We start from the raw sequence: 144,179 nt of genomic DNA, 5'->3' as shown, positions 1-144,179 counted from the left end.
TAGACCATGGATCCATATGGTAGGTGCTGTCCCATCCTCATTACATCAGAAAGTTAAATTCATTGTTGAAGAAAAACTAACATGTGTGGTAAAAGAAGAAGATGTATTGGTAACTCAACCGATAAATACTCCTTATGTGGAATCGGCAGATAAAGCTCTAGAATGCTCTTATAGGTCCTTCGAGATTACCAATGCAACATATATAGTTGGAGGATCTAAATTGTATTCGTCACACTTGTCTACGATGACTAAAATGGTAGTCAAACAGCTTACCAAGATGGGATGGCGACCTGAAGTCAGACTTGAAAAGAACCTGCAAGGAATCACGAAGCCATCGGTCATATATGAAAAGAGAGACAGATTTGGCTTGGGATATAAGCCAATGAGAGGGGATAGAACAAGAATGGTGAATGAGAAAAGAGATAAGAGGATAGCTAATCTTAAGGGATATGAGTCAGAGTCAGAGCCCATAGTCATTCTATACCTCTATGATTCTTTTCACTCAGGAGGATACACTTATCCAGATTTACCAGTAGCCCCAAATGCAGGATTCGTGAAAAAATTTTCAGAGCTGGCCATTCAAATGGTGGATGATGGAGAAAATAAGAGTCGAAGTGAAGAGCTGTTCGTGTACCCTTGTCCTTCAGATTTTGAGCTCGATAATTAGAAAGTTACAGAGCTGCCTGTTATTTTTAAAACTTTAGAAAAGTAATGTACTGTGAACTTTAAATCCCTAATTACTTTCTACGAGTATTAAGAGATCTTTTATGGTGTGTTTATGTTTGTCGTTCTAATAAAAGACTTAGAAGATGCATCCACATTTCTTCTATTATTTTTATCTTCATTTTACCTTTCATTCTTTTTGTCTTACATTTTCTTGCCATTCCAATTTTGTGTGCCAATATTCTCTTCATCTTACCCTTTGCAGGGTCTCAAACAATGAACATGAAGATAATCATGACAATAATCTCAGATTTGATTTCGAAAACTTAATTCATGTTAACGAACTTGATAATGAGAAAGATTCAAATAACTATACACTGCCTCCTGATTTGTTAAAATTAATGGAACATGAAGATAAGCCAATTGAACCCCACTAAGAAATTACTGAATCAGTAAATTTGGAAGATGGTGAGAATAAAAGAAAGGTCAAAGTTGGTACATCTCTTTTACCAGCTGAAAGATAAAAGCTAGAAGAACTGCTCCGAGAATATGTAGATGTGTTCGTATGGACTTACTAGGATATGCTAGGACTCAGCACTGATATTATAGAGCACAAGTTACCTTTAAAACCAAGATGTAAGTCGATGCAGCAAAAGCTAAGGCGCATAAAACCAGAGATGCTGCTGAAAATTAAAGAGAAAGTGAAGAAACAATTCGATGCTGGATTTTTAAAAGTCGTAAAATATCCTGAATGGGTAGCCAACATAGTGCCAGTTCCTAAAAAGGATGAAAAAGTGAGAATGTGTGTCGATTATCGAGATTTGAATAGAGCAAGTCCCAAGGATAACTTTCTTTTACCTCACATCAATACTCTAGTGGATAATACTACTAGGCATTCCATATTTTCCTTTATGGATGGTTTCTTATGCTATAATCAGATCAAGATAGCTCGAGATGATATGGAGAAAATTACATTTGTGATCATGTGAGAAACATTCTGTTACAAAGTCATGCCTTTTGGGTTAAAAAATGCTGGTGCCACTTATCAAAGAGCAATGGTGACTCTCTTCCACGACATGATGCATAAAGAAATAGAGTATATATGGATGATATGATTGCAAAATCTCATGAATGAGAAGATTATATAGTCAATCTCAAAAAGCTGTTTGACAAGCTGAAAAGATTTCAGCTGAAGTTGTACATTTGGTGTCAAGTCAGAAAAACTATTGGGTTTTGTGATCAGTGAAAAAGGATCGAAGTAGACCCGAATAAGATACAAGTCATCCAAAACTTATCTCCTCCTCGTACCCCAAAAGAAGTGCGAGGTTTCTTTGAGAGACTGAACTATATTACTCATTTCATCTCTCAACTCACCTATAAGTGCGATCTTATTTTCAAGCTTCTCAAAAAATATGATCCAGGAGAATGGAATGATGAATGCCAAGAAGCTTTTGATAAGATCAAAGAATACCTGTCAAATCCACCTGTGTTGGTGCCTCTAATCCTAAAAAAACCTTTGATCTTGTACTTAACAGTGCATGAAAATTTCATGAGACGTGTGCTGGGGTAAAAAGATGAAACTGACAGGAAAGAATGAGCAATATACTACTTGAGCAAAAAATTCACTGATTATGAGTCCAAGTATTCACCATTAGAGAAGATATGTTGTGCATTAGCCTGGACAACTTGAAGGCTTAGACAATATATGCTTTATCACACTACTTGGCTCATAGCAAAGTTAGATCCTATTAAGTATATCTTCGAAAAGCTCTCATTGACAGGAAGAATAGCGCGATGGCAAGTTATGCTTTCAGAATATGATATCATTTATGTGACTCAAAAAGCTATAAAAAAAAGTGTCGTAGCCAAGTTTCTTACTGATCGCGCTATTGAAAATTATGAATCAATGAACCTGGAGTTCCCTGATGAAGATGTGACGGCCATTGAAGAAAATAAACCTATTGAAGAGTCTTGGAAGATGTATTTTGATGGAGCTGCTAATGTTTTGTTTCATGGTATTGGGGTAATTTTAATATCTCCTGATGGGTACTATTATCCCATTACAACCAAGTTAAATTTTAATTGCATAAATAATGTGACTGAATATGAGGCTTGTGTTATGGGTCTACAAGCAGCAATTGAAAAGAAAATTAAAGTATTAGATGTGTTTGGAGATTCAGCTCTAGTCATCTATCAATTACGAGGAGAATAGGAAACCAGAGATTTCAAGTTGATACAGTACCATAAGTACATCTCTCAGTTGGTTAAACAATTCAAAGAAGTTCAATTCGAGCATTTGCCTAGAGAGAAAAATCAAATTGCTGATGCACTGGCTACTCTAGCTGCAATGATTAAAATAGATGCAAATACTAAAATTCAACCCATCAAGCTGGATGTGAAAGATGAACCAGCACATTGTTCAGGTGTTGAAGAAGAAGTTGATGAAAAACCATGGTATCATGACATCATGTAATACATTAAAAGCCAGTAATACCCAGAACATGTAACAAAAAATGATAAGAGAACTGTCAGAAAGTTGGCTATGAGTTTCTTTCTTGATGGAGAAGTCCTCTATACAAGGGGTCAAGATCAAGTACTCTTAAGATGTGTGAATGCAGCTGAAGCGAAGAAGATTATTGAAAAGATGCATGATGAAGTTTGTGAGGCACATGCAAATGGTCATATGATGGCTAGACAAATTATGAGGGCTGGATACTATTGGTTGACAATGGAGAGTGACTGTATTGATTATGCCAAAAAATATCATAAATGTCAGATCTATGCTGACAAGATCCACACTCTTCCAATAGCGTTGCATGTTTTGGCTCTTCCATAGCCATTCTCTATGTGGGGTATGGATGTCATTGGTTCCATCACTCCAAAAGCTTCAAATAGACATAGATTCATCTTTGTGATGATTGATTACTTTATAAAATGGGTAGAAGCCACATCATACACTAGTGTGACCCGATCTATGGTATGCAAATTCATAAAAAAGGAGATAATATGTAGATATTGGCTTTCAAAGATAATTATTTCTGATAATGCCAAAAATTTGAACAGCAAGATGATGAATGAAGTTTACACTCAGTTCAAGATTCGTCATCGTAATTCGGCACCATATCGTCCAAAGATAAATGGGGCAGTAGAAGCTGCAAATAAGAATATTAAAAGAATCTTGAAAAAAATGACTGATACTTATAAAGATTGACATGAAAAGTTACCCTTTGCTTTGCATGCTTATAGAACATCAGTCCGAACATTTACTGGGGCCACTTCGTTCTCTTTGATATGTGGAATGAAAGCGATGCTATCGATCAAAGTAAAAATTTTCTCGTTAAGAGTCCTGATGGAGGTAGAATTAGAGGAAGCAGAATGGGTTCAAAATCGCTATGAGCAGTTAAACTTCATTGAGGAAAAAAGACTTACAGCACTTTGTCATGGTCAATTATATCAAAAAAAGATGATGAGAGCACATGACAAGAACATTCATTCCCGTTACTTTAGAGAAGGAGATTTAGTGCTGAAAAGGATCCTTCCAAATCAACATGATAATCGAGGAAAATGGACACCAAATTAGGAAAGCCCGTATGTGGTGAAAAAAACCTTTTCTAGTGGGGCATTGATTTTGACAGAAATGGATGGAAGTGATTTACTTGCTCTGATAAATTCAGATGCTGTGAAGAAATACTTTGCTTGAAAAAAAAGTAAAAAAATAAAAAAATGATGACTTATCCGAAGTTGAAAACCTGAAAAAGACGGCTTGGATGCGAAGAAGAAGCATCATTTCATAATACAGGGGTAAGTGTAGTTTGATGAACTCTGAAAGATCAAGGAAGTCATCTAATTTAGTTTTAGAAAAAGAATCTAGGAATATTCTGTTCATGATTATCTTATGATCATCATTTGGGCACCTTTGTTTCAACTCAAATACTTTACCATGTACTTGTTATCGATCTAATAAAATATACTTTCTTTCTTTTGGAAATAACACCTATCCATTCTTTTATTCTCATTTTTATCCACCATATGAATAGAAGAAATGTGTGATTGCATTTTATTGGTCTTGAACTTAAAATGATGAAAAGAAAAACAAACATGAAAGATCTTAGCATTACTTTTTAAAAGTTGACAAAGGCAAATGAAAAAGGATGAAAAAAATATGACAGGACATTGATGTTGCAGACTTTTGAAGAAGAAAAATATTGGGGTCAGATGTTAAGAACAGATTCGTCGTATAAAAATTCTGATAAAAGAAGCCAAAAGTGAGAGATTTTGAGAACCTTTTTACTACAATGAATAATTTTGATTGCATTACATGCATTGCATTTAGAGCACTCAGTACATGCATCCATGAACAATTTTAATAAGGACAGAGACTTTCCATTTCTTGATTGAATAAAAGATTTCAAAAAAGAAGAATTTACTTGTTAAAAGAAAAGAACTCAGTTTTGAGAGAAGATGAAATTTTAAAGTTGTTGAGCCTCTGCTGAGAGGAGCTTTTTCAGATGAGATTTTAAAAGATTTCAAAAGAGAAGAATTTACTTGTTAAAAGAAAAGAACTCAGTTTTGAGAGAAGATAAAATTTTAAAGTTGTTGAGCCTCTGCTGAGAGGAGCTTTTTCAGATGAGATTTTAAAGTTGTTGAGTCTCTGCTGAAATGAGCTTTTTCAAGATAAGATTTTTAAAGTTGTTGAGCCTCTGCTGAGAGAAGCTTTTTCAAGATAAGATTTTTAAAGTTGTTGAGCCTCTGCTGAGAGAAGCTTTTTCAAATGAGATTTTTAAAGTTGTTAAGCTTCTACTGAGAGGAGCTTTTTCAAATGAGATTTTAAAGTTGTTGAGCCTCTGCTGAGAGGAGCATTTTTCAATATGAAATTTTAAAGTTGTTGAGCCTCTGCTTTCAAATAAGATTTTAAAGTTGTTGAACCTCTGTTGAGAGAAACTTTTTCAAATGAAATTTTAAAGTTGTTGAGCCTTTGCTGAGAGGAGCTTTTTCAAATGAAATTTTAAAGTTGTTGAGCTCCTGCTGAGATGAGCCCTTTTTCAAATGAGATTTTAAAGTTGTTGAGCCTTTGTTGAGAGGAGCCTTTTCCAAGATGAAATTTTAAAGTTGTTGAGCCTCTGTTTAGAGGAGCCCTTTTTCAAGATAAGATCTTAAAGTTATTGAGCCTTTGCTGAGAGGAGCTTTTTCAGATTTTAAATTTTCAAAAGTTATCGAGCCTCAAGAGAGAGGAGTATTTTCGAAAAAAAAATCATTTGGATTTCGGACAAAATTGTTGTCTTTGTCTTTGTCGTATTACTGATTACCAGTAATGTGCAAAGAGGGGCAGCTGTAGATATCAATTTGCCCAGAAGTAATAAATACATAGTATAAGTATAAATACGAAATACAATAAAAAATATGAAATACAAAAAAAAATGAAAAAAAATAGAACAGAACAAAAAAAATCAAGGATGGCAGTGGTGCCATCCCCAGCACCACTGCCACCACCCCTGCCACCAGACCCTACCCTCCACCCCTCAAATTAATTCTCCCGTTGACAAACTATCAGATATAGCCAAAACTAACAAAAAAGGCATGGGCTTGTGCTTACACCCGTGTCGAGCCCCATGCCCTTTCCCCCAAACACACGGAGCTCTATAAATAGGGCTCTTAGCAAAAACAAAGAAAGAGGAGAAAGAGAGAGACGCTACAAAAAAATTAAAAAAAAACACAAAAAAATATATACAGTCCTCTTCGTAGGGAGAAACCCAACACCGAGCTTCTTGCAAGAAGAAAAAAAAAGTCAGTTTAAAAAAAAAAGAGTCAGAATACAAAAATATATAGTTTCACCGAAACTTCTCCAGCAGATCTAGGGATTTTGAGACTTTTTTTGGTGAAAAAGAGGTCGGATCTGTGTTCAGGGGGTCGAGAGAAGTTTGTGAGAGATTTTTAAAATTTTTCGACACCATCGACGACGGTCGGAGCTCGTCGCCGGCAAGGACTGCGGTAGCTGTCGCGAGGGACGGCCACCAGTCCCAGGTCGACTGAAGAAGAAAGAAAAAAAAAAGGAATTTTTTTTACGAAAATAGAATGAAATGAATGAAAATTGTTTTTTTAACTTTTATATAAACCGTCAGAACCAAAACGATGTCGTTTCATTAAAGCCCAAAACGACGTCGTTTAGACCAAGAAGGATCTGCGCGTCAACCCGCAACCCGACTCGTGGTCCACGCATCCGACTCGATGAACCGTTTCTTCTTCAGCCATTGATCGGTCTGACCGAACCGGTACCGAACCACCCAGGCCGAGCCGAACCACCTGATCGAACTACCGAACCGAACCACTCGTTGACTGGTCCGGTTCAGGTAAAAAAAATTTTTTTTTAAATTTTTTTGAATTTTTTATATATTATTTTATTAATATTTATACATATTAAAATAATTATATTTGTTAGATTAAATGATGAAATTGTGGTTAATTTTTTTATGTAATTATGTCAATTTTTAAAATAAACTTTAAAAACAATAATATAAAAATAAATTTAATAATAATAATAAACTAATAAAAACGTAGAAAAATGAAATTTTTATCCGACGATGAGATTCAAAGGTATTCCAAATAGTGATGCCTACGAAATCTCTAGGTGAGAAGATTTTTTGTAAAATATTATCAATGTATTGGAATATTTGTAGAAAATCTTCAATATAATAAAATTTTCATTTTTCTTCAAATTTTTTAAATAAAAATTTCTTTTTTATAATAATAAATAAAAATTGATTAATATATTAAAAATATATGTAATAAAAATAGGAAGGAAAGAAATTTAATCCAATGATGGGATTCTAAAAGTATTCTGAGTAAAGATGCTTTAAGAAATCTCTGGGTGAGAAGATTTTTTGTAAAATATTACCAGCGTATTGAAATATTTATAGAAAATCTTCAATATAATCAAATTCTTTTTTCTTCAAAATTTTAATTTTAATTAAAAAAATTAATAAAACAATTAATAAAATTTTTGAAAAAGATGTGTGCATCAACATGTTATTATTTGCATTGCATACATGACATAATTTTTTACGAAAAGTAAATTTAGACCTCCCAAAGATGAGATTCTAAAAGTATTTCGAGTAGAGATGCTTTAAGAAATCTCTAGGTGTGAAAGAGTTCTTTTAATGTTACCAATGTACTGGAATATTTTAAGAATTATTTCAATAAAAAAGTTTTAATTTATTTTTTTTCGAGAATAAATTTTTTTTAACATGACATTTTCTTACAAAAAATAAATTCGAGCCTCCAAGGATGAAATTCTATGGTATTCCGAGAAGCAATGCCTAAGAAATCTCTAGGTGAGAAAAAGTTCTTCTAATGTTACCAACGTACTGAAACATTTTAAGAATTATTTCAATAAAAAGGTTTTGATTTATTTTTCTCAAGAATAATTTTTTTAATGAATAAAAAATCAAGGAAATTATTTTTCGAATATTGAAAATAAGACTATGTTTATCAAAATCAAAGGATAACACATTGTTAATTGGTACCATTTTTAACGGGCGTTGTGGGGGTGCTAATCATTTCCCACGCGTAACCGACTCCCGAACCCAGACTGTTTCGCAGACCGTAAAATTATCTTTTTAATAAATTTTAATTAATTTTAAGATTTCATTAAAAGGATATGTTTTAATAGGTAACCAATTGCACCTAGCCAAAAAAGATTGGTGACGACTCCGTTTTTTTTTATTATTATTTTTAAATTCGTCGGACGGACACAAAACCGTTACGATAGTTCTCAATGCATAAAAAATTAGGAGTTAGATTTGGAAACAATGATAATGGATTTTTTAAAAATTTTATAAACATGATTAAGAGATTATCATGTCTTATTTTATTTTAATTAGTAGTTTTTTATTTTTTTAAATTACCTTAAGAAAAGTATATCATTTAAATTGTTATTTCCTATAGAGTCTAAAAATTTCTTTAAAATTGATGAAAACGATATAATTCTCCAAAGATTAATTCAAATTACTTTTAAATCAAACAAGGAACAAAATAAAGAACATATGAAACCATAAATAGTAACTCACCGTTCTTTAAAATACAAAGCTGAGAAAACATTACAAAAGAAAATCTAATTCGCAGAAGGACCAACAATAATCCTTGACCAATAACAAATGAAAAATAGAGAATAGAGAGCATAGGTCAATTTAAATTTAATTTTTTTGTTACATTTTACTCAAGCATATGAATTATAAATTGATAATGCATTAAATGTATTAGCAAGTGCATGTGAAAGACGTTTGCATTTACCCTTTGGGACAGATTCTTGGGTAGCCATATGACCTATAAATAACATATCTGAAGTTGGGATTCCGAATCTAAATAATAACTTGGACCTATGAATAATTAAATTACGTTTTCATTTTGATGCGATCTTACATAGATCATGCATTAAATATAGACTTTAACATTTAGTACACTTGTTGATTAAACCTATAAAAAGAGACTAAAGTTTTGATACCAATTGTTAGCTTTGTAAGTGAGATAATGAGTCAAGAGAGGGTGTGAATTGGATTTTTTCAAATTCTTCTTAAACAATGATTTCAATATAGTTGAATGAAAATTAAAACAATAAGTAACTTTGATGAAAATATAATGCAAACAATAGCAATTAATGAACCTAAAATCAAATATAAACAACAATAAATTATACGGGATAAGGATAGAGAAATTAAACATAATGATTTATAAAGGTTCGATCCTTCTCCATAATCTCTCTTGGTTGTTCACACCAAGGCTTCAATCCACTAATTGAAGAAAAATTCTTACAATATACAAACCTATATTGTACTAGATCTTTATTTTTTTTCAAAACTTAGATAGCAACCTCTACCCTTACAAATCAAGAGGATACCTCACATCTTGCTTACAAGATAACTAAATAATTTTTGCAAACTAAAATACCTCTCAAGGTTGAGTATTTGTCTAATAAAATATAAAGAAAATGATGAATGAAAACACAATAATATTTTGGATACAAGAAAAACAAAGGATAAAATTCAAATTTTTTAAGAAAAAATTTTGAATTTTTACTAGACACTCTGCAGTTGTCAAAAAAATTACACAATAGGCAACTTTGAAAATTTGTTATAATTCGTACATAGTGAATTAGGTGATGAACTTTAAATGGATAAAAAGCCCTTTAAGTCTAGTTTCTAAATTTTCAAACGGTTTACGATTTGAATTTGTATAACTCAAGTTATGATCAAATTAGTAAGTAGATTGAAAAATGAGAAATTATCATCCAGCATGAACAAAATCGATCCCCTCTAGAAGGGATCGATTGATTTTCAAATAGAATGCTCCCAGAACTAAATTTTCAAAAAAGAGATCAATCTTCCCACATAGGGGATCGATCACTCAGGCAAGGGATCAATCCCCTTAAGAAAGGGATCGATCGGTTCTGGGCGGGATCGTACCAACGACTATTTTTTTCATGCATTCAACGACTACTTTCACTTCCTAAGCTTTCCCAATGGCTACTTTTTTAATTCCTCTATAAATTGGACACTCCAACACACCAACAAGATTGATGAATCAAGAGAGCAAGAGTTAACAAGCCATGTTTTCATTTTCTCTTAGAATCAAGAGTTTTTAGAGCTTAAATTCAATATCCTTTGTTTTTCTTGTATCCAAAATATTGTTGTGTTTTCATTCATCATTTTTTTTGTACTTTATTAGGTAAACACACAATCTTGAAAGATATTTTGGTTTGCAAGAATTATTTGGTTATCTTGTAAGTAAAATATGATGTATCTTCTTGATCTGTAAGGGTAGAGGTTACTATCTAAGCCTTGAGAAAAAAATAAAGATTTAATACTAAGTTGAAGAACATAATAGAAAGTTGAAAAGGAGAGAAGACATAAAAAAGAGTCTTGAGAACCCTTTACAACAATTAGAGATATATGACATTGATTTTTGCATTTCATGCATTACATTCATTACATGTATCAAGTTGAGAACATGGCACTCATTATATTAATTCATTCCATGCATCATGCATATTTGAAAAGAAAGAAAAATTAAAGTTTGAGTTTTGAAATTGAATTTGAAAATTTTAAAAAAAATTTTCATTCATTGTATGCATTCATTGCATATGCTTGGAAGAAAAGAAGATAGTAGATGTTAAAATAATTTTGAGAAGAGATATTGGAAGATGGTCAATGGTGAACTGGATGAGATAAAAAAGATTCATTTTAAGGTAAGAATTTTTTTTTTAAAGTTTAATGCCTATATTAAAAAAGAGTTTTTGTTCCAAAAATAATAATGATTTATAATACTTCAAAGCATTATCTTAAAAACCCTAAATATCTCATTTTATTTTTTAAAATTTTAAAGCCTCCGATGAAAAAACATTTTACTTTTTGAAAGTTTTAAGCCTTCAGTGGGAGGGAATCATTTTATTTTTTGAAAATTTTAAAGCCTCTATTGATATTATATATTTTGTAAAAAAAAAAAAAACCTTGAAAGTCAAAATTAATACTATTTATGATGAGCAGATGTTAAGACAATTGATTGCTTATGCTTGGCAGCTGATGGAGCGATCGATTGCTCTTATTTATTTCATTTCAAAATTGATACGATCGTGTTTAAAATTATCAAAAATTATTTAGAAGGGATAATTCTATTATCTTTTCTCCAAAGGTAGTTGTTATGTAATAGCTAACAATAGTTCACACGTGACTCTGAGCAACGCGGTTGCAATGTGAAGATGTCTAATTATCAGATAGAGTACAATTATTGAAAATCTGACAATTGTGTCATCTTTTCCCCAAAAGTAGTTGTTCTTATGTCATAGTCGACAATAGTACATCACGTCTTTTTAAGGCATATGAAGATGTGTAATTATTATATAGACGTACAATTATTGACAATTTTCTGTCGTTATGTAATAATCGAAATTTTATTTGCCTCTTCGTAGGTAGGTTTTTAAATGCGAAAAAAGGTTTTAATTATTGAAAATGTGAAGTGATATATCTGATGTCATCCATTCATGTGTCATTATACATAAGCTGGGTATGTGTCGGCCACTCTAATATTTTTAGGTGATCAGATACATCACTCTTTTATCGTGTCGGCCACTCTAATAGTTATAGGTGATCAGATACATCACTCTTTTATCGCCACCAAATTTCACAAGCACAGCCACAATTCTGCTTCCCACTTTGGCTGGTAAATCTTAGGCAAAATGACAATTCATATTTCAAGAGGTACTATTATCTTTCTCTTCAATTAATTCATTATAATGTATTGTGTATCCCATGTTTTGGTCCAGGTAATGGATACAGATAACGACAGCATTACAATAGACAACGATTCAGATGAAACCGAAATGTCGCCGCCGCCTGTGCTGGAGCATTCAATTATGAGTTCGATCACTCATAATTTATACATAGTAAATTAGATAATAAACTTTAAATGGATAAAAAATCTTTTAAATTTAATTTTTAAACTTTCAAATGATTTACGATTTAAATTTATATAACTCAAATTATGATCAAATTAATAATTAAATTGAAAAATAAAAAATTATCATCCAGCATGAATAGGATCGATCCCTTCTAGAAGGGATCGATTGATTTTCAAACAGAATGCTCTCAAAACTAAATTTTCAAAAAAAAAATCAATCTTCTCACATAGGAGATCAATCATTCAGGCAAGAGATCGATCCTCTCAAGAAAAAGATCGATCGGTTCTGGGCGGGATCGCACCAACGATTATTTTTTTCATGCATTCAACAACTACTTTCATTTCCTAAGCTTTCCCAACGGTTACTTTTTTAATTCCTCTATAAATTAGACACTCCAACACACCAACAAGATTGATGAATCAAGAGAGTAAGGGTTAACAAGTCATATTTTTATTTTTTTTTAGAATCAAGAGTTTTTAAAGCTTAAATTCAATAGCCTTTGTTTTTCTTATATCCAAAATATTATTGTATTTTCATTCATAATTTTTTTGTACTTTATTAGGTAAACACTCAACCTTGAAAAGTATTTTGATTTGCAAGAATTATTTGGTTATTTTGTAAGTAAGAGATGATGTATCTTCTTAATTTGTAAGCATAAAAATTGCTATCTAAACCTTGAAAAAAAAATATAAATTTAATACTAAGTTGAAGAACATAATAGAAAGTTGAAAAGGAGAGAAGACATAAAAAAGAGTCCTGAGAACCCTTTACAACAATTAGAGATATATGACATTGATTTTTGTATTTCATGCATTGCATTCATTACATGTATCAAGTTGAGAACATGACATTCATTATATTAATTCATTCCATGCATCATGCATATTTGAAAAGAAAGAAAAATTAAAATTTGAGTTTTGAAATTGAATTTAAAAATTTTAAAAAAAATTTTCATTCATTGTATGCATTCATTGTATATACTTGGAAGAAAAGAAGATAGTAGATGTTAAAATAATTTTGAGAAAAAATATTGAAAGATGATCAACGGTGAACTGAATGAGATAAAAAAAATTCATTTTAAGGTAAGATTTTTTATTTTAAGTTTAATGCCTATATTAAGATGGAGTTTTTGTTACAAAAATGATAATGATTTATAATACCTCAAAACATTATCTTAAAAACCCTAAATATCTCATTCTATTTTTTTTTAAATTTTAAAGCCTCCGATGAAAAAACATTTTACTTTTTGAAAGTTTTAAACCTTCGGTGGGAGGGAATCATTTTTTTTTTTTGAAAATTTTAAAATCTTTGGTAAGAAAGAATATTTTATTTTTTGAAAATTTTAAAACCTCTTGATACTATATATTTTGTAAAAAAAAAAAATTTGAAAGTTAAAATTAATACTATTTATGATGAGCAGATGTTAAGACAATTGATCGCTTATGCTTGGCAGCTGATGGAGCGATCGATTGCTCTTATTTATTTCATTTCAAAATTGATACGATCGTGTTTAAAATTATCAAAAATTATTTAGAAGGGATAATTCTATTATCTTTTCTCCAAAGGTAGTTGTTATGTAATAGCTAACAATGGTTCACACGTGACTCTGAGCAACGCGGTTGCAATGTGAAGATGTCTAATTATCGATAGACTACAATTAGTGAAAATCTGACAATTGTGTTATCTTTTCTCCAAAGTAGTTGTTCTTATGTCATAGTCGACAATAGTACATCACGTCTTTTTAAGGCATATGAAGATGTGTAATTATTATATAGACGTACAATTATTGACAACTTTCTGTCGTTATGTAATAATCGAAATTTTATTTGCCTCTTCGTAGGTAGGTTTTTAAATGCGAAAAAAGGTTTTAATTACTGAAAATGTGAAGTGATATATCTGATGTCATCCATTCATGTGTCATTATACATAAGCTGGGTATGTGTCGCCCACTCTAATATTTATAGGTGATTAGATACATCACTCTTTTATCACCACCAAATTTCACAAGCACAGCCACAATTCTGCTTTCCACTTTGGCTGGTAAATCTTAGGCAAAATGACAATTCATTCTTCAAGAGGTACTATTATCTTTCTCTTCAATTAATTCATTATAACGTATTGTGTATCCCATGTTTTGGTCCAGGTAATGGATACAGATAACGACAGCAATACAATTGACAACGACTCAGATGAAACCGAAATGTCGTCGCCGCCTGTGCCGGAGCATTCAATTATGAGTTCGAGTATGAGCATACCATCTTCCGAACAGGTAATTGAAAAGCCATGCTGTATATGAACCATAAGTAACCTTCGTTTTGCTCTGCATCGTATAAATTAAGTGAAGCAAGGTTTATTTGGGTAAAATTCCGATTGTAAAAAGTTATTTGAATATAATAAAAGTATAAGATTTATTTAAAATTTAAAATAATTTAAGAATATTTTTAATATTTTAGTAGCTTTGACCCTACTTGGTTCATGATAAATTTAGGTGAAAAAAATGGAATTCATTTTAATTCTACAAATGAGATTGATTTATTTTAATGATTGTTTGATACATTGACATGCAGTGGAGTATTTTAATTCTACAAATGAGATTAATTTAATGATACATGTCTTATTTGTTTTTTAAATAAATTTTTTAAATATATAAAATAACATGTCATTATTTTAATTTTGTTTGTGAAATTAGAGTATCAATGTATAAAATATTTCAAACTTTATTTTTTAAACACAATTACATATTACATAAATTTAAAACTTTATTTTATATTTAATATGCTTAAAAATATTTTCTTAAATAATATACAACATATACATATATTCTATCTCGATGCTCCCTAAATTTTAGTTTTTACTTTATCCTCGTGCAGAGGGACGCAAAGCTTAATTAATTTTATACGAATATAATTCATTTTCAAATATATAAGTATAAATTATTTTTTAATTTTTTATTGTATTCAAGACAAATGTTCCGTTCTTTTTTTTTTTTTTTTGGAGTGACGGGGAGGGGTGGTTCGAAGCCGAGCCCTGATGTCCGTTTGGGGATCCTTACCACTCAAGCAACGGAGGCGGGGACTTGGGTGGCCAGGTTTTTAAATGCCAAAATTTTAATAGAAAGCAGCAAATACTAAGCACCAGACAATAAAAGGTTTTAATTATTGAAGATGTGAAGTAATATATCTGATGTCAGTCATTCATATGTCGTTAAACATAGCCTGGGTATGGGTCGTCCACTCTGGTATCTATAGGTGATCACACAACACCAAATTTCACGAGCACAGCTTTGCAGTAACGATTCTGCTTTCCACTTTGGCTGGTAAAAATCTTTAAGGTTGGTAAAAATTTTAACGTTACATGTAATTTATAAGATAATAGATAAGGCAAGATAATGATTATTTTAAATTATATTTAATTTATATTTTAAAAATAAAATTATAATGAAAATAATATTTTTTAGTATAAAATAATTTAATTTTTTAAAAATAAAAATAATTATTTTTAATTTATGGGATTTAATATATTTTTATCATATTTTTAAAAATTAAATTAATAATTTAAATTATATAAATGTTAAAAAATAATTTCTATTAAAAATTAATTATTTTATTTTAATTTTTACATTTATCAAATATAAAATAAGATACTATTATTTAATTAAATTTTATTTATAATATTATTTTATTATATTATATTGTAATTTTATATATTAAATATCGCCTAAAAACCTTATATTTCTTTTTCAATTAATTTATATAATAATGTAATGTGTATCCTATGTTTTTGTGCAGGTAATGGCTACAGCCGTTGACTTCAGCAATACAATAGGCAACAAGAAAACTCCAAGGGGAGGTTCGCCTCCAACGGTTAGGCAAGTGCCTCGTTCGGCTCGGCGTAATCCATTTCCCAGCAAGGTAATTGAAATGCCCTGCTGTATACGAACCACAAATAACTGCTGTATCAGCAAGTGCATGTGAAAGACGTTTGCATTTACCCTTTGGGACAGATTCTTGGGTAGCCATATGACCTATAAATAACATATCTGAAGTCGGGATTCCGAATCTAAATAATAACTTGGACCTATGAATAATTAAATTACGTTTTCATTTTGATGCGATCTTACATGGATCATGCATTAAATATAGACTTTAACATTTAGTACACTTGTTGATTGCGTGGACCTTGCATTAAATACTTTTGGGTGATCATATGGCCTATCTGTAACAATATATCAAAAGAATCCTATAAAAGTATTTTGGACACTTAACATGAATGATACTTGTTCAATATATATAAAAAAAAAGATTTTATGAATTATTGAAGATATTTTGATAGATAAAAATATAAAAAAAAAAAGCACATAATTTCTAAAAAACCTTAGCAAAAGTATTTGGAAGATTCTAAGTATTGTTTTTAAAATATCAATTAATTTTTTAATTCCTGAAGCTATCAAAGATTGAAACCCAAATTATTAAATTAATTCTCAATAATCATATCGATATAAAATAAAAATAAAATAAAGAAAATAAAGAAGTAGAAAATATATTTATCATCTATAACTCATATATTTAAGAAAAACTTATAATTGTTGTATTGTTTTCTTTTTTTGATTGTTTAAATGTTTTCAAAAAACTTTTAATTTAAAATATATTTTAAAATGTATACTTTTAATCCAAAAAATAATGGCACTTGCAATGCAATAAGAACAGCTGACAATGACAATTTAACATTCATCTAATACACAAACTTTAGTAATTTAACGAGAATTACTTAATAAATAAATTAAAATTAATTAGCTATGCGGAAAGGTGAATTTTAATATATATGTAGCAGGATAAGGATATTAATGAGTAGAGTATGAAGTGAGTGAAGCATTCTCTATCTAACTTCTTAGATTTTTATATTACACATATTTGTATTTATATTCATATTTAATGAGTATTTTAAATTTATTTCTATTACTATTTTTATAGGTATATAATAAGTATGAATAATTCTCGTATTTAAAAAAATTAAAATTTATTTTTTAATTTTTATCTTATATATTTACGTAAATTTTTATAAAATATATATTAATATATTTTTTAAAATAAAAATGTATTAATTTTAATTAATTTAAAATAATATTTTATGTTATTTAATAAAAAAATCTATTAACTAAATATATATAAATAAATATGTAAGGTATAAGTATATGATCAATGTTATATTACCTGTTATCGTTTTCATATTTCATAAAAATTTAAAATTATATATATTCACATTATCCTCGTAATATAATATCTATTTTTATATCTATTTTTATTCAAATAAAAAATTAAAAAAATCATTAAATATGAATTAAATTAACATTCATCCGACAACTCTGCGCATGCAACCTTTGTACTTCTGCGGCATAAGAAAACATATGTTCGGTTGTTCGGATCTTGACTTTTTGTAATAAAAAAAATTAAAAAATTGACAATCACATCACTTAAAAAATTTAAACAATTACTTAATAAAAATAATGCTTAAATCCGTGACTCTGAAGAATGCGGTACACATGACTCTGAAGAATGCGATAGACATGAAAGGTATTGCTATGTCATAATCCAAATTTTATTTGCGTTTTGGTAGTTAGGTTTTTAAATGCGAAATTTTTGATTGAAAACTGCGAATAAAAGGTTTTAATTATTGAAAATGTGAAGTAATATATCCGATGTCATTCATTCCTATGGCATTATACATAAGCTGGGTATGGGTCGCCCACTCCAATATTTATAGGTGATCAGATACATCACTCTTTTATCACCGCCAAATTTCACAAGCACAGCCACGATTCTGCTTTCCACTTCGGCTGGTATTTCTTAAACAAAACTACCATTCATTCTTTTCTTAGTAAACAAATTACAATTCATTCTTCAACAGGTGCTGTTATCTTTCTCTTCAATTAATTCATAATAATGTATTGTATATCCCATGTTTTTGGGCAGGTAATGGCTACAGGTGATGACGACAGCATTACAGTAGACAACGACTTAGATGAAACTGAAATGTCGCTGCCGCCTGTGCTGGAGCAAAGTTCGAGTATGAGTAGACCATCTTGCGAACAGGTAATTGAAAAGCCATGCTGTATATGAACCACGAGTTTGCTCTGCATCGTATAAATTAATTAATTATGTGAAGCAAGGTTTATTTGGGTAAAATTTCGATTGTAAAAAATTACTTGAATATAATAAAAGTATAAGATTTATTTAAAATTTAAAATAATTTAAGAATATTTTTAGTATTTTAGGGCTTTGATCCTATTTGGTTCATGATAAATTTAGGTGAAAAGAATGAAATTTATTAAATTTTAAAAAATTCTTTGATACATTAACAGTGAAATATTTTAATTCTACAAATAAGATTAATTTAGTATTACATGTCCTATTTGTTTTTTAAATAAATTTTTTAAATATATAAAAAAACATATATCATTATTTTAATTCTATTTGTGAAATTAAAATATGTCAATGTATAAAATATATCAAACTTCATTTTTTAAACACAATTACTTATTTACATAAATTTAAAACTTTATTTTATATTTAATATGCTTTAAAATATTTTCTTAAATAATATACATATATTCTATCTCGATGCTCCCTAAATTTTATTTTTTACTTTATCCTCGTGCAGAAGGACGCAAAGCTTAGTTAATTTTATAAGAATATAATTCATCTTCAAATATATAAATATAGATTATTTTTTAATTTTTTATTGTATATAAGACAAATGTTCGGTTTTTTTTGTTTTCTGGAGTGACTGGGGGGTTGGTTCGAATCTGAGCCCTGATGTCCCTTCGGCCCTCCTTACCACCCAAGCTATGGAGGCAGGAAGCCGGGCCGTCACATGCAAAACATTTAATAGAAAGTAGCAAATATTAGCTCCACAGAGTAAAAGGTTTTAATTATTGAAAATGTGAAGTAACATATCTGATGTCAGTCATTCATTTTTTTATTATATTTTTTATGAGATTAAATTTATATATTTTAATTTATGAGATTAAATTTATATTTTTAAAAATTAAATAAATAATTTTATTTTAATTTTTATATTCATTAAATATAAGATAATATAGTATTATTTAATTAAATCTTGATAATAATATTATTTTATCTTATTTTATTTTATTATAATTTTATATATCAAATATCACCTAAAAACCTTATATTTCTCTTCAATTAATAAATAATAATGTAAGGTATGTCCGATGTTTTTGTGCAGATAATGGCTACAGACGGTGACTCCAGCATTACAACAGACAACATGAAACCTCCAAGGCATGGTTCGGCTCCAAAGGTTAGGCAAGTGCCTTTTTCGGCTCGGCGTAATCCATTTCCCAGCAAGGTAATTGAAATGCCCTGCTGTATACGAACCACAAATAACTTTCATTACGCTCACCCAAATTAGCTTCATGTATGCAGTGTCGGATGTTAATAATCGATTTCGAGGGAGTAAATTAATATATATTAAATTTAAAATTTTTTCATAGAAAAAAGTAAATCCATTCATGTGTCATTATACATAAGCTGGGTATGTGTCGCCCACTCTAATATTTATAGGTGATCAGATACATCACTCTTTTATCACCACCAAATTTCACAAGCATAGCCACAATTCTGCTTTCCACTTTGGCTGGTAAATCTTAGGCAAAATGACAATTCATTCTTCAAGAGGTACTATTATCTTTCTCTTCAATTAATTCATTATAATGTATTGTGTATCCCATGTTTTGGTCCAGGTAATGGATACAGATAACGACAGCATTTCAATAGACAACGACTCAGATGAAACCGAAATGTCGCCGCCGCCTGTGCTGGAGCATTCAATTAGGAGTTCGAGTATGAGCATACCATCTTTCGAACAGGTAATTGAAAAGCCATGCTGTATATGAACCACGAGTTTGCTCTGCATCGTATAAATTAATTAATTATGTGAAGCAAGGTTTATTTGGGTAAAATTTCGATTGTAAAAAATTACTTGAATATAATAAAAATATAAGATTTATTTAAAATTTAAAATAATTTAAGAATATTTTTAGTATTTTAGTGGCTTTAACCCTACTTGGTTCATGATAAATTTAGGTGAAAAGAATGAAATTTATTAAATTTTAAAATATTATTTGATACATTAACAGTGAAATATTTTAATTCTACAAATAAGATTAATTTAGTATTACATGTCCTATTTGTTTTTTAAATAAATTTTTTAAATATATAAAAAAACATATATCATTATTTTAATTCTATTTGTGAAATTAAAATGTCAATGTATAAAATATTTCAAACTTCAGTTTTTAAACACAATTACTTATTTACATAAATTTAAAACTTTATTTTATATTTAATATGCTTTAAAATATTTTCTTAAATAATATACAACATATACATATATTCTATCTCGATGCTCCCTAAATTTTAGTTTTTACTTTATCCTCGTGCCGAGGGACGCAAAGCTTAATTAATTTTATACGAATATAATTCATTTTCAAATATATAAGTATAAATTATTTTTTAATTTTTTATTGTATTCAAGACAAATGTTCCGTTCTTTTTCTTTTTTTTTTGGGAGTGACGGGGAGGGGTGGTTCGAAGCTGAGCCCTGATGTCCGTTTGGGGCTCCTTACCACTCAAGCAACGGAGGCGGGGACTTGGGTGGCCAGGTTTTTAAATGCCAAAAATTTAATAGAAAGCAGCAAATACTAAGCACCAGACAATAAAAGGTTTTAATTATTGAAGATGTGAAGTAATATATCTGATGTCAGTCATTCATATGTCGTTATACATAGCCTGGGTATGGGTCGTCCACTCTGGTATCTATAGGTGATCACACAACACCAAATTTCACGAGCACAGCTTTGCAGTCACGATTCTGCTTTCCACTTTGGCTGGTAAAAATCTTTTAAGGTTGGTAAAAATTTTAACGTTACATGTAATTTATAAGATAATAGATAAGGCAAGATAATGATTATTTTAAATTATATTTAATTTATATTTTAAAAATAAAATTATAATGAAAATAATATTTTTTAGTATAAAATAATTTAATTTTTTAAAAATAAAAATAATTATTTTTAATTTATGAGATTAAATATATTTTTATCATATTTTTAAAAATTAAATTAATAATTTAAATTATATAAATGTTAAAAAATAATTTCTATTAAAAATTAATTATTTTATTTTAATTTTTACATTTATCAAATATAAAATAAGATAATATTATTTAATTAAATTTTATTTATAATATTATTTTATTTTATTATATTATAATTTTATATATTAAATATCGCCTAAAAACCTTATATTTCTTTTCAATGAATTTATATAATAATGTAATGTGTATCCTATGTTTTTGTGCAGGTAATGCCTACAGCCGTTGACTTCAGCAATACAATAGGCAACAAGAAAACTCCAAAGCGAGGTTCGGCTCCAACGGTTAGGCAAGTGCCTCGTTCGGCTCGGCGTAATCCATTTCCCAGCAAGGTAATTGAAATGCCCTGCTGTATACGAACCACAAATAACTGCTGTATCAGCAAGTGCATGTGAAAGACGTTTGCATTTACCCTTTGGGACAGATTCTTGGGTAGCCATATGACCTATAAATAACATATCTGAAGTCGGGATTCCGAATCTAAATAATAACTTGGACCTATGAATAATTAAATTACGTTTTCATTTTGATGCGATCTTACATGGATCATGCATTAAATATAGACTTTAACATTTAGTACACTTGTTGATTACGTGGACCTTGCATTAAATACTTTTGGGTGATCATATGGCCTATCTGTAACAATATGTCAAAAGAATCCTATAAAAGTATTTTGGACACTTAACATGAATGATACTTGTTCAATATATATATAAAAAAAGATTTTATGAATTATTGAAGATATTTTGATAGATAAAAATATAAAAAAAAAGCACATAAGTTCTAAAAAACCTTAGCAAAAGTAATATATCTGATGTCATTCATTCCTATGGCATTATACATAAGCTGGGTATGGGTCGCCCACTCCAATATTTATAGGTGATCAGATACATCACTCTTTTATCACCACCAAATTTCACAAGCACAGCCACGATTCTGCTTTCCACTTCGGCTGGTATTTCTTAAACAAAACTACCATTCATCTTTTCTTAGTAAACAAATTACAATTCATTCTTCAACAGGTGCTGTTATCTTTCTCTTCAATTAATTCATAATAATGTATTGTATATCCCATGTTTTTGTGCAGGTAATGGCTACAGGTGATGACGACAGCATTACAGCAGACAACGACTTAGATGAAACTGAAATGTCGCTGCCGCCTGTGCTGGAGCAAAGTTCGAGTATGAGTAGACCATCTTGCGAACAGGTAATTGAAAAGCCATACTGTATATGAACCACGAGTTTGCTCTGCATCGTATAAATTAATTCATAATAATGTATTGTATATCCCATGTTTTTGTGCAGGTAATGGCTACAGGTGATGACGACAGCATTACAGCAGACAACGACTTAGATGAAACTGAAATGTCGCTGCCGCCTGTGCTGGAGCAAAGTTCGAGTATGAGTAGACCATCTTGCGAACAGGTAATTGAAAAGCCATACTGTACATGAATCACGAGTTTGCTCTGCATCGTATAAATTAATTAATTATGTGAAGCAAGGTTTATTTGGGTAAAATTTCGATTGTAAAAAATTACTTGAATATAATAAAAGTATAAGATTTATTTAAAATTTAAAATAATTTAAGAATATTTTTAGTATTTTAGTGGCTTTGACCCTACTTGGTTCATGATAAATTTAGGTGAAAAGAATGAAATTTATTAAATTTTAAAAAATTATTTGACACATTAACAGTGAAATATTTTAATTATACAAATAAGATTAATTTAGTATTACATGTCCTATTTTTTTTTAAATAAATTTTTTAAATATATAAAAAAACATATATCATTATTTTAATTCTATTTGTGAAATTAAAAAATGTATAAAATATTTCAAACTTCATTTTTTAAACACAATTACTTATTTACATAAATTTAAAACTTTATTTTATATTTAATATGCTTTAAAATATTTTCTTAAATAATATACAGCATATACATATATTCTATCTCGATGCTCCCTAAATTTTATTTTTTACTTTATCCTCGTGCAGAAGGACGCAAAGCTTAATTAATTTTATAAGAATATAATTCATCTTCAAATATATAAATATAGATTATTTTTTAATTTTTTATTGTATATAAGACAAATGTTCGGTTTTTTTTGTTTTTTGGAGTGACTGGGGGGTTGGTTCGAACCCGAGCCCTGATGTCCCTTCGGCCCTCCTTACCACCCAAGCTATGGAGGCGGGAAGCCGGGCCTTCACATGCAAAATATTTAATAGAAAGTAGCAAATATTAAATTGAAAGTAGCAAATATTATTGAAAATGTGAAGTAACATATCTGATGTCAGTCATTCATTTTTTTATTATATTTTTTATGAGATTAAATTTATATATTTTAATTTATGAGATTAAATTTATATTTTTATTATATTTAATAGAAAGTAGCAAATATTAAATTGAAAGTAGCAAATATTATTGAAAATGTGAAGTAACATATCTGATGTCAGTCATTCATTTTTTTATTATATTTTTTATGAGATTAAATTTATATATTTTAATTTATGAGATTAAATTTATATTTTTATTATATTTTTAAAAATTAAATAAATAATTTTATTTTAATTTTTATATTTATTAAATATAAGATAATATAGTATTATTTAATTAAATCTTGATAATAATATTATTTTATCTTATTTTATTTTATTATAATTTTATATATCAAATATCACCTAAAAACCTTATATTTCTCTTCAATTAATAAATAATAATGTAAGGTATGTCCGATGTTTTTGTGCAGATAATGGCTACAGACGGTGACTTCAGCGATACAATAGACAACATGAAAACTCCAAGGCATGGTTCGGCTCCAACGGTTAGGCAAGTGCCTTTTTCGGCTCGGCTTAATCCATTTCCCAGCAAGGTAATTGAAATGCCCTGCTGCATACGAACCACAAGTAACTTTCACTTCGTTCAACTAAAACAGTTGTTAATAATTGATTAAGAGGGAGTAAATTAATATATATTAAATTTAAAATTTTTTTCATAGAATACATTGTATTATATTATTAATATGCAAGTAATATATTAACAAAATATACATGTTTGCCAAATTACAGACTTTATCAATTATAAATTAATGTATAAAAAAATAATCATTAAATAAATAACTTCATTTAAAATTGTGAATCGTTCTTCCAATTGTGAGTGATTTTCTTTTTTAAAAAGTATAAGTAATTAATTGTTAAACAATATATTTCTTTCATAGCATGTGCGCTTACAATGCAAATTTATTGTAATTATTTAAAGGATAATATTATTTGCACACTCCACATGTACATCTTATGCTTGTTATTTTAGGCATGATAAAAAAGTCGGTTACAGGTGTGTCAAATGTGCAAATAATATTTTATTATTTAAATTTATCAACAAAGTATCTCACGCCCCTTTGAACACAGGAGATTGCAAGTGAAATAGGTAATATTTTTCATGAACCCCAAACGACAAGTTTAGAGGTGGATCTCCGTCAACTTTTTGAGCCGTCCTCCGACGCAAATCGCTGGACTACTCTTTACAAAGTGCCTCATAGACTACGTCAAGTAAATCCAAAGGCCTATGAGCCCAATGTGATTTCAATCGGTCCCCGTCACCATGGTAAGCAACACTTGAAGGCAACGGAAGTTATCAAAAGCCGTTTGTTCAGTAGAATGATTAAGGATAGCAAGCTTGAGCCCAAAGATTTTGTAGAGACCATGAAACCAATAGAAAAGCAAGTTCGTGAATGCTATGAAGAACCTTTAGATCACATTGATTCGGACACATTTGTGAAAATGATGATCCTTGATGGATGCTTTATTGTTCAGCTATTTCAAGGTAATTATCCAAGTGAGTATCCTTTTAACCTGAACGGGTTTCTAACTGAGGTAAATCATGATTTGTTGCTACTCGAAAATCAGCTTCCTTTCTTTGTGCTTTCCGAGTTGTATGGCATGATCAACAAGTCAAGTGGTGAAAGAGATAAGTTTACTGAATTGGCTCTTTCTTGCCTTTCAAAAGTGATACCAGGACCAAAGATATTTCCTGATAAAAAGTGTCCCATTTCTGCGAAAGATACCAAGCATCTACTGAGCTTAGTACATGATAATTGGCTTCCTTCATCTCAAGGAATAAAGCAACACAAGCATTTTAAAGCAAAAGCAGACCGATGCTGTTGGATATGCTGCGCAAGAAAGCGGGAAGAAAAAGACCGACGTCTAAGGAAGAACATGCGCTGTGCAACGGATCTGAAAGCGGCAGGAATCAGTTTCTCGGAAAATAATGAGAAAAATCTACATAGCTTGTTCGAGATAAAATTTAAAAATAAGAAACTGAAGATTCCAAAGTTAAGCATTGAACATTGTACAGACCGTCTCTTGCGTAATTTCATTGCCTACGAACAATTCATCCCAAGTTCTGAACCAACTTACGTTTGTGATTATGTGGTGTTCATGCATAACCTCATCAACTCAGGCAAGGATGTGAAGTTTCTCCGTCACAATGGAATTTTTGATAATTGCTTAGGCGATGATGAAGCAGTTGCCAAAATGTTTAACAAACTTGGTGATTGTACTTACTCATCCGAAGATTTCTACTATGCTGAGATTTTTTATAAGGTGGGGAAGCGTCGCCGGAGACGATGTATCACTCTACAATTAATAATAAAATTGGCTGTACTGGTAAGTCGGTTTCTTTGATATAAATGGTTTTAGATTCAAATCTTTTAACCAATGGCCTCTTGTTGGTTTTAATGCCGAATGTACCACCCCTATGAAGTACGATTGTGATAATGTGTAAGTTTGAGATTTGTCGGTTAGACATAAAAAAGTTTTCACTAATATATTTTTATTAAATATAATTGGTTATCTAATTGAATATTTTTTTTTAAGTTACCTCTCAAAATTAAGTTTGAGATTATGATTAAATATAGGGAATATATCGGTATCTTCATAATGCATGTCCAAGAATGGTACCAGTTAATAATTTATGTTATTATTCATTGCCTTAATTAAAAATTTAAACTGATTCTTTACTTAATTAATTCTTTTATAATCTTATTTTTTGTTTAAAATATCTAAAATTTTCTAGAGTTATTTATTTGTTTATTGGGTTTTATCCAATTCAATGGACTATAGTTAAAATGGTTAAAATTCAAAGGTAAAATGAAAAAAAAAAAAAAATACACTGTCGAAATTTAAAGGTCTAAAAACTTATATAAAACTTGGAAGGAAAAGTCAAAAGGGGTAAAAAAAGACTTTAAACAAGTAATTTTCTTGAATACAAATTAATATTGTAAGCATTAACTAAAAATTATTGTGTGAAAATTAGAATATTATACATTAATTGGAGAGATCAAGAATATCTGTTTGGATAATCATCAAGAATTCGCAAAAGCAAAATAATTCTTGAAGTGACTATAGTCTTTCTCTTTGTTTTTCTCTCGTTAATAGTTTATCAATGGGTAATTACTGTATATGAAAAGTGAATAGGAGACTTTAACTTTATTAATTAAATAATCTTAATAATTTTCTTATTAAAAGTTTACCAAGTTAAATGCCTACACAATTGCTATATGACACCAACTAGTAAGATGTGTAAAACTCATACTTAAATAATCATATTAAATTAATTGAGCTTTCATGCTTTTCTTGTATTATGACTAAATTTATCAATCGATTTTATTAAATTAAAATCATTAATTAATAGTAGTCTATTTACAAAAAATTCTAACAAATACTACATGTATGGTATTAATTTTCAAAAGGTAGAAGGCCATGGCCTCTTTTAACCCTCTAGCTCCGACCCTAGTGTGGCTTGGATATCACAGTATAAAGAAGACAAATCTATCATGGAGGTATGGGCAAACAAGGGCAATGCTTGGTCTGATACTAACTAATTTAGAGATAAAACTAAATTAAACTCTTAAATGTCATTACGAAATTTGCATAAAAACTATTTTACATACTAATTTTGAATGTAATTAGTATTCAAATGAGCCAAAGCCCAGTTTCTATCTCATTCCCATCGAATCTGAAGTATTGGTCAAGTTAAAAGATGGTGAATAAAGTAAGAGCACGTGCAAGGAAGTCTATCTAATGCATGTAGAAAAAAACCAATAAAAACTAAACGAGAATCTAAGAGGTATGAATTGAATAATTTTGTTCAAACACTACAAGAAATCTCATTCAATTTTTTATAAAAAATTATTCAAGGCATCTTTTGGCTAAAAACTCTTGAATAATCCCCTCATTAAAAATGAAAAAGATTATTGAAGGCGTTTTTGATAAAAAAAATTTCCTTCAATAATCTCCTTATAAAAAATAGAGGGGATTATTGAAAGTATTTTTAAGTCAAAAACACATTCAATAATCTCTTATAAAAAATTGAAAGGGATTATTCAAGGCGTTTTTAGCTAGAAATACTTTCAATAACCCAAAAATGCCTTCAATAATCCCCTATAAAAAATTCAAAGGGATTATTCAAAGAATTTTTTAGGTTAAAATGTCTTGAATAATCCTTTTATTAGAAATGAATGAGATTATTAAAGGTTTTTTTGATAGAAAACGCTTTCAATAATCTCATCATAAAAAATATAGGAAATTATTGAAGGCGTTTTTGGTCTGAAACGCCTTCAATAATCTCTTTATAAAAAATGGAGTGGATTATTAAAAGTAATTTTGGTAAAAAATATATTCAATAATCTCTTCATTAAAACTTAAGAGGATTATTCAAAGAAGAAATTAGTGGCGTTTTCTAAGAAAATGCCGTTAATTTTCCCATAAAATTTGAACTTGTGTCCAATTTCCTTTCCTTTCCCAAGCTTTTTTACTTCTTTACATACCCAGGCATTTCCTTTTTCAATTTGTCATTCATCTACTGCTGTTCATCTGCAGCCATTCTTAAGCTAAGGCACCTATAAACCTAAAAGCCATGGGCGAGAAAATAACCCAAATCATGTTTGAGACCTTCCATGCTCCTGTCATGTTGCTATCCAGGTTGTTTTCTCCCTCTATGCCATGTTGTTAAAAGCTCAAATACATTAAAAAAACGAGTCTTTCATTTTTTTTTTTTTTGGGTTTTCAAACTTGAGCTAGTGTTTATCTTCATAATCTAAAGCCCTTCATTAATAAACAAAAAATGGGTTCTAGGTATTTTAAATTTGATTGTTGTTTTTGAAAGTATCATTATATTGCAAGTTTCCAATTTAGAGTTAAAAAATAGTTTTTTTTTTCATTTTGAAAGTTGTGGTTTGTTGCTGATTCTTGAAGCATTATCTAGGTTGGAATTAAAACAAAAAGAGAAAATAGAAGTTTGAGGATTAAGCTATAGTGGGATGCTTGTTGGAAAAAAGGGATAAGTTTTGGAGTACCTGAGTGTTAAAGGTTAGTCCAATGATCCTTGAAGTTGTTTTAGGTTGCTTTCTTTGATCCTTACGCTGATAAAAGATAAAAAAAAATGGTTTTTATTTTTATTTTTGTTTTTTTTTTTCTGATGCAAATTTTCATCTTTTTTTCATATTTGGCTTTCATATCTCAGAAATTGATCATTTTGATTGGACTTGAATGTTTTCTTAATGTTCTTTTCTTGTGCTTTTAGCCTTACACAAAACAATAATGGGGACTACTTGGTGGCTGTCAATGGTAGAGTGCTGTGAATTTTAAGGGAAGTCAAAGCAATTGGAGTTATTGTTCTTTTAGAATTTATTGCTTTGAATTTTCTTAAAAATATGTTGTTAGTGGGGTTGCTCCACTTTGGAGAATTTAAATACATTCGACATACATAGCTTTGGACAGAGACTCTTATAACCTATCTTCTCTTCAAAGGGAAGTTTCCTCCATGGCTCAAAAGTCATATCATTACCAGCTAACTCTGTTTATAAGTTAATAGAGCCATCCTTTCTTTTCCAAAAATGCTTTTTATAAAGAGTAATCACAGGCTATGTCAAAGACATTGAAGGAAGTAGTTGACTGGCATATTTATGTCTAAAGGAAAAGTATGAGAGGAAGCTTAAGACGCAGAGTAATCTTGATGCATTATCGGGGAAATTGGATCTAAATTTATGGGAAAGTTGACTTCTGATCAAGACCAGTGTACTTGATGAAGCTATTTGCCTTTATCTAAACAATCATCAATTTCATATATTTAAATTTTTGGTTAATGTATTGAAACAATTTAAATGTTATTGTATTACATGTATTTAGAACAAATTATGTATTTAAATGTTTAAATATTTAAAATATTTAGTTTATGAATTTAAATTTATTTTTATTTCTTTTAATATTTTTTATTTAATTATAATAATAAATATTTGAAAAGTAAAAAGGTAAATTTCTTAATTTAGTAGCATTTGTTATGAAAAATGTTACTAAATTACAAAAATTAGCCGCGTTTATGCCCAAAAATACTACTAAATTTAACGACATTTTTGTAGATAAACGTCATTAAATTACAAAAAAAAATGGCATTGGTTTCCAAAAACATCACTAAATTTAATAGCATTTTTATGAAAAAAATGCCACTAAGTTAATGGTATTTTTTTCTAAAATGCCGCTATCTTCCCTTACGTAGGTATAGGCGATGCTTTTAGCAACATTTTTAACAAACACCGTGTGTCATAACGTCTAGATCCGGGGATCTATCGCTAGACATTGACTTAAGGGAGTCGCCACCAATCATTTTTATCTAGGTGCGATTGGCCACCTAAGGAATCTGTCATTTCAGGGAACACCTAAATTTAAAGGTCCCTAAAAGAATAGGTTCGGGTCTGCTAACCAGAACAGAGTTCGGGAGTTCGGTTACGTGTGAGGAAGGTTATAGCACCCTCACAACGCCCATCAAAAGATGGTACCGGCTTAAATTTGTGTTATCCAAAAGTCTTAAAATTTTACCAAGTAATTAATTATTAGAAATTTTTCTCAATTGACTCTAATACTTTTAGCAGAAAATTGAGAAAATTTTCTCACCTCAAGAGTATGCAAGAAAAATTACTGTTTCACTTGCAGAGCCTCTGTCGTCGGATTAATTAAAGAAAAATCAAAATCAAAATCAAAATCAAAATAGAAAGGAAGGAGAGGATGATTGTTCTTGTGTAGGAAAAATTGATACTTTCAACTTTTCCCCAAAAATAATTTTTTTTGAAAATTTACTTTTAAGGAAAATTGATACTTTCAACTTTTCCCTAAAAATATTTTTTTGGAAATTTTGATTTTCAAGGAAAATTGATACTTTCAACTTTTCCCCAAAAATCCCTTTTTTTGAAATTTTATTTTTAAGGAAAATTGATACTTTCAACTTTTTCCTAAAAATATTTTTTTGAAAATTTTGATTTTCAAGGAAAATTGATACTTTCAACTTTTCCTCAAAAATCTTTTTTTTTGAAAATTTATTTTTAAGGAAAATTAATACTTTCAACTTTTCTCTAAAAATATATATTTTTTGAAACTTTGATTAGTATCAATTTTCCTCAAAAATCCTTTTTTTTGAAAATTTATTTTTAAGGAAAATTGATACTTTCAATTTTTCCCTAAAAATTTTTTTTTTTGAAACTTTGATTAGGAAAATTGATACTTTCAACTTTTCCTAAAAAATCTTTTTTTTTTTGAAAATTTATTTTTAAGGAAAATTGATACTTTCAACTTTTCCTCAAAAATATTTTTTTTTGAAACTTTGATTTTCAAGAAAAATTTATACTTTCAACTTTTCCCTAAAAATATTTTTTTTTGGAATTTTTTATTTTTATTTAAAGAAAATAGAATAATAAAAAAAGATAAATAAAAATAAAAATAAATAAAGAAAAGTAAAACAAAAATAAAAATAAAATAAAGATAAAAAGAATATTAAATAAACCTAATCTAATAAATAAATAAATAAATAAATTAAAAAAAAAAACCTGGAGCGGCTCGGCTATCGGCTCGGCTCAAGGAAGAGAAAACGGCTCGAGGGGCGGCTTGGGAAGCTCGACTCGGCTCGGCTTGGCTCGGAGGGGGGCAGGCACGCGCGGGACAGAAGCGGGTCGACGCTCGAGTCGGGTCGGGTTTCGGCAAAACGCGCGGATCCTCTGGTTACTTAAGGCCAAAACAACATCGTTTTAAGCGGGTATAAAAGGTACTTTCCTCTGTTTTTTGGCAGAACCCTTCTCCTCTCTCTCTCTCTCTCTCTTTCCTTTTTCCTCTCCCTTCTCTCTAAAAATTGAAAAACACCGGTGGAATTTCGTCGGATTCTGGAAAAAGTCACCGAAATCTAGAAATTTCACCGGAAGTTGGCCGAAAGATCAATGGTTTCTGGGATTCTTCGTCGGAAACTAGGTTGGTCGCTGGAAACTTCAATGTTGGACGAAATTTTGCCAAAAAATTCAAACTTCGTCGGAATTTTCGTCGGAATCTGAAAATTTCCCAGAAATTTCTAGAAAAATTTTTCGCCAAAAATTTCTAAAAAATTATTTTCGATCCCTACAGCTATCCTAACTCTTTTCAACCTTCTTTAGCCTTCGAAAACTCTTCTATACACCTATTTTCTTTCAAATTCAGTAGCTTTGCTCACTATTTTCTTTGTGTTCTTCATCTGTTCTAGGAGAGTGGCTTTTATAGGGGTTGATCAGGAGTTCCTGATCAATCCCAATTCCTCCTTGGACGGGGATTCAATCTTTGAATCCAATTGGACTCTTTTGATTGAATCCCCACTCCTAGTAGGATTCTTCAACATTTAATCTTAGCCATCAAAAAAGAAAAAAAAATAATAATCTATCAGATAATCAAACAAAATCAGATGGATGAATAAAATAAAATTAACAGATAATTAAAATATAAAATAAGATAAATCCAAAAATATTTACCAGAAAAAAAATGATAATGATAATAATAATATAATAATAATGATAACATAATAATAACAAATATAACTATATAAATAAAATACATATAGATATTAATAGAAAAAAAAATATATTAATACACAATAATAATAATAAATAATAAAATACATAAAATACAAAATAAAGAAAAAAAATAAAAATAATACCAGATAGAAATTGAATTGGGCTTACCCTTTTGGGCCAGACCCAATTGATCTAGGCCTGGACCCAATTGGGTGTCTACAGCTGCCCCTCTTTGCACATTTTCTGTGAAACAGAAATTGCGCAAAGACGTAGACACCCAATCAAGACTCAACTCAACATTGTCATTTTTTTTGTTTTTTTGTTTTGTTTTTTGTTCTTTTTTTTTGTTTTTGTTTTTTTTGTTTTTTTTATTTTTTTTTACCAAAGCTCCTCTAAACAGAGGCTCAACGACTTTGAGAAACATAAATTGCTCCTCTAAACAGAGGCACCACGACTTTGAAAAGTAAATTGCTCCTCTAAACAGAGGCACCACGACTTTGAAAGTAAATTGCTCCTTTAAACAGACGCACCACGACTTTGGAAAAATAAATTGCTCCTCTAAACAGAGGCACCACGACTTTGAAAAGTAAATTGCTCCTTTAAACAGAGGCACCACGACTTTGAAAAGTAAATTGCTTCTCTAAACAGAGGCACCACGACTTTGAAAATTAAATTGCTCCTCTAAACAGAGGCACCACGACTTTGAAAAGTAAATTGCTCCTCTGAACAGAGGCACCACGACTTTTGGAAAAGTAAATTGCTCCTCTAAACAGAGACACCACGACTTTTGAAAAAGTAAATTGCTCTTCTAAACAGAGGCACCATGACTTTGGAAAAATAAATTGCTCCTCTAAACAGAGGCACCACGACTTTTGGAAAAGTAAATTACTCCTTGACAATCATGTCCAAAGGAGTTGAAAGTTATGTTTGAAGGAATTTCAGGAGATTATGCCCAAAGGTCTTATAAATCAACCCTGATACCAGAAGACATCCTATTTCAAGGATTAGGAACTTACCTGACAAGCTTTTTTTTTTTTAATTTTGCAAAATATCTTAATATCTGTCTTCTCCATGTGAGATGTCGGAACACCCTTGCTTCTTGAATTTATACACTATACTTTTCTGAAAGTAGTGTATGCTATGCAATGTGCATGAATTTCAATGCATGCTATGCAAATGTTGGGCAATTAATTCCTATTCAATGTATGGTACTCAAGTTTCTCAAGCTCTTTTTTCTTTCTTGGGTGTCAAGCCCTTTGATTCCTCAAGGATCCAATGGCACTGTTCTTTTAAGATCGAACCAGTGTAGCTCTTAATTATTTCTTTCATTCATGTTCTTCCTGTAACAAAAATCCCTTCCCAAATTCAATGTCTTAATCAGGAGCTGAACATCTCGATTCTGCCTTTATCACTCTTGATTTATTCAATGTAATGTAAAAATCTTTTTATGTTGTTATTCATCATCAATCATTATTTCAAACTCAAAAAGTGAGAATGCATTTGCACATACCTTCCATGATGGGGTATTAAGAAGAAAAAGATATGAATGGTAGAAAAACTATCAGAATGAAATAAAATGTTTTTTTATTAGCAAAAGGTTGGCAAACTTTGGCCAAGAAAGAATTACAAGGATAGGTATGGGGACAAAGCCCAAAATGAACAATCAGATAATCATGATAACACATCTCAAAGTTTTTTTTGAAAACTCAACCCTCTGATGTATTTAACAACTTGGAACTCTTCTGAATTTGCTAACCTCCATATCAGCGGACTTTCAAATTCGATGCTGTATTCTCCTTATCTAAGCCACCTTTTCAAGTTTTCAACTTAGACAAACCCCCTATGACTCAAATCGCCCTTTTAGGGTTTTCGCCTTGAGTCCTCCTTTTTCAATCATTTTTTCATTTTTTTCATTTTTTTTCATCATTTTCATTTTTTCATTTTTTCTCTTTTTTTTTATTTTTTTTTCAAGCATAGTACTTCTTCACAGCATCAGAATTTATAGGATGGGGTAAATCATTTTCATCCATCTCAGTCAGTATCAACGCTCCACCTGAAAAGGCCCGTTTCACAACATACGGCCCTTCCCAATTCGGAGTCCATTTTCCTCTACTATCGTGCTGGATTGGGAGAATTCTTTTCAAAACTAACTCTCCTTCCCAAAAACAACGGGGTCGAATCTTCTTATCATGAGCCCTCATCATTCTCCTTTGATATAGCTGATCATGGCACAGTGCAGTCAATCTCTTCTCTTCTATGAAATTTAACTACTCATAATGTTCTCGAATCCATTCAGCTTCTTCCAACTCGACTTCTTTTAAGACTCTCAAAGAGAGGATCTCTACTTCCACTGGTAGTACAGCTTTCATCCCATAAACCAAAGAAAACGGGGTTGCCCCAGTAGAGGTGCGAACTGACGTTCGATATGCATGCAATGCGAATGGCAACTTCTCATGTCAATTTTTGTAAGTCTCGGTCATTTTTTCCAAAATCTTCTTTATGTTCTTATTGGCTGCCTCAACTGCCCCATTCATTTTTGGACGGTATGGTACCGAGTTATGATGCTTGATCTTATATTGAGCACATATTTCTTGCATCATCTTGCTATTTAGATTCTTGGCATTGTCTGAAATGATTTTTTTCGAAAGTCCATATCTACAGATGATCTCCTTTTTTATGAACTTACAAACCACGGAGTGTGTCACATTTGCATATGAAGCTGCTTCTACCCATTTTGTGAAGTAATCTATCATCACAAAAATGAATCTGTGCCTGTTAGAAGCCTTTGGGGTGATTGAACCAATGACATCCATGCCCCACATTGAAAATGGCCATGGTGGTGCCATAACATGTAAAGCAAATAGCGGAGCATGAATCTTCTCAGCATATATCTGGCATTTATGGCATTTACGAGCATAGTCAATGCAATCATTCTCCATCGTCAACCAGTAATATCCCGCTCTCATAATCTATCTTACCATCATATGTCCACTAGTATGTGCCCCACATATTCCATCATGCACCTCTTCAATGATTTTTTTCGCTTCACACCTCAATAGTACTTGATCCTTGCTTCTTTTGTAAAAGATATCCCCATCCAGGAAAAAGCTCATAGCCAATCTTCGGATGACCCTTTTATCATTTTTTGTTGCATGAACTGGATACTGCTGATCCTTAACATACTGTAAGATGTCATAATACCAGGGTTTTCCATCTTCTTCCCCTTCTACATTAGAACAATACGCTGGTATATCTTTAACATCTAACTTGATAGGCTGAATGTCGGTATTATCATTAATTCAAATCATTGCAGCCAGAGTAGCCAATGCATCAGTAATCACATTCTCTTTTCGGGGTAAGTGATCAAACTGGACATCTTCAAATTGTTTCGTCAACTCTAGAATATATTTATGATATGGAATGAGTTTTGAGTCTCTCGTCTCCCATTCTCCTTTTAATTGATATATGACTAGAGCTGAGTCTCCAAACACTTTCAGTACTTTCACTCTTCTATCTACAACAGCTTGCAGGCCCATGACACATGCCTCATACTCAACGATGTTATTTGTGCAATTAAAATTTAACCTCGCTGTTACAAGGTAGTACTGTTTTTCTGGAGAAATCAAAATTGCCCCAATTCCATGCCCCAAGGCATTGGCAGCTCCATCAAAGTACATTCTCCAACATTTTTCTCCATGCTCTCTTTCTTTCAGTTGGGAAATAGTCATCAATTCTTCATCAAAAAATTCTAGCTTCATCGGCTCATACTCTTCAGCAGCACGATCTACAAAAAATTCTGCTATAGTGCCCCCTTTTATTGCTTTTTGGCTCACGTATATGATATCGTATTCCGAGAGCATTACTTGCCATCTAGCAATTCTTCCAGACAAAGAAGGCTTCTCGAAAATATACTTAATGGGATCCAGTTTCACTATGAGCCACGTAATATGATAGAGCATGAACTGTCTAAGTCTTTTAGCAGTCCACGCTAATGCACAACACATTTTCTCCAATAAAGAATACTTGGATTGATACTCCGTAAACTTTTTACTCAGATAGTAAATAGCTCTCTCCTTTCGACTAGCCTCGTCTTGCTGCCCCAGCACACATCCCATCAAATTTTCACATACAGTTAAGTATAAGATTAAAGGTTTCCCTGGAACAGGTGGCACCAATACTAGAGGGTTTGATAAATATTACTTAATTTTATCAAACGCTTCTTGACATTTTTCATTCCATTTTCCAGGATTATCTTTACGGAGAAGTTTAAAGATGGGATCACATTTGTAAGTAAGCTGAGAAATGAACCGAGAAATGTAGTTCAATCTCCCCAGAAAACCTCGAACTTCTTTTGGTGTGCTGGGAGGTGACAAATTCTGGATGGCCCGTATCTTATCGGGATCGACTTCAATTCCTCTTTCACTGACCACGAAGCCTAGCAACTTCCCTGACTTTACCCCAAAGGTGCACTTGGCTGGGTTTAATTTTAGCTAAAATTTTCTCAACCTCTCAAATAACTTTCTGAGGCTGGTGACATGATCTTCATCCCCACAAGATTTTACAATCATATCATCTACATACACTTCAATCTCTTTATGCATCATGTCATGGAAGAATGTTACCATGGCTCTTTGATAGGTTGCCCCAGCATTTTTAACCCAAAATGCATGACTTTGTAACAGAAGGTTCCCCACATGGTCACGAAAGTAGTCTTCTCCATATCATCTGCAGCCATCTTTATCTGATTATACCCTGAAAAACTATCCATAAAGAAGAAAATTGAATGCTTAGTCGTGTTATCTACTAGTGTGTCAATATGAAGCAAAGAAAAGTTATCCTTTGGGCTAGCCTTATTCAGGTCCCGGTAGTCCACACACATTCATACTTTTCCATCTTTCTTAAGAACTGGGACTATGTTGGCTACCCATTCTGGGTACTTAGCCACTTGTAGAAAACCTGTATCAAATTGTTTCTTCACCTCCTATTTAATCTTTAGTAGCATTTCGGGCTTCATCCGTCTCAGTTTTTGTTGAACTGGCTTACATTCTGGCTTTAGAGGTAATCTGTGCTCCACTATCTTTGTGCTCAGCCCTGGCATATCCTGATAAGACCAAACGAATATATCTACAAATTCTTGAAGCAGGTCTGCCAATCATTGCCTATTTTATGATGAAAGTGAAGTACCTATTCTGAGCTCTTTCTTATTTTCTTCATCTCTCAGATTCACTAAGTCCACTACCTCTTGATGAGGTTCAATTGGCTTATTTTCTTGCTCAATCATCCTCATTAGGTCCGGAGGCATAACATATTCTTCAAAATTCTCTTCATTGTCAAGTTCATCAGTATTAATCGAATTCTCAAAGCTAACCTCTTGATTGTTATCATGATTATCTCCATATTCATTTAAAGACCTAAAATTGAATGAAATGGGATATGTTGGCAAGATGTGCTTGGAAAGATGGAAATAATGAAGGCATAAGAAGAAATGAATGAAAATGCATCCTTTCTATTTTTATTAAAAATAATAAATGATGAATGGCCCAATAAAAAAAAATCACCCCATAACCTTGGGCAAAAGCTATTGAGATGTTACAATTACATTGTGTCAAAATCAAAAGTCAAAGGCATTTTGATGGCACTCCAATTGTTCAGCTCATAATCTGGTGGACAAAGGCGAACCCACTCCTCTTGATTAACCCTCACTTCATCTTCAACAGCATTAATGGTTAGCTGGGCAAAATCGTCTTCCACACTTTTTCTTACATCTGGGTTCATGAATCCTCCAGGTCTGAAGGTTTCATATAAATGTGGGATAAACATCAGTCTTGGTGTCTTTCTTGATGGCCTTCTTTTGACTTCCCACTCTGTCGCCTCATAGCCTAGGCCTGCCCTGTCGTTATTATCCATTATTGTTAGAGGTTCTTTAATTCCTTGTAAATTTTTGCCTAGCCCAAGTCCTGGATACTAGCTTTTGTTGATGATTTGGCTCACCACTATCTTTGAAAAAGACTGACTTTGAAATCCTTCACCTATAGTATTGACCAATTCAAAAGACCGATAGGAGCATTCCAATGCTTCTTCAGCAGCCTCTACATATGGAGTGTTCAATGGTTGAGTCACCAGCATGTCTTTCTCTCTAACTACTACTACCAATTTACCTTCTACATTGAACTTGATCTTTTGATGTAAAGTAGAAGGCACTGCTCCTGTCATGTGAATCCATGGTCTTTCTAATAAACAGTTGTAGGACAGAGAGATGTCCATCACTTGAAATTTTACATTGAAAGTGCATGGCCCAATTTGTAAGGGCATCTCAATATCTCCCAGGACTTCTTTTCTGGTCCCTTCAAAGGCTCTTACAATCATTTGACTATCTCGTATATGAGAATAATCGATGGGTAACCTTGCCAGAGTTGACATAAGCATGACATTGATGGCAGAACCATTATCGATAAGGACTTTAGCTATGATATGGCTCTTGCACTTGACTGTGATATGCAGAGCTTTAGCATTTCTCTTTTTCTCCAAAGAAATCTCATCATCACTGAATGAAATATGATTTGGCATGACTAAGTTTCCAGCCAAGTGATTCACATATTCGACAGACACGTTATGTGCCACGTATGCTTGATTCAACACTTTCAGCAAAGCATTTCGGTGTGGCTCTGAGTTCAACAATAGTGATAACAATAAGATTCGAGCTGGCATTTTATTCAACTGTTCCACAACTAAATATTCGCTATGTTTTACCAACTTCAAGAATTCACAAACCTCCCTTTCTGATACTGGCTTTGGCTGATCTTCTTCAGGCTCTATCTCTGGATTATTCTATCTTTCTCTTTCTTTAGCCTTCTCTCTTCTAGCCTTCTTTAGCATTTCTGGGGTGTAACATCTTTCACTTCGAGTAATGCCTCATACACCAGTAATATTGGAAGTATCGGCTTTGAAGACCTCTTTTTTCTGTCCCTGAACTACAGTGTCACATCCATATCTTCAGGGCACAGCTTTATCATCTTTGTATGAAAAAGGAGTCGAGACTTTAAAAGTTATCGGCCTAGGGAGGAGCTTGTCTATGATTGATTTTGGTTTGTTTCCACACCGAATTGTCACTGGTTTGGGAAACAGCTTTTCAGGCCTATCAGTCATGTACACCTCAGCATTCTTTAAGCCTTCTTTTTCTTCGTAGACCTCCATCTGATGTGAATTCAAGAGTTTTTGCACCTCTCGGTGAAACTGCTTACAGGTCTCAATGGAGTGGCCTTTTGCCTCACTATGATACTTACAACTAGTACCAGTTATATATGCTCCATGATAGCTGTGTGAACTTACCAGTTGTATCATGTCTGCTTTTCGTAAAACATCAAACAATTGATCGAGAGGTGTCTTAATATCTACCACTTCCTTCTTCACATGACACTCTCATTCTTCACCTATAGTATTCACATTATGATTTGGCAAAGGATTGCCACTAACATTTGGTGTAGCCATCCCTCTAGTATCAAAGCAAATCATCCCATCCTTAATCAACCGTTGCACTTTATGTTTCAGGGTAGTGCAATTTTTGGTAGAGTGACCAGCAATCCCATAATGGTAGTCACAATGGGCAGTGGGATCATACCACTTGGGGTAAGGTGGCTTGAGGGGTTTCAATTTACTTGGAGCAATCAAGTGACTGTTGTAGAGCTCCTTATATAATTTCGTATAAGTCATCAGAATTGGGTCAAAAACAGGTTTCTCACGAGTGGTTCGTTGCTCCCGCGAGCCACCAGCAGGGTTAGTTGGGCGAATTTGTGGTCTTGAGGTAGGTTGAATGTTAGAACTGTACATGGTGTTTTGGGGTCTATGAGAGGTTTGATAAGTTTGGGGGTATGGTGGTTGTGTAAATGGTTGGTATGGGTGAAAGGAAGCATTATTTACAGCAGGGTGATATGACAGATATTCGGGTGGGGGGTAGGGTGAATAACCTCTAGGTTGCTGTCTATCAAAGCTCACAGCCTGAGCTTCAATTTCTTTTTTCTTCGGGACTCTTTTACTAGATGCTTCGTTTCCTTCTAGCTTGCCATTCTTGATAGCGCTTTCAATGATTTCTCTCGAGATTACCATATCGATAAAATTCTTTGTTGCATTTCCTATCATCTTTTCATAATATGGAGGTTTTAAAGTGCTAACAAATAGCACTGTAGTTTCTTTCTCGATCAGAGGAGGCTGTACCTGAGAAGCAATATCTCTCCACCTCTGGGCATACTCTTTAAAAGATTCGTTTGCCTTTTTTTCCAGATTCTGCAAAGACAAACAATCTGGGGCCAAATGGATGATATGTCGATATTGACTGATAAAGTCATGTGCCATATCGCTGCAAGAGCGAATGCGAGTCCTGTCCAATTGAACATACCATCTGATCGCAGAGCCAGTAAGATTGTCTTGGAAAACATGCATCAAGAGTTTTTCATCCTGTGCATGAGCTGCCATCTTCCTACAATACATTGTGATGTGGGTTTTGGGGCACTTTGTACCATCATATTTTTCAAATTTTGGTACCTTGAACTTATGGGGGATAACCACATCAGGAACTAGGTAGAGCCCAGCAGCATCAACTGACCCATAGAAGCTAAATCCTTCCACAGCCCTTAGCCTTTGCTCTAGCATGCTAATCTTGAAACTTTCCTTAGCTTCCACCCTTATCTTTTCCTTTTCCTTTTCTTTTAAATCATCTAGATCAGGAATTGGTTCTGCTGCCTTTTCAGTGAAGACAGGATTTATATAGCTGTTATACTGCCCTGGGTTGAAAGTCGATGGCATTCCAGGATATGTTGGATATGCGTAGTGTTGTGGCGGGACTTTTTGGGCAGACTGGGCTTGAGGTGGGCCAAAACTTGAAGGGTACAAAGGGTCAGCCACTTCTTGCTGGCTTGTACTTCCTTCAACTCCTTTTTCTTTATTCATGTTATTAAGAGCTTCCAGAATCTTGCTTAGCTCACTTTCAATCTTCTCCTGGGCTTTTTCTATCTTTTCAAATCTTTGGGAGTTTTCCTGCTCCATTTGCCTTGCTCTGAATCTTGTGTGGAATCGATGGGCAGAGTTTTCGCTAGATGGAGCTATCCTGGACCTTGGGTACCATACTTATGATTAGAAATGTTATGCTGTGCCTTATGTATGATGCTTTGATACACAAATGAAATGTACATTTTTTGAATGAAATCTAGTATGAAATGAATGCAAATGATTGTGTTGAAACATGATCATGAAAAGAATACATATGCATACAATCAGACAAACAACATAGTTAGTTCCATGGATGAAACGTAAGTGATGCTGATGCATAATGTTACATATGATAAAAATAATACACAAAGTTAAGCAATTAAAATGATTAGATAAACACCATTTTTGTGTCCTAATTTTAGGGTATATCTATCATTGGGTAGAAAGAGCTCTATCCTAGGTGTAGGCACTCTTAAAGTTCACTACATGCGATTTTAAGGTCAGAGTCTAAAGGTTCTCAAATTGCTCCTTACATCCCTGTCCATTACAGACTAGTAAGGCACCCTAATCCTCACCCATTACAGGCTACAAGCGGAAAAGGTTCAATTTGAGTGAGAGTATTTCGCTAGCCACTGCGGAGGCATTAGACCTCACGAAAGCAATAGGTACTTTACTCCATCCTAGAGGGATGGAGCTCGGGTGTAGAGCTCATGTTATGCACATGCACATGAATGACATAATTAACAAAGTAAATAAAACATGAATGAATAACAACACATATACACAACAAGGTTCAATTTCATTTGGCTTTTGGATAACACAAATTATTTGCTGGCCTGACTCTCAAGGTCCCCAGTGGAGTCGCCAAGCTGTCATAACGTCTAGATCCGGGGATTTATTGCTAGACATTGACTTAAGGGAGTCGCCATCAATCATTTTTATCTAGGTGCGATTGGCCACCTAAGGAATCTGTCCTTTCAGGGAACACCTAAATTTAAAGGTCCCTAAAAAATAGGTTCGGGTCTGCTAACCAGAACAGAGTTCGAGAGTTCGGTTACGTGTGAGGAAGGTTATAGCACCCTCACAACGCCCATCAAAAGATGGTACCAGCTTAAATTTGTGTTATCCAAAAGCCTTAAAATTTTACCAAGTAATTAATTATTAGAAAATTTTCTCAATTGACTCTAATACTTTTAGCAAAAAATTGAGAAAATTTCCTCACCTCAAGAGTATGCAATAAAAACTACTGTTTCACTTGCAGAGGCTCCGTCGTCAGATTAATTAAAGAAAAATCAAAATCAAAATCAAAATCAAAATAGAAAGGAATGAGAGGATGATTGTTCTTGTGTAGGAAAAATTGATACTTTCAACTTTTCCCCAAAAATAATTTTTTTTGAAAATTTACATTTAAGGAAAATTGATACTTTCAACTTTTCCCTAAAAATATTTTTTTGGAAATTTTGATTTTCAAGGAAAATTGATACTTTCAACTTTTCCCCAAAAATCCTTTTTTTTGAGATTTTATTTTTAAGGAAAATTGATACTTTCAACTTTTCCCTAAAAATATTTTTTTGGAAATTTTGATTTTCAAGGAAAATTAATACTTTCAACTTTTCCTCAAAAATCTTTTTTTTTGAAAATTTATTTTTAAGGAAAATTGATACTTTCAACTTTTCCCTAAAAATATATATTTTTTGAAACTTTGATTAGGAAAATTGATACTTTCAACTTTTCCTCAAAAATCTTTTTTTTTGAAAATTTATTTTTAAGGAAAATTGATACTTTCAACTTTTCCCTAAAAATATATTTTTTTTGAAACTTTGATTAGGAAAATTGATACTTTCAACTTTTCCTAAAAAATCTTTTTTTTTTTTGAGAATTTATTTTTAAGAAAAATTGATACTTTCAACTTTTCCTCAAAAAATTTTTTTTTTTGAAACTTTGATTTCCAAGAAAAATTGATACTTTCAACTTTTCCTCAAAAACCCTTTTTGAAATTTATTTTTAAGGAAAGTTGATACTTTCAACTTTTCCCTAAAAATATTTTTTTTTGGAATTTTTTATTTTTATTTAAAGAAAATAGAATAATAAAAAAAGATAAATAAAAATAAAAATAAAAAAAAAAGTAAAACAAAAATAAAAATAAAATAAAGATAAAAAGAATATTAAATAAACCTAATCTAATAAATAAATTAATTAATTAATTAATTAAAAAAAAAAACCTGGAGCGGCTCGGCTATCGGCTCGACTCAAGGAAGAGAAAACGGCTCGAGGGGCGGCTTGGGAAGCTCGGCTCGGCTCGGCTTGGCTCGGAGGGGGGCAGGCACGCGCGAGTCAGAAGCGGGTCGATGCTCGGGTCGGGTTTCGACGCGTGGATCCTCTGGTTACTTAAGGCCAAAACGACGTCGTTTTAAGCGGGTATAAAAGGTATTTCCCTCTGTTTTTCGACAGAACCCTTCTCCTCTCTCTCTCTCTTCTTCCTTTTTCCTCTCCCTTCTCTCTAAAAATTGAAGAACACCGGTGGAATTTCGTCGGATTCTGGAAAAAGTCACCGAAATCTGGAAATTTCATCGGAAGTTGGCCGGAAGATCAACGGTTTCTGGGATTCTTCGTCGGAAACTTGGTTGGTCGCGCGAAAACTTCAATGTTGGCCGAAATTTTGTCGAAAAATTCAAACTTCGCCAGAATTTTCATCAAAAATTTCTAAAAAATTATTTTCGATCCCTACAGCTATCCTAACTCTTCTCAACCTTCTTTAGCCTTCGAAAACTCTTCTATACACCTATTTTCTCTCAAATTCAGTAGCTTTGCTCACTGTTTTCTTTGTGTTCTTCATCTGTTCCAGAAGGGTGGCTTTTATAGGGGTTGATCAGGAGTTCCTGATCAATCCCAATTCCTCTTTGGACGGGAATTCAATCTTTGAATCCAATTGAACTCTTTTGATTGAATCCCCACTCCTAGTAGGATTCTTCAACATTTAATCTTAACCATCAAAAAAGAAAAAAATAATAATAATACTATCAGATAATCAAACAAAATCAGATGGATGAATAAAATAAAATTAACAGATAATTAAAATATAAAATAAGATAAATCCAAAAATATTTACTTGAAAAAAATGATAATAATAATAATAATATAATAATAATTGTAGACACCCAATTTGGTCCAGGCCTAGATCAATTGGGCTTGGTCCAAATGGGTAGGTTCAATTTTATCTTTGTCATTTTTATTTTTATTTTTATTTTATATTTTATGTATATCCTACGTATTTTATTATTTATGTATTATTAGTAATATATATTTTTATTTTTTATCTTTTATTTTATTTATTTTTGTATTTTTATTTATCTAATTATATATCTGATATTATTTTTTTTATTTATCCTATAATAATTTTTGATTTATCTTTTCTAATTATCTAGTTTTTTTTATTTTGATTTTTGGAGGGCTGAGATTGAAGTTGAAGAATCCCACTGGCAATGGGAATTCAATCAGAAGAGTCCAGTTAGATTCAAAGATTGAATTCCCGTCCAAGGAGGAATTGTGATTGATCAGGAACTCTTGATCAATCCCTATAAAAGGGACCCTTTGGAACAGATGAAGAACAGACAGAAAACAATAAGCAAAGCTATTGATTTGAGAGAAAAGGAGGTGTATAGGAAGCTAGGAAAAGTTTAGGAGTGTTCTGGAAGTGAGAAAAAAATTTCTAAAAATTTTTGGCGAAAAATTTTTCTGGAAATTTTTGGGAAATTTCCAGATTTCGGCAAAAATTTCGGTGAAATTTGAATTTTCCGACAACAATTCCAGCAAAAATTGAAGTTTTCGGTGACCTGCCCAGTTTACGGTGAAGAATCCCAAAAATCGGTGATATTCCGGCCAACTTCCGACGAAATTTCTAGATTCCGACGAAATTTTCCAGAATCTGGCACCGGTGTTCTTCGGCTTTTAGAGAGAAAGGAGAGGAAAAGGGAAGAAGAGAGAGAGAGGGGAGGAGCGTTCTGCCAAAAAATGAAGGGAATTGCCTTTTATACCCTCCCAAAACGACGTCGTTTTGGCTTTAAGTTAATCAGAGGATTCGCGCGTTTTGCCGAAACCCGACCCGACCCGAGCGTCGACCCGATTCTGACCCGCGCGTGCCTGCCCCTCCGAGCCGAGCCGAGCCGCGCCAAGCCGCCAAGCCGCTCCCCCCGAGCCGCTTTCTCTTCCTTGAGCCTGAGCCGAGCCGAGCCGCGATCTGAGTCGCTCCAGATTTTTTTATTTATTTTTTTCTTTGAATGTTTTTTATTTGTTTATTTGTTTTTTTATTTTTTTTATTTATTATATTTGGTTTATTTAATATTCTTTTTATCTTAGTTTTATTTTTATTTTTGTTTTACTTTTCTTTATTTTTTATTATTTATTTATATTATTTATTATTCTATTTTCTTCAAATAAAAATCAAATTTTCCAAAAAAAATATTTTTAGGGAAAAGTTGAAAGTATCAATTTTCCTTAGAAATACATTTTCAAAAAAGAGATTTTTGAGGAAAAGTTGAAAGTACCAATTTTCCTTAAGATCAAAGTTTCAAAAAAAAAATATTTTTGAGGAAAAGTTGAAAGTATCAATTTTCCTTAGAAATAAATTTCCAAAAAATATTTTTGGGAAAAAGTTGAAAGTATCAATTTTCCTTAAAAATAAATTTTCAAAAAAAGAGATTTTTGAGGAAAAGTTGAAAGTATCAATTTTCCTTGGAAATCAAAGTTTCAAAAAAAATATTTTTGAGGAAAAGTTGAAAGTATCAATTTTCCTTAGAAATAAATTTTCAAGAAATATTTTTGGGAAAAAATTGAAAGTATCAATTTTCCTCAGAAATAAATTTTCAAAAAATATTTTTGGGGAAAAGTTGAAAGTATCAATTTTCCTTAAGAATAAATTTCCAAAATATATTTTTAGGAAAAAGTTGAAATTATCAATTTTCCTTAGAAATAAATTTCCAAAAAAATATTTTGGGGAAAAGTTGAAAGTATCAATTTTCCCTACACAAAAATGATCATTCTTCCCTTCCTTTCTATTCTAATTTCTATTTTGATTTTTTATTTTGATTTTTCTTTAACTAATCCGACGACGGAGCCTCTGCAAGTGAAACAGTAGTTTTTTCTTGCATACTCTTGAGGTGAGGGAATTTTCTCAATTTTCTGCTAAAAGTATTAGAGTCAATTGAGAAAAATTTCCAATAATTAATTACTTGGTAAAATTTTAAGGCTTTTGGATAACATAAATTTAAGTTGGTACCATCTTTTGATGGGCGTTGTGAGGGTGCTATAACCTTCCTCACACATAACCGAATTCTCGAACCCTGTTCTGGTTAGCAGACCTGAACCTATTTTTTTAGGGACCCTTAAGCTTAGGTGTCCCCTGAAAGGACAGATTCTTTAGGTGGCCAATCGCACCTAGATAAAAAAGATTGGTGGCGACTCCCTAAAAGTCAATGTCTAGCGATAGATCCCCGGATCTAAACGTTACGACAGCTTGACGACTCCACTGGGGACCTTGAGAGTCAAGCCAGCAAATAATTTGTGTTATCCGAAAGCCAAATGAAATTGAACCTTGTTGTATATATGTGTTGTTATTCATTCATGTTTTATTTACTTTGTTAATTATGTCATTCATGTATATGTGTATAACATAAGCTCTACACCCGAGCTCCATCCCTCTAGGAGGGAGTAAAGTACCTATTGCTTTCGTGAGGTCTAATACCTCCGCAGTGGGTAGCGAAATACTCCCACTCAAATTGAACCTTTTCCGCTTGTAGCCTATAATGGGTGAGGATTATGGTGCCTTACTAGTCTGTGATGGACAAAGATGTAAGGAACAATTTGAGGACCTTTAGACTCTGACCTTAAAACCGCATGTAGTGAACCTTAAGAGTGCCTACACCTAAGATAGAGCCCTTTCTACCCAATGATAGATATACCCTGAAATTAGGACACAAAAATGATGTTTATCTAATCATTTTGATTGCTTAACTTTGTGTATTATTTTTATCATATGTAACATTATGCATCAACATCATTTACGTTTCATCCACGGAACTAACTATGTTGTTTGTCTGATTGTATGCATCTGTATTCTTTTCATGATCATGTTTCAACACAATCATTTGCATTCATTTCATACTAGATTTCATTCAAAAAACGTACATTTCATTTGTGTATCAAAGCATCATACATAAGGCATAGCATAACATTTCTAATCATAAGTATGGTACTCAAGGTTCGAGGATAGCTCCATCTACTGAAAACCCTGCTCATCCATACAACATAAGATCCAGAGCAAGGCAAATGGAAAAAGAAAGTTCTCATAGATTTGAAAAGCTAGAAAAAGCTCAAGAGAAAATTGAAAGTGAACTAAGCAAGATTCTGGAGGCCCTCAATAATATGAATAAAGGAAAAAGAGTTGAAGGAAGTACAAGCCAACAAGAAATGGCTGACCCTTTGTACCCTCTAGGTTTTGGCCCACCTCAAGCCCAGTCTGCCCAAGAGGTCCCACCACAACATTTTACATATCCAACATATCCTGGAATGCCATCAGCTTTTAACCCAGGGCAGTATAATAGCTATATAAATCCTGTCTTAACTGAAAAGGTAGCAGAACCAATTCCTGATCTAGAAGAGAAGGAGAAGGAAAAGATAAGGGTGGAAGCTGAGGAAAGCTCTAAAATTAGCATGCTAGAGTAGAGGTTACGGGCTGTGGAAGGATTTAGCTGTTATGGGTCAGTTGATGCTGCTGGACTCTGCCTAGTTCCTGATGTGGTTATCCCTCATAAGTTTAAAGTACCGAAGTTTAAAAAATATGACGGTACAAAGTGCCCCAAAACCCACATCACCATGTATTGCAGAAAGATGGTAGCTCATGCACATGATGAAAAACTCTTGATGCATGTCTTCCAGGATAGCCTTACTGGTTCTGCTGCCAGGTGGTATGTTCAGTTGGATAGGACCCACATTCGCTCTTGGAGCGATATGGCTCATGACTTCATCAGTCAATATCGACACATTATCGATTTGGCTCCTGATCGTTTGTCTTTGCAGAATCTGAAGAAAAAGTCAGACGAGTCTTTTAAAGAGTATGCCCAGAGATGGAGGGATATAGCTTCACAGGTACAACCTTCACTGACAGAAAAAGAGATCACAGTGCTGTTTGTTAGCACTTTAAAGCCTCCCTATTATAAAAAGATGATAGGGAATGCAACAAAGAATTTTGCTGACATGGTGATCTCTGGAGAAATTATTGAAAGTGCCATAAAAAATGGTAAGTTGAAAGGAGGAGAAACCAAGAAGACATCCAAAAAGAAAAAAGTTGAAGCTCAAGCTGTGAGTTTCGATAGACAACAATTCAGGGGTTATCAACCCTATCCATCTCAAGGTTACTCTCCATACTACCCTGCTGTGAATAATGCCTCATCCTACCCATACCAGCTAGCTCCATAACCATCTTATTCATCCACTTACCGCCTCAACATTCAAGCTCCTACAAGAACCCAAATTCGCCCTATTAACCCAGCAAGTGGCTCACGAGAACAACGGACTACTCGAGAAAAACCTGTATTTGACCCAATTCCTATGACTTATACAGAGTTATATCGAGAACTCTATAATAGCCATTTGATTGCCCCCAGCCATGTGGAACCGCTTAAACCACCCTATCCAATGTGGTATAATTCTACAGCCCACTGCGACTACCACTATGGAATTACTGGCCATTCTACTAAAAATTGCATTGCTTTAAAGTATAAGGTGCAATGGTTGATCAATGATGGAATGGTAAGTTTTGATCAAGGAAAAGTAACAACATCTAATGTTAGCACTCTGAGTGAAAGTCAAGAACAGAAAGGGTCCGAAGAGTCACAATGAATTGAGGGGCAAGATGTCAATAGAGATTCTTCACTTGATCATATAGGGGGATAATTTCTTAGAATGGAGATAAGGCTGGTTGAAGTTTTTTTTATCATTTTAAGATTTATTTTCAAGTAATGTTAGGATTTCTTTTTTGCAATATGACTTCACTTGTTATCATTTTAATAAAGGCAAGTCAATGCATTTCATTACATTTTTCTCTTTCACTTGACCATTATTCCATGCCCTGTTACCTTCCATAACTTCACATTCCCATTCTTAAATTTCAGATGATGAATATTTAGACAATGATAATAATAATTCTGGGATTTAATTTTGAGAACTCATCCACGTCAATGTGAGGAGATGATTTGAGCAAAAAGTAAGCTGTTACTGAAGGTGAAATAGATATGTCTTGAAGGTGTGCAATCTTTTATACAAGTTCATGAGCTTTGTTCAATAGATGATGTTCAAGAAAAGTATTCACAATTGAGATGAAAAATGGCCATCTTTCTTTTACCATTTGAAAAACCATTTATTGTTACCCCTTTGAGCTTATCATTTTTTTTTAAGAACCCTAACCAAGGATCACCCTCTACACTAGAGGGTAAATTTTGAAAAAAAAAAAAAAAACACCACAAAAGGTCTCAAAAATGGAAAGAGAAAGAAAAGTAAAAGAAAAATAAAAGCCACACATGACTTGGGGCAAAGTAATGAGAATCTTTTGTGTGAGAAAAAAAAAGTAGTGAAACGATGTGGGGCAAAATGCCAAGTTACATCAAATGATCCTTTGGTTTTGAACCTTTTTAACACATGTTTTGAGCCTATTATATCCATTTTTTTATGACCCTTCACCTTGGCCTACATTACAACCTTGAAAAGTCCATTTAGATCAAGTGTGAATACTCATTTTGAATGATCATATGTTGAGCGAATGTATGCTCATGAGGAAGCAATGGAATCATGCTCTAAAGTTTGATGTATGAAAGATATCAACAATGGATGAAAAATGAAAAAAAGATGATGAAAAAAAAAGAAAAAAATAAAAGAAAAAACAAAAAAAAAAGAAAAAAGAAAAAATAAGAAAATAAAAAAAGAGATTCAAATTGAAAACCTGAAAGGGTGATTTTGGTACCAAAAAAAAAAAAGATCCAGGTCAAATGGCTCACATGAATGAAAGATCAAAAACATCTGAAGATCCCTCAAAGACTGGGGCAGAGTTCGTTAAGCTCAAGATGACTGCAACAGTAAATGGAATGAGTTTTTGAAAAAGAATCCTAGATTAATGTTGAGAATTGTCTGAATATTCATCATTTGGACATACCATTCACCTCAATGACATCCAATTTATTTCCTTTCCCATTTATTTTCTACCAAAATAGATCTCCATTGATTATCTTTACCATAATTCACCTTCTGTTCTCTTATTGTTTCACCCCTAGAGTGAATTGAGAAAATGCTTGATTGCATTATATTTGTCAAGAATTGAAATGATAATGAATGAATGAATATGTGTTTAAAAGAATCTTACATTCATTTGAAAAGAAATCTAAGATGATGAAGAAATGGTAGAAACCTAAAAGAGATGATTTAGAAGGATGTATGATGTGACCAAATAGAGAATATGATGGGGTAAATCTTGAAAAGTGATACAACCAAGTGATGAGTACAAGGATGAATTGGTCGAATGGTGGGAACAATCAGTGGACAGAGTTTGTTTTGGAATGGTTGATGCTGAGACAAGGACCCAGTGATGGTGGATGAAATTTGTTTTGAAATTTGTTAGTGCTGAGAAATTCATTGAATGATGGTCAAGGGATGATCGATTGATGAAGCTTATTCCAAAGTATTGAGAAACTGAACAAGGAAAGAATGTGAGTGGAAAGGACAATTGAGAGCCACACTGGTTCGATCTTAGAAGAGCAGTGCAATTGGATCCTTGAGGAATCAAAGGGCTTGACACCCAAGAAAGAAAAAAGAGCTTGAGAAACTTGAATACCATACATTGAACAGGAATTAATTGGCCAACATTTGCATAGCATGCATTGAAAATCATGCACATTGCATAGCATACATTACTTTCAGGAAAGTATAGTGTATAAATTCAAGAAGCAGAGGTGTCAACATCCCATATGGAGAAGACAAATATGAAGATATTTTGCAAGATGGAGAAGCAACTTGTCAGGTAAGTTCCTAATCCTTGAAATAGGATGTCTTTTGGTATCAGGGTTGATTTATAAGACCTTTGGGCATGATCTCCTGAAATTCCCTCAAACACAACTTTCAACTCCTTCGGACATGATTGTCTAGGAGCAATTTACTTTCCAAGTTCGTTGCCTCTGTTTAGAGGAGCAATTTACTTTCCAAGTTCGTTGCCTCTGTTTAGAGGAGCAATTTACTTTTCAAGTTCGTTGCCTCTGTTTAGAGGAGTAATTTACTTTCCAAAGTCGTGGTACCTCTGTTTAGAGGAGCAATTTACTTTTCAAGTTCGTTGCCTCTGTTTAGAGGAGCAATTTACTTTTCAAGTTCGTTGCCTCTGTTTAGAGGAGCAATTTACTTTCCAAAGTCGTGGTACCTCTGTTTAGAGGAGCAATTTACTTTTCCAAAGTCGTGGTACCTCTGTTTAGAGGAGCAATTTACTTTCCAAAGTCGTGGTGCCTCTGTTTAGAGGAGCAATTTACTTTTCCAAAGTCGTGGTGCCTCTGTTTAGAGGAGTAATTTACTTTTCAAAGTCGTGGTACCTCTGTTTAGAGGAGCAATTTATGTATCTCAAAGTCGTTGAGTCTCTATTTAGAGGAGCTTTGGTAAAAAAAAAAAACAAAAAAACAAAAAAAACACCAAAAAAAAAACAAAAAATCAAAAAAGAAAGACAATGTTGAGTTGAGTCTTGATTGGGTATCTACGTCTTTGCGCAATTTCTGTTTCACAGAAAATGTGCAAAGAGGGGCAGCTGTAGACACCCAATTTGATCCAGGCCCAGATCAATTGGGCTTGGTCTAAATGGGTAGGTTCAATTTTATCTTTGTCATTTTTATTTTTATTTTTATTTTATTTTATATTTTATGTATATCCTATGTATTTTATTATTTATGTATTATTAGTAATATATATATATTTTTATTTTTTATCTTTTATTTTATTTATTTTTGTATTTTTATTTATCTAATTATATATCTGATATTATTTTTTTTATTTATCCTATAATAATTTTTTATTTATCTTTTCTAATTATCTAGTTTTTTTTATTTTGATTTTTGGAGGGCTGAGATTGAAGTTGAAGAATCCCACTGGCAATGGGAATTCAATCAGAAGAGTCCAGTTAGATTCAAAGATTGAATTTCCGTCTAAGGAGGAATTGGGATTGATCAGGAACTCCTGATCAATCCCTATAAAAGGGACCCTTTGGAACAGATGAAGAACAGACAGAAAACAGTAAGCAAAGCTATTGATTTGAGAGAAAAAGAGGCGTATAGGAAGCTAGGAAAAGTTTAGGAGTGTTCTGGGAGTGAGAAAAAATTTTTAAAAATTTTTGGCGAAAAATTTTTCTGGAAATTTCTGGGAAATTTCCAGATTCCGACAAAAATTCCGGTGAAATTTGAATTTTCCGGCAATAATTCCAGCGAAAATTGAAGTTTCCGGTGACCTGCCCAATTTTCGACGAAGAATCCCAAAAATCGATGATATTCCGGCCAACTTCCGACGAAATTTCCAGATTCCGGCGAAATTTTCAGAATCCGGCACCAGTGTTCTTCGACTTTTAGAGAGAAGGGAGAGGAAAAGGGAAGAAGAGAGAGAGAGGGAAAGAGCGTTCTGCCAAAAAATGAAGGGGATTGCCTTTTATACACTCCCAAAACGACGTCGTTTTGGCTTTAAGTTAATCAGAGGATCCGCGCGTTTTGCCGAAACTCGACCCGACCCGAGCGTCTACCCGATTCTGACCCGCGCGTGCCTGCCCCTCCTAGCCGAGCCGCCAAGCCGCTCCCCCCGAGCCGCTTTCTCTTCCTTGAGCCTGAGCCGAGCCGCGATCCGAGCCGCTCCAGGTTTTTTTATTTATTTTTTTCTTTGAATGTTTTTTATTTGTTTATTTGTTTATTTATTTTTTTTATTTATTATATTTGGTTTATTTAATATTCTTTTTATCTTAGTTTTATTTTTATTTTTGTTTTACTTTTCTTTATTTTTTATTTTTTATTTATATTTTTTATTATTCTATTTTTTTCAAATAAAAATCAAATTTTCCAAAAAAAATATTTTTAGAGAAAAGTTGAAAGTATCAATTTTCCTTAGAAATACATTTTCAAAAAAGAGATTTTTGAGGAAAAGTTGAAAGTACCAATTTTCCTTAAGATCAAAGTTTCAAAAAAAAAATATTTTTGAAGAAAAGTTGAAAGTATCAATTTTCCTTAGAAATAAATTTCCAAAAAATATTTTTGGGAAAAAAATTGAAAGTATCAATTTTCCTTAAAAATAAATTTTCAAAAAAAGAGATTTTTGAGGAAAAGTTGAAAGTATCAATTTTTCTTGGAAATCAAAGTTTCAAAAAAAATATTTTTGAGGAAAAGTTGAAAGTATCAATTTTCCTTAGAAATAAATTTTCAAAAAATATTTTTGGGGAAAAGTTGAAAGTATCAATTTTCCTTAGAAATAAATTTTCAAAAAATATTTTTGGGGAAAAATTGAAAGTATCAATTTTCCTCAGAAATAAATTTCAAAAAAATATTTTTGGGGAAAAGTTGAAAGTATCAATTTTCCTTAAGAATAAATTTCCAAAAAATATTTTTAGGAAAAAGTTAAAAGTATCAATTTTCCTTAGAAATAAATTTCCAAAAAAATATTTTGGGGAAAAGTTGAAAGTATCAATTTTTCCTACACAAAAACGATCATTCTTCCCTTCCTTTCTATTCTGATTTCTATTTTGATTTTTTATTTTGATTTTTCTTTAACTAATCCGACGACGGAGCCTCTGCAAGTGAAACAATAGTTTTTTCTTGCATACTCTTGAGGTGAGGGAATTTTCTCAATTTTCTGCTAAAAGTATTACAGTCAATTGAGAAAAATTTCCAATAATTAATTACTTGGTAAAATTTTAAGGCTTTTGGATAACATAAATTTAAGCTGGTACCATCTTTTGATGGACGTTGTGAGGGTGCTATAACCTTCCTCACACGTAACCGAATTCCCGAACCCTGTTCTGGTTAGCAGACCTGAACCTATTCTTTTAGGGACCCTTAAGCTTAGGTGTCCCCTGAAATGACAGATTCTTTAGGTGGCCAATCGCACCTAGATAAAAAAGATTGGTGGCGATTCCCTAAAAGTCAATATCTAGCGATAGATCCCCGGATCTAGACGTTACGACAATAATGATAACATAATAATAACAAATATAACTATATAAATAAAATACATATAAATATTAACAGAAAAAAAATATATATATTAATACACAATAATAATAATAATAAATAATAAAATACATAAAATACAAAAGAAATAAAAAAAATAATAAAAATAATACCAGATAGAAATTGAATTGGGCTTACCCTTTTGGGCCAGGCCCAATTGATATGGGCCTGGACCCAATTGAGTGTCTACACCGTGAATCACTTAACAACTTTTGTAAACGTCGCTAAATATTAAAAAAAAAAAAGCCACTTAAAACTTATTATCTTGTAATGAAAAATCTTACCTCACAAAGACAAATACAACAAATTTCATTTGAGCAAACTAACAAAAATAACAACACAAAGACACGTTAATTTGACTAGTTGTGAAATACACATATTTTCTTTTTATTTTTGAGATTGTTAGAATTAAATTTTGATCATTAAAATTAAAAATCCAATACTATATTGACATATCACACAACTTTTGACGTTGTAAAATATATATCTACCTTTACAAATACGAGCAAATCAAATAAAATAAGAGTGAGTTATTATGAATAAATTTTAAGTTTCACAGTAATTTTTTGAATAATTGGGACCAACACATTAGGGATTCAATTCTCACTCTTACGTACATGTGATAATTTTTGAAATCCTATAGTTAGGGTTTTATCTATTTCTTGGCAATGAAGTTTCTTTAAATAATTTAAGGGTTAAATAATAAACTACTATAAATAAACAGTGGAGGCAAGCAAAGGAGCTACTGGTTGCAGCTTGATCGATTGCCCCAAATTTGGAGAAATCTTGAGCTTAATATCGTCTTTCAATTTGAAGGTAATTTCTTGTAGAGTTAAAATTTCTCTCTTGCCAGAACTTGTTTCTAGTTGATTATACTAGCTATAATTGCCCTTAACTTACCCTTAAGATAAATAAATTGATTGTTTCTGATAACAGCTATATGTTTAACATTTATAGATAGTGTACTCTTAGCAAAGAAAAGAAAAAAAATGGAAAATTATAGGGTTGGGACTTGGGAGATCGAGTTTTGAGGTTTAATTAAGTTGGTTGTTATCTATTCACATTCATGCACTTCGTCTTCATAATAGAAAATTAAAGTTTGAATATGATCAGAAAAAAAAAAAATCATGATCGATTACTAATAATGGAGCAGAATTTTTTTCATTAATTATATGGAGATGCATACATGATATGCACATGCAATCTCTTTTAGCAGACAAAAAATTTTCCCTAAACATGCATGGAATTTAATAAAAAAAATCGATAAATACACCTGATTCAGGCTTTTTGTTTGAAAATATTTTCCAACTTAATCTTCCACATTCTTTCACTTTCAATTGTAGAGTACCCGGCAGATAGAGCTAATGAATCAAACAATGATATTGGGGATTGTGTTGGGAGCTATTGGGATCGTGTGTTTCATAAGCATCGTCCAGTCATTGGTTCGTGGCTATAGACTAAGAAAGCAACTGTCAGCAGCTCCGCAGTCATCCGCCTAATCCTATATTGTTATTTGCTTCCTTTTTTTCTTTAGGGAGGAAAGACTTGATTCATTGTGTTCGGTTGGAGACAGACATGGTGATGATGTTCCTAACTTCATGATATATTATAAAGTTTTCTATTTTCTTTTTGTAGTGGAAATTATTACCATGAAAAAAGAATAAAATCACTCAAAAATTTTTATTAGCATCTGGTTTAATTGATTGGCGTTGTAAATTTGTTTTACTTTACAGTTTTGCACTGTAAAGGGGAAAAAACAGATTAGTTTTCATCATCTCCTCTTGTAACTCCATAAGTATTTTCTTTTCTCAGCCAATTTCATTTTATTAATAAACCGAATTAATGAAAAACAGCTAGTGACAAGGCTAGCAATAACAAAGAACTGCAACATAGTTCAATTACACGAACACATAATGTTTTAAGGGCATACACATCTTACAAATCACATCAAAATCAAACAAAAATCTCAAACCTTAAAGACCAGACATCATACAGACCGATCAAATAATCTTAAACACCATAACAAATCGGATTCAACAAATCGGTAGATTCATCCTTGCATTCTTTTTTCTTTATTTTTTTTTTTTGCATTGTGCTACGTACTATATTTCCTTTATAAATAATCATAAACGGAACAAAGATACATATTTTCTTTTTTTGATATTATGTTAATTATCTCAAGAATAATAATTATCTCAAGAAAGCTCCTATTTCTATTTTCCTTTTTAGAATTTCATCTAATTATGTGCGATTTGTTTATTTATTTATAGCAATCATTAATAGTGAATTTTCGTCATGTATATAATTTCCTTAAGAAATTGGGTCAAATTCTAAAGATATGCCCTGATTTTTCTATCTTTTGACTATCTACACTCTTTTCAAATAAGGTTCAATAAGCTACTATAAATACAGGGTTGAAAGCAGCCACTACCAACAGTTAAGACATTTTTTTGGAGAATAATTTTCAAGCTTGGCTTTGGATTTGGAGTTTATTCTTTCTAGCTAGCTAGCATGGGTATCTAACAATCTCTCTTTTAGCATCGATTATCTTCGAGATTTATATGTATATATTATGATAATTTATAGTTGATTAAATTCTTGATTGGCATGGCATTGTCCATTGTAGCTTTAGCTGGCAGCATGCATGCATGAAAATTTTTTGTTTTCATGAAAATATACGTTCTATAATTTACTTAATGATTGGCATGGCATTGTCGATTATTATAGGCTTTTCTTTCTTTCTTCCCTGTGTTTTTTTGTATAATTTCTTCTCTTTTATACGCTTATTCTCAAATTTTTGAAAACAGAGAGACTGACAGTGGTGTTGACGGCTTTCACATTGGTGGTTCTGCTTCTTCTTATATTGGCTCTGTGTACGTCATGGCGCGAAGAAAACCAAAAAAGGGGGAAAACCACAAGCTCCCAAACAAACCCATAAGTAGCAAAATCAGCTGTTGAACCATAGGATTTGGACGAAACAGACCAAGAAAAAAGATAGCAAATGTTTTTATTCTAGTTTTATGATAGATACAATCCTTTATTCGATTAGAAAGCAATAAATAAATCTGCTGCATACATTGGTCTGCAATACTACGCACTGCAATTTTTTCCTTTTTTATGCAATATCCGTCCCAAAAATTTTATTATCTTATTTAATTATATTACAAAGTATTATTTAAGAGTGTTTTATTTTGGTTTATTATTTGATAACTTTACAAGAGGGATTAAATTGAACAAGTTTATTTATTTGATAATATTTCAAGAGTGACTAAACTGCACAAAGTAATTTTAAAGGGGTCAAGGTGCAATTACCCAAATTACTCTAATATATACATACATCTTATTCTCTAACCCTAAATGAAAAAAAGGAACTGCAGGCAAGAGGGCCTCTGAAATTTTGGGATTTTAGATTTTGATATTTGCACTTTAGGAGTTAGTAATATGTATACATCTTAGTTGGATTTGGATTATTTGTATTTTTGAGAATTGACATTTTGTAAAGTTTTAATTTGGAGAAATGAGGTTTTAATTTTCGCAAATTGTAATTTTAAGGACTTCTTTGAGATTTTGATTTTTAGTTTAAAGAGAAATTTATAATTTTACAAAATTATGAGTTTCATCTCATGAGTTCATAACTTTATTATATCCTAAATTTTGGATTTAAAGTGTTACAATATAAAAATCATAAATTAAGAGATACATAATAAAATCGCAATTGTTGTCATGATCATGACTTGAAATATTAAATTAGATCCCCTTCATCTATCACCTAATTATTTATGGGGAAAAGAGATATATATGTGTGTGTGTGTGTGTGGTCTTCCTTATATCATGAATCTTTTCAAAACCAAGGTCCTATCTCTATTTAGTAATGATACAAACATAAAATTATTATTATTATTATTATTACCAATATGTTCTAAGAGGCTCTCACTATTTTCCTTTCTAAAATTTAGTCTAATAATTATCTATATATCTTAAAAAAAAGAATTGGCCGAATCTATACAATAAATGTCTAATTGTCTAATTTTATTTCATGATTTAATTTTGAATTCGATTCTTCACTTTTATCAAATTTAAAATATTTATCTTTTCACATTCTTTAATTTGTGAATTGTAAAATTAAATCAACCCTTGATTTGTGAATCTATACAATAAATGTCTAATTGTCTATTTCTCAAGAATGATAATATTCTGTAATATTAATATAACTACATAGTCAAATGTAATATTAGAGATTGTGATATTGTAATTAAAATAATATCTAAGAATATGATATAATTACAATATCATATCAACATATTGTAATCTTAGATATTGTTTTAATTACAATATCATAATCATTTATTTATGTTTGACTATATAATTACATTAATATTACAACATTATGTTAGCAACCCTAATGTATGTACTTTTTTTTTTTTTGTTTAAGCCCTAGCAAGGTAGATTCCATATAGTACTATAAATAGAGGGTTAGCCGTATGCCCTTTGAAGAATTCTCAAAGTTTGGAATAGTTAAGGGTATTTTTTTTATTTGTACCTTAACTTGTTCTGTCACACTTTGATCTTCAATTGTGAACACAGGCATCATGGAGTATTCGTGGATAATCTTGGGACTTGTCGGCGTGGTAACCTTGTGCATTATTGTATTGTGTGTCGAGTGCTCAGCGAAAGCACAAAAAGAACAAGATGCGAAAGAACAAGAAGAGCGAGGTGCTGAATCATAGGATTTGGATGAATTAATAGACCTTCAAGGAAGCAAAGAGGTTAAAGTAGCAGTATTTATGCATGAATTCGTTATAGCGCCATTTGTTTACGTTTTTATCCCGTCTTAATCAAATAAAAGGAGAGATTAATATCCATGTTTAGTTTTATTTTCAAGTTCGTTTCTTTTTTTTCTTTTTCTGAAAAGAAATTTTTTTTTTATTGATGGGAAAGGATGTACCAAACTAAGGCAGGGATCAGGATTTATCAGCATAACAATCCTAAAATACCAAAATCTCAATCATATCATTTTCTCCTTTCAACTATTTCTGTTTCTCATCATAAAACCAAGAAATCTTAAGTTTTTTAACCAGAAAATCCAAAATATAATGCCCATCATCCAAAAGATTGTAAGCATAGTAAGCATGTTCATTTCATGTAGTTGCATAGTCTACTATAGTCTAAAGAAATTGCCAAATTTTCCACAAAACAACCATTCTGCTCAACATTATCTACTATCAATCATATAATCAGAATCCAACTTATCGATAAATTTGGACAGTCTACTCGAGTCTAGGATTATTATACTCTACAAATGATTCACTAACCTTCAATTTCTTACTTGACTTTGGATTGATATTGGGAGCAAGAGCTTCCAAGAACACACTATTCATCAGAACAAAACATTCACTCTCAACTCTCAAGCCATCAGACAAGTATGCGCAAAGGAAAAGCTACATTTTTCATTTTATACCACAGTATGCACATAAGACCTATCCCGAAACAATAAACACAAGAAAAACCAAATTATTTGCACTCTTCTATTCTATTATTTGTGGGAATTAGAGCATACATATATCAAGTAATTCTTCAGCTATTCGATGGCTACATGCAACAGCTTCCAACCATCTGCTAGTTGGCAGATCTCAACTCGCAAAACCTGAGATAAACTATTTATTGCTGACGATTTCACATTCCTGACCGATTTAGTCCAACAACTACATTAGAAATGATGATGACCTTGCTTTTAGGATAAGGGCAGTGATTAAAACAACCATCCAAGGTTAGCTTAGTTCCTTCTAAGTTGGGCATTATAATTTAATTAAAGGATAAAACTGGCTGGTAAGGATAATTTATGACAAGCACTATAATAAGGCACCAGTTGGAATTGAGGGAGAAAGTTACCAACAATATTAATCTTCTTGTCACCACCTTTGGCTAGGAAATCCTCCTTTGCTAACAGCAAGTCATGTCCACATCTCGGGTTATTTCCGCACTGAGAAAAGAGAGAACAATACAGAAGTTCTGAATCTTTTACAAGGTTATCTTAACATCTGCTTGATACTGCTTATTCTCTAAATACTTCTTTATGCTAAACATCTGGAGTGTCAAGCCCCTAAACTACTTTTTTTTAGGCATTCTCAGAATCAATAAGTGATAAAGGGGGATTGATATCAACACACAAATGACAAAATGCATAACATTTTACTATGAAAGGTAATCGATCTCCTATGGTATCTTAATGGAAGGATGCGAGAGCAAACATATGTCCCTTAAATGTGCTGATCTCTTAAGAGTTATAAATCAAGTAAGCAGTTTGTACAAATCTCAACACTTCAAACAGTAGGACAGTTCTTTGATAATCCACTCTATATGGGGAGAGTGGGAGACAACTGAACCCTCATAGTTTATGGTGTCCTTGCAAGTATTTAAACAAACCAACACAAAGAAGTAAGTGAACCATTACGCTTAGATAGTATCCAGTCAACAGTTAAAATAAGAAATGACAATGTTTACTAAAAATAGATGTTAGAGCTACTTGGTAACAGCAATTATATATGCAGAGCTTCTTGAAAATTAAACCTAGAAACCAGTTTGCACCTTACAAATTTAAGTAAGTATGTTATAATCTTAAGCTGCAAGAAGAACTTCTATCAATTGAATACAGATTTGACAATAATAAAACTGTCAAAAAAAAAAAAAAAAAGAGAAAACCTCTTTCGGCCAGATTCTTAGGTGCATAAAAGATTATGTCACTTCAAGACAACTACAAGAAGCGAAGCAGATCTTTTTTCCAATTTAAACCCAAGCATTCAATGTTTTGAAAGTACCAGAAACCGAACACAAGTGCAAGCTGTAAAGTTTTGGCCTTTGATTTTGCCACTACTTCAGCAGCTTCAGCTTCTCCTTCTGGATTAGATTCAGAAGCTGCAGCTGCTTTGGGAAAATGAGATTCTGGTTTCCTAGATGAGTTTTCATGGATATTGCTGAAATGAGTTGTTTTGGAGCTTAAAGCTTGGATCTTGCCGAAAGGATAGCCATGGATTTGGTTAAAGTTGCAGACTTTGAGGCTGTGACGGGTGTATTTGTTGAGAAAAGCAGGAGGGTAAGTAACAGTTTTGGGGTTTTGGATCCTTTTTATAGGATCATATAGATGAGTGGATTTGGAGAAAGTGACAGGAAAGGATGGTATGAGATTCAAAGTAAGCATTTGTTATTGCAAGGGATTCTGCAACAAGTATTCGAACGTTTTGGGATTACAAATATTCGAACGTTTTATTGGGTTTTGGTTCATTGAATAAAAAAACAAATCTGAAATTAAAGATTTACAAAAAAAAAACAGTGCCTTGAAAGTTTATGGAAGCTATGGATGTATAATCTGGCTTCATGTTGTCTGCTGTAGGTATTGACTTGGATTGGTCCAATTGGAAGTTTAAGAGAAGTGATTCAGTTCCACTTTGCCCCAACTACAAAATCTAACAAAGCATCCTAAGTAGTACGGTACTTCCAAATTTAGAAAACTAAAACTAGCAAGCAATTGGGCTTTGTTGATTTGAGATTGATCACAACCCTATTTCATTTAACCAAGTTACCAAACGGACCCCAATTTAAACCTTCCCTTTCAATTTTCAATTTCTTCCAGAGTGTGATGGACGGCCCCGACTGAATTTCTCAGCTTAAGAAACAGAAAAAGAAAATGACAACAAAAAAAATGGAGGAAATTCAAAGAAAATTATCGATGTTGAATTATCCTCGAGCCAGTGATCGAGCTCAGTCTCTTCTCTTCGCCGGCATGGAACGTTACGCTCTCTTGATTGGCTCTTTTTCCGGTAACTTCATTTTCAACCCTCCAAAAAATTTTTTTTAGGGTTTCTTTTTTTTTTTTTTTGGGGGGGGGGAGGAAGTTAAATTCAGGCTAGTAGGAGATAAGTCACCGTTTTCGCAACAAAATTTACAAGGGGATGCTATGGATCGTGATGAAGAAACTTCTTGAATACAATGTAAAGCTCATTATCTCTTCAATTTATCTTGCTTTTTCTTCTTTTTTCGGATTTGGGATTTGTTGATGTATTTTTTGTTTGGTTTTGGGGAAAATTGTTGAAATTTACAGATTTGGCTGAGATTTCTAAGTTTTTGGAGATTACTACTACAATTGATACAGAACCTATCTAAGGAAGCAAACTCAGACTCTTAAGTTACTATTTTTACAGGCTCTGCTTGAGAATTACTTTTACTTCTTTGGAGGTTGCTTAAAAAAAAAAAATAGAAAAACAAAGAATGCAACACTTGTTCAAATATAATGATTTTACATGAAAGTAAAACAAATTATGCATTTTGTTATTCGTAAATATTGAAATTTTAATTTTTGGTCATTAAAAAAGTAATTAATTTTGTATGTGAATGCCTTTTCTTTTTTTTTTTTTGGTTCTTTGGCTTCTAGAAGAAAAGTAGTAAAAGCAATAAGGGAATGGAACTTACATGAAAGTAGTGGCATTTTCTTCTAAAAGTGCTGGGTTCAGTCCTCGTTTTAATGGGCATAGTATAATTTGGCATTTTGCATCTTGTTTGGTGAAGAGAGACAGAGAGAAAAAAAAAGGGTTGCTAATGATGTTCGAAAGTTGTTTTAGGAACATAAATGAAAAGCTATATTTTGGACAGTTGACACTTCAAATCCGTGGCTTTTTCAAAATTTGATTTTCGTTATGGCATATTGTGTCTTAAATAAGGAATGTGAGATTGGTTGGACATGGTTGGTTTGGAGATGAACTAAACCAACAGTATAAACTTGCACCTTTTGCCCCTCTAATTATTAGAAAAATATTTCCTAGCTATGATAGGAGGCTTTGACATTATGGAAAAAGTACTGAGAAGTATAGAGGTTTATTTCGTGAGTTGTTTGTTTAATGTCTCACTGGGGCAATGTTAGGAGCTTTGGTTATGACGTTGGTTGGATGAATCCTATGTCAGTTGTAGATTATTGTTGTTTGTTTAGCACATTTGAACATTTGTACTCCAAGTACAAGCAATAACGCAGTGTTTTAAAGGGACAAGGAAGCTATGAAAATCGAACTGAAATGCTTCGTCTTATTGTTGATCTGATGGAGGCAAGCATCTGTGTAGATAATCTGGAATGGAGGTACAGATGTTTGGAGATAATATTTGATTCGGATTACGTTAACTTTCAAAGAAGAAATGTTCATTTCTTTATGTTTATATCTTTTGTTTTGTTTCAATTATTGCTTTTAGTGTTTGGTATCATAACATTACTTCTTTTTTAAAAAATTCTTTATATTCTTTTGCAGTGTCGATGAGCAGGTACAAAAGGACATACAACTAATAGATGCTATTTTACGGAGAAACAAGCTCTAATATTCTCTGAGGAATGCAAGTTGTTCCTTGCTGATGTGCAGATTCAATCCTTATATCCATTGTAAGCAGCCCCTTTTGCCTTATGAGTATCCACATGCCTATCTGATTCTGCTTTTCCTGTTCCTCTTTTATTTGCAATACTATTTAAATGTAAGTCAAACTTACATTTTCCTCTTGAGCTTTGATCAACAGAGCCCTTGATTCATCTGAGTTGATGACTGTCCAATAACTGCCAATATGTTGCCCTGTCTGTTGCTGAGGATCAGCTTCAAGAATGCCCTTGCCAGAGAGCTGGTATTTGCCATGATTCAAATACTCAGCTATCACGCCTATGTGACTGAGCCTGAGAGTATCCGTTTTTCGCATTTCCTGATAGTACCATATTTCCATCATAGCAGTCAATATTTCTTGAGACTAGCACTGGATAGTGGGCCTTCTCTTACTACATGTATCTAGCCATTTAAACCAAAATATGGAACTATCATATGCCATGGACTGTTGGGTTATAGAATTAATTTCCTGCTAGTCCACTAATGCTACTAGCCTCCTGCCTCCTTTAATGACTCCACTCCTACTTCTATCGCATTTCCACAATTTAAGATGCTTATATAGTGCTTTAGCTGAACCATTTAGCTATGAAGATCATGCTCTGCTACTAGCTTCCTGCCTCCTTTATTAGACCACACTCCTACTTCTACTGCAATGTCACAATTTAAGGTGCATATATAGTTTTTTAGCTGAACTGTTTAGCTATGAAGATCATACTCCCAGCATAGGTCCCATTACAATTAAAAACAATCCTATACTGCAATTGAAGACAATTTCAGACTTTGAGTTAAATTCCAATGTCATGATTTGTAGTTTGCTATCAGCAGATGTAGTGACATTTTCTTCCTTCAATCAAGTTTGTTTGCAGACCTGATGTTTCTGAGCTGGAGTCAAAGCTTTCAGAACAGTCCAAGATACTCTCAAATCTTCAGCAAGAAGTTGATGACTTGGCATCAAAGGTTTATCCTAGCTCCTTAGCTCATGGTTCATCATGTTTTTTGAGTTCCATCTTTGTGTCTGTTAAACTTCATGCGTCTATTTCCTGAAAGTGCAGTGCTCTTTGATCAGTTTGATGTTATATTTTCCTTTAAGGCATATTTTTACTGTATGTGGCGTATTTATTGGGAATAAAGAAGTGCCACTCTTCATTTACTCTATAGGCTACATAGGAATTTGTTTTCCCTTGGGATGAGAATAAAATATTCAGCATTTATCAATAAGCTTACTGTTTTGGGATTTTCAGAAGTTGAGTTATTGTGCTTCACAAAGTGTTGAAGATGGTTATTCTGTTACCAGACTTTCAACAATTGCTATTGTATTTTAAAAATTTCTCCCCACTGGGAAGATAGTTTTTGCAATTTTCTGAGTCTATATGGTTTTCTGAATTATTGTGTTTTTCTGGCAGTGAATCGTCCCAAATTTTGATTTCCTGCTGTATGTTTATGCAGCCATAATTTTTTTTAATTTTTTATGTGCATGTGTTTGTGCATGCTCATGTGTCTGTTATTAATTACATGTGTTTTATTTCTTTAGTTTAATTCCAAATTTCCCCCCTTTCTAGTATGCTTACAACCCTGACAAGGACTATACAGAAGTGGACTCTAAACTGCAGGCACATTTGGAATATTTTCTTGAAACTACAAGATCATTCAATATGATTTACACCGAGGTCTGGCTTGCTGTTGCTTTTTGTTGATATGCTTCTACATGTTTGATCTCAGTTATCTCCTATATTCAAGAACAATCAATTGAAAGACCTTGCTACATTTATGTCTTAATTTTATATTCTCTTTTTCTTCATGCTCTTGGCAGTATGGGTTACTCTGATGATTTTTAGTTAATAGTAATATAGCATTTATTGTTTTGATGCCCCAAATCCCTATGAAGAAGGTTATTAGCGGAAAAGCTTTTAGTTTAATTTCAATACATAAATGGTCTGAAGTTTAATTGACTTCATTGACACTTTGGACCTGCACGCATGTATTCATGTATCTCGTCTGGTTGAGGTGTTCTGTATTTAATATGATCATTGATTTTTCTTGCCTTAGAATTTCTCTGTAGTGCATCTTTCTTCAATGGTCTTAATTTTGAAAGTTTTCCTCATAGGAAATTCGTCCAAGGACACATATGATGGAGGCACCACAACTTCATGGGTTTGGGCCTGCTGCCAATTGCTTATTGGAGGCTTACAAGATGCTTTTAAAGGTATCCCAATGTTGATTCTATTGTTATCCTAACTTTTGGTGTAGGAAGATGATAGCTGGCTTTCTCAACGGTTTAATTTTTCATAAGCTTAGCTGTGTAGATGATTCAGGTGCTTGTCTTTTGATTTCACATCTCCCTACCTTTGTTGCTTACATTGTTTAGGAAGACAGTTTTGCTAACACAGTGTTATCGTCTGCCTTCATGAGAATGCATATAGATGTCTACCCATTTGTGTAACACATGCAATAGCTGGGTAGACTTATGTGGACTAATGTGCTGAAATGAACATTTTCACCTGGCGTGTTTCAGCTAGCACCTCTCTTTCTTCTCACATCAATGTGAATTAATACTGCCAATTAATTGTAGCATATAACCACTCTTATATCTTACTTCCAATAATTAGCATTCGGATCTAGATTTTAAAAGTTTCAATTTAGAGCTGTCATAAATTCATCACATATTAGAAATGTGAGATTGATTGCTTTGGGGAAATTAATCATTGAGGAAAGTTGGATGAATGATCAATAACAGTAGGTAGCTTAGCTAGGCCAAATCTAAGTTAGATTGCTTGCATGACTTTGGGTTTATGTGCTTTCCATTTTCCTTTCTTTGATAATTAGCTTGCTCATAAGCCCTAACTATTATCTTGCACGGTATCTTTAGTATACATGAAATGGCTGGATGACAGGCATGTTTATGTGTCACGCAAGAATCATCATCTGAATTTATTATGGCAAGAGAAAATATCATAATACGTACATAAATAAATGAGGGCACGCACACATACATGGAAGGGGAGAGCAGATCAGAGATAATGTTAATACAAACTAAGATGCCACATGATCCCACTATGATTTCATATAAGTTTCAGAGTTCAGACTTCAGTCCTGGAATATTTGATGATTTTCAACATTTTAACCATTCTTCACATATTATGTTGTTGTAAATAAACTCAAGATTCCTCTGTTTCTTTGGCAGTTCCTGGGCAACTTGAGGAATCTGAGAGACTCACATGCCCGCTCTTATGGTTGGATCATCTGAAACAGTGGCTGGTGGACCCTCTCCTGTAACAAGAATTATTTTTGAGTGTGAGTCTGCATTGACATTCTTGAATTGTGATCTTGGAATTCTCTAGGCTTCTATTGTCCGTGAGCAAGGCAAGAAGGTAAATTTATGATGATTGTAGCTAGACACAAAAAAAAGCATTGACAGAGTATCTCTCTGTTTCGAAGAGTGTGTATGTTCCATTAGAAAGATGCAACATATTGTCTTTTATTCAAGATATGAACTTGTATTCGGATTCGGATTCGGTTAAAGACCTGGGTTTTTGAGTGTTCGCCTCGTATGATGCAAGTTCTTCTGGATCTAAAATCTTGGTGGCTGTCAAAGGGTGGAATCTGAATTGGTTTTGGATTAATGTAGATGTAGTAGCAACTTTTGAGTCATAAGAGTTATTACAAGTGTGAATCTGACAAATCTTAAATTGTGATATTGGATTCCCTTGGCCCAATCATTTGTTAGAAGGTGATTCGTATCATCTACCATTTGATTGACTGTAATTTTTGCGGTTTGATTGCTTGAACCAATGAAGATTTGGCTGGTTACAATGCTAATTTGTAATTATTTCAAAATGCTTGTATTTTTACTTTTGTGTTTTGACACTCCACTATTTATGCTTCACCATCTTGTCCTGTTTTTATTGTTTACCTTTCTGATTGGAGAGGAGTAAAATCTAGTAAAAATGAAATTACAGATCCTATCCACTCAAGAAAATAGAGGTTCTGCTCCTTTTGTCTTCAGTAATTAATGAAATTTTCTTAAACCATACATTGAATTTGTAGATAGCACATGAAAAAAGAATGCGCTATTAGTGAAAATCGAACCTAGATATGACAAATGAAATATTCTATCTTTGCTAATTCAACCATCATTATCTTTACCAATTCAAATAATTGATAAAAAATAATTTTAAAACAGTTTTAACATTTATGTTATTAAATCGCATAATAATGTGAATTGTTATAGCTGGTTCGGTACGATTAAATGCCATCGGGATTAATTACCATTTAGGGGTTAATTATCATGGTTAATTTTGTCCACCGGCATGATTTTTCAAATTCTTAACATCATTAATCTTCCTATATGTAATTGCAAATTAATTCAAAGGTATGAACGCAAAAATGTTAAAATTATACGTTTCCATTGAATTTTGACACTGAATAAACAATGGTAATTAATTACAAAATAATTTCGAAATTCATCATCAATCTATAATATTTATTAACAAAACTTTAATTTTGCTAAATCAAAAGGTCTATTTCATGACATCAATTTTATATATAATAATATATAGTACTAAATTTTAATTATAGTAAATCAGTACGTATCAAAAGTAATAATTTGTCTCAATAACGTAAAAATGTTCTCCACATTCACTTTATGAAAAATATGGTTAGATCAGATGAGTTTGAAATTTAACAAGGTGGCATCTAGTTATCCTTCTTTGTAAAAAAATATTGTTAAATAATTATCATTTAAGGTGGTTCATTAATTCACCTGAAAATTCATGAATCAAAAATGGAAATCACAGTCATTAAAGATATTTACAATGTGATTTGGTAAAGGCAACATAGAGTTAATCTGCTGTGGCCAACTAAAGATGGAAAATCATTAATTCACAAGATCAGAAGTAGGAAGTTTTTTTCTTTTCTGAGATTTTATGGTACTAAGAATCTCAAAAAGATTCAATCATGGAAGGAATGCATGTATCTGGCAATATATATTCATATACTTCGTCCTAAAAAGGGAAATTGATTGTCATTTGCTCATATTACCATAAATTATTCCTGAAATTTCTGAATCTTAATTTGTTTTGTCTCAATTCATATCTCCTTTCAACACTATAAATTGACGACAATTCTAGACACCCAAACCATCAATCCTCTCAAGTATAGCCTCCATCTTCTCCTAACAATGGCAGCTATTGTCAATCCTATCACTCTTTTATTCCATGTCCTTGCCATCGTTGGCCTCTCTTGTCTTTGCCTTATTGAGGCTCAAAAGGGTGGTTTCAGTGTTGAATTAATCCACCGTGACTCCCTCAAGTCCCCCTTATACAATCCCTTGGAAACTGCCTCTGATCGCGTAACCAATGCCTTGCGTCGTTCCTTTAGTCGTGTACATCGCTTCAAACCAAATTCGGTCTCAACGAAGGAAGCGGAAGGTGATATTATTGCCAATGCGGGTGAATACCTGCTGAATATATCCATTGGTTCTCCAGCTTTTGATATTGTTGCTATAGCTGATACAGGAAGTGATCTTATTTGGACTCAATGCAAGCCTTGCTCCCAGTGTTTCCAGCAAGATGCTCCCCTTTTTGACCCTAGCGACTCATCCACTTACAGAACCATTTCTTGCAGTGCAAGTCAATGTGAGAACCTTAAAGGAAGCTCTTGTTCTAGTGATAACTCTTGCCAATATTCAGTCACTTATGGTGATAAATCTTTTTCGAATGGCGATCTATCTGCTGATACAGTCACCTTGGCTTCGACAACTGGTCGCCCTGTAGCTCTTCCTAAAACAGTCATCGGATGTGGACATAACAATGATGGAACTTTCAATGAGAAAACTTCTGGCATCATTGGACTTGGAGGTGGTGATGTTTCGCTTATTTCCCAATTGGGAACTACAATTGCTGGCAAATTCTCCTATTGCCTGTTGCCTATTTCCCAAACAGGAAAGTCAAGCAAAATGAACTTTGGTTCCAATGCTATTGTTTCAGGGAATGGCGTTGTTTCCACTCCATTGACTAAAAAAGAGCCAGACACTTTCTACTTCCTCACCCTGGAGGCAGTCAGTGTTGGAAGCGAAAGAATAAAGTTTACAGGTTCTGTTTTCGGATCAGATGATGGTAACATCATCATTGATTCAGGCACTACATTGACCTTAGTCCCAGAAGAGTTTTACTCACAATTGGAATCAGCCGTTTCTAGCCAGATTAATGCGACAAGGGTTCAAGGTCCAGAGGGTTTGAGTTTATGCTACGATGCTCAAACTGACTTTGCAGTTCCAGATATTACAGTGCATTTCACTAATGCTGATGTCAACTTGCTGCCCTTGAACACCTTCGTCTTGGTTTCCGACGCAGTTGCGTGCTTTACCTTCAGTTCTAATCAAGATTTTGCAATCTATGGTAACTTGGCACAGATGAATTTCTTGGTTGGCTATGATACAGAAAAGCAGACCGTCTCCTTTAAGCCCACAGATTGCTCTAAGAATTAGCCTGGCAATTATTTTCTACAATGTTTTTTAGTAGTTGGATTCTATATTATGTTATATTAAATATTAATAATTAGTAGTTGTTTTTATAAGTACTTTGTTGTTCGTCCTTGTTGTTTCAAATAATATTCTCAATGTTATGATCACATTATCACATGCAATGATCTCTCTCTGTCCTTGTTCTATCTATTTACTCCTATTTTTATCTTTCGGGTTGATTCTTTTCACAAAAATTTTGGCTTCTCTACTTTAATTTGCAATAAAACCAAAAAGAAAAAATTCCGGCCTTGATATTTGTAAGTTGTTTTTTGTTCTTTTTGTCATCAGATATTTATCAAGCTTTTGAAGCATGAAAAATGGTTCCCAATTACCTTTAAAAGGCTGGATTTGAGAGAATGAATTCGAGGAAGCAAATGTCCAATTAATTGCTATAACATGAGGACAACAAAAATTATATGGAAAAAGGCCAAATTAGTCGGTGTACAGGTTCTTCATTTCAGAACCTGAAACAAGTATTTTTACCATTGTTATTGAGTCTCATAACTAGGTAGATACTCTTTGCAAGGAAATTTTTACGCAAAATTGGACTAATCTCTGTAGTTGGTGAGATTGATTCAATTTTGGGAAATGGGAGATTTATCCCAAAATTGGACTTTTTTTCATTGCAACTGCACATGCAATTTTGGCCTAAATCATGAACCGATTTTTCCTTTTTTTTTTTTTTGGTGAAAATAAATTTAAGGTAAGGGAAATCACTTTGAAATCAAAATAGATCGCAGGACTTGAAAAATATTTACATAATTTCAGATTATTCATTAAAAAAGACTATTACAAAATTTTTACCCTAAACTAATATCTTTAGTTACTAGAGCATTAAAACTTGACTTTTTGAATAATTGATACATGCATCTATGTTGAATCTAATGGTAAGATTTGTTTGATTTTCATAAAATGCCTAAAAATTATTTGAGCTATTTAAGGCACATTTCTTTCCATTTTTGAGAGTTCTTGATTGATCTATTTGGTAAACTTGGACGGCAATTTGGCAATGAATTTTCAGTTGGTTGACTATCATCTGTATACTATTAAGTAATAATTTTTTTGTTACATAAGTAATAATTAATTTGGTTTTGCGTTGTATGTACTAAGCACATTACTTCTACTTTTTTTTTTTATTTATAAAACATTACTTGGAACTTCTTTGTTAATAATTATGTAATATGGTAATATTTTTCTTTTATAAAAAAGTTTGATATAAATATCTAGATATGTAACTCAATAATAAATATATGTATATTTTTTGTTTAAAAATTCAAGTTCAAATTTTCTTCTTCCAAGTCATAATAATAATAATAATAATAATAATAATAATAATAATAATAATAAAGAGAAATGATACGCCTACATACATAGAAACCATGAATATTAAAAATAAAATAAAATAAAAAAAAACCCTTTAACGTGCCTCTCTTGTGCTGAATGCATGAGTGTAAGAATTTATGAAGTTAACAGATTTTTATTTTTTGCTAAAAGATTGCTATAAATAAAGAATCTGCTTTGAAGGGAAATAATTATCAATTTTGGAATTGAATATAAAACTGAGATTTGATAAATCCAAATAGGAGATGTCATTGTACATTTGTACTCAAAGATCAACTTGAATAAGAAAGTTTTATAACCAACCAAAATCAATTATGACAATAAAAAAAAAAACAAAAAGATATAATACATTTCCCCCATCAATGTTCAGTGTCCCTTTCAATCGTGGCGGCTGAAAATGATCACTCTATCTTTTCCATTGCCTTGGCAACCATGATCTCTTGCTATTTTCTTTCCAATTTCTCTTCTGTAGAAGCTCAAACTGGTGCTTTTAGTGTTAAACTAATTCATCGTGATTCTCCAAACTCTCCCTTCTTCAACCAATTAGAATATGGGGATACCTCTTGTTCCATTGAGGCAAATGATACTTGCTTATATTCGATCTCTTATGGAGATAAATCATTCTCAAATGGAGATCTTGCCATTGATAACCCTAGGCTCCACAACAGGACAATCCGTTGCCTTTCCTAAAACCATCATTGGATGTGGCCACAACAATGAAGGCACCTTTAGTGAGAAAGGATCAGGCATCATTGGCCCTGGAGGAGGAGCTGTTTCACTTATTTCCTAAATGGGTACTTCAATTTCTGGCAAATTCTCCTATTGCTTGGTGCCATTTTCTTCCAAGTGTGTAGGAAAAAGCAAAATAAATTTTGGCACAATGCTGTTGTTTCAGGTACTGGGATTTTTTCAACTCCATTGGCTAAAAAAAGCCCTGATGTCTTCTACTTTCTTACCCCTGAAGTAATTAGTGTTGACAACGATAAACTAGAATTCACCGACTCTTCCCTTGGAAATTCAAAGGGTAACATTATCATCGATTCGGGAACTACGTTGACACTCTTGCCTCCAGATTTTTACTCAAAATTGGAGACACCTGTGGCTAGCAAGATCGATGCGAAACGCATTGATGCACCGGTTGAGAGTTTGAGCCTTTGCTACGAAGCTCAAACTGATTTTGAAGTTCCAAGTTCACAATGCATTTCACCAATCGGGTGTGAAGTTGAGTCCTTTGAACACCTTCCTTTTAGTTTCGGAAGGTGTTTCACGCTTTACTTTGAGTAGTTATCCGGATCTACCAATATTTGGTAAATTGGCTCAAATGAATTTCTTGGTTGGCTATGACATTGAAAATCAGGCGGTGTTCTTTAAACCAACAGACTGCAGCAAGGAGTAACTAGTTCAAATTGTTACTTGCTATTACAGTGTTATACAAGCCATTGCATAATTTTAATAAATTTTAATCCCTTTTCATGGAGTTACCACAAAAACTAATTTTCCTATCATCAAAATTGCAATTGTAGATTTTCACTCACCTTCACTAATATGCGTTATCCATAAGAGAGGTACAGTTTTCACACAACAAAATTTATCCCTTTCAAAGAAATCTTTAACTTTTAGGTTCTTCATTTGGCTGCAAAGAATTATCAATCCATTGATTGGTTGATTTCAACTCCAGATTAGAAGAGAAACCACCTTTTCAAGTATTTTTTTCAAAGACAATGCTTGCACTTGTCAATAGGGACGAAGTCAGAAATTCAATTTAGGACTAAAATTGTATAAGGGAACTTTAAATTTAAATATAATAGTATTAAAATTGTAAATAATGTATAAATTTCTTTTAATGAACAATTTTGTATAAAGAAAAATAATTTGTATACCTTTAATGAACAATTTTGTAAAATTAAAATAAAGGAATGCATACCTTTAAAAAATAAGAAAAATCAAATTCACCAGTAATTTTGTATAAAGATTATACATAATGATTTATTAACTGTCTTTAATTGTTTCTCTTTTATTAAACATAAAAAGAAAATTATTAACATGATAATTAACGTCAATGTATCTAAGGATTGATTTAAAAGGAAATGGAGAGAATTAATACTGGATGAGGTCAAAACTAAAGATAATATATATCCTTACTTTTAACCTTTTTTATTTGTTTTTTTTTTTCAGCCAAATGAAAAATTAAAGGTCAAAAGATAGAAAAAAAAAAAAAAAACCCCCTTAAACTAAAATTTAATAATTATTGAGGTTTATATTGTTTTTTTTATCAATTAAAACCTCAAATATTTATTTTAATCAATTGAGCTCTTTTTAAAGGAAAAATATTTAATTATTTTTATCCAATTGAGGGTTTAATTAAGTAAAAATAAACATTTAAAGTTTTAATTGGATAAAAATAGATGTCTAAGAGTTTAATTGATTCAAAATAGAAAATTTAGGATTTGATTGTTTGCATTAAAATATTATAAACTTAAATAGTTATTGAATTTTTTTTTTTTTTGAGGATCTTTTTATCCTTTTGTCAACATTAAAGCAATTAAAACTATAAGATATAAGTAATTAGTTATTGAAAAGCTACTACAATAAATATTATTCATTTGCTTTAAGCATGAGGTGGACTCTGATCTTCTTCTGTTGGCTCCAATAACCATCGGTTGAGACGTTCAGATGCCTTTTTCACCTGTCAAGCAAAAAATAGTAAAATTGCTTTAGTTTTATGAAAAATGGTTGAAATTAATGGGTTGATTTGGAATATTACAGTTGTTTGAGTAAATGTACCTGCTCATCCCAGTCTGTTTTCCATACAAGGTAAGCAAGAATAAGCGACTGCATCGCCACCCCACTCATCAATCCAATCCATAGCCCCTACATAAGATAAGGAAGTTAAACTTTGAAATATATATTATAAAATAAAAAATAGAAGTGTATCATGCATAGTATTGATCTTAGGTTATATTTTTACTTTTTGAATTTTTTTTTTTTTAAAAGGAGAGATAGTATTAGTTGGTTTCTCGACCCATAACTATAAATACCAAGATTCAACAACTTTACATGCCCTATATATATCTGGGAATTTTCTTTCTCAATTTGTTCTTGGTTCTTACCTTAACTTGAAGATTGACGACATATCCAAGCAAAATTCCTATAGGTATTCCTACTACATAATAGCATCCCAAGTTCACATATGCTACCATGGTTTGTAAACCAGCTCCTACGGCTATACCTGGAGAAAGAATTTCATGGCTGAATATTTAAACTATACGTAATTAGATTTTTAAAAATAAAGGAAAAGAAAATTAACGAGACAAGTACTTGCCCGAGAGTACTGGTTGAACACTGTTGAGTAAAATTGAGAAAGCAAACAGAATTGAGAGACTTGACACAGCTTCTGCGACTTCTTCATCATTGGAAAACAAGTAAGAAATTTGATTTCTGAAAACCAGACATAATACCCACAAGACAATTCCAATACATGTTGAAGTGCCAAGTATGGTTTTTATTGCAAATTTAACAGCCTTAGCATTTCCTCTCCCCAATTCATTCGAAACGCGAACGCTGAAGAAACAAAATAAATATTACATTGAAGGAATTTCGAAAAGAAAAAAAACAAAGGCAAATGAGGTTGTTGCATCATAAGGCATTGCTGCTAGATTATGTACCTTGCTGCCACTAGGAAGCCAAGGCAAACCATTAATTCCCATCCATTGATATTGAGGCTGCAGCAAGAAATTAGCTCTAATTAAAGCAATTTTACTAGTTGAAGTACAAAATAGAGTAAGCATTGTGATTAATTGGTTTTAAAAGCAAAGCTCTTAAATTACCAGATGGAGAAAGCATCAATGGCGATGGTTGCATTTTTCATGTATCCAGCCATTAAGACCAGAATGGAATAGTACCACAACTCCAAGCTATTTGACATCAATTTAAAAGGATTAGAATAATACGTGTAAAATAAAGATTTTCCATAACTTTAAGTTTGATTTTTATTTTTATTTTTTTGAAAAAGCTTGAAATTTAAGATTTACCAAATCATGACTCCGGAGGATATTGAGAGCTTTACAACAGGCAATAGATCTAAGAAAGCAGCTTTAGAGAATCCTTTCCACGTATTAGGGCACCAACCTCCAAACACATACACCAACTGTCCAAAAACCATTGTCCAACCCGATATATTCATTGCAGCCATTGCTCCATTAACTCCCCAGTTAAATTTGTCCACAAACAACCATGACAAAAATATATGAAACACGAACGAAGCAGTCGATAGCCACCCCACGATCAAATTTTTAAGTTGTGCTTGTAAGAACATTGATATAGTCATGGACACCACAAAATTATAGATCATTGGAATAAACCAAATAGAGATTGACCTGGCTGCAACTGCAATTTCCTCCTCCTGGCCAAGAAGTCGGAGGATTGGGGTTGCGAAAATGAAGAGAGGTGCCAATATTGTTGCTGTAATGCCATCAACAATCCATGATCGTTGCAGGTAAATTCCCATCATGTGGTGATGACCTGCCCCAAATGCTTGCCCACATAAAGTTTCGGTTGCACTCGACATGCCAATCTCCCATTCATCGACAAGCCCGTATTAACCATTTTATTAAGGATTTAGAAACGAGTATAAACATAAAGAGAATTAAGAAAAATATAAATTAATAATGTTTGTTTTGGTGAATGTTTATGATTGACCTACCTTGATATTAATTTCAAATGAATTCCGGAGTAATATCAAAGAGGTTCCAACTATGAGCTCGATTGGATGAGTTTTTTCCTCTAAGTGAGATGCAATGGGGGTGTCTAACAGCACCAAAAGGCTATTTGGCAATCCAAATATCAGTGCAATTGAGACATTGTAAATGCACTGAAGGTAAAAAATGGACCGAACTCTTATGGGTCTAACGAGAATTTTTTATCTCCCCTTTCCTTTTTTTTTTTTTTTTTAACTTTTAGAGCTACAGTAAAAAATGTTCTTGTCATTTAGCCTTTTTTTTCATTTTTTTATTTAAAATTATTTAAATAACTTAACTAATTTATATAATAAACTAATTAATAACTAAAAAACTTTTTTTGGCCACAATAAATAAACAACTAAAACTTGAATAAATACATAAATAATAAATTGCGTAATCATATAAATTATTAATAAATTAAGAAAAATATGTCTTTGTAATTAATATGAGTTAAGTAAAATAGATAAAAACATAAATATTAAGTAAATATTAATTATTCTTATATGAGTAAATGTATTATTATCTCTTTAATAGATAATTATTATTTTGATATAAAAATTATCATAAACAAATAAAAGTATAAAAATAATAAATACTTTAATACCATTTTGTTAAATTTTAATTTGTGTAATTATTTATTATCAATTTTTTAAAGGATTTTTTTACATACTATTATCATTTTTATTAATTTTCAATTATTTTTTAACAAAACTATTAATTGATATATAAATATTTTAATAATTTCATAATTTCATAAATGTCAAATATACTCAAAATTTCACTATATATAAATTTTCATCTAATGTCATCAATAATTTTTTTTTTATTGTATTTGACCTCATCGCTATCACTGCATTTATATTGAAACACATATCCCACCACTGATTTTAACATCACCGCTATCATAATTAATCTTACCACCATCAATGTTTTCAATATTACTAAAACGAATCTCACCATTCAACTAAATGAACCCTATATAATTTAATGGGACCATAAGACACAAAAGTATGAATTAAAGTTAATACTAATTTGATTAAGTTCCAAATTTCATCTCAGAATCTTGAATGTTTCAACAGCAATGTATAACTTATTTGCAAACAAATTTTATAAAGACCCATATTAAATTATTCTTTTTTTTTTCATTAAAGGTTGCAAGGAGAAGATAATGAATTACAAGTACTAGAATTTGAACTCTAAACCTATTAAGTATCCCATGAATCAACAAAACTAAACTCAGGTTGAAATTATTTATTTTCAAGTGAAAATAACTCAAGAAAGAAACAAAAGCTAAACATAAAAGGTGAGAAAAAGATAATAATAGATAGAAAAAAAAAATCTTACCAGTATCCCATACATGAATCTGACAAGAATGCTTTGAACGAGTGCATATGTGGCAAGCTCTACCTCACTAATGTGACCAAGAAATGACTGTGTCACAACCATCATTCCAAATGAAGTTACCCTTGACAATATGGAAGGGAATGCGATCCTCCATATTGCCTTTGATTCAATCCAAACTCTTGTTTTCAGATCTTCTTCTTTTTGTGCAAGAAACCTCTCCTCCACCTGGTTGTCATCCATAACCCTTCTGCAAAATGACATAACGTTGAAAACAAGGCATTTCATACATTCAGGCTAGAGTTTAAAATTCTTTATGAATTATGAGTATGCATCTGCACCTATTTTTGTATGAATACTATGTACTTAATTTGTTAAAGATATAAATAGTTCAAGCCCTCAGATATTACCAAGGGAAATTAATGAGAAACATTCATATTAATGAACTAGTTTTGAGAACAAGTAAGATTAAAATATATATAACCATATATCATGAAAAATTATGTCAATTTCAGTATATATACGGCATTGCTTGCCTGATTTCTCTTGTGAAAGGAATGGGGATGTCCCAGTTGTTTGCATTAACTGTTAAAGCGCTTCAAGGGAGTCGGAAAATCTTTTGATGGCAATCAAAATGGGCCATAATTAAACTGTCTTTCAATGAAAATGTTTAGTGAATTTTTTACTGGTATGGGTTGCTAGCTTCACCTTCTAATAAATAGAGTCTGGTATGGCACTATAAGACAATTAATGATTAGCAACTGGTTAGTGAGGGTTGACTGGTAGATTTTCACTCTTTCATTTGAGGACGGCAAGCAAAGAAAATTATTCGCATAGAATTCGAAGTTGACTTTGCTTCTTTGGCCTGATTTAGATTAATATTTCTTTTGATATTATAACTTATATGAAGTTGGTATTAATTATGATAACAAGTTTTTACCTCCGTAATTTTTTATTGATAAGAAAAGAAAAAAAAAAAGGTGGAAGAAAACGAAACTAATTATTAAAGTGAAGATAAGAACAAGAACAAGAACATGAAAAGGGAAATGTGACAATATATTCTTATTCTACCAACAACGACCGTCTATCAGGTTCTTATTACATGTCGGGTCGAGAGGATATAAATAATTAAAAAATATAGTAATCAAATTATGTGTTAATGTTGGACTATTAGGTGTAAGAACATAAATAATTGAACTTCAACTTCAACTTCAAGTCATGACCTCATGCATGACGGAAGTGTGCAAACAAACTGTCACCCCGTTAGTCTTAATGGTACGTTGTACTGGTAAGTTTGAATGAAACAGTATTTGATTTCAGTATTTTCATAGGGTGCATGTGAACGAATGATTAAATTGATTTTGATGAGATTAAAAACAATAATGAAGAGAAAATTGATTATTATAGTAATTAATGAAATTAAAATCAATAATTGAATATGTATTTAGGTGTAAAAACAGCAATAGTGATAAAATAAATTATTATAAAGAGATAAATTAACTATTAAGGAATTAAATTAAAAGATTTATATAATTAAAATTTTAAATTATTTAACATTTATAAAATTTATTTATTATATAAAATTGCTAATAAATAATAAATTTTGTTAATAAGTAATAAATTTTATTTATCATATTAAATTAACAAAAAATATTTCAAGATTTTTAAATAAAAAATAAATCATAAGAATATATTTTCGAGATAACAATATAATTTAAAAGATAAAATTAAAAAAGAAAAAGAAATCAGTGATCTATCATCAACCGTAGAAAAAATGCCAGTCACATTTTATCGACCACACCATCGAATCATTTGAAACAAAAAAAAAAAAAATTCAGTGAGCACAAATTCTCTTGACAACTGACTTTTTGAAAAATTCTAGTGATACAGAGGCATGATGAGAAAAACAGTAAAGACAATTAACGTCGATTGGTTCTATCATAGATTATAGTGAATGAGAAGGGCCAAGTTTTGTTCTCATTCAAAGAGTTCAAAGCTAGAAAATGAATCATCTAATCTCATGACATTTATATGGCAATATACATGATTCTACATCTTTTCAAGCTATGGTAATTGGCAACCTTTCTATGAATCCAATTTCCATTCCATCAGGCAACAGCTTACTCTTTTTTCAATAATGTCAAACGTTGAAAATGAAACTCAACCACCATTACAGATAAACAAGTTCATCACTTTTAGTACTTCAGCTCATGTACCAGGAAAATCCCTTGTTTCATTTTGTCCCACCATCCAAAAGCAAGCAACAGACAGATTGAATTCATTCTTCCTAAAAGGTTATAAATATAAAAAGCTTCCAACTCATAGGATTCAATGTCATTCTTGATAGTTGATACTATAAATATATCCAAGGTAATAAACAAAAACCAAAGATTTATTCTTGACATTAAAATTTAATGAGAAGAAATCGTACTAGTACTATAAACAGCTATTCTTGTGGAAGGTATATTCATGTTGAATTTACATGGAAATACTTGTGATTAAATGATCATGTTCCTATAAATATTTGTTTAGAATAAAGTAACAGAATAAAGTAACATAGAGAGGAAAACTTACTGGAGTACTCAAACAGGTAGTTTAAGGGCAGAAGGTGTTATTAATTGCTGTAGCCAGGAATTCCACACTGCATAAATGAAAAAGGAAGAGAGTTGATGGACAAAGAGAAAGAAGAAAAAGCATCAGATGAGCTTTTAACGTCGTTGGGAAATTGTCGTGTGGGGTTCAGCCCAAAATGTTGACTAGAATCAGCAATGGCCATCCAACTACCAAAACCCATTGGTCATTCGGTCAATGAAGAAATGAAGAAACAAAGAAACATAAAATGAAAAGCCACCGAAAAGAAGAATGAAGATGATGAAAAGGCAATGCAAGAGGCGTCCAAAAGGTTAAAGAGAAAGAGTTTTTTCATTAACCTTAGGGAAGGGACAGCAATGCATGCATGATTAAACCATAACTGGATTGAAGCAAGACAGGTTCATTTCCTTGGGGTCAATGCAAATTTTCGAGTAGGTAACGGCAAAGCAAATTTTAAAGGAGAAATTAAGAAGAAAATGGTGCAGTCAAGAGGGATTTTATTTGAGAACATATGTCTATGGGGCGTATAAATGAGTATGCATGATTAGACTATAATCTTATTTTCTAAAAGGGTTCTTTTCCCTATTTAAAATGTAGTAGGTTTTTTATTATTTTATTATTCAAAGACTATTAAAGCACTTTGATTAAATTTAGGATTAATATTTGCTTAAATTATTTTTTAATTAATTGTTATATTTTTTATCCAATTTTTATATATTTTCATATTTAATTTAAAATTATTTAAATTTTAATTATAAATTTTTTTCAAGATAAATTAACTATTTTTATATAAAACACTAGTTATCTCTTCATTTTCTTCATTTTCATATTTCTGACAAATATCATTTCTAAAATAATGCAAATTCAAAAAGTTAATGACAATTCCTGTGTGTCACTTTATTTTGTTTAGAATAAATACTGATTCCTAAAAAAAATACTGATTCAACTAAGTTAGGCACTACTTTTAGTAATTAGATAGCTTGATATTCTAGCTTTAAATGAGTTAAAATTTAATATACGAAGAATCATCAAAATAATGATTCATCTTTTTTTTTTTTATGTGATTCATTTTCAAAACTCATTCTAATTATAATAATTTGAATTATATATATAAATTAATATTTTTTAAAATATATATATTAATGAGTTGATATTATTTAATTTATTTTATTAATAAAATAATATATTTTATTAATTGATATTATATAAAATTTATATAATGATGATGCATCATATATAAACCCATAAAATAAATCACAGTTTCAAAATAAAAAGAGATTGTAATGCTTTTAGTGCTGATATTTAATGCAAATGTCACATTGATAGCATGCATTAACTAATGAAATTACGTGGGGTTCAATACCTCAAACCTTCATAATTATATAAATCTCCTTAGATGGGTCAGCCAACTCAAACAGCAAAAGACATGCTTGAGCTTCATGAAAACTACAACTAAGTTTAGCACTTTACATGAAGCTAAAAATCAACTTGTTTACTCTTCACTTTCAAAAGCCTTATCATCTGCATCAAACTCTAAACAACTGCACAAAATCCATTCATTAATTATAACTCTAGGACTTGAAAAATCTATCTTCTTCTCTGGTAAACTCATAAGCAAATATGCTCAGTTAAAGGACCCAACTTCTTCCCTCTCAGTTTTCCACCAAGTTTCACCTACATCCAATGTTTTCCAATGGAATTCAATCATTAGAGCTCTTACTCACAATGGGTTATTCTCTAAAGCCCTTTTTTTTAATAGCAAAATGCAAAAGATGAATGTTTTTCCTGATAAATATACTTTTCCTTTGGTTGCCAACTCATGTGCGGCTTTGCTTGATATTGAGATGGGAAAAGTTGTTCATCAGAATGTTTTGGAGATGGGTTTAGGCTCAGATTTGTATATTGGGAATGCGTTGGTGGATATGTATGCGAGATTTGGTTTTTTGGCTGAAGCTTTAAAGGTGTTTGATGGAATGTCTGAAAGGGATGTTGTGTCTTGGAATAGTTTGATTTCGGGATACAGTGCAAATGGATATTGGGAAGAAGCATTGGAAGTTTATAATATGGAAAGAATGGCGGGAATTATGCCAGATTCTTTTACTGTTTCGAGTGTTTTGCCTGCATGTGGAGGTTTGATGCATGTTAAAGAAGGTAAGATAGTTCATTGTTTGGTTGAGAAAATTGGGCTTCACAGCGATGTAGTTGTAAGTAATGGACTTCTTTCTATGTACTTCAAGTTTAATAGGCTTGTAGATGCACGGAGGATATTTGATGAGATGATGATTAGAGATACTGTTAGTTGGAACACGTTGATATGCGGGTATTCTCAGATGGAGTTATTTAAAGAGTCCACGGAGTGCTTTATGCTGATGTTGAATAGTTTTAAGCCTGATTTACTGACTATTACTTCAGTTCTTCGTGCTTGTGGTCATTTACGTGACTTGGAATTTGGAAAATTCGTTCATGATTACATGAAGAAAAGTGGGTATCAGTGTGATGTTACTGCTGACAATATTCTTATTGATATGTATGCGAAATGTGGTGACTTGCTAGCTTCGCGGGAAGTATTTGACAGGATGATATGCAAGGATTCTGTCTCGTGGAACTCAATGATTAATTGTTATATTCAATATGGTAATTATGATGAAGCATTGAAACTTTCTAAGATTATGAAGGTTGACTTGAAAGTTGATTCTATCACTTATGTGATGCTCCTCTCTGTTTCTACTCAGTTAGCAGACAAGGAGCTGGGGAAAGAGTTTCACTGTGATGTAATTAAATTTGGATTTGATTCAGATCTCATTGTCAATAACTCTATGGCTGATATGTATGCGAAATGTGGGCAAATAAATGACTCACTGAAAATATTTGAAAACATGAAAACTCATGATAGAGTGACATGGAATACAATCATAACAGCATGTGTTCAATCTGGGGATTTCACTTTAGGTTTGAGAATGATTAATCAAATGAGGACTGAGGGAGTGATGCCTGATGTGGCCACTGTCTTAGGCATCTTGCCTATGTGTTCCTTTTTTGCTGCCAAACGGCAAGGGAAAGAGATCCATGGCTGTATTTTCAGATTTGGATTTGAAGCAGACATTCCAATTGGGAATGCACTAATTGAAATGTACTCTAAATGTGGTAATTTAAAAAATTCTCGGCAAGTATTTGACCGTATGAAAGTGAGAGATGTGGTGACATGGACTGCTATGATTTCTGCCTATGGAATGTATGGAGAAGGCAAGAAAGCAGTGGGAGCTTTTGAAGATATGAAAGCTACTGGTGTTATTCCTGACCATGTTGCCTTTGTTGCCATCATCTATGCTTGTAGCCATTCAGGTTTGGTAGAAGAAGGTTTGGCTTGTTTCGACCAGATGCAGAAAGATTACAACTTGGAGCCTAGAATAGAACATTATGCTTGTGTAGTTGATCTTCTTTCCCGTTCTGGATTGCTGTCTAAAGCAGAGGAGTTTATCTATTCAATGCCACTGAAGCCAAATGCAAGTATATGGGGATCTCTACTTAGTGCTTGTCGATCAAGTGGAAACATAGAGGTTGCAGAACGCGTATCTGAGCAGATCCTTGAATTAAAGTCAAATGATACTGGGTATTATGTTTTAGTATCAAATGTGTATGCCATTTTAGGGAAGTGGGATCAAGTGAGAATGATACGAAAATCCATTAAGGCTAGAGGGCTCAAAAAAGATCCTGCATGTAGCTGGATAGAAATTAAAAGAAGGTTGTATGTGTTCGGAACTGGGGATAAGTTCTTTGAGCAGTTTGAGGAGGTTAATAAGTTATTAGGGATAATTTCTGGTTTGATGGCTAAGGAAGGTTATGTTGCTGATCTGAGATATGTTTTGCATGATGTTGAAGAAGATGAGAAAAGAGACCTGCTTTGTGGGCACAGTGAAAGGCTTGCCATAGCATTTGGATTATTAAACACAAAGCCCGGGACTCCATTGCAGATTATGAAAAACCTTCGTGTTTGTGGGGATTGTCACACTGTAACCAAGTATATATCAATGATTATGCAAAGAGAAATACTAGTAAGAGATGCCAATCGCTTTCATGTCTTCAAGGATGGAACCTGTAGTTGTGGAGATCATTGGTGATGGATCTCTTGATCATATTTTTTAACAAGGAAAGAGAACCACCCTACCTTCTTCATCAAAATGAAAAATGAAAAAGAACAGAGATTCCTTCTTCTAATGTAGCTGCTAAATACAGGGCAAATACTGGCTTACATGTTGAGGCATTAGAATTTAGAATTTCAATAATTTATTTTTCCCTGGATGATTTTATTGTGCTTCCGGGAGAATTTTAAACCATAAACAAATAACTATTATATCCTTTCTCATTTTTGTTTTATCATTAGCTTAAATCTTTATTATGAAAACTTTTTTTCTTGTTCGGTTAAATTATTCTGTTCTCATTTTCCATGATCATTAGAGGTCTTCCATAAACTGATTGGTGTTCGGTCAATTACTACATCATTAGCTTAATTAGTGTTCCATGAGCTGTAAGTTAAATTTGGAAAATTAGAATCAGTCAATTTTGTATTTTGTCGTTTAATTAAGTTTATGGCAATGTTATGAACCTTGTTTGAGTACTCATTCAAACGCCATTATTACCTTCTGCTATTTATATGATTTTCTTGTACTAATAAGAAAACCAAGTGGAAAAATCAGTGCGAAGATGTCATCCAATCATCTTATTAGGGATCAGATAATAGTAAATATAATAGATAATTGAGAAGCTTGTGGACATACTTTTTTTCTCCTTTTCCTTTTAAGTGAATTTTTTCTGCACAGTAGTTGGCTACTTTTAGTAGTTCCAGTTCTCAGCCCTGTGTCAGACTGAAAACATTTTGAAGCCATGGATTTGAATAATTTCTTCTCAAGTCATTCAACTTGTGGAAATTCTGATGTAGGCTGTCTATATATTTCTTTTTTCTTATATGCAGAGTTTTCCAAGTGCTGAATTGAAAGGAAAACGCATATAAATTGGGTATATGTTCTGACAACTAAGTTCATATTTCAATTTATCAGGTTACTGTTGTCCTTTTTTTTCTTATTATACATGATTTATTAACTCTTTCAAGGGTAAGATTACATTGTTATTATCATTGTGTATCACAAAAGACAATGAAAGTATAGCCAGTCATGGAAAAGCTTGATGCTTCTGCAAACAATAATTATAATCTGTTTCTTTCTAGCTGGCATTTATTGATCACGCACAAAACACATTGTCAATAGGTATCTAGACTTATCTGGTTGTAAATATTCGCCTTATTGCTGGCTTGGACCTGCTATGCTTGATGAATATTTCGCCGTGCTTATGGAGGCATAAAAAGTAGGGAAAGAACGATTGCAAATTAATGGCAGATTTGGTTTTGAGAGTGGAAATTGCGTCTATTTATTGTATTATTATTCTTTTCCGCTTACAATCCATTTGATTACGCTGTATCTTTGCAGTCTGCAGTCTAGGAGCTAGACACCAAAGCGAAAATCTCAGCAACAAGTCTCGTATAATTCGTAAGGCAATCTGTCTCCACTATTACAATATCTGTTTCTTGACAGATCACGGGAAAATCCCCCATTTATGTTAATTGTCTAGAGAAACTGTTTCAAGTTATTGCCAAGCTTATGATGCCTAAACCATACATCCATGGAAAACCTCACAACAGGTCATTTTGTAGGATGGTATTTCTCATAAAGTGCTTGGTACTTGATGATCATCTTGTCATGAGGTGGCCAATTATCTTTAATTATTGGGAGTTCTGAAAACTTTTGCATCCAGGCCGATAACAATGGATATCTCTCATCAACTAATTTCAAGCCAGTTAGCTCTTCAAAAACATAGATCAAGTTAGCAAGACTACCAAAAGCAAGATCAGCCAGTCCTATCTTCTCTCCACCAAAGAATTTCTTTCCCTTCAGCTCTTCTTCGACAAATTTCAAGTTCTCCATTATTGCAACAAAAGCGTCCTCTTGCTCTTTTCCTTCTTTGGAGAAAGCATCCCATATTGATGGTATAAGCTGCATTAAGAAGAAACAGATGTTTCTTATGTTTTGTCGGTGAAAAAAAAAAAACAGTCCTTACTGAACCTGATAGTGTGAAACTTTACCTTTTCATCGTTAAATTTGGCCCAAAAGCGTGCCCTGGCTTTCTCAAAAGGATCTTCGGGCAAAATCGGATTCTGCTTCCATGTCTCATCTATATATTCAAGAATGACAAGTGACTCTGAGATTGGTTTTCCATTGTGAACAAGCACTGGAACTTTCTTGTGAACAGGATTATACCGAAGAAGCAAAGCACTCTTGTTGGAAAGATCTTCATCTATTGCCTCATATTGTATACCCTTGAGCTTCAACGCCCAAACAACCCTTAAACCATAAGGGGTTGACCATGTCTTGAAAAGCTTCACTTCTTCGGACATATTGTTTGCTATGTCATCCTTCATAGTTTAACATGATATATATACTAGTTAGCTTTTGCTTTGTTCTTTTTAGTATTTTTCTTTTTGTTACTTTGTATTATATCTATAACAGGAGGAATAGAGTTCCAATCTTAAAAACTTAAGAGGTGAGTTTTACGAGACACAAATTATTTTCCATTTTATAATCCAATATGTGAAAAAAAAGATTGTATTACAGCCCCATCTTGTTATATAATACTGAAATGTGGGAAAAAAAAAAAAAAAACTGGAAAGGAAAAGAAGGGAAGAACATAAGAAATTTTCTTTGGCAAAGTTTGGATTGATATTATCGTTCCTAAGCGAAAACATCGAACATATTTAAAATTTAAATTTTAATTTAGTAAATTTTTATATCTTTAAATTACAATTAAAAAAAAAACCAAACTTAGATTTATCATTACACTTTGCAACCCATGAATGGGTATTTAAGTTTGATAACCTCTATGTCCATATCTTCATATCAAAAGAATATTATCATCATATAATTAAAAAAAAAATCAAAATTTGAAAACATTAAAGGCAAGATATAAATTTATAATTTGTGAATTTTTGCGTTTGACACGACGGGGGAAGCAGGCCAGCTGCCGGCCAAACAACTTCTAATCGATCAATTCAAGGCGAACTTTCTTCCTTGTACTAATTAATGTGGTACAACAAACAAAATGTCAGAATAGTTATCATAGATATATATAGACTAATTTTATCAATTTCATCGGAAGCATATCATTTTGTTATTATTATTGCATTAAATTAATTAATTATAATTAAAAATTATATAAAATTAATTAAAATATCATATAAATTTCACACTTATAAATAATAAACTTTTATATAATTTTTTGTTTTGCTGAATTAATTACAAAATTATTTTTAAAAAAATTAACAAATGAAATACATTCTACTTTATTTGTCCGCAATATAAAAAAAGTTGTTTTTGATATAATATAAAGTTTTTTTTGTTTGTTTAATTTTTCTATATTCAGAAGATTTGAATTAAGGAGATGGGTTCATCAATCCGTTATAATTTTAAAGAATTGATCAAATGACTAATGTGATATTTTTACCAATTTTTCAATCAAAATTTAATAATAAAATATATCTTTTGATACGGTAAAAACTCTCTAATTAAATCTCAAATAAACCCTTAATTTATTCTACATTTTTTTTACATTAATTTAATTATAAGATTTTTTTCAATCATTAGAATTAAGAGTTTAATAATTTATCAAAGATCAACAATTGTTGATCATATTATAATTTTCATTAAAAAAAAAAGTGAATTTAATAAAAATATATTTTATTGGATGTAGATATATGGCTTTATCATCCAAACTTGAGTAGATTTAATTACATGATGGCAACTCTTCAAAAAAAAAATTATATGATGGCAAAATTTTTGTCATCATGAAATAATCATGCATGATTATTCATATTCCTTAATTAATTTACAAATAATAAATTAGTCTTCTTAATTTAGATGGGATTCTAAGACTTTTTTTTTTTTCAAAAATTGAGAACAAAATTCATTAAAACATAAAATCCCCATAAAATTTCAAGGAATTGTCAATAAAATTTTTCCTTTTTTTAAAGCGAAAAAAAAAAAAATTCCATAAATGAACTTCTTTCTTCCGCCAATTCATTAATACTCTAATTAATCAAATTATCCAAATTAATGAATAATTTTTCACGAAATATATTAGAAAACTTTGCATTAAAACAAGCAAAGAGGATTTCCTTTTCTATTTACTATCTTTTATATATTAATGTTTTCCTTTTACTAGGAGGATTAATATATATGAAAACGAATATATTTCCTTTTCTTTTTTTTCAGTCTTGGCAATCCCCGAAGTTAGTGCACAAAAAATATGTGAAGAGAGGCTATACCAATCTGGATGTAAGGCAGACGATTGTCAACAAAAGTGTTTACAAAGACATCAAGTTGCAGGATCAGGAATCAGGATGACAATGTCTTCCAAATTCTCCTTCTCAAACTGATTTTTCTTGTTTTTTATCTGGAGTTGTGCTTCATTTATCTGTCAATTGATGTACTTTCCTTAAAGAAAGGCAAATTCAATAAAAGAACAAATAATTGGATTACAATTATAGCTTTCTTTCTTTCTTTTTCTCTTTTCAACAATTAATTATAGGTATCTGCTGATTCCACCATGAAAATAAATTTTTTAAATCAAGTTCTAAAATATTATTATATTAAATTTAAGATTGTATCATACACGGATGATAATTTAAATTTATAATAATCTTTTGAAAGTATATAAAAATAATATCTTAATCTAATACCAAACTTTTAAAATGATTTAATTTGTTGAACTCTAAATTCTCCAATAAACACTTCTTTAGCGTGAGAAGTTATCATTTCAAATATAATTTAAAGACAACTTGTGGCAATAAATCACAACCTTTTATATATATATATATATATATATATATATATAAAGAGGAACTTCATTCATTAAGAAAATGGATTACAATCACAATCATATATGGACATTCCAAGCAAACCATGATTAGCTGAGTCAATGAGCCGCTCCATTAATACCTTTTCATTTTGTATGGGCAATCATGCAGATATTCCCCTAGTAAATTGGTAGTTTTTTTTTTTTTTTTAAGTTGTAGTTTTTCCTATAGTGAACAATTTTTATTTTATTTTATTTGGTTTTTATCAATTCATCTTATCGGGTTAGTGTCATGTAGTTGATGACATCAAATTTGGTAAAAAACTTTAATACTAGTAATTTTATAATTAGGTACACCCATTGTATTAGTGACAAAAAATGATGTTTAAAAAATTGTTATTTTTTGAAAATGAAAAGATATATGTATCTTTAATTTTTTATTTTATAATAATTTTATTTTTTTTATGATTATCATTCAATAATTGAATGGTGTAAAAAAAATTTAAAATTATTATAAAATTTTTAATTTTTAATATAATCTACTTAAAACTTACGAAATATAGAATTTAATTTATTATTATTGTTATATTTTTATTATTGTTGCATCATAAATTGATGTCACTTGATTTGTGACATCAAATTTAATAAGACATTTTTTTTAAGTCCTTAATTCACTTCTGACCTTACCTCATGAGACGTAGTTGGGAATAGCATTATACCTCGAATTGGGCGATTCTTCGACTGCCACAAATATCATGTCGTTGAATTAAAGGTTCGTTTATATAAAATATTTTATAAATAGGTAGAAGGATAAATATTAATAATAAAATATTTGATTAAATTTAATGTCATAAGTCAAGTGATATTAATTATTAAAATAATTATAAAATAGGTAAAATTAATGCAAAAATATAAGCTTAAGGATGCATGATCTTTTCAATTTCAAAAAGTGACTTTCAACTTTTAAAAAAAAACCTTTAATTTTATATTAAAACAAATTATCTTTTAAAATAAATTTTTAAAAATATTTTAAAGTATCAATTTCTTAATTACCTACACACAAAAATTATATTTTAAACATAATTTTTTCAGTCATCCATTTATGGGTGGGCGTGCCCAATTCTAGCTGTAAAAGAAAAAAGTCACGATATTGTTAATGAAGTACAACAATATTTATCGTGATATATTGCTATCGTCCATTTTCTACGTGCCACGTCACCCCTACAAAAATCTTGCCACTGAAACGACTCCGTATCGAGTATCCTCTCTCTCTCTGTCTCGCTGCTTTCGTCGTTTGTCCACCATCAATTTTAAATCTGCCTTATCTTTCTTTCATCGGCAAAGTAAAAAAATCGGAGAATCACTAAAGTTACGTCGTTTCTGAAGTTATGGGACAAGTCTTAGACAAATTTCACGGTAGGGTTTTTAATTTTTCTTTATCTGGAAATTTCAAAAGACAAAAGTTTCTGATCCTTGAAACCCAGAAGTTGATTTTTCAGGTTTTTTTTTTTAATCATGAGAAATATAAAGGGTATTTGTAGAAATCTTTCTTCCATAGAAAAAGTGTTCCTTTTTAGTATGTTACCCTTTTCAAACTATGTAGAAAGGAAAAGAAAAGGTCTTGCATTTTGTTATTAATAAAAAGTTGAATTTCTAATTTCAAATTTTAAGTGAGGACCGAACTAATTAGCTTTGATCATCTTTTTGAAGAAATAGGTATTTAGAATAGATGAACTTGTTGACTGGAATTGGTTTTTGCTGTGGTAGGTAACTAATTAGTTTGAATAAGTGTGTTTTAATGGCTTCTTCTTTTCCTTGTTATATGGGGTAAAATCTATGTGTAGCGGGATGTGGGTTAAACACAATGTGGCCAAAGAGTTCCGGGGTCGAATAATTTATTGTTATAGGGACCGTGGTGTTTTACTGGTTTTATATTCTCTAATAACTATACCTTTTGAATGGCCAAAAAAAATCTATACCTTTTTATTACTCTTTTGTTTTATGAGAATTGAAAAAGTGAGCTTGCTTTATTTGTAATGATATCAGTGTGTACTTGATAGTTTAACACTTTTGTGCAGGGAAGGAATGGAGAAAGAAACAGATTAGGAAAATAAGTGACAAGGTTTATGATCGTATCAAAAATCAATCAGGAACAGCTACTTTATCGTTCGAAGATCTATATATTGCTGTCCTACTTGTGTACAAGTGAGGAATTTGCTTAAACGTATTAAGTTTCAATAACTGATTAACTTCATATTCTTTAATCATGCAATGGAAGATAGTTAACCTTATTGGTGTTAAATGATCTTTGATTATTCCTTCTGTAGTGATATTAATAAGCGTTTGCCTGGGCCCCACTTTGACCCACCCTCTAAAGAGCAAGTCAGATCAATGATGCAGGTAACCCCAAAATTTAATGCAATTATGGAAAAGGCTGCATTTGAGAATTTACTTTACTTCAATGAAAATGCTATGGATATATAGTATGTCCCTTATAAACCATATATAAAGCTAATGCAGTGACAAGTTAAATTGGACTCAAGAATACTGTATTTATTTTCATTACCTAGGAGTGTCAGAATCTTGGAAAGTTTTGGGACATATTTACCTCTCTGGACTTTTTACTATTGTGTTGAGTCTGATTACCTATGAGCGTCAGCAGCTGGAAAGTTATGGGACATATTTACTTCCCTTTTAACCATAATTTTCTCTATAATTTGTATAATTTCTTTTGTCTAAAAAATTTCATGGAAGAACATAATATAGTAATGGTTAAAGACATAAAGCAGTTAATTTGTTTCCTATGCAGGAGTGTGACTTCAACCTTGATGGAGAAATTGACCGTGAAGAATTTGTGAAATTCATTCAGCAGCTCACGACTGACACATTTATTGTTGTTAGTCAGGGACTGATTATCACCTTAGTTGTAGCTCCAACTGTTGCTATGGCAACAAAGAAGGCTACTGAGGGCGTTCCTGGTGTTGGGAAAGTGGTGCAAAAGTTACCCAATTCTATTTATGCATCCCTTGTGACCCTCGCAATTGTTTGGTTCCAAACTTCACGCCAAGAGACTGAGTAGAGCATTCTGTCTTTTCTGTCAAATTACGACTACTGTAAATGAGATAGATTATTGCTCAGTTTGTATAGAACGATGTCTTGCAAGTTACCGAATAATCAGGAGTACAACATTTCTGAAACTTCATTGTAGAAGGATTATTAATTTGTGATAATGCATATGAAGGTTGTTACTTCGGTGTAGAATGATTCTCTCTTCTGTCTTGTCCATTACTTTCCCCTTTTCTTCTCTTTTATACATATACGTTCATTTCTTTTTTGTGTATCTTCTTTTTGCTTGTGGAGTACAACATTGTGAAACATGATGAGTTAAAAACAATTTAGCTTCAAAACTCGACTGTGTCAGTGTGAGGATATATATAGGATCTCATTTTCAACCATTCTTTTTGCAACTTTTATCTACAGGGTAATGAGATTGCAGAAAATGTTGATAAGAGCAGAAAAACTTGTCTTGCTGTGTGAGAGAATTAGCGAAAAAGCCTCTGTCAGACTGTCACTGACATTCTTCTTATTATATAGCCACCATTAAAACAAGTAGAGTAGTATCTTACAATCTATTTAGTATATATCTGTTAAAATACCATATTGAATCCTGTATCAATTAGCATCCTATAATCCTAGTAGGCAGCCGGCTTGAACTGCTTTGAGACTGAAACTCACTGGATGGACACCAGTCCAATGAAGAAGAGAAAATCTTTGTGGCAGCGATTAAAACTTCAGCCATGGAAGGACGAGCATTGAGATCATAAGCAACGCAGTTTCTAGCCAGTTGGGCCATGGAGAAAGCCAAATGCAGGGGATATTCCGCCCCGAGAGCATGATCAATGAAGTTTTGAAGCTTTTCTCTCAGGTCAACCCCTTCTAGCACCCCTTTAATAGATGCTGATAGCAATTCCTCTCCTTCAGCATTCTTTTCAGCAGCTCTCCTTCCTGATAAAAGCTCCAACAGGACAACCCCGAATGCAAAAACATCAAGTTTAGGCGTGATCACCCCACTCTCAATGTACTCTGGAGCCATATAACCAAGTGTCCCAACCACATGTCTTGTCAATTGCAGATCGCCATCATTTTCCACTGTTCTTGCAAACCCAATGTTGGCAAGCTTGGCTCTGAAGTTGCCATCCAGGAGTATGTTACTGGTGTTCAAGTTCTTGTGCATATATGGAGGATTCATATAGTTATGGAGGTAATTGAGTGCATCTGCAACATCGTATGCAATCTGAACTCTTTGCTTCCAAGAAAGAGTAAATGAAGTTTGGCCCTTGCTAGATTGAAGCAAATCATCTAGAGAACCTTTCTCTACATGCTCATAGACAAGATAAGTGTTGCCTCCGTGTACACAGAAACCCGAAAGCCTGATGATGTTGTTGTGATTGATCTTCTTCAATAAATTCATCGCTGCCGAAACATCCCCTTTCATCACCTTAATTGCAGCATAATCACCTTGGAATTGGCCCCGGTAAACAGAACCTTTGATTATGTTAGACTCACTGAAATTTCCAGTGGCAGCTTCCAAGTCCTTGAACTTGTAGGAGGTTAAGGATTCAACTGCATACCTACCCTCGTGGATAGATACAAACCAGGAATCGTCAGAATAGTCTATAGAGTCCGAGAGTGGTTTTGGTTCAGATGGTTTTGCTGCCTCTTGCTCAGCCTTTTGAGAAGGGCGTCTGTAGAAGAAAAACAAAAGCCCGGAGAGGCCAAACAGGAGAATCAAACCAGCTGCAATGCCAATACCTACAAACACCCACTTGTAGGAAGATTTGGATTTTCTAATAGGAGCACTAGTTATGTGAGAAGGTGATGGCGGAGACGGGGAAGCTTGGGGTGCTAAAATCATGGTGGGCTCTGCGGCAAGTGGAACCAAAACGGGAGTGAATGGAAAAATCAAATCCTCTGTGAGCTTGTTGGCATCCAATACGCTTTGCTCATCAACACCAAAAGATTCAGCAATTGAAGAAATGAAATCCCCCCAGTAGGCTATGTAGGTGAGCAAGAACTTGGCACCAGCTTTGGTTTGGTCTAGTGTTGGACAAGCACATCTAAGGGGAACTAGGAGTTTATCACACACTTTCAGATCCAAGATACCTATGGAGTTTTGAGCCTTCATAGCCTGGCAAGTCGTGAGACCCTGATACGTATCATTGGCAATGGTGAAATAAGTCTCAGTGTCGTCCTTGATGGTGTAGGTAATGTTGTGTTGGTAGTAGCTGCCAGCACAGGAGCAATTAAGTGGAACAAAGACCAGGGAATTAGCAGGAACTGATGATACATCGGACGAGAGGTTGTTGAGTCTAAGGGAGGAAATGAGATCAGGTTGAGCTCCCAGGAGATAGGCTATTGTGACGGCTGAAGTGTGGGGAGCCTCTGCCCGGAAGGTGATATAGGATTTGCATGATTTTTGCACGCCATTGCATAAAAAGCCTCTGGTGACATTGTTGTCCTTGCTTTTGTCAGCGCACTCCAACTGATCATTATTCAGATAAGCCTGTTGTCCTTCTGTGCTGCCAGAATGCAACAACAACAACAATGCAAGAACATAAAATTTTAGCCAAAGCTTCAGGTTCTTCTCCATGGCAATCTCAATTAGTATTTTTTTTTTGTATTCAGATCAGAAATGGAGAAACAGGTGAAGAACTTCGAAAGGAGTGCCTATTTTATGCTACTGATACGCGGAACTGTAGTAATCTGTAATCTCATTGTTCTTATTGCGTATTTGCTACTGCACATTCAGTAGAAGACCGAGAATAATAAGTTTATGATGGAAGACCAGTAAATTTCTTGGTCTTTTCTCAGTCTCTTACATGGATTCCGTGGTCAAGACTCAAGAACCAGGACTCAAAGCCTATGAAGAAAAACAGCTTCACTTCTAATTTCAAAGGCTGTTCTGGTAGCATTCTTTAACTGTATGGCAAGCAACAGCACAATTTATGTTACACTAGTATTGAGCCCGATGCTGAGGGTTTAATTTTTTATTAAATAAAATAAATATTTTTAAATTATTAAAAAAATTGAAATGCATTTTAATTTTAATTTTTTATTATTTTGATACAAATTTTTAGTAAAATTAAATTAAAAATGATTTTTAAATCATTTGCTTTTTTGTTGTAAAAATTTATCTAATTAAAAATAATAACAAATAAAGGTGTCACGGGAATGCTTCAATTGATTTTTTTTGTCATAGAATTTATCAAATAAAAAACAAAAACAAAAAAAAAAAAAAAAAAAGACTTATTAAGAGTGCCACCACATGAACACTTATTGAAATTAGAATATTAATTTTTTAAATTAAATTATCAAATAATAATTTTATTAATATAGATAATAAATATAAAATTAAATTAATAATAAAATATATACTCTTATATATATACAACATAGGGGTAGTTGAAGGTAATGTACCATAAGTCTATTTCTAATCCATTTTTGCTTCTCCAAAAAAATTAATTCGGGTATCGATTTTTTACAAAAACTCCGTATCGAATCAAAATAAATAAAAATCAATCAGATACTAATTGTTTTTTGTTATCTTTATCAACGAGCTCATTTCGCTATAAAATTTATTTATTTAAAAAATAAAAAAACAAAAACAAGAAAATATGAAAGGAAAAACAAATGATCTATGTTGACATTATTTATCTAATTAAAAATAAAAAACGAAAAAAAGGCAAAAAAAATTTTAATCAGTAGTATCAAATGAATCATGCCATTAAATTTTTTAAAAATTTATTATTAAATATAAAGAGTAGAAAAGGAAAAGAATATAAAAAAGGGAAAAAAAGAAAGGTAAAATAAGAAAAATGAGAAGAAAATTTTAAAAAATAGAAACAAAAGGAAAAAAAATGAGCTAAAGAGAGCAAAAAGTGGAGGTCAAAATGTGCAAAATTTATAATATGTATAATAAAATATATATTTTTATATATATCTCAAGGTGGATCGTGATAAAAAACTATTAGCATATCACCAAACCGACTTCATTTCTCTTTATAAAAATCCAATATGCCCTAATTTGATCTAGAAAAAAGAATGACACCCCCATTGAATTGGGCTAATCAAAACTCATTAGATACAAATTATTTTTCTATCCCTATAAATTGACTTCTTTTGTTGTAAAATTTATCTTATAAAAAAACAAAAAGAAAAAACCAAATTAAGATATAATGTAAATACCTCAATTGTTTTTTTTACTAAATTTTTCTAAATTAAAAACTAAAATTTTGAAAAAAAAAAAACCAAAAAAAAACCAAAAAAAAAGAAAAAAAACATAAAATACAACATCAACACCTTGAATGAAGCTCAAACAAAAATTAAAATGAGTAAAATTTATAAAATAGATAGATGGATGAATGAATAGATGGATTGCATCTTAATTACATATAAATATAGTATTTTTATTAAATTAAAATTTTAAATAATAACTTTATTAATATAATATATATAAATATAAAATTAAATAAATAATTAAAAATATAATTTTATATATACTTAAGGTAAGACAGAACATCATAAACTCATGTTCAACTCAATTTCGATTTTAAAAAGTCTTAAACTCATATTAAATTTTCTAAAATCTCGCGCATATTGGATTGGAACAAATAAAAACCCATGAGATATAGGTTGATTTGTCATTAATACATTTATTAACTTTTTTCTTATAAAATTATTTAATTAAAAAAAGTCAAAAACTTTTTTTAAAATAACAAAAAATGAAGAAAAAAAATGAAACTAGACCGGGATACCACATGAATTTATTAAATTAAGATATTAAATAATAATTTTATTAATAGAAAAGAAATTCACTTACATTAGTGAAAGTGTTATACATTTTTTTTACTATTTGATAAAAATAGTTAGTATAAGTGTTATGGATTTAATTTTGATCTAAAGGTCAAAAAAATATGCAACACTTACATTAGTGTAAGTGGATGCCTACTCTTATTAATATAATACATATATATAAATATAAAATAATTAAATAATATATATTATATATATCTAGACAAGATGAAATACCTTAAATTAGCATTTGATGGGATTTGGATTTTCGATAAAATCCTAAATTAAAAAAAAAAAGCACATATTAGATCCAGATGAATCGAACTCATCGAATATGAGTTTTTTTGTCATCTATACCTCCATTGACTTTTACTAGTAAATAGTATGCGTGATCCCTGAACTTTGGGTCAAATTTTATATTAGTCCATAAACTAAATAAAAACAATGTAAATCAATGTCTAAATGTAAATCAATGTAGTCTATTTGTTTGTTGAACTGTCTAAATTAATGAAAAATCCAACGTGACATGACACATACTTTTACAAAATTGTATTACGTGTAAGATTAATATTCTGTCCATGATTTTAAGCAAAAGAATTCTTGGTCAAAGAAGAAATCAACCAAATGAAGAGACAAACAACAAGCAATCAAAAGCAAAAGCAAACAAGCACACATTAAGCAATACACAGGGGAAGCAATTCGGCAACAGACATTCAAGCAATTCAATAACAAATTCAGGTAACCTCCAAATAGAAAATCCTAAACCCATACTAAAAAATTACTGACTTTTAAGTTTTTTACTCCATACAAATGGTGTTGTTTGGGACTGAAGAGAAAGGTCACAACCATTCAACTCACGTGAAAGGCACACTATACATTTGTCTTTGATTGTAAGGTTATGTATTATGTCATGTTAGATTTTTTATCAATTTTAGACGGTACAACAATCGAAAAGACTAAATTGATACGCGTTTAGATAGTTGATGACTCAATTAAAATTTTTTTAAGATTTATGGATCAATTTAAAATTTAACTCAAAAATTAAGAACCACAAGTGTTATTTACTTGACAGTTATTGTAAAAAATTATTTATTAATTTCTTTTATTATAATATTTATCCAATTAAAAATAAAAACAAAAATAAAAATAATGAAGGAAAAAAACGAAATAGGGTGCCATATGAACATATCAATGGGTTTTTTCTTTCAAAAAATTGATGTAATAAAAAAAGAAAGGAAGAAAAGCAACTAAAACAAGAAAAAAGAAAAAACGAAAGAAAACAAAATGAAAGAAAAAAAGGAAAAAAATTGAGTTATCACATAACATTAACAACGTTAAGCTATTTTTGCAAAATTTATATCATGAATATTTTAAAAATAAAAACTAAAAGACAAAAACAAAAAGGAAAAGGAAAAGACTAAAAAAATTAACTCTGAATGCCACGTAAACACCTCTATTGGTACTTTTTTTTTTATAAAATTATCTAATTAGGAAAAGAAGAAAAGAAAAATATAAAAAAAATTTTAATAATTATATTAAATAGATCTCACAAAAATTAAAAATATTTATTACATATAAAAAAGAGAAAATAAGAAAAGAAAGTAAATAAAAAAGTTAGAAAGAGAAAAGAAAAAAAAAAAAAAACCTTTAAACATGCTATCAAATGAGTCCCAAAAAAATATTTTAAAAATAAAATATTTTTAATAAAAAATAAAATTAAAAAAAAAGCTTAACATGGGTCACTTAAAAATTAAAATACCAAGATTTATACATAAGAATAATGCCGTATAGTTTTACTCAGTGTGCTTTTTTTTTCCCCAAACTATAAGGTTATCTAGTCAAATCTTAAGAATTCAACTTATCCCTTATTCTATTATACCTAATTCTATATAGATTTGATTTGATAGTTCCTCTGCCAATGTATCTATTTTGTGTCATCTATTTTTTATCAAATATAAAAATTATCATATCATAATTATTATTGATAAATTAAATATAAAATACTTTTTTTATTTTATCAAATCTATATATAATTTTTATTAATATTTTAAATCATATGACTTCGTATTTTTTATATAATTTTTATATTATATTATCTATCATATTTAAAATTATCATGCATAATTCTAAATTAGCAATTTTCATATTATGTGTAATGATGATGAATTTCAATTTTCATTCAAGAATCATTATAATTTTTGGAATACCGTTCCAATTGGTTCATGAATTTCTACGCCACTCAAATTTTCATTTTGAACCAAAAACTCACTCTGCCAATACTTCGTTTGACTGCATGTCTCCAACTCTGGAAAAAAAAAAATTTCTTCATTCTTCCGTCCTTTTTACAGTTTTTTCTCCCTATTGATATTGAAGAGCCAAGAGTATTTTTAAAGATTCCATTGTTAAAGGTTTAGAAAATATTGCTTACCATCAGCAAGGTTAAAACACCAGGCTTCTCTTTAATGTTGTCAAGAATCCCCTCCAGGTGTTTCCTGGAAGCATAGTTCCATTGTTAAGAATCCCTTCCTTCTTCCTTTTTACAGTTTTTTTTCCCCGTCTCATCTTTCATTTCTCCTGTCAAACCTCACAGATTTCTCTGCACGCCGTCTTTCCTTGACCAGCATGCAACAGCCAACATCGGGTCATCCGTCTTTTTTTTCTAATCTTTCATTCACATTTTCCCCAACATTATTACTCCAAATTTCTCAACTGTTAACATTTTTCCCCAAACAAATCACCACGCTACGTATGTACACACACAAGTCTATGAGAAAAGGTTGAAAGATAAGTTTCATTGCATTTACTCATTAAAAAGGGGAAATGTTCAAGTCTCACTCCACCTTTGCGTGTTGCATTAAACCAACAATAGACAGGTAATCTTGAAGAAAAGTTTCACCTGAAAATTTCAAGCCTCATTCTTCGGACTTGTAGGTAACAAATGAAAGGCTTCAATCGTGCAGAAAATCCCTGAACTTTATCATCACACCTGGGAATAGGTGGTGGTGCATCTAAGGCAGCAAATGTAGTCAGGAAAGTTGAAACCAACATAGCCAAACCAACATAGCCACATAGGCTGAGTATAATCACTAGGAATTCAGCTTTTCTAGCTTAGCTTTTGCCAGATCAAATTGTTCTGCCAGATATTAACCAACCAAGAAGGAAAACTATATCACTAAAGCGGTATAATCCCAAAGAAGAAGATTATGCAGTGAAAAGAAAGATTTCTTACTTTGCTCGGATGATTTTGCTTTTTGAATAGTTGTGCGGAAAAATAAGTGCCCATTTCTCTGGTAGACAGTCTGCAGTCACAAAGACAAAATATCATATCTGGTACATAATCAGAAGCAGCTGCTTTAGTTTTATTTATTTATTTATTTTTGGAGTGGGAGCATTATGTTACTTTATATTGAGAAGAATCCGATTAAGAGTTTATTGATGAAAACTAGACAAAGCAATCCCATCATTAGATTAGATTAAATCATTGGATCATATATGTTACAATTGTAATAGACCTTGCCGCATGTTAGACTCTCCTAGAAAGTTTCTGATGCTCCCCATTGAAAGAATTGAAAGTTATTTTCCAAGTTGAAAGAATGTAAAAAGGGAGTGTCTCAAATTAATTTATGCACCTACAAAGAAACTGAGTGTACATTACAACTTCTGCTTATTTTCCTACTTCATCCACAAAAAAAATGATTTAGTATAATTTTAGTATGTGAAAAACCTGAAGATTAAGGATGCAGTAACTGGCAACTTATCAACATTCAGCACTATATAAGAATACAACATAAAGTTGTTGAATGCACCGAGAGGTGAAGCATTGGAAAGGGGTATGATTGTCTACCAAGTAGAGTGCACCTAATTCTTATAAGTAATCAGATAATGCTTTCATAAAATTTGCTATTTCCTATTTGCAAGAAATTTTTTGGCTCTGCAATGAGAATATATCAGTGTCTCATTGGCAAGCTACTCAATTCATTAGGAAACTTTGAGGACTCAAGGTGAATTTCTCAAAGTGCTGCCATAACCTTCTCTTTTATAACAAAGAGATCCATCAGTGTCTAGGAAATAACAAGTCAACAACCTTCCACTGGCTTCTCCTGAATTACAAGAGATCTTCACCTAATGTTGGAATTCAAACCTTATGTTCTAGTACCAAAAGATTTGCTTAATCCAAAGAATCAACAATAGTGAGCTTGCTGATCCATCAATTCTGGATCAACATCATTTATTATATGCAGCAAAACAACCTTCCAATCCTTTGTAACTCCCCTGCATAATTTTTTGGCCCTCTCAAGCCAGTTCTGTGAACAGCATATAAGTAGTTCTTCTAACTTAGCTATCATTATCATCAACATTAGCAAAATCTAAGGTATTTCCTAATGCCAGATTCCAGTGATCAGCACTTCCTAAAAATTCCTATCCAGATAATGTCATAACTAAAAAAGGGCCCTTTCCCATTCTGCAGTCAATGTTCAACAAAGGTAATGAATTCTTCCTTCAAAGTTAGAGATGCTTATACTTTCTTGATTTGTCTAAGACATTCTATACGAACCTATTCACAAACACATCATCCTGTCACATTTGAAAAGCACTTTTCACGGTTACCAATAGCATCATAATTGAACTCTAGCAAAATCAAGGACTCCAAAAGAAATACATGAAAGCCCAAAGTCCCTATCTCTCTGGTAAGCCCTAAATTAACAAACATCCTTATAACAACACAACAAAATGTGCCACCTATAATGGTTACAATAACCACCTATATCAACACAACCCTACAAGTGATACAAAAATAACTGACATCAAACTTAGATTTCCATCAACAAGGGAAAATGGCAACGCCAACTTAGCCGGTTTCCATTAATTCTAACTCTAGAATATAAAAGCTAAACCATGAAGAATTCCCAATGCCAATACACATTCTTACCATTTCAAATTTCAGATTGAAAATGTCCCAGTTACATGCACCTTTCAAATAAAGAGCATGTACAAGAATAAAAAATAAGAGAAAAAAAATTTACAAGAGATAAATTGGTAATCCTTGTTAATTAGAAATGAATCACTGTAAGCAACAAAAATAAAGTCGAAAACTTTGAAGAAAACATAAAGAGGAAAAATGGGTCATTGTTGAATTTCATTAATCTGTACCCGTGAAGGAGAAAGATTACTGAGCTCTGCTATTGCAACTTCATGGGTTCTTATCTGATAGGAAAAAAAAAAAAGAAAAAAATAAACCCATTAATGTAAAAGCATGAGATATAGAAAAATGAATAAGAAAATAAAAAAAAAAAACCTGCTTGATTAGGTCGAGTTTGGGATCTGTAGATGCGGAGGATGAAGTAGTCGCCATGGGTTGCTTCTGTTTGCCCTCCTTGCGAGCGAGGTATAAGCTAGGGTACAAGCCCACCGCTTCTAGAACCTAGACTGCTAGTAGAAAATGAAGACATTCTTTTATAGTGAATTTTACATTGTGGTAAATAAAGAAGAATATAAAAAAAAAGTTTAAAAATATTTTATTTCAAAAAAAGAATATAAAAGAGTTTGAAGTTTTTTGTTGTTAGTTTTACTAATTTTATTTTGTTTTTGAATCCAAAATCAGTTTTTTTGTTTGAATATAAAGAAAATAATATTTTTTAATAATTAAAAATTATGATTATAATTTTTTAATTAATAATAAACTATTATCCAGTCAAATATTTTAAAATCCCATTGGTAAGAAAAGGAATTGCAATCCATTGATGCAAAAGATCACATCTAAAATTAAAAGTTGGGTTGCAAAACAACTTTATATGCTATTACAGTTCAACTCATACAATCTTTAATTTTCAATATGCAAAATTTAATGGTGCAAACATTTCATCTTGCCTTAGTACATGATAAAGAAGATTAATTAACTTTGCCTAGCTTTCCTGTGGAAAGGGAAAGTAGGAATTGCTTAGGGAACCAGAGTTAATTGGAAAGCAATTTGTTATCTTAAGTTAGAAAAAGGATTAGGACCCAAAGATTTAAGATCTTGGAATCAAACTTGCCTCCTGAAGAACATATGGTCCATTTTCATAAAAATTGGTTCATTATATATTGCATGGTTTGAAACTTATGTTCTAAAAGAAAAAGACGTTTGGCAAGTCCCGATTCAATCGAACAGCACCTGGAGTTAGAGGAAGTTGTTGCTAATAAAGCAAATTGCTCGGCAGTTCACTTAGCTGAAAAATGGAATAGAAGTTTGGCATTTTCCAAATAATAGCTATTCTGTTGCTATTGTATGGAAGATCCTTTGGCCTAAGCAAGAAAAAGTCAGATGGCACAGGCTAATATGGTTCACATACCATATCTCTAAGCACTCATTGATCTCTTGGATGGTTATACTAAATCAGCTACCAACCAAAGATAGGGTGAGAGTCCGGTGAATGGAGATTTATGACAGGTGCAGGTTATGCAAGAATAAAACAGAAATAAGGGATCATATGCTCTTTGGCTGTGCATACTCAAAGAAAATCTGGCAGGGGTTGCTTCAATTATGTAGAATTCGTAGAGTGGAGAGAATTCGGATTCAAAATTAAAGTGGGCAACAAATAGATTGAAGGGGAAAAGCATTGATATCCATCATTTTGAGACTAGCATGGAATGCCAGCAGACACCACATATAGAGGGAAAGGAACCCAAGAATATTCAAGCAAAAAAAAAAAAAAGAGATAACAATGCAACTGCAAAATCGAATTAAAGATGATGTTTGAATACGGTTAAAGGGGGCTGAGCCATATTACTGTAGATACAGTCAATAAAGAGTTATGTGATGCTTGGAACCTAAATGTGATTATGATAGAATAACCTGTTAGTTAAATGTACAGTCAATTAGATAGTTATTTTATAGTAGAACTCGACTTGCTTGGATAAATAAAGTACAACATACCCAAAAATAAATAATAATTTTCCTTGTACTTTTCAATGAAATTATTATACTTGTGAATTTTCTTGAATTTTATGTCTTTTTAATATTCAACAGGAATTGAAATCTCATAAACTAAAAATCAGTACTTTTGAATTTTTATTTTTAGATACATGAGAAAAGAATTAGACTATATGTTTTCTCTAAAGAATTAGACTATATGTTTTTTTTAACTTATTTAAAAAATACAATATTCACTTAAATTACTTGAGCTGATGGTAAAGACTTCAAAGTTTGATAGATATTTTAAATTTGACTTATAATGCTTGTAAGTTGAAATTGCTGCATTTAAATCCTAAGACTAAATATACATAGCATATCAATTAGCAAATCATTCTTTCTTTGATGTAAAGGCTCTGTTAATAGATAAAAACGAAAGAAACAAAAGTTTTAAGTCTGAACCAAAGGAAATTTAGACCAACGAATTTGAAAAGACAAATTTTCTTGTCCATAGATCCACCATCCTTTGCCAAAAATTAAAAAGGAGTGGTTGATTTGCTCTCCTTTTCATGTATGAAGCACTTCAATATAAAATTTTATTCACCAATAGTTCTTGGAAAACCTAAAACATGGAAGTACCAGAAATTTTTTTATTTATGATCTCTGATTATCCTATCTTTATTTTTTCTCTTATATTAACACGGGAAATAAAAACCATAAAAACAAGTAGTGGGAAAATTATTCATGAGTATATGGTATTGCATTGCATCTCATATTTCACATTGGACATACAAAGGTACCATAGAATCTAATGTGAAAGCTGTCTTATACACTACTATGGTTGGAAAAATATCACTACCATCCCCTTATTTTATTTTTTGCCTCCCTAGTTTAGTGCTTGACCTTCACCAATGTAGTTGATTTCACACTGTCCAACTCTCTACCTGGCACTGCTTAGAGATGTAGAGCGTTGAAACTCATCAGAAGGATCCCAATCCAATGAAGAAGATAGAATCTTAGATAGAGTGACCAAAACTTCAGACATGGAAGGACGAGCATTGATATCATGAGCAACACAAATTTTAGCCAGTTGAGCCATTGAGAAAGCCAAATCCAGGGGATATTCAGGCCTAAGAGAAGGATCAATGAAGTCCTTGAGCTTCTCTCTCACATTATCCCCTTCAAGCACTCCTTTGATAGATGCAGATAACAACTCCTCTCCTTCATTCTTTTCACCATTTGCAGCTTTTTTCCCAGATAAAAGCTCCAATATAATAACCCCCAACGCAAAAACATCAAGCTTGGGTGTGATCACGCCATTTTCAATGTACTCAGGAGCCATATAACCTTGAGTGCCAACCACATGTCTTGTCAACTGCATTCCACCTTCATTATTGTGCTCAATAGTTCTTGCCAATCCAAAGTTAGCAACTTTGGCTCTAAAGTTAACATCCAAGAGAATGTTACTAGTCTTCAAATTCTTATGAATATGTGGAGGATTTATGTAGTTATGTAAATAATTGAGTGCATCAGCTATATCATATGCAATCTGAACTCTTTGCTTCCATGAAAGAGTATATGAAGTTTGTAACTTGTTGGAGTGAAGCCAATCACTTACTGAGCCTTTATCTGCATACTCATAGACAAGGTAAGTGTTTCCTTCATGTACACAGAAACCTGAAAGCCTGATAATGTTAGTGTGATTGATCTTCTTCAATAAATTGATCTCTGAAGAAACATCCCCTTTCATTACTTTCACAGCAGCATCGTCACCTTGGAAAGAACCCCGAAATACTGATCCTTTAATTCTGTTAGATTCACTGAAATTCCCAGTAGCAGCTTTCAAGTCCTCGTATTTGTAGGGAGTTAAGGATTCGATTGCATAACGAACCCCTTGGGAAGATATTGAAACAGACCAGGAGTTTCCAGTGTAATTTGCTGAATCCGGAAAAGGTTTCAGATTGGATGGTGGTTTTGGCGGTGGCGAAGCTATTGGCCTGGCCTCGTGAGTTTGGCGTTGACGTCTGTAGAAACAGAATAAGAACCCTGCTAGACCAAGAAGGAGAAGGGAACCGACTCCAATTCCAACACCGATGAAAACCCATTTCTTGGAAGACTTAGATTCTCCAACAGGAACAGTTGGTATTTGAGTAGCTGGAGCTGGAGGTGGGGAGGTTTGAGGCAGTTCAATATTGGTAGGCTCATTAGAAAGTGGCACCAAAAGGGGCGTAAATGGAAATATAATATCATCCTCAGATAGCTCATTGGCATCCAATATACTTTTCTCATCAGCACCAAAAGTTTTAGCAATTGAAGAATAGCTATCACCCCAAGCAACAATGTAAGAAAGCAAATATTTTGCACCAGCTTGGATTTGTCTAAGAGTAGGACAAGCACATCTAATAGGAACTACAAGTTCATCACCAACCTTTAATTCCCTATAGTCAATGGGATTTTGAGCTTTCATTGCCTGGCAAGTTGTAAGACCCTGATAAGTATCATTAGAAATGGAAAAGTATGTCTCAGAAGAAAACTTGATGCTGTAAGAAGCATTGTGCTGGTAATAGCTGCCGCTGCTACCGCTGAAACAGGAGCAGTTGACTGGAACAACCACCATTGACTTGGGGGTAATTGCTGTAATATCAGCTGAAAGGTTGTTTATAGAGGAGATTTGGGTAGCTTGAGCTCCTAACAGGTACGCTATGGAGACAGCTGTATTGTAATAAGGTGGTTCTGATCGGAAAATAATGTAAGATTGACATGATCGCTGCTCACCATTGCAGGAATATCCTCTTGTTATATTGTTGTCTTTGCTTGGATTTTCACAATCGAGCTGCTGATTATTTACATAGCCTTGTTGAGCTTGTGTGAATCCAAGTAGAAACAACAATGGAAGTAGCAAAAAGGGAAAGTAAAATTTTTGCCAAGGTTTCAGTTTCGCCATGGAAAAGATCTGGTTTTTTGTTCTCAAATGGAGATAAGAACCAGAGGAGATAAGGAAAGGAGTGTTTTTTATTGGGAGAGTCTTGGGAACGGGGACCCAATTGTGCATTTAATATGACTGGTAGGAATAAGAATTTAACGCGGTTTGTTTAGCCTTTTGCTTGGACTTTTCTAAGTCCAGTTGTCCATTTAGTCGTTAAAACATCATTGGATCTTTTTCCAGTTTTTCTACCCTGTTTGTTTTGTGAAAATTTGTGGGCTGGACTTGGAATTTTTTAGCTGCCATCATCATGTAAGGACTTTCTGTTCATCTGCTTAATGCTTGATTTTATATTATTTTTTCTGTTTTGCTGTTTTCTGTTTGAATTGGAAAGCAAATTTGGAATTTTGATGGATTCAGCCAAATAATTGAGCCGTGTTAGATGGGGGAAAAGAATTTCTACTTACAATATTAACTCTGTTCATATTATTCAATTTAAGAATATTGTATCAAACCTTTGGTTAAGGGTGATCATGGACTAAAATAATTGATCAGAAGTTAACCGAAGTGTCAAATGCTGTCAAGGGGGTGAGTAGAGACATTTTTCTAACAGATGGAAATAAAAAAAAAGTGTACTGTTGACATCTTTAGTCAAATCATTTCCTATATTAAATTTAGGCAAATACACTTTGGTCCAACTGGTTGTTCAATTCCAGGCAAGGAAACCTTCTGCGAACTTGCCCTCTTGCTTTGCTATTATCCATCCAGCAATGCTTTTGACTTATCACTAGTTACAGGTTCCATATTTATTATTATTATTATTATTATTATTATTATTATTATTATTATCATCATTTTGCATTTGCATCACAAGATTTTGGATTTTATTAATCAATTGCTTGATTTTGAAATGCAAGATTTATGCCTGATGTGGTACCTTTTTTGCACTTTAGTTATCTGATGTAGTGTTTCTTGAAGGCTTCTATTTTTCTGTTTTGGGCCTTTTACTAGGGTTGCTCTGTTTATAAAATGTGCCATTCTTAGGTGTAGAAGATTTGTCTGACTTCTAGTATCATAACTAGCATTGTTTATTTGCTCTAATAAACTGAATCATTGATTTGCTTTGCATTGACCAAATGCACTAAGTTTGTTGAAACGCTACTTTCTTTAGGAAGAATGTTAAATTGTTAATGGCATGATTTTGATGTCGCATTCAACGCATCATCAGCAGTTAGTTTCTTGAGTCAATTATGTTTTGAGGCCATTCTATTGATATTTGCTTTTTTGATGCTGACTTTGTATCTTCAATATATAAGGGTTCTAGCAACTGATGACATCAGAGTGTTAATAGATCTTATAATTTGGGTTGAGATTAAGGAATATTTATCCAAAAATAAGATGGGTGTATTCTTGGTCCAAATCTATTAAATAAATACAAAAATAAAGTGGGTTGTAATAAAAAGATTGTGTTCACACTAACTAAAAAAAAGCATGAATATAGATGGGAATATGATAAGATTCATTATTATGTAATCTGCAGAAGTAAATGGGTTCACATGCAAATCCCTTGATTTTAGGCATAATTTTAGCAATTCAAAATGAAAGTTTCCATGCTTGCATATATTTTTTATTATTATTTGGTAGAAGTGAGAATAGAGTTTTCTTTATTTTTAAGCAATCTTTTAGATTGTTCTTCAAGTTTTGTATCTCTCAGGTGAATTTTTTAGAGTAGTGAGCTTTTATTGTTATACTTTCTTGATTAAGATTTTCAGGATAGTGTTTCTGTATCCTTTATTATCTAGTCTTGGTGGTAAACTTTTATCTCTTTTAATCCAATAATCATATTTTACCATTATTCGAATCATTGTGAGTTATCTTCTTTATGAGTTTTTCTATTTACAGTTAATCTTCTCATCTTAAATATCAATCTCGACATCAAATTGGTATCAAAGCTATGGTAAGTCATCATCAAGCACCAATAAAAGAGGTTGAAACCAATGCAGACATTGCAGCAATTACCAATGTTGATCTAAAAGATGCCCTCATAGAGGAGATGTGACAACAAATCCTTTAACTACAATATTAGCTGCATATACATGAAGAAAGAGAGGAGATAAAGAGGCAATGAATGAGGAACAAAGAAGATGAAGGAGAAATCAATCCATACCATGGAAACAATAGTGATTCTGATCATATCACTCTATCTCACCCACAATAAGTCAAAGACTATCTATACAGAAACCAACTTTAACTTATCATATTCAATCCAAAGTTAGAGATTCTTGAGTTCGAGGGAAGATGCAACCTAAAGAATTCTTAGATTAGCTATACACAGTGGAATGCATATTTGAATACTACAATACCCTTGAACATCGCAAGATGAAGTAGTGGCCATCAAACTCAAAAAGCATGCATCCTTTTAGTAAAAAATTTGAAAAAACAAAGGGAAAGAGAAAGCAAGAGAAAAATTGTAACTTGAGAGAAGATAAAAAGTGAGTTGAAGAAAAAGTATCTCTCAAACAACTTTTGACAAGATGTCTTCCTTAGGATCTATAACTTAAAGCAAAAATATCTTTCAGTGGAGGAGTATACGGTTGAGTTTGACCACCTCATATTAAAATACGAATTCGTAAAATAAGAGAAATAGATTATTGCCTAGTATTTTAGAGGATTAAAGATTGAGATCACTAATTTGGTGTAGCTACAACCTTATTGAACTTTCAATGATATATACAAGCTTGCCCATAAGGTGGAGAGATAACAAAAAAAGGTTCGTGGTAGCAACTTAAGATTTGGGTCCCGAAAAGGTTATATCAATAAAGGTGGCTCATCCAAAATTATTGTTCCTTCTAAGCTTATTCCAAAGCAGCAAAAAAAAAAAAGATAAAACCTCAACAAGCAAGCTTCAATCTAATGTACAAACTAGAAAGTGTCTTAAGTGTCAAAGGCTTAGACACATTCTTTTAGAATGCCTAAATAAGAAGATTGTAACTCTAGTAGAGGAAAACTTGGAACAAAATAAAGAGAAGCTATTGAAGAGAATCAAAATCTTGAAGAGGAGGAAAAGGTAACCTAAGACAATTATGGAGCATCCTTAATCATACAATGCAACTTAAGTACTACACCTACTAAAGAAGAAGATTAGTTGTGTAAAAATGTGTTTCACACTTGGTGTACTGCCCATAAGAATGTATGTGATGTTATAATTGATAGTAAAAATTTTGAAAATGTTGTTTTTACCTTTATAGTGCAAAAATTAGGCCTCAAGGTAGTGGATCACCTCTCCATATAAGCTGGTTTGGCTGCAAAAAAAGAATGAAATCAAAGTTAGAAAGAGGTGTTTATTCTTTTTTTTATAGGAAAGTAATACAAGGATGAAATGTGGTGTGATGTAACTCCAATGGATACTTACCATTTACTGCTTGAAAGACCTTAGCATTATGATAGAATGATTATTTATGATGGTTATCACAAAACTTACACATTTATGAAAGATGGATGTAAAATCATCCTAGGCCCTACAAAGCCTATGGTGATGTAAAAACCAATAAAAGGGGAAGAAAGCAGCTTGTTTACTAAGACCAATTACAAAAAAAAAATTAAGATGAGTGGTATTTTGTATGCATTAATATTGATTAAGGAGAATAAATATAATAAGAAGCCCCCTATAGTGATACAATCATTATTGACAGAATTTCAAGATGTTGTTCAGAAGGAGTTACCAGCTAATCTATCACCAATGAAGGACATTCAACACTGTATAAACCTTATCTTAAGAGCTGTTCTACCTAACAAGATAACCTATAAGATGAGTCCTAAAGAGCATGTAGAGTTATAACGCTAAGTTGATGAATTGATAAGAAAAAGAATGATGCATTAAAGCATGAGCTTTTGTGCAATCCCAGCACTTTTGGTGCCTAAAAAAGATGGATCATGATGCATGCGTGTGGATAGTAGGGTAGTTAACAAAATCACAGTTGACTATCATTTTCTTATTTTACATTTAGATGGCTTACGAGACCAACTACATGGAGCAACTATTTTATCCAAGATAAACCTACGTGGTGGTTATCATCAAATCAGAATAAGGCCTGGAGATGAGTGAAAAATAGCTTTCAAGATAAGGGATGGTCTTTATGAATTGATGGTAATGCCTTTTGGTTTATCCAATGCTTTTAGTACTTTCATGAGATTTATGAATCATATCTTTAAACCTTATATTGACAGATATGTAGTAGTATATTTTGATGATATTCTAATGTACATCAAAGATAAAGACAAACATTTGAATCATCTACATCAACTGTTTTGCATATTAAGAGAACAAAAACTATATGCTAATTTTAAAAAAATGTAGTTTTGTACTTCTAACCTTGCGTTTCTAGAGTTTGTGGTGTTAAAAGAAGGAATAAAAACGGATCCCAACAAGGTTAAGGCAATTTTAAATTAGCCAACACTAGCATCTTTGCATGATATCCAAAGTTTCTACAGCTTTGCATGTTTTATAAGCACTTCATTAGGAGTTTTAGCCTCATCATGGTTCTCATAATTGAATGTTTGAAGAATGAAGCTTTTAAATAGACTAAAGAAGCCCAACATAACTTTGAGCTCCTTATCAAGACCAAGATCCCTGAAGTTCTCATCTTGTCCCTACTAGACTTTGATCAAGTGTTTGAAGTGGAATGTGATGCATCCAATTCTAAAATAGGTGTTGTTTTAAGTCATGGAGGAAAGCCTATAGTATTTTTTAATGAGAAACTCAATGAAGCCAAGAAGAAGTATTCAACTTATGACAAAGAGTTCTACGTCATTTATAGGGCTTTATTCCATTGGATTCAGTATCTTTTTTTCAAGCCATTTGTCATATATTCAGACCATGAAACCTTAAAATTTATCAATAGCTAGCATAAGCTCAACTGAAGATATGCAACTTGGGTGGAGTACCTTTAAGCCTATAACTTCACTATCAATATAGATCAAAAACTTAGAATGTGGTGGCAGATGCTTTGAGTGAAAACATTCTTTATTGAAGATTATGGCTATTGAAGTTATTGGATTTGATGTGATCAAAAGGCTCTATGAGACAGATATTTACTTTAGTCAAATTTAGAAAGAATGCAAGTAAGGACCACACAACCAATTTTTGTTATATGATGGATATCTCTTTAAGGCTAACAGCCTTTGTATTCTTTCATGTTTCTTGAAATAGGCCTTAATCAATGAAGCTTATGATAGTGCACTAAGTGGACACTTTAGAAGAGACAAAACATTTGCTCTTTTGTAAAACAGGTCTTATTGGCCGAGAATGGAAAGAGATGTGATGAAACATCTTGAACGATGTAGAGTGTGCCACATTGTCAAGAGTCATGGTCAAAACACAAGATTGTCTACTCCACTACCCATACCTAATACTTTTTGGGAAGATGTTAGTTTGGACTTTGTAATTGGACTGCCTAAAACTTAAAGGAACAAAGATTTCATCATGGTGGTTATGGATCGTTTTTCCAAGATGGCCCATTTTGTTTCTTGTACCAAAACTATATATATTTCTCATATTTCTTATCTGTATTTCAGGAAAATTTTGAGGCTATATGAAGTTCTTATATCCATGTTATCTAATCGGGATTCCAAGTTTCTAAGTCATTTTTGGTGCACCTTTTGGAGGAAACTTGGCACCAATTTCAAGTATAGTTTTTCTCATCATCCTCAAACAAAAGTAAACAATTGCAGTTTGGGCAATCTTCTAAGAAATTATGTGAGAAAGAATATTAAGTAATAGGATCTTATTTTAACTAAAGTAAAGTTTGCCTATAACCTGTTCACCAAGCCAAACCACTGGTTGTAACCTTTTTAAGGTGTTATATAGTAAGAACCCAATAAGCCTTTTAAATTTTGTTCATTTTCCTATTAATCAACAATTTAGTGGAGACGTAGAAAAAATAGCTAAGGGTATTAAACAATTGCATGAATAAGTGAGAGCTAAGATTTTGTAACAAAATGAGAAATACAAAAAAGCAGTAAACAAGCATCGAAAATATGTGGAGTTCAAAGAAAGTGATTTGGTGTGGATTAACTTACAGAAAGAGAGATTTTCTCTAGGGAAGTTTGGCAAATTACAACTTAAGGCAAATGGTCTATTTAGAATTCTCCAACGTATTGAGGAGAATGTCTACAAGATAGAGCTTTTCGACACTTATGGAATATCTTTCACCTTCAATGTTGCTGATTTGTCACCTTATCATGGTGAGAAGACTAATTCAGACTTGAAGATAAGTCTTTTCCAACCATAGGGGATTGATATCGGAGTGTCAACATATCTTACAATTTGGGCTAAGACTAAGGATGACTTATCTAAAAATAAGATGGGCCTATTATTGATCTAAATCTACTAAATAAATGCAAAAATAAGGTGGGCTGGAATAGGGAGATTGTGTTCACACTAGCTAAAAAAGAAGAGCATGAATATGAATGAAAGTATAGTCAAAATCATTATTATGTAATCTGCAAGAGTAAATGGGTTCACATACAAATCTCTTGATTTTAAGTATGATTCTAGCATTTCAATCTAAAAGTTCCCATGCTTGGAGGGATGTTCTTAGCCTATATATTTTCTATTATTCTTTGGTAGAAAAGAGAATAGAGTTTTTTTTATCTTTAAACAATCATTAGATTGTTCTTCAAGTTTTGTATCTCTTAGATGGATTTCCTAGAGTGGTGAACTTCTATTGTTCTGTATCTTTGATTAGAATTTTTTGGATGATGTTTCTATATCTCTTAGTTTCTAGTTTTTGTGGTGAACTTTTCTCTTTTAATCCAATAATCATATTATGCCATTATTCAAATTCTTGTGAGTTATCTTTTTTATGAGTTTTTTTGTTTGCAGTTAATTTTCACATCTCAAACATCAATTCTCAGCATCAACTGGCAAGGTGAGAGAGTGAATCTACATGTTATTGGCTAAATTTTTGTTCAAAGTTATATTACTCCTTTGCCGACTATCCCTTGGATTAGTTGGGGAGGTGGTGATGGGATCAAGAGAGCTTAGGTGCGTAATGTTCTCTTCAGCTATGTAGTTAGATAGAGGTTTAAGAGTACATTAGAAACTTCAAAAAAAAAAAAAGAAGTTATATTAGTCCTTCAACATTTCACAAAATATGAGGCAGTGCATTCTGAACTACGATTCTATGCAGTCAGTGACACACCATCAGGTGTTGTATGATGCATATTTTTCATGGGAAATCGTATGGTTTAATCTGATGTTTATCATGTTTTTACTGATTAAATCAGGAACATTTGGGTAGTTTTTTTTCTGTAGGGAATCTTTGATTTGTGGAAGGTTTTCAAATATACGTTCCTTGTTTCCTTTTTTGGCAACAGAGAGACGAGCTTTTGTCATAGGAACTCTGGCTGCTTGTTTTTACGCCATTAATACGGTATCCCTAGCGGCATCATTTAGTTTCATTTATAGATTGCTATACTGCATTTCTGGGAAAGATTCAGCAATTGTTGCTGCCAAGGGAACTGTATTGCATTAAATAGTTTTATGTCCCATTCATAATCCCTGATCATCGTGATGGCCTAGAATCAATGGCTTAAAGAAGCTTTTATGCTTGCACAACCTAAGAATATTGCTGAAAATAACTATCCAATGGCAGCTGGTAAACTAGTTAGTTTCTGTTTTAGTTTTGATACATTTTTTACTGAGTTTTTAGTTATGCTCTGTGTTAGTGATATGCACATTAGAAATGAATGTCTTTATGTCTTCAGGTTATGCAGCTGAAACATACATGAGACGGAAGACTACCTTGAAATGTGAGAGTGCAGTAGATCATCCCATAAAATCTCTTCAATTGTACATAAGCAGTAAATTGATAAGGTATGTTTTGATTCTGTTTCTGGTAGTTTCCTCGTATAATTAGGATTTTTTGATGAGGCAAATTCCTTCGCTAATGACAGTTGGATATAATATACTCCTAGGTTGCTGCTTGTTGAATTTTGATAGCCTAAACAATTTCTTAAATTTAGTTTAGCACATAACTGCATTTAATAGTAACTGTAAGTTTCTAGCAAACCCTATTCCTGTTATGCTTCTAACATGAACATGGTGGCAACAAGAAACGAATCAGATAGCCATTTATATTTTGCTGTCTGACGGGAATTGGAAAATTATTCATGTCTCCTTCTGACTATAGGAATAAGAACAGCTTAAAAATTGACTTGGTGACCTTTGATGCTGGGGCAGTTGATCACAATTCAATTAGCAATAAGAAACTGATTTCTTCTCAACATGTCGTTACTAGTGCCTGCATGGATATCTGGAGCTATTTTAAGAGTTATAGAAGTATTATATACCTATTTCTTACCGTCTTTTAAGTTCCAAATAATGCTTATTTTCTAACTGTTTATTCTAGGTCTTGAATCTAATCAGACAAAGTTGTGTATTTTACTGCCTTTTGGTATCCTTGTTTTGTTAAATATAAGTTATCAGCTTATCATTGAATTGAATCAAATTATAGGTTAAAAAGTTGCAAAGGAAGAGTAAAGGTATACTGAACAAGAGGATTTTGTGTCCTTTACAAAGCTTTTACCTGCTAAGCTAGTATAGATTTGTTGGTAGATAATATAATTAAACACATAGTGCCCATGGATTCTAGATGGCAAAGACGGTTCTTCACCATCATTAAAAAACCATTAGAAACTTAAAAATAAGTACAGGCCTCAAAGTAAAAGAATATACATAAAAGGCATGCTATGTGATGCATCTATGTCATGCTAAGATGAGTTGGTGACTTTGGTTGAGTGTGGGAACAGAGATGGTTTGGCATGTCATGAGGAAGAAAGAGAGAAAAGAGCTTCAGGCCGAGTGGTCGAAGGTGCCAAGTTTAGGCTCTGGTCCATGAGGAGATGGTTCAATTTCCTTCGAAATTATTAAAATGGTCTAATTTTAATCTATAAATAAACACCAACTTATACTTACTGATCTTAAACTACAGTTTATTCAATAGTAAATTCTCAATGAGATCGAGTTAAGCTAGAGCTCAAAAACACATAGGCGTCTCTGGCAAACCCCTCAAGGAAATAGCCCATCATTTATCGGCATTCCATTGTTTTCCAACATTTTTTTACCTAGGAAAAAAAGGGTTCCCCTACTTTCCCTGTTTTAACTCTATGTTCCTTGCCAATAACTCATCCATTTATTGGCAAGATAACTATCAACTGAAATACATTAGGTACAAGAAAGTCTCGTATCACAAGCTATGCCTATAGATATGTCTGAGAGAAGCTCAGTCTTCATAGAATCCAGTAAAAATAATGATCTTTGCCACCTAGGTTCAAATCAAAGGGATTGAAGACCAGGATTTCAGTAGAGAAGTTATATTCCGGCTTTAATTTAGAAAAGACAGCCATCTCTCAAGTTAAAAGGAAGCAAGGATAGTGGCCACAACTTTATATCAACAAACCTTGAGTCATTACATGTATAGGGGAAATTTTCTTTTGCATCTTGATAAAATAGATACATATCAGTAATATTACATCACCATTCTCCCATTGGGCATATTCACCTGCGTGAGATGAACCTCTTGAGGCAGGAGATGATACTTAATATTGAGAGCCTCAAAAATCTTCTTCAATTCAAAGACAAGCTCTGATCTACGAGCACTCTTTTCACCAAAGTTTTGATGGTTCATGGTATGCTGAACAAAAAGACCCACCTTCATCTTGTCCATGTTCTCAATCTCCTTGAATATCACAGTGTGTTTTGGACTCCAATATTTTGGCTTGCTCTCGAGATACCTGCATTCATGTAATAGTTAATGTTTAATTGTTTTAATTCATTAATTTTCTTCCATATTGGAATTTGGACTCCAATATTTTGGCTTGCTCTCGAGATACCTGCATTCATGTAATAGTTAATGTTTAATTGTTTTAATTCATTAATTTTCTTCCATATTGGAATCATAGAACTAAGTAGTTTTAGTTTCTTAACACTGGGGGTAGACATTTCACATTAGAATCTTGCTATAGCTAACTTGGGTTCATAGGCTTGTGAGAGTAGCTCTATGTTCTGAGTAATTAATGATTTGAAGTTCTGAACCTAGAATTTAACTCAGTTGATTCATGCAACCACCCTTAAAAGGTGACATCCAGTGGGTCTGGGATTCAAATCCCAGGCTACCACCTTCTTTGTAAATACTATGAACATCAACGATAAAAGCATCACTAAAAACTTTTAAGGTTAACACTTACAATTGTATAGCTTTCTTGAGAGCATTGACATCTTCAACAGGAGTTGAGACATCAATGGTGAAATCAACACTGTCTCCCATGTCAGGGCTTCTTCTGAAATTGCTGATAGGCTTTGTAATGAGAACAGAATTAGGATAATATATCTTCTCCATGTCATATCTTAAGAAAACTGTTGTCAAAATGTTCATCTCTTCCACAATCATCTGCACCAAAACCCCAAAAACATCACATTTGCAAAGAAAAAGAAAAAGTTTTAATGTCTATCCTTGCGTTGTTTGTCTAGAAAAACTCCTTACCTGAACTCCATCGATGACACAACGATCACCAACATCAAAAGGGTGCATAACGAACACGAAAATGATGGATTCAAAGATGGTTTTGCAGGTATTTTGGAACATGAATCCTACAAGCAGCAACTGAGATGTAACAACAAAGATAACCTTAATTGTGGCAACCCCCATTACAAGAAGGGAAACCACAATTATAATCACTATAACAATTGCACTTGCTAATCTGTGCAGCTGTTGGACTGCAGTTTTGGTATCGTTTAAGGAATGAGCCAATGCTTTGCGCTCCACATAAGCATGTACCTGGCAAAGAGCAACATTCATCATACTGTTAGAGAAAAAAAGAAAACAATTTTGAGTAACTTTTTTCCTAATTAATCCGAATTTGAAGCAAACTTCTAATTATGATTAATTGTTCAAATTCTGATTAATTGCTTGTAATTGTCTTAATTTCCTATATCTTATAAGTAATAAGTTTGTAAGATATTTATGTTGGTAGCCTAATTCCTTTCAAACCCGTAATTTTCATGTGTTTGACCAGCATGCATATCATCTGAATTATTCTCAATTGGCTATATGTGGCTAGAAAATATAAAAGGTAATTGATGCTTGCTTACCACCCAATTTCTGAAGGAAGATTTTGAGATCTTTCCAGTCTCAAGGGCTCCTTCAAACAAAGGAAATATGGTATGCACTTCTTCACTATTCAAGAACCTCAATAGATCTTCCTCTTCTATATACCTAACCCACAAAGAAATCAAAAGAAAAAGTTACAACAGATAATTATGCACTAGTATTGGGGGAAAAATAGATTATTCCAAATTACTAGCTCTTATTTATTATTATTTTTTTTAATCTTATCTCATTAAACTTCTAGATTGATCAACTATTAAAATATCCTTTTTCAAAGAAAAAATTGACTATCAATTAAGTTTTACCTTCTTTAATTGTTTTTAGAGAAAAGAATCATACATAAATCTCTAGCCACACTTCATCTACCCTTACTTCTTGAGCTAAATCCAAGTAACATCAATTATGTTACTAAATTTGAATACAACATTATTTAGTATGAAGAAAATATGTTTGTCTGATTGATTTTTATTTTTTTATAAAAATTTATTTTGGCATATATAAGAGGTTGTAGTTTGAAGATAAGAGGTTAAAAATGTTGAGTTTCGAACTACAAATTTACTGAATGTTATTTTTTTAAAGTGATTAAATGAATCAATTAAATTAAAATTTGAATTCTTGCACGGAAAAATTTAGGTGAGGGAAGGTTATCTTATTTCAAGGGTAGGGCAGCTGCAGATTTCAGGACCCAAACATCGGTATTTATGTGGTGTATTTTGGGCACGAGTCACGACAACTAATTAGCGTGTGAAATGAATGTATTAAACGAGTGTATATAAATTTTTAATAAAAAAAGTGCTCTTTCAGATAACCACTTGGTGATCAGTGTACATGTCCACTGCACCTATATGCGCACTTTCTATGCACCAGATTTAATTGCTCAGGCCCATTCATCATCTTCCTTTTATTTCTCTTTTCCCTACAAGAAGTGATCACTTGCATTATTGGAACTAGCTAGCTTGGCATACTACAAATTGTCTCTAAACATGGGGACAGAAAATCAATAAAATAAGAAGGAATATTTTATAGTTATGCATTTGAAAAATTATATAACTAGAAGTCCCCACTTATACTCAAACCTCATTGCAAGTTGTGAGTTGAAATTCTTGATGAAACTGTTTGTCATTCATTATATTGCAGTTAAAATCATAATTTTACAATCTTAATCTTAAGTAAATATAATTTTTTATGAATAACTTTCGTGTATTTAAAATATTTTTAAAATCATTATTTTATATATCGAAGATGAAATTTTAAAACTTCGGAAGTAAATTCTAAGGCCAAAATATAAGACAATAATAATATATCTTTAATCCAAAATCATTACAAAACTTTAAACCTTAAGTACAACCTCAACAATTTGAAGAAAAGGACAAAGCTACTTCTTGCAATTGTCAGCTATAGTGTATTATAAATATAGAGTTGACTATCTTACAAATATAGACTGACACTAAATTTTTTTAATTATATAAGTGAAGTTAAGATATTACAAAATATTTTGTTTTTTATTATTTTAAAATTTTTTTTAATATATATTAAAGATTATGTCATACCTTACAAATCTTGCATGTAGAAATTTCTTATTAATATAAACATATGTTAGACAAAAAAAACACATAAAAAAGGTAGTGAAAAAGTTATGAACATGGTAGGGATAGTAAGAGCGAAGAGAAAAAGAAAGCTGTACCATCTATTGACAATGGACAATTCCAGCTTGGCCAAGGGTAGTCACTAAAGAATATAATTTCCTCTATTATTTCTAAATTATTGAATATTCCCCCCCCACCCCCCCCCCCCCCCCCCCCAAAGAAAAAAACGAATGATTAAGATAGAAAAGAAGGGTTTCAAATCTACACTTATATTTATGTGTAAAGAAATTGCAAAATTAAGTAAATTAATCATTATGCAACTCAATTGTTTATCCTTGATTGCAAAATATTGGTTAAGTTTTAATTTTTAAATCAACTTAATTTTAAAAAAAGAATATATTAAACCTGAAACTATTGAAAAGAATTTAGACTTTAACATATAATTTTGATTCAAAATTCAAAACCCTTTTTCCAAAATTATTAATAGTTTAAAAAAAATCAAAAGGGGAAACAATGTTTGACAATTTTTATATTTGGATTATGAATGCAACAAACAGATCATGGCGACAAACAGACATCATAAATTCATGTACTTCATGATGACAGGAATTTTTGAATGTTAGAAATGAAATAGATAGTTGGGAACATATTATGTTGCATGCATGCTTAATTATGAGCCAGCAATTAGCAGGCTGTCACCTTATAAGAAAAATGGGAAAAAATTGGAACTTGAAAACTTAGGATTAATTGTAACTGTATGAGTCGACAGATTTGTGTTACTTGAATTCCATTGAGTATAATTTTCATAGTTGAACTTAATCCGAGAAAAGAAATAAAAATATGGGAAAAAAATTCAGATGGGACAGATTAGGAGAAACTTACTTGGCCCCAGGTTTGGATACATTCTTGAAGATCCTCTGAGCACATGTCCAAGCCTCCCACTCACTGTTAATCTCCGACTCCCCAGCCCCAAAATCATCGACCCTCCTGGAAATCGTCGACAACCCCGATGACATAACGTAGTTCACCAGCCTCTTCACGCTCCATGCGGTAGCTCTGCCTTCCAAGCTAAGTTTCCTCAGCTTCTCCATATCAATCCTTCTCGACCCTTTCTTCGACACCGTTCTCACCATGCGTCCACTGCCTTCCCTCAGCCTCGCAGGCATAGTTTTAGAGTGCCTCAGTCCTCGCTTTCGAGGCAATTCCCTCTCAGCTTCGTCCAAGGGAGGACCTGATAGTGCTTCAAGGATATAGTGATGGAAAACACTCTCTTTCATTCGATCAAAGAAGGTTGCTACGTGAAAAGATGAAGCTAGAACCTTGACCAGGACAATTTTAAGTAACCATATTGTGGCTCCCGTGAGAACAGCTATGAGGCCAAGGAAAGTTTTTTTTACCACAATGTTTTGTTTGTGAATATCAGGGAACATGATCATCCAACATAAAAGAACTAACCCTAACCAAGCACAATTTTGAAAGGTTTTCCGTAATCCATACACGAAATATAAAACCTTTTCACGAAGCATGAAATTTCTTTCTATGAGGAAAACCATGAATCCCACTACCCAAACTGAGACCAAGCGTCCACAAAACAAAACCATGATCATCAGACACCATTTCCATAGCTCTAAACCCCAAGTAACATGATGTTTGAGAGACTGTAGAGTTAGAGAACAGATTAAGCAAGTCATGATAATGACAAACAGAATGAACTCAATCAAGACTCTTTTGTTGATCTTTGTTTTCCTTCTTCTTCTATACTTGGCTTGTTTAGTATCCTCATTACCTTCTTCATCTTCTCCTTCGTCTTCGAACCACTCATCATCGGAGTCAGTGGACGAGATGTCCTCGTGAGGGTATAACGGTTGATTTTCTTCGGATTCAGGGATGGTTTTGGGAGTTAGAGGGAAGGTAGTTTCAGCAAAACGAGCTCTTGGTTTGGAAAAATTTAGACGGCGAAGAGTTTTGGTTTTTGCAGGGGATTGTGGGACAGGATCCGTAAGGTTAACAGTATCTACATGAGGAGGTGATTCTTTGTGTTTCAAGTTTGGTTCATCCATGAAGAGGACTACTTGATCTGAATTGGGTTTCTGTTTGTTTTGGTTTTGAGCCTCCATTAAAGCTCTGACAAAGCTATCCAACCAGCGATAAAAAGGAGGAAGAGAGTACTGGCTTGAATATTTTCTCACATAAGCAACAATGTGGGCGAGATAGTTAAAAGTAACAAATTGAACCGAGTGAGTGAGTGAATGGATGAGAGAGATTTGGTATAAGACAGTTTTAAAGGTAGAAGGTAATGATTGAAGGCATTAACTACGAGAAAACAAAGGATGAGAAGAAGGAAATCTTTTGAATTTTGAACCTTCTTTTTACTATGGAATAGTTGTTGAAGAAACATTTCTTGTTGAACGCAATTATCACGTGCATTTTCTTTACAACATAATTTTTCATTGATTAACCAGTAAGTGGGGTAATGTTTGTTAATTCTTTTTTAAGCAGGGGAGGTAATTGCCAATTTTAGGTTTTGTTTAGGAGGTAAGGAGAAGTTAGTTTTTTTTATAAATTCTTTAAGTTTGATATAAATAAAGATATTTAAATTAATTTTAAAAAAATATTGAACGAAATCTAAAAAATCATATAGTTAAAAAAGAAAAAAGTTGGTTTTGCTCTTTCATTGATTACATTAATTTTTTTTTTTTTTGGTTCAACTAAACCAATGAAATTGATTATATTTTACGCAAAGCTAAAATAAATAAAAGAAAATGTAAGTGGGTATTACCTATATCCGATTAAGACAAAGCTTTACCAAAAGTTGTAGTCCTAAGGACAAAGACACAAAGCATAGGTTAATAGGAATTTCCAAATAGACCTTCAATCAAATCTTCTGAATTAGGCTTAAACTAAAATTGATCCACTTGGCCCACAAGCACTGCAATTAAATGAAGTAATCATGTGTTGGTAATCCTAATGCTATATATATAAAAAAAAAAAAGAGAATATACAGATATAAAAAATAAAAAGCATATAAACATTTAACTCAATAATAAATGCTTGAATACGAATTTTTAATTTTTGGGAAGGTTTTTGTATGATATGTAAATTATGTAAATTACAACTATGTTTCTTTTCTTTTTTTTTTTTCAGTTGCAAAAAAAAAAATTCCCTCACTTCTGGTGTGAATTTAACTCATAAATTGATTTACATTTTCGGGTGTTCAGTTGTTACATCCAAAAGCACTACTCTATCACGCCTTGATATACTCTGGACATGGTCCAGGACTCCATAAAAGAGTTTGAAAAAAAAAAAAAGAAAAGCTCAATGCTTGATTAAAATTCAAAATACAGATAGCAATCACAAGATAAAACCGACCCACAGCCACACTCACTGCATTGGGCCCTGAAAAAAAGTGAAAGCATTAAAATAAAAAAAAGTGGAGAGAGAAGACTGAAAAAAAAAAAACGTTGTTATTACTTTCTGTCATGTAAAGACAATCATTAATACAGAACCAATATCCAACTCATACTCGCACAATCAATGCTGCCAGCCTAAATGGTTTAATAGTCAAAGGAACCCCTGACACCTTCAAGGCTCTCTCCTAATGATAACCTGTAAAAAAAGAAAAAAAAAAGTTCAATAAAGATGAGTTGTAGTGAAAAAATGTTGTTAAACTCCATTACTTAGCTAAGGTACATCCTAGAATGTTATGATAAATTTATGTAAAAGAAAAAAAAAAAGGGCCAGGGGTGGTGAAGAAATACACCAACATGAATAAACATCAAAACCGGCCACAAAAAAGGAAGCACAGGAAGGCCATTAGGCAGAAAATGATGAACTCCAGCTCAGGATAATCAACTGAGCATGACATATGACAGATGTATTACTCAGAGGCAGATCCAGATGGTGGACACCCCCAAAGATTGGATCACAAGAAAATTCGAAAGCAACCATATGACTAAAGCAAGCTTCTAGAGTGAGAGTTTGAATACAATTATACAAGGACAAATGCATTGCTTTAGTTGAGAAGCCAACATGTGCATTTTATAAAGTAAACTGACAAGAACAAAAGCATATAAAAATGGATTGATATCCAACGGAACAAGTGTCCAAAAATTAATGTGCGACAAAAACACAATGGGAATTGCTCAAAATTAGTCACTTTTCTCACTTTGCAGGAAAACAGCCTAACTGTGTAGATTTTATTGGCTTTACTATATATGCACGAGGAAAATATGATTTTCTAACATCACATCATTGGAAGAGTCATCGATATAAATGGAAACAAGGACATCGAACAGATTAAAAACATATGACATTATACTTCCAAATGGAGAAGCAGAAAAAAGCATCCCTACCAACCGAGATTTCATACACACTCGAGGGATAGTCAACATTTGTCAATAACTTATTGGTTTACTATACTAAGGTATGAATCACACAACTAGTTTATAAAGCAGAATTAAATCGAAGACACAATATCAATCAATGTCCACCAAAAGCATGGAAATAATAACTAAGCCTTAAATTTGTTCCCAGCATTTTTCAAGTTAAATTGGCCAGTGTCTAGATCCTGCCATCCCACCAATGCGGGTCAAAAATGTATTTTCACCTCCATTTAAATGCATTGGATGATGATCAGAAAGATAAGCAACTTAACCATCCCTCATATGTAAGCAATGAGAAAAGTTAATTGCTGTTTCTTGCCCTCAGAAATAAAGGCTTCTTTTGGAACCATGTCTTACACATTTGAGAAATTATATCAATTAGTCAAAGAAAAGAAAAAAGAACGAAAAGAAATTATATGAAAGCCTATTACAAGGGTTTAAATATTCACAATCCTGTCTCTAAGCCCCAAAAATTCATCCTCAAACATCCAAAATTAATGTGCATTTTCAGAAAGTTCAAAACATCATGGAACTTTTTCACTTCTTTCTCACTAGATAAGAGTTACTAATGCTCATCAAATAACCAGCAACGATAAAACCATCACAAGAAAATACAGGCAAGATTCAAAACATAAGTTAGGCAGTTTGGCCACAATTGAAAGAGAGCCATTTCATAGAAAGATAGCCCAACTAATGAACAGAGAAAACAACAACCAACAATTTGGATAAGGTCTACCCATACTACCTTTAAAGAAATGAACAGTGATCAACTGTCTTTAAAAGTACTGATATAGTGCAATCACTAGCACAGAAGTAAGATGTACAGTATGAGAAATTGTCAAAATTAATGTGAAGAGCAAGGCATGGATAAGACAGCATTGACCTTCAGACTTTCTTTTCACCTCATTACTATAGGCTCAAAATGTGGAATGCTAGCACCTCGAGAAAGCAAGGGGGAAAAACTCAAATGGTATGTCTAATTTATTCCTTTTACTTTCATCTGTCACAAGTAAAATGAAGGTACTCCACTTGCCGACTTAAGGTTTCTAATCAAAGTAGAAATTGAATGCTTTAATGAGGCTAATTATAAAGCAACCAAAACTGTCTGATGATCTAATGCCAAGATATAGGGAAACCAGTAAATGTATTGTACACCGTTTAGTCCAAGGATGCAGAAGTTACCTACCAAAGAAACTGTGGTGAGTTACAATTACAGCCTAAACTAAAGGAAAGGAGTATGACTTACCCTATAAGATATCTCTGAACTAGACACTAGTGTTTGTGTGTGTGTCTGTGTGTGTACACATTCTTTAAAGGCTACACACTGCACTAACAGAACTACTTCTATTACCACAACCAAAGTCCAAACTCCCTCTCATTTCAATATATGTTCAATAACAGCATGATTATTGTACAATATAAAACAGAAAAGACATGATGAATCCATAAAAGTTGTGAAACTTACTTATACATGCAGTATTTGAACTCTTGGCTCCTTATAAAATCTTTCTCTCCTTCTTCAAGCTACAAGACAGAAAACACAAAAGAAATCATTAAACCAGACAACAGAAACAGATTCATACAGCACTATAGCAAAGAAGGATTTTACATACGGGATCACTTTCATATATAAGCTCGTAACAAGCCAGAGAAAGGCACTTCAAAGCACAATTCTCCTTTGCTATTGATGAAGACTTACATTGCCCACCCCACAATCCACTGATTCCATAATCAAACAGAATAAAATACAATAATCAGTACAAGGAAAAAAAAAATCTTCTTGAAAATTATTGCATCCTGCTAAGTATCAAAACCCAAAATTTCCATATCCATTCATCGTCTTCACTTAAAAAAAATACAAGTCCCTCTAATGGAGGAGAATAAAAGTTGAATTGAGAAAAGATTTCAAAAACACAAATAAAGTCCACTAAAATAGTCGATACAAATAACTCTATCTAAGATTTAATTAAATATTATGCAAGAATATTAAAAAAAACCAGATTTATTTCAATTTAAATAAGCAGAAATTCAGCCTAATTGAAGAAAAACATAAAGACCCAAAATTAAAGGAGAAAAATAGAAAATACCCACCTGTCGATATCAGCATAACATTCACTCTTCTTTTTCTTAATCTCAGAATCCTGTGAATCGCCATTAAAACAAACCAAGTAAGAACAAAACACAACAAAAGGAAAAAAAATCAAATTAAAAGAAAAAAAAAGGAAAATAGAAAGAGAAATTGGGTGTACTGTGATTGGATTACGAGATTTGGCCAGGACTGAAGGAAGGAAATTTGCAGAAGACAATAGAATTAATAATAAAATAATGTAACGTGAAGGAAGATTATAATTATTGGACATTGATCTTGGTTTTGGGTCTTTCTCGGTGAGGTTTGTTTGTAAAAGTAGAGGAACAAGAAAGGTGATTTTTCGTTAATCGTCAAACGTTAGCAGAAGTGGCGTGGGAGTAGAATTTCGAACAGTTAATGCAGTTGCGAGCAGTTGAATTTGGCCGACATGAAAGTCGACGGGCCTAATCACTGATCGCTCGACCCAGCTGAAACGTCCATTTGAGTTCCTAACCACTGCCATGAAATTTGGGTCCATCCGGCCCCAAACCAACGCATTGCCCAGGCCCTTTTAACTGGTTTATTATTTTTATATTATTTATTATATTAATTATTTATTCTTTAAACTATATAATTAGCTTTCAATCTCTTTTACATTTTCTATTCTTGGTTTATATACTCTTTATTTTCTTTTATTAGATCCATTTACATTTAATAATTACAATGGCAATTAGAGAATATTCAAAATATATAACAAAATTGTTAAATATTTTGAAGAAATTAATATATAAATCAATATAAAATTATATTAAACTCACATACTAGACTTAAACCTATAATCCCAAAAACTTAAAATTTAAAATTAAGACAAGATTTCTTCAGTTGAATTTCATTTGTTTAATCTGAACAAATGAGAAGAAAAAAAAAAAAGTAAATCGAGATCTCTTAAATTCAACTTATAAATTATTTTATACATGTTATGATATATATGTTCGACAGTCAATATTTTCAATTTCAATGTAAAAACACAACTGTAAAAATGAACAGCACAGTAAATTAATAATAATGGAAACACACAAAATATTAAACCCTTTTTAAATCTGGAGAGATGAATTTTTTAGATTTCATAAATAGAGTTAAAGAATACATAAAAATAAAACATGTATTAGTTAATTAATTAATGTTAATTTTTTTAATCTTCTCAATTTATAAAATTTAAAAATTTCATGATAATTATATTTATTTATTTTTAAATGTTGATTTTATGTTTAATGTAATACAAAGTTAATTTATTAATGGTGATGATACGGTGATAGTGGTAGTGGATGGTGGTGAAGTTTACTTTTCCTCGTTTCTTCTTTTAGTCTTTGGTTGACTCTGATTTCCGCGTTCTCCTTCTTCTACCCTAATCTTGATTTTTTGCATTTCCTCCATTAACATATGAATTGTATGACGATTCCGTTTCTTTTTTCTTTTATATATACTTCTCAATCTCTCAAAAACTCATAAAAACTTGTATATTCCCTCAATCAAATTCAACAAGTATATTATGAGCAGGTGCGTACGCTTCTCTTTTCCTTTTTTTCTCTTTTTTTTTTTTTAATTTGCATTTTTTTTGTTAAATCCTATATTTTAATTCAGTATTCATGCTAGTTTCCTTGAACCTTGGATTAAGAAAAAATTTTTGAACTGAGTTTTTTTATAGTATTTTTAAATAAAATTATCATAATAGATAAGACTTAAATGAAAATTTTAAAATAAAAATCATGAAATTTTTATTAAAAATAATTAATAAAAACTCTAATTTGCTAAGGAAGTTTTTGTTTAATGACAAAAAAAAAAAAAAAAAAACCTTAAAATCTTAAAGTTTTAAATGCAAATTTGGATTTGATTATGATTGTAAGTTTTACAAAAGAATTTTAATTTAAAATCTAAATAAATATATTGATAGAATTCAAAAAAAAATTAATAATATATAAAAATAATTAAAAATATCATTTATAATTAACATTTGATCCGTACTTATTCACATATAAAAATGTTATAAAAAATTTAGTAAAAATATTTATATAAAATATATATATCAAATTTATTAATTTTTTTTTTCAAATCTATATATTGCAAAATTTTTCTATCTATCCATTTAAAATTTTAATTTTAATTTTTATTTAATCTGTTTTAATAAGTTTTTCCCAACTGTATTCAACCAAGTAACACCATTACCATATTCATTAACCTCTCTCTTACTTTTTTTATTTTTTTTTTATTTTTTGCTTTTGAATTGTATGACAGTGAGTTCATTGTCTTCATTTATTTTAGTTGAATCCGTCAAAAGGAATGGTGTCATTTAGGAGTGAAATTTTTACAATGTACAATTGCAAGTAGAATGTCACTGTTGGTTCTGCATCCAAGAGGAGAAGCATTGCTTGTGATCAAGTGGGGCGTAATCATACATTTTCTTTACAGCTTCAAGACAGAGTGATAATTTTGCGGATGGTGCCCGAAATAGCGATGGCTTTGAGCGCAACAGATGTATTATTCAGCAAAATACTCTCCATGTTGGAAAACCAAGCATCTTTGCAGAGTGGGGTTGGTGATGAAATCAATGAAATCAAGCTTGAGCTGAGTAGCATGAGATCCTTTCTTGAGGATGCTGATGATGGACCACGAGCACAAAGCAAAGCAGAGAATGACTGGGTGGCAGGTGTGCGAGAAATATCTTACCAAGTAGAAGACATTATTGACGAGTACATGTATGACATGAACAAGCAACAACAATGGAAGGGTAACTTCCTAAAGGGTATTCAATTTCCACAGAATCTATGGTTGAAGCATAAATTAGGGAGGAAGTTACGAGATATCAAAGAAAGGATCAAAAGCATTCCAGAGAGAAGACAAAGATATGGGGTTTATCAGTTAGAAGGGAGGGATAGAAGAAGAGAGGGAATGCTCGGAAATTATGATCTTAATTGGTTGAAAAATGAAAGTGAGTCTTCTCTTTTTCTTAAAGATGATGATCTTGTTGGCATCAAAAAGACACAACGGGAATTGTTGGATTGGTTGACAAATGGGAACCTTGAAAGGACCGTTATCTCAGTGACTGGAATGGGTGGTTCAGGCAAAACCACACTTGTTGCCAACACCTTTATCAAACAAACTGTCAAGCAACATTTTGACTTCTGTGCCTGGACCACTGTCTCACAACAATATACAATTGAAGAGTTGCTTAGATCCACGATTAAAGAAATCTACAAGAAGAATAATGAACAAACTCCTGTGAACTTGAACAGCCTCAGCTACAGGGATTTGGGAGAGAAACTGGAGAAGTATTTGCAGGCAAGGAGATATCTTATTGTGCTAGATGATGTGTGGAACCTCAACCTCTGGCAACAGATCAGCAGAGTCCTTCCTAATGGAAGGAATGGAAGCCGTGTCATGCTTACTACGCGAATGGGAGAGGTAGCTTCTTTTCAGTTTGGGACTACAAACCACGTCCTTGAACTTAAGCCCTTAAGAGACAATGAGGCTTGGACCCTCTTTTGCATGAAAGCTTTCCCAAGCAACCTTGGTCAATGTCCACCAAATCTTGATTCTTTAGCACGAAATCTAGCTGAAAAATGTAAAGGCCTGCCATTAGCTATTGTAGCTTTGGGAGGATTGTTGTCTTCCAAGAAGTTCATTGCAGAATGGAGAATAATCCATGACAACTTAAATTGGGAGCTCAGTCACAACCCTGAGCTTGGAGCATTGAAGTGTATCTTATTGCTTAGCTATTATCATTTACCTTACCGACTCAAGCATTGCTTTCTATACTGTTGCATATTTCCAGAAGATTATTTGATTAGGCGAAACAGGCTCATTAGACTGTGGATGGCAGAGGGTTTTGTGGAGCCAGTCAACGGAGCAACACCAGAAGTTGTAGCTGAGAGATACCTGATGGAATTGATTTCTCGGGGATTGCTTCAAGTTACAAAGAGGAATGAATCCGGAAGGCCCCAAGCATGTAAGATGCACGACATTCTACGAGAGCTTGCAGTTTCAATATCAGAATCGGAAAAGTTTGTTGCTATATCTGATAGGAAAGAAGCAGTAGTAGAAGACAATGGGATTCGCCGCTTGTCAATTGTGGTAAGGGATAAAGAGATAAAAGCAAGAAAGGGTATATCACAACTTCGTTCATTGTTTGTTTTTGCTGTTGATGAAATCTCTAAATCTTCCTTCAATAGGTTGCCATCTGGTTTTAAACTACTGACAGTGTTGGATTTACAAGATGCCCCAATCAGTCAACTCCCAAGTGAAATGGCATATTTATTCAATTTGAGGTATCTCAACTTAACCAGGACTCAAGTGAAAGAGCTCCCGAAATCCATCGGAGAACTTTGTAACTTACAGTCTTTGTTCCTTAAAGAAACCCAAATTGAAGAGCTTCCACCAGGAATTGTGAAGTTGAAAAATCTGCGGCATCTGATTGTTTACCGTTTCAATATCAAAGGGACTGACTATGATCGTTGGGTAAGCATGCGCCTACCATCCGATATTTTCATGGTAAAGAACTTGCAAGTTTTGACTTTTGCAGAAGCAGGGGACACCTTTATAAAGAATCTCAGCAAAATGACACAGCTGAAAAGGCTTTGTTTTGCCAATGTAAAGGAAGCTAATGAGAGAGAGCTGTGCTTCTCCCTTGGGAAAACATCCCTTCTTCGCTACTTGATGGTGATGTCTTGTAATGAAAAGGAGCGATTGAAGATGGATAAACTTGTTAAAGCTCCTCCTTGCCTTGAGAAACTTATTCTGGCTGGGAAATTGGAGAAGGTGCCGCACTGGTTTAGCTCACTTCACAACCTGACTTGCTTGAGATTACATTGGTCTAGATTGAGGGAAGATTTTGTTTCTCACATCCAAGCATTGCCTAACCTGGGGCGAATTACACTTGTAAATGCATACCTAGGGGAGCGATTGTGCTTTCTTGAAGGGTTCCCAAAGCTTAAGATTTTAAGAATACAGAAATTCCCTGAGTTGAAAGAAATTGTGATAAACAAAGGAGTGATGCCAGATCTCCAGGAGCTAAATATCCGTGAATGCCAAAAGTTTGTCAAGTTACCACATGGTTGGGAAAGTTTACCTCATCTCAAAAAGGTTTGTTTAAGGGATGTTTCGAGTGAAATTGTAGAGAAAATCTGTGGAGCTTCAGAAAGTATGGATCAACCAACAATCAGAGTCATCTTACTGAGCAAAGTAGAAGAAGAAGATGATGATGGTGAATTTCAATCTAATTTCAAGTGGGTGTATCGAACCTATGACTGACCCAAAGAAAGGGGAATGGTAAATCTAATTGTAAGTACCCAGCACTCATACTTTTGTTTCCCGTTGCAAGCATGACATTCTGTCCGCTTAACTGTGCCCAAAATGCTCGGTGGCTACTCAATTTCTCCATCATTCTTGAACATTCAAATGGCACTTTTATTCTGTTTACCTTCTTTCATTTTCAGGTTATTTGAGAAAGTTGACAACAAGTCTGGGGCGGTTTGGTCGAATAAAGTTACCAGTTCATGCATGGAAACAATTGTTATTATCGTAATTAGTGGTTTGCTTTTCATCTTACATATAATATAATTGTATTGTTACATATTGTCATTTATAACTATATAATACATATATATATATATATATATATATTAGTGTTTGGCACGTACTTGACACATGTAATTCTTATCTCTAAATATTCATTCTAATAAATAAACTTTTTTATATTATGATAACAATGATAAATACTAACAATAAACTAATTTGATTTTGATATAATATAAGTAAATTTTGATAATTTTTTTATATAATTTTGATTTTGATAACCTTTAATAAAATTTTGATAACTTTCGATATAATTTTGATAACTTATGATATAATTTTGATAACTATTGATACAATTATAGTAATTTCTAATAAAATTTTAATAACCTCTTGCTATAAATTTAGTAATCTATTAGTAACTTATAACATAGTTTTGGTAATTATTGATAAAATTTGTATCATCATATATTTAACAATAGAGTTTCTTTCTTCGTTAGGGCTTTTGTTCCTATGTCATCGCCCTCTTGACGGAGAGTCGTAGAAATCCTTACTTTTTTAATGACCAATGAAAAGGGATGAATCTTTCTCACCTAAACTATTTTTCATTGTAGTTTAAGCATTTATGTATTTCTCAATTACGAGTAGGACATTGGTCAAAGTTTTGGATGGCTCTAAAGATAAGGTCAGCTTGAGTTGATACTCTTTGTCATTGAGTCCATTTGTTAGACCGGTTACAATAGTCTTTTGTTGTATGTCTTTTAGTTGTAGTGCTTCCACGTAAAAACGTATGACATAATCCTTTAATGATTCATTTCAGCCTTGAAGGATTGACATCAAGCTTAATGTCGTTTTCTTCGTTCTTCATCTACTTACAAATAGGGACAGGAAAAAGTGGTTGAGCTTTGTAAATGTCATGATTAACCTCAGCTTTAGGCTGCTATACTAAGATCAAGCCACACCCTTAAAGGAAGTAGCAAAGCCTTTACACAGCAAAGCTTCGTCTGCACCCTGCATCATCATATTAGTTTTATAAAGTTCTAGATGGTTAAAGGAATCAGATGTACTATCATAAGTTTCTAATGTTGGCATTTTGTACCCTTTTGGAGGTATAGCTCTATCAATTTCTTCAGTGAAGGGTGAGATCTCCAAAAATTTAAGCTCATCCTCAAAAGCTACCACTTTCCCTTTTAGTGTTTTCTCTATGGCTTGCATCCGAGTTTTCAGGTCTTTGTTCGACTGGGGTTCCACATCTATTTGTTTTAATTTTTAGGTTGCGGCATATGTTGAGTTGTGACTTAGGTAATGGTGAGCAACTAAGATATCGTGATCTTCTTCTTTGGAAACCAATGAAGCTTTTACCTCTTCATAGCTTGGCTACCTTTCCACAGCTTATTGGCCAAAAGTGACTAGGTCAGGCACCTTTGAGGCCTGGGGTGGAATTATGGTTTGTAGCATTTGTTTAAGAGCTTATATCTACTTGGTTAGAGCTTGGAATTGCTCCATGGTCAGACTAGTTTGTTGTGGGGCAAGTCAGTCTACATGCTAACTATTGTGTGTTTTTGCTCCAACCGGAGTGACTACCTTTCCTTCTTTCAAGGCTTTCTTCTTTGAGGGCATGATTTGAAGTTGGGTTGATGAATAAAAAGCCCTTTACCTAACATGCCAAATGTTGATGTCGAGCTCTAACGTGAAAGTACTCTTGGATGGATAAGAAATGGAAAAAGGTGGTTTGATGCAATGGCAGGAAATATTCTTTGCATTTGCACTCCAATGCATAAGTAAAAAACTAAAATAGAAGAGATTGGAATGAGAGAAAAATAAGTGATTAGAGTAAGATAGAACTTGGAATGATAGTACTTGGATTGCCATATTTATAGGTGAAGGGCAAGAGACCAATGAGGGACAATAATGACATGGTCAAGCTAATGTGATATTGAACTTGTCAAGTTAACTTACATGTCAAGTTGGCACAAATGCCTGAAATGCTTTTGGTTGTCTATTGTCAGCCTCTAATAGTGGAAAAAGATCACAATGCCCTTTTAACCACTAAATGCCTTCAACACGTACCTTGCAGCAACTTTCACTCAACCCCTTAACTAAATCAAAGCCTTTCATCACTTAAAACCCATGACAATACTAATAAGAAAGGTGCGATGTATTATCTATCTTTTTTTTTTCTTTTAGAAAGAGAGAATTTATTTTCTATCTTAAATCAATAAATCTTTGGTTCATTGCTCCAACTAAACCCACAACTGACAATTAGTCGAATTTCACCTCATGGGTTTTTTTAGGTCTTGGCCCTAATGTAAATATTTTGATCAAAATACACATTGAATTACTAGTGTATATATATATATATATATATATATATATATATTAAATAGTCAATTTCATAGAGATTTGAGGAAAAGAGGATGTTAATGAGGTATTGTCTCTTTTTTATTTTTGCTTTTATTAGGTTTTGGTTTTTAATTTTTTTCATTAATTTTTTTACTTTATTTTTCTAATATCCATCCTTTTTTATTTTTTTGCTATTCTTGAATTTTTGGGTTTTTAACATTAATTTTTAATTAAATATATTTTGTAAAAAAATCAATAAATGTAATGACAAAAAATTTAAATTCAATGGACTTTTATTCATCCTGATCTAATGATGGTGCACTTTTTAAAAATTTGAAATCCATTTGAGATTTTTTTAAGTTAGATCAAAAGTTGGTTTAGGATATTTCACCTTGCTCTGGGTATATAAAATGTATATATTTTATTATACATCCATCCATTTATTATGTTAAAGTTGTAGATTTTAGAGGAATGAGAGAGAATTTATGTGGCATTCCATTCTTCTTCAAAATTATACCTTTTTTAATCTTTTTATTTTTTTAATTTTATTAAATCTATTTTTTATTTTTAATTTTTTAATTTGTTTTTTTCAATTATGTTGTTTATTTTATAAATTTTGGAAAAAAAAAAAAAAGCTAATAGTAGAGATGATAAAAAATTCATATCAAATTAATTTTGATTCGCATCGATTCAACATATGCATACTTTTAAAAAAATGAGATCAAGTTGAATTTTTTTTTTAAATGAGATCGAGTTGAAGAGGGATTTAAGGTGTCCCATCTTTTCTTGAGTGTTAATGTGATGCCTCTCTCTTTTTTTTTTGTTTTTTTTTTCTTTGTTTTTTAAAGCTTTTGATCTCTTTGTTTAATTTTTTCTTTTTCTTTTTAAATTGTTTTTACCTTTAGTTTTTTATTAGATAAATTTTATAATAAAAAAGTCAATTGTGATATAAATGATAAAACAATTGTATCCGATGGATCTTAATTTACCCCAATCCAATTGATGCACTTTCTTTTAATTTGGGACAATTGATTTGCATTTTTTTTTTAAATCAAGCTTGAATAAGAGTAATGTTTTGGGTAATACATCTCGACCTTAGTATATATAAAAATATATTTTATTATTTATTTAATTCTATATTTATACATGTATTTAGTTAAAAATATTATTAAATATCTTAATTTAATAAATTTACGTGCAATCCATTTTGACTTCTTTGTTTTTATCATTTTATTTGTTTTTAAATTTTTTATTGGATAAATTTTTTAAAGAAAAAGCCAATGGATGTAAAGATGACAAACTACCTATATTTTATGGGTTTCGTTATAATCCAATTGATGCGAGTTTTTCTTTAAATAGGAATTACGTTAAATTTTATCTTTTTGAATAATTTGAGTCAAGTCTGGATCGAATTTAGAGTGCTCTGTCCCAATCCTCATAAGGTTATATAAAAGAATATATTTTATTATTTATTTAATTTATATTTTTATATGTACTATATTAATAAAGATATTATTTAATATCTTAATTTAAAAAATAACATTTATATATAATTAAGTTATAATTTATATTAAAAAATAAATACTTTTAAATTAGTTTATATATATATATATATATATTGTCTTCCATTAAAACTTAGTATAAAAATTTTACTTCTCTTATAGTCAAAACATAATTTTAAAAAATACAAAATAGTCCTACAGTGAAGCAGGAGCCTAATTCTAGCTTTATATATAAATTTTCATATTTTACATTATACATAATAAGCTTTTTTTTGTTTTTTCTATTTTCTATTTTTTCCCATTTAATAAATATTTTTTATATTTTAAATTTTTATGTGGAACCTGTTTGGGCCGCCATGTATCAAGCTTTTTTTTTTCTTTTTTATTATTTAATATTTTTTATATTTAATTTTTTTCTTTTGTAAGGCCTATTTGATATTATGTGTTAAGCTTATTGTTTTTTATTCATTTTCTTACTTTTTAATATTTAACAAATATTTTTGTAATTTTTTTTTGTAAGATTCATTTGATATTATTGACTAAAAATATATATTTTTTATATTTTTTATTCTTTTTTCTTAAATTAGATAACTTTGTAAAAAATTATATTGATGGAAGTGTCTCCATAGCATCCAGATTTAATTTTTTTCAACCCTTATTTTTTATAAATCATTATTGTTAAAAGGTTGATAATAAAAATTTTATAAAAATAGCTTTTCATTGCTAATATCGCGTGATAACTCAATTTTTTTTCCTTTTTTTGTTTTAATTTTTTCTCCCTTTATTTTTTATTAGATCAGTTGTGTAAGCCAAAAAAACCAATGATGTGCCCACATGGCATCCTATTTTATTTTTTGCCTTTCGTCTTTTTTTTAATTAGATAAATATTACAATAAAAGAAATAAGTAAATATATATTTTAAAATAAAAGTCAATTGAGGTATATACAGACAACAAAAATACCTGTATACGTAGGTTTAGATTCATATGGATTTAATTGGTCCTTTTTTTTTTAATTTAGGATCAGGTCGAGTTTTTTTTTAAAATCAAAGTTAAGTTGCAAGCGAGTTTAGGGTGTTTTGCCCCCTCTAAATATATATAAATATATATTTTATTATTTATTTAATTTTATATTATAAATGTATGTATTATATTAATAAAGTTATTTTTTACATTTTTTTGTTTTTTTTGTTTGTTTATTTGATAAATCTTGCAACAAAAGGAATCAATCAATAAAGATAAAAAAAATAATTTGTATTTAATGAATTTTGATCCAACCAATCTAGTAGGGTTGTGATTTTTTTTTTTTTTTGAATCAAATTTGGGCAAATTGAGTTTTTTTTTTTAAAGAGAAACAAAGTCAGGTCGATGACGGGTTAATGATACTTTAATTCCAATCTACCTTGAGATATGTATAAAAGTATATATTTAATTATTTATAATATTAATTTTGTACATGTTGACCTCTACATGTTGCACTTTTTTAACTCAATTTTTTTTTCTTTTTTTCATTTTCTTCTCCTTTTTCTTATTTACATTTCCATTTCTTTTTTTACTTTTCATATTTTTTTCACTTTTTCATAAATATTTTTTTTAATTTATGATTGGACTCATTTGATATTATTGATTGAAAATAATTTTTTGTGTCTATTTTTTTTACTTTTTGTTTTTTGCTTTTTTTGTTTTCTTAATTAGATAATTTTTTTGAGAAAATAATGTCAATAAAGGTGTTCACATAGCATCCTCACTTTTTTTTCTTTTATATTTTTATATTTTAATTAGATAAATTTTATAATAAAATGAGATGGTTGATAAAGATAGCAAAACAATCAGTACCGATAGGTTTTTATTTATCTCAATTTGATATAAGTGTCTTTGTAAAAAAATCAATATCAAATCGAGTCAAGTTGATTTTTTAGGAATGTAATGAGAGGTAAAATGTGAATTTTGGGTGCTTTATTCTAAACCGTCTTGTAATATATATGTAAAAGTATATATTTTATTATTAATTTAGCTTTATATTTATGTACATATATTATATTAAAAAATTATTATTTGATAATTTAATTTAATAAATTAATATTTTAAATTAAATGGGGGTGTTTATGTAGCACAGTTATTGAGTTTTTTTTTTGTTTTTCCATTTTTTTCAAATTTTTAGTTTTTATTTTTTATTAGATAAATTTAGAGAGAAAAAAAGGCCAATTGAAATATCCACATGTCACCTTCATTTAGTTTTCTTATCATTTACTTTTTTAATTAGATAAATTTTGTAAAAAATAATATACAAATTATTTTAAATTTAATTCTATTAAAATTTATATCAAAATAATAAAAAATAAAATAAGCTATGAATTATTTTAATTAATAAAATAGTTAAACCTATGCGCAGGCTCATTTCTAGTATTAAAAAAAATGATAAAGAAAATTATTTAAACCCAATCTCTTAATTTGAACCTTAATTGGAATATGGAAATTAATTACCTTTTTAGTCAACTATTAGGGTGTGAAACAAGTGCCCAAAAATGGATAGGCTTTAATTTTTCAATCCCTGGTATTTTGAATTCAGCGTTGTTGGATTTCTTTTAAGGTTGGGCTGAGTCGAATGGCTCATTAATTGAGTTCCTAATCAAGCCTAAGATCTATTTAATCAAAATTTATAGTTCTTAAAACTTATGTAAGTGTGTCCACACATTTATATTATAAAAATTATTACATTCATTTGTAGTAGTGGAGTTTTTAAATTTTATTATCAAGATGGTAACAGTAATATGAGATATTAATAGAATATTAAAATTTTAATTTTAATATTCGAAGTTAGATTATAACAATTTTAAGTATGAATTTTTTTATATTATCTTAAATTATACATGCACATATAATAATAATAACACATATAAAGCAAGTGTAAAAAGCTAAAACCTACCTTATAAAATGTGCAAAATATAGTGGGGGATTGGGGGTTAGACAATAGGAAGCCTATGTAATAGTTAAAAAAATATGACTTATTACCAAATTACGATACTATCATTTCACTATAATAATTTTGTAAGAAACATTTATGAAGTAAGAAAGGGTCACAATTTATTATTGAAAAAATGAATTAATTAATAATAGGATAGAAAAATAATTTAAAAGATTACAATTAGTAATTTCATAATCAAATAAATAGCTTTTTTAAATTAATGTAAAACTATGTTTTCTAAACTAAAGCAATGCACGCAAGACATCACAAACTAATCCTTTATATGAGTTTCACAAACATTTTAATAAAATTACAAAAAATTTTAACAATTTTCAAAAGTAAAATTCAGATATATATAATTTTGCTAAACAAGATATTTCAACTTTTGATATTTGAAGTTACTTTTAGAAATGAAATCCTATTTGAAATTTGGCAACTAATTAACTCACTTTGATACTCTAATTTTCATTAGAGTATGATTTTCTTTTGCCTATTAAAACTAACAAACGCAAATGCGTAAGTGTGTTTAACAATAAAAAAAAATTAAGTATTTAAATTAGGTTTATATATATTATTTGCTTTCCCTTCAAATAGGTTTACTTTTAAGTTTCCTCAAACTTTTTGTTTATGTTTTTAAGTAATAAAAATATTAGTCTGTAATTTATAATAGTACGAACAACATGATCATGGTACTTGATACACACAATAAAACTTGCAAGCATGCAAAATGACACACAGAATTACATAAAAACAGGGGATTTTTATTTTATTTTAATTTAATCATATTTTTTAGACAACATGAAGGAAAAAGACCCAAAGCTATATATTTATTTTTCATCGGTCATAAGCATCCCCCATACTTAGGCTGAAAGTTGATCTATCGGCACTCAAACGGAACTGCTGAAGCCTTTATTGTAAGCATATTCAACAAGGGAATCCAACTCATCATTGGTGCAGTCGATCAAATTGTCCTTATTTTTATCAGCAACGTCCATGGCCTCTTCAACTTGCTTGTTTGGCGTGAGTGCACCTAGATGTTCAAAAGCATCCTTGAGCTGGTTCCTGGTTAGGCTGCCCTGCTTAGAGTAGGTTCGAAACACTTGTTCCAATTTGTTTTTCTGATCCTTGTTATCCTTTGTGGCTTGCATTGTGGTTTTTGAGGTTTATGACAGGGTGATATTAGCGAGAAGGCTTGCCTAGCTTGGTTTGTTTGTTTTTCTTTACCAATGCAATTTGTTTATATAGACCCAAAACTCGAATACGATTCTGTTGAAGTGTAGGGTAATAAAACATTTTTTGGTGGTGGGTTTTAAAATTTGATTTCCATCCTTTTTATCAATAAAATTAATAAATCAATCTATAAAATTTTATAATGAATACTTTAAAAAATTATATTCGAAGAGGATTGGTTCGAATAAAAATATTAATGTTAATTTCTTCTTTTCCTCTGGCTTCAAATTAACCACAGATTGGAAAATGCTAAATAGCAGCATTCACTATCGTGTGTCCATTTTCTGTTGTTTCATTTGTTTTTGCTGGAGAAAAGGCAAGACAATGAAATCAGCAGTAAGGAATCTAAACTCTTACCCTGTCCAAATTTGAGCTGTTTCTATATAAGCCACCGCAAGTTAGGTGCTTGGTGCTGTACTTTCCTTTCTCCCTAGTCTTTTACTGTTGCTTTACTGCTTTATATATTTATCTTCAAAATTTTAAAGCAAAATTTGCATGACAATTGATGTGGTAGTGCTTACAGCTAAAAATAAAAACAGGGGAGGCTTGTTGTTAGATAGTTAATCATGATTTTCAAGAGAATTCTTCATTGTTGTAGATGTTTCTATTACATGAAAATTTCTTCAGTAGCAAATGTTGCTTCCAAATTTTAACAGGTCAACCCCTGCTGCCAAACACAAATATCGCGATTCTCTATGAATCTGTTCTTTATTTATGTTCTAGCTGTCAGCCGATGACTATTTTGTTCTTGTAGCTTCAACTCTAGTTAAAGCTATATTTCCTCAAACAAGAAAAAAAAAAAAATTCTAGAGTTATATATGCAGTGCAATGGCATAAAACTATTCAGATGCATCCACAGTACAGTTCCATTTCCATCAGAATCAGGGGCCACCACTACACGAAAAAGTTTGAAGAGAATCGTCTTGTTGCTCCTGGTTGGACAGATCTTGATCATACTCTTGCATTTTGATTCAAACATCATACTCTTGCATCTCCGCAGCTTGAGTGAAATAACAGTATCTATATCTACAACACAAGCTACATTTTGATTCAAACATCATACTCTTGCACCTCCACAACTTGGTTTTTGGTTCTACCCTTTTACTGACAGCGAATCCAAAAATTTTTTCACTCAAAAAATCTTCGACCACTTTCTCTACTTGAACTTAAAACCCTTATTTTATCAAATGGATGTTCGATCACTTAGAAATGTGCCATGGCTGACTGCCACTACCATAACTACTCCATTACTTTCAAATTAAACCATTGATGAAAAATAGATGTTGCTTCTTTGTGTTGATTTGACTGTATAAGTGTATATTAGGAATTAATTCTCTTTTTACTTTTCTCACTGACTCTAACTGAGATCATTAGGTAATTGATAGTGTATTGGAGGATGATGTGAATTGAACTTTTTATATCCAAGAAATAGAAATTTCCAGTTTTGTTTTTACATTGACTAAGTAACCTAACGTAAGCATGTTATAACCAGATTGGGAGCAGAAATGTTTTCATTCCCATACCTTGCAGCAGCTCTAACTCAACCCCCTAACTAAATCAGAACCTTTCATCACTAAAAACCCAAGAAAATACTAATCAGAAATGGCAATGTATTTTCTATCAGGAGCAGAGTTTTTTTTTTTTAATTTCCATACCTTGCAGCAACTCTCACGATCACTAAAATCCCATGAAAATACTAATGAAAAAGGTGCAATGTATTTTCTACATTAAATCAATAAATCTTTGATTCTTCTGGTCTTGGCCCTAATGCAAATATTTTTGTCAAAATACACATTGAATTACTAGTATATATATCAATTAATTTTGTAGAGATTTGAGGAAGAAAGAATGTTCACGATGAACCTGTCCTTTTTTTTTTTATCAGGTTTTGGTTTTTAATTGGTTATTTTCATTTCTTTTTTTTTTCACCTTTTTTTTTTTAATATCCAACCTTTATTTTTTTTTATTTTTTGTGCTTTTAAATTTAATTTTTAATTAAATATATCTTGTAAAAAAGTCAATAAAGGTAATGGCAAAAAAATCTAAATTCGGTGGATTCTTATTCATCTTGATTTATGATGTTGCATTTTTTAAAATTTAAAATCTAGTTGAGATTTTTTTAAAATCAAAGTCAGGTCAAAAGTGGGTTTATGATGTTTCACATCGCTTTGGCTATATAAAATACATATATATATTTATATATTTTTTATTATCCACCCATCTATTAATATATATATTTATATATATTTATATATAATATTATATTGAAGTTGTAGATTTTAGAGGAATAAGAAGGTATCTACATGGCACTCCATCCTTCTTCGAAAATCTATTTTTAATCTATTTTTTATTTTTATTAAATCTATTTTTATTATTTTTTTTTAACTTTTTATTTTATTTTGTTTATTATATAAATTTTGTTTAAAAAAAAAAGAGTTAATGGTAAAGATGATAAAAAATTCATATCTGATTAATTTTGATGTGCACCGATCTAACATTGGTGTGTTTATTAGTAGGATTTATTTGATATTATTGATTAAAAATACATATTTTCTATACATTTTTCCTTTTTAAATTAGATAATTTTGTAAAAAATGATGTTGTTGGAAGTGTTTATATGGCATCTAGATTTTTTTTTTTCAACCTTTCATTTTTATAGAATTTTATTTTAAAAAAAAGTTAAATATAAAAATATTACAAAAATAACTCATCATTGCTAATATCACATGACAACTTAACTTTTTTTTCCTTTTTTTTGTTATTATTTTTATAATTTTTAGTTTTTTTCTCCCTTTATTTTTTATTAGATCGGTTGTTTAAATGAAAGAAAAGACAACGGATGTGCCTACGTGACATTCCATTTCATTTTTAGCCTTTCATTTTTTTTTTTAATTAGATAAATATTATAATAAAAATAAATCAATAAATAAATTTTAAAAAAGTCAATTGTGGTATAGATGACAGAATAGCCGTATTCAATAGGTTTTAATTTATATGTATTCAATCAATGCACTTTTTTTTGTAATTTAGGATCAGGTCAAGTTTTTTTCAAATCAAAGTCAAATGCAAGTTCGAGTGTTTCGCCCCCTCCAAGCATATATAAATATATATTTTTTATTTTTTTAATTTATATTATATATGTGTATATTATATTAATAAAGTTATATATTACCTGTTTTTGCCTTTTTTGTTTGTTTGTTAGATAAATTTTTCAACAAAAGAAATCGATTGATAAGAAAAAAAAAATAATTTGTATCTAATGGATTTTGACTTGATAGATCCAGTAAGGGTATCATTTTTTTTTTTTTTTGGATCAAGTTTGGACAAATTGAGTTTTTTTTAAAGAGAAACGAAGTTGGGTTAGGGATAGGTTAATGGTACCTTAGCCTAATCTATTTTGAGATATGTATAAAAGTATATATTTTATTATCTATAATATTAACTTTGCACATTTTGACCTCCAAGTGTCGCGCCTTTAACTCACTTGTTTTTTTATTTTCTTCTCTTTTTCTTTTTTCCATTTCTTTTTTTTATTTTTATATTTTTTTTCACTTTGTTACATTTAATAAATACTTTTTTTAATTTATGATTGGACTCATTTGAAATTATTGATTAAAATAAATTTTGTCTCTTTTGTTTTACTTTTTGTTTTTTTTTCCTTTTTACATTTTTTAATTAAATAATTTTTTGAGAAAATAATGTCAAGGAGGTGTTTACATAGCATCCTTATTTTTTTATATATATTTTCATTTATATATATTTGAATTAGATAAATTTTATAACAAAATAAGATGATTGATAAAGATAACAAAATAATCAATATTCAATAAGTTTCAATCCATCTCGATTTGATATGGATGTTTTTATAAAAAAAATGGATATCAAATCAATTCAAGTTGGTATTTTAGGATAGTAAAAAGACATAAGAAGTGAACTTAGGGCGTGTTAACCTAAGTAATCTTGAGATATATGTAAAAGTATATATTTTATTACTAATTTAGTTTTATATTTATATATAGGTATCATATTAATAAAATAATTATTTGATACTTTAATTTAATAAATCAATATTTTAAATTCAATGGAGGTTTTCATGCGGCACCCTTACTGAGCTCTTTTTTTTATTTTTGTTTTTGTTTTTCTTTTGTTTGGTTTTTTTTTTTAATTTTTTTATTAGATAAATTTAGTGGGAAAAAAGGTCAATTGAGATATCCATATGTCACCTCTATTTAGTTTTCTTATCTTTTACTTTTTTAATTATATAAATTTTATAAAAAATAATATAAAAATTATTTTTAATTTAATTCTATTAAAATTTATATCAAAATAATAAAAAATAAAATAAATAATGAATTATTTTAATTAATGAAATAGTTAAAGCTCCATACGAGCTCATTTCTAGTATTCAAGAAAAAGGTAAAGAAAATTATTTAAACCCTATCTCTTAATTTGAACCTTAATTAGAACATAC

General features: G+C 31.6%; 10 protein-coding genes and 4 pseudogenes across 17 annotated transcripts; 7 read left to right on the top strand and 7 right to left on the bottom strand.

The window, feature by feature from the left end:
- The first annotated feature begins 14,099 nt into the window (after positions 1-14,099).
- On the top strand, positions 14,100-26,137 carry LOC111276957 (uncharacterized). Its single transcript, XM_022862945.2, has 11 exons — positions 14,100-14,149; positions 14,253-14,378; positions 15,898-16,020; positions 18,079-18,198; positions 19,355-19,477; positions 19,872-19,997; positions 21,493-21,615; positions 22,371-22,490; positions 22,589-22,708; positions 24,032-24,154; positions 24,690-26,137. The coding sequence occupies exons 2-11, from the start codon at positions 14,256-14,258 to the stop codon at positions 25,962-25,964; spliced, it is 2,376 nt and encodes a 791-aa protein (XP_022718680.2). The 5' UTR covers positions 14,100-14,149; positions 14,253-14,255; the 3' UTR covers positions 25,965-26,137.
- A 35,734-nt stretch (positions 26,138-61,871) lies between these two features.
- Positions 61,872-67,689, top strand: LOC111276956 (AUGMIN subunit 7-like; annotated as a pseudogene). The gene is made up of 7 exons (XR_016343592.1): positions 61,872-62,216; positions 63,439-63,523; positions 63,690-63,817; positions 64,673-64,763; positions 65,366-65,473; positions 65,911-66,009; positions 66,988-67,689. The product of XR_016343592.1 is annotated as an AUGMIN subunit 7-like (transcript).
- Positions 67,690-68,516: 827 nt separating this feature from the next.
- LOC111277769 (aspartic proteinase CDR1 pseudogene) lies at positions 68,517-70,322 on the top strand (annotated as a pseudogene).
- Positions 70,323-72,099: 1,777 nt separating this feature from the next.
- LOC111277450 (aspartic proteinase CDR1 pseudogene) lies at positions 72,100-73,063 on the top strand (annotated as a pseudogene).
- A 1,036-nt stretch (positions 73,064-74,099) lies between these two features.
- On the bottom strand, positions 74,100-80,442 carry LOC111277768 (protein DETOXIFICATION 24-like). Of its 2 annotated transcripts, none has more exons than XM_022864187.2 (9): positions 80,322-80,442; positions 77,751-77,997; positions 75,699-76,240; positions 75,495-75,581; positions 75,333-75,389; positions 74,990-75,228; positions 74,778-74,896; positions 74,452-74,538; positions 74,100-74,353 (listed from the first exon to the last, which is right to left on the bottom strand). In XM_022864187.2, exons 2-9 carry the CDS (start codon positions 77,988-77,990, stop codon positions 74,276-74,278), a joined length of 1,449 nt encoding a protein of 482 aa, XP_022719922.2. In that variant the 5' UTR covers positions 77,991-77,997; positions 80,322-80,442; the 3' UTR covers positions 74,100-74,275. The 2 variants fall into 2 exon arrangements, with proteins under 2 accessions (XP_022719922.2, XP_089619904.1); XM_089763778.1 differs by lacking the exon at positions 80,322-80,442 and adding an exon at positions 78,284-78,459.
- Positions 80,443-81,713: 1,271 nt separating this feature from the next.
- On the top strand, positions 81,714-84,763 carry LOC111276954 (Tetratricopeptide repeat (TPR)-like superfamily protein). Its single transcript, XM_022862944.2, has one exon. It carries the CDS (start codon positions 81,779-81,781, stop codon positions 84,455-84,457), a length of 2,679 nt encoding a protein of 892 aa, XP_022718679.2. The 5' UTR covers positions 81,714-81,778; the 3' UTR covers positions 84,458-84,763.
- A 638-nt stretch (positions 84,764-85,401) lies between these two features.
- LOC111277767 (putative glutathione S-transferase) lies at positions 85,402-86,935 on the bottom strand. Its single transcript, XM_022864186.2, has 2 exons — positions 86,473-86,935; positions 85,402-86,383 (listed from the first exon to the last, which is right to left on the bottom strand). Exons 1-2 carry the CDS (start codon positions 86,806-86,808, stop codon positions 86,033-86,035), a joined length of 687 nt encoding a protein of 228 aa, XP_022719921.2. The 5' UTR covers positions 86,809-86,935; the 3' UTR covers positions 85,402-86,032.
- Positions 86,936-90,495: 3,560 nt separating this feature from the next.
- On the top strand, positions 90,496-92,498 carry LOC111276953 (uncharacterized). Its single transcript, XM_022862943.2, has 4 exons — positions 90,496-90,653; positions 91,316-91,442; positions 91,565-91,637; positions 92,047-92,498. Exons 1-4 carry the CDS (start codon positions 90,626-90,628, stop codon positions 92,314-92,316), a joined length of 498 nt encoding a protein of 165 aa, XP_022718678.2. The 5' UTR covers positions 90,496-90,625; the 3' UTR covers positions 92,317-92,498.
- Positions 92,499-92,790: 292 nt separating this feature from the next.
- LOC111276952 (protein LYK5 pseudogene) lies at positions 92,791-94,995 on the bottom strand (annotated as a pseudogene).
- A 4,858-nt stretch (positions 94,996-99,853) lies between these two features.
- Positions 99,854-102,543, bottom strand: LOC111277766 (Prefoldin chaperone subunit family protein). The gene is made up of 4 exons (XM_022864185.2): positions 102,385-102,543; positions 102,240-102,293; positions 100,318-100,387; positions 99,854-100,221 (listed from the first exon to the last, which is right to left on the bottom strand). The coding sequence occupies exons 1-4, from the start codon at positions 102,439-102,441 to the stop codon at positions 100,175-100,177; spliced, it is 228 nt and encodes a 75-aa protein (XP_022719920.2). The 5' UTR covers positions 102,442-102,543; the 3' UTR covers positions 99,854-100,174.
- A 2,164-nt stretch (positions 102,544-104,707) lies between these two features.
- LOC111276951 (protein LYK5-like) lies at positions 104,708-107,022 on the bottom strand. The gene has a single exon (XM_022862941.2). It carries the CDS (start codon positions 106,919-106,921, stop codon positions 104,918-104,920), a length of 2,004 nt encoding a protein of 667 aa, XP_022718676.2. The 5' UTR covers positions 106,922-107,022; the 3' UTR covers positions 104,708-104,917.
- A 9,241-nt stretch (positions 107,023-116,263) lies between these two features.
- Positions 116,264-121,919, bottom strand: LOC111276948 (mechanosensitive ion channel protein 10-like). 2 transcript variants are annotated; one of them, XM_022862934.2, is made up of 5 exons: positions 120,537-121,919; positions 118,053-118,176; positions 117,445-117,738; positions 117,149-117,351; positions 116,264-116,695 (listed from the first exon to the last, which is right to left on the bottom strand). In XM_022862934.2, the coding sequence occupies exons 1-5, from the start codon at positions 121,769-121,771 to the stop codon at positions 116,431-116,433; spliced, it is 2,121 nt and encodes a 706-aa protein (XP_022718669.2). In that variant the 5' UTR covers positions 121,772-121,919; the 3' UTR covers positions 116,264-116,430. The 2 variants fall into 2 exon arrangements, with proteins under 2 accessions (XP_022718669.2, XP_089619903.1); XM_089763777.1 differs by lacking the exon at positions 116,264-116,695 and adding an exon at positions 116,706-116,794 and having other exon boundaries at positions 120,537-121,885.
- Positions 121,920-122,953: 1,034 nt separating this feature from the next.
- Positions 122,954-126,513, bottom strand: LOC111276949 (uncharacterized). 2 transcript variants are annotated; one of them, XM_022862936.2, is made up of 6 exons: positions 126,286-126,513; positions 126,128-126,177; positions 125,650-125,755; positions 125,502-125,560; positions 123,178-123,260; positions 122,954-123,050 (listed from the first exon to the last, which is right to left on the bottom strand). In XM_022862936.2, exons 1-5 carry the CDS (start codon positions 126,394-126,396, stop codon positions 123,209-123,211), a joined length of 378 nt encoding a protein of 125 aa, XP_022718671.2. In that variant the 5' UTR covers positions 126,397-126,513; the 3' UTR covers positions 122,954-123,050; positions 123,178-123,208. The 2 variants fall into 2 exon arrangements, with proteins under 2 accessions (XP_022718671.2, XP_022718670.2); XM_022862935.2 differs by having other exon boundaries at positions 122,954-123,260.
- A 941-nt stretch (positions 126,514-127,454) lies between these two features.
- On the top strand, positions 127,455-131,857 carry LOC111276946 (disease resistance protein RPM1-like). Of its 4 annotated transcripts, XM_089763776.1 has the most exons (3): positions 127,455-127,661; positions 128,397-131,438; positions 131,594-131,857. In XM_089763776.1, exon 2 carries the CDS (start codon positions 128,598-128,600, stop codon positions 131,406-131,408), a length of 2,811 nt encoding a protein of 936 aa, XP_089619902.1. In that variant the 5' UTR covers positions 127,455-127,661; positions 128,397-128,597; the 3' UTR covers positions 131,409-131,438; positions 131,594-131,857. The 4 variants fall into 4 exon arrangements, with proteins under 4 accessions (XP_089619902.1, XP_089619901.1, XP_022718668.2 ...); XM_089763775.1 differs by having other exon boundaries at positions 128,571-131,857; XM_022862933.2 differs by having other exon boundaries at positions 128,424-131,857.
- The last annotated feature ends 12,322 nt before the right edge of the window (positions 131,858-144,179 follow it).

Source organism: Durio zibethinus, chromosome 7 (genome assembly GCF_047325235.1).
Source record: "Durio zibethinus cultivar Kanyao isolate XHJ-2024 chromosome 7, ASM4732523v1, whole genome shotgun sequence".
NCBI lineage: Eukaryota > Viridiplantae > Streptophyta > Magnoliopsida > Malvales > Malvaceae > Durio > Durio zibethinus.
The sequence above is the reverse complement of the archived record's forward strand: the minus strand, read 5'-3'. Positions and strand labels throughout refer to the sequence as shown.

Coding starts and splice junctions, on each gene's coding strand:
- LOC111276954 (XM_022862944.2), top strand. CDS start 81,779: ATGAAAACTACAACTAAGTTTAGCACTTTACATGAAGCTAAAAATCAA.
- LOC111276949 (XM_022862935.2), bottom strand. CDS start 126,396: ATGTCCAATAATTATAATCTTCCTTCACGTTACATTATTTTATTATTA. Junction 126,178..126,285: donor AATCTCGTAATCCAATCACA/GTACACCCAATT, acceptor GGCGATTCACAG/GATTCTGAGATTAAGAAAAA. Junction 125,561..125,649: donor TTATATATGAAAGTGATCCC/GTATGTAAAATC, acceptor TCTGTCTTGTAG/CTTGAAGAAGGAGAGAAAGA.
- LOC111277768 (XM_022864187.2), bottom strand. CDS start 77,990: ATGGATGACAACCAGGTGGAGGAGAGGTTTCTTGCACAAAAAGAAGAA. Junction 74,897..74,989: donor TGTTCAACCAGTACTCTCGG/GCAAGTACTTGT, acceptor TTCTTTCTCCAG/GTATAGCCGTAGGAGCTGGT. Junction 74,354..74,451: donor AAACAGACTGGGATGAGCAG/GTACATTTACTC, acceptor TTTGCTTGACAG/GTGAAAAAGGCATCTGAACG.
- LOC111276953 (XM_022862943.2), top strand. CDS start 90,626: ATGGGACAAGTCTTAGACAAATTTCACG. Junction 90,654..91,315: donor AGTCTTAGACAAATTTCACG/GTAGGGTTTTTA, acceptor ACTTTTGTGCAG/GGAAGGAATGGAGAAAGAAA. Junction 91,443..91,564: donor GCTGTCCTACTTGTGTACAA/GTGAGGAATTTG, acceptor TTCCTTCTGTAG/TGATATTAATAAGCGTTTGC.
- LOC111277767 (XM_022864186.2), bottom strand. CDS start 86,808: ATGAAGGATGACATAGCAAACAATATGTCCGAAGAAGTGAAGCTTTTC. Junction 86,384..86,472: donor CCAAATTTAACGATGAAAAG/GTAAAGTTTCAC, acceptor TTCTTAATGCAG/CTTATACCATCAATATGGGA.
- LOC111277766 (XM_022864185.2), bottom strand. CDS start 102,441: ATGGCGACTACTTCATCCTCCGCATCTACAGATCCCAAACTCGACCTA. Junction 102,294..102,384: donor AACTCGACCTAATCAAGCAG/GTTTTTTTTTTT, acceptor TTTTCCTATCAG/ATAAGAACCCATGAAGTTGC. Junction 100,388..102,239: donor GTAATCTTTCTCCTTCACGG/GTACAGATTAAT, acceptor TTGTGACTGCAG/ACTGTCTACCAGAGAAATGG.
- LOC111276951 (XM_022862941.2), bottom strand. CDS start 106,921: ATGGCGAAACTGAAACCTTGGCAAAAATTTTACTTTCCCTTTTTGCTA.
- LOC111276948 (XM_022862934.2), bottom strand. CDS start 121,771: ATGGAGGCTCAAAACCAAAACAAACAGAAACCCAATTCAGATCAAGTA. Junction 117,739..118,052: donor CTTCCTTCAGAAATTGGGTG/GTAAGCAAGCAT, acceptor GCTCTTTGCCAG/GTACATGCTTATGTGGAGCG. Junction 116,696..117,148: donor CTCAAGAAAGCTATACAATT/GTAAGTGTTAAC, acceptor ACATGAATGCAG/GTATCTCGAGAGCAAGCCAA.
- LOC111276957 (XM_022862945.2), top strand. CDS start 14,256: ATGGATACAGATAACGACAGCAATACAATTGACAACGACTCAGATGAA. Junction 21,616..22,370: donor GTAATCCATTTCCCAGCAAG/GTAATTGAAATG, acceptor GTTTTTGTGCAG/GTAATGGCTACAGGTGATGA. Junction 22,491..22,588: donor GTAGACCATCTTGCGAACAG/GTAATTGAAAAG, acceptor GTTTTTGTGCAG/GTAATGGCTACAGGTGATGA.
- LOC111276946 (XM_089763775.1), top strand. CDS start 128,598: ATGGTGCCCGAAATAGCGATGGCTTTGAGCGCAACAGATGTATTATTC.